The 139,510-nt window shown below is 59.7% G+C and overlaps 3 protein-coding genes across 5 annotated transcripts; 2 read left to right on the top strand and 1 right to left on the bottom strand.

Moving 5' to 3' along the window:
* Positions 1 to 22,912: 22,912 nt before the first annotated feature.
* LOC115863414 (maestro heat-like repeat family member 5) lies at positions 22,913 to 62,361 on the top strand. Its single transcript, XM_060287077.1, is given in 23 exon segments — positions 22,913 to 22,953; positions 29,332 to 29,513; positions 30,629 to 30,691; positions 30,694 to 30,741; positions 30,744 to 30,772; positions 31,947 to 32,214; positions 33,731 to 33,783; positions 38,017 to 38,053; positions 38,056 to 38,159; positions 38,779 to 38,901; positions 39,675 to 39,754; positions 54,855 to 54,992; positions 55,462 to 55,582; positions 56,249 to 56,336; positions 56,339 to 56,388; positions 59,976 to 60,014; positions 60,016 to 60,153; positions 60,696 to 60,851; positions 61,416 to 61,520; positions 61,649 to 61,751; positions 61,959 to 62,033; positions 62,278 to 62,303; positions 62,305 to 62,361. Coding segments are annotated over 23 exon segments (2,124 nt in total).
* A 2,939-nt stretch (positions 62,362 to 65,300) lies between these two features.
* Positions 65,301 to 99,516, bottom strand: PTP4A3 (protein tyrosine phosphatase 4A3). Of its 3 annotated transcripts, none has more exons than XM_070043973.1 (6): positions 99,445 to 99,516; positions 71,448 to 72,381; positions 69,338 to 69,430; positions 67,992 to 68,122; positions 67,296 to 67,370; positions 65,301 to 65,567 (listed from the first exon to the last, which is right to left on the bottom strand). In XM_070043973.1, the coding sequence occupies exons 2-6, from the start codon at positions 71,550 to 71,552 to the stop codon at positions 65,450 to 65,452; spliced, it is 522 nt and encodes a 173-aa protein (XP_069900074.1). In that variant the 5' UTR covers positions 71,553 to 72,381; positions 99,445 to 99,516; the 3' UTR covers positions 65,301 to 65,449. The 3 variants fall into 3 exon arrangements, with proteins under 3 accessions (XP_069900074.1, XP_060143118.1, XP_030731800.1); XM_060287135.2 differs by lacking the exon at positions 99,445 to 99,516 and adding an exon at positions 77,302 to 77,387; XM_030875940.2 differs by lacking the exon at positions 99,445 to 99,516 and adding an exon at positions 75,028 to 75,320.
* A 32,905-nt stretch (positions 99,517 to 132,421) lies between these two features.
* On the top strand, positions 132,422 to 133,504 carry GPR20 (G protein-coupled receptor 20). Its single transcript, XM_030876276.2, has one exon. It carries the CDS (start codon positions 132,422 to 132,424, stop codon positions 133,502 to 133,504), a length of 1,083 nt encoding a protein of 360 aa, XP_030732136.1.
* Positions 133,505 to 139,510: the final 6,006 nt, after the last annotated feature.

Here is a 139,510-nt window from a genome sequence, read left to right as displayed (position 1 = left end):
CGCCCACACCCGCGGCAGACATCACCAATCAACCAGGGCGCATGTCTGGCTGGGCTGAGAACTCGCTTCAGGATCTTCTCAACACCGAATCAGAGGAAGCCCGGACCCACGGTGCGGCATCAGCCACAGCGCAGGACCTGCCTGCCATCCCCCCAGTGACACGCGGCAGGAATCAGCATTGAGGGCTGGAGGTGGGGCTCCAACTCTAGCCAAGGCTCTAGTCCACGGGTCACCGCACCAACGTAGGAGACCACAGAGCGTTTGCTTTGGCCCCATGCACGCAGACACGTGAGACTCAGCCCTGCCAGGAGAAGATGGCACACAGCAGAGAGGACCACTCAGAGTGACAACAGTCCCGGGGGAGAACCCCGGGGGATCCCAACCCGGGGTGTGGAAGCATCCACGAAGGCTTCCTGGAGGAGGTGTGCAAAATAGGTGGGCGCGACCAGGAGACTACCTGTGCCAGAGAGGTGGACAGCGGAGAGCGGGGAGGTACCCGGGGGCCCGGTGGTGGCATGGGGGTGAGGGAAGAGTCACTGACTCCCTGGGGCCACGGGCACACGGGGCCCAGGGGACAGCACCTGCACCTCACCTTTGAGCTTTTGTGGGCTTAGAGGTGCTCGCCCGGGAGCACAGACCCGGAGGTGGGAAGACCGACGCGGTGCTGGCACAGGGGGCGGAGGTGCGGGAGCGGTGCAGTAGCCACGAGAAGGCTTAAAGGGAGGACAAGGCCGGGCCCCACTGGGCAGGGTGGGGCTGGTGAGAGGGCAGAGACCAGCCAGGAGGGAAGGGAGAGGCGGAAGGAGGCAGGAGGGGCTGCAGAACGCTGTCCTGCCCCCCCACCCTCCAGCCCCCTCCGAGCAGCGACTTCTGCGCCTTTGAGGGGGCCTTGTGGACACATGTCCCAGCTGGGCTGGTTCTCAGCTTGGGGGCCTCGGGAGAGTCCCTAAGCCCTCTCAGACTCAGTGTCCTCATCAGTAAAATGGGCCTAAAATCACAGAGCTCAGAGAGTTGGGGGGACGGAGCGGGGCGAGGGGGGCGGGGCTTCAGGAACTGTGAAGGCCTCTGTGTTATCTGTGAGCACAGACACACACACATGCACACGCCTGCACACATACACAGATGCATGTGCACATGCATACACACGAGCATGCACACAGGCTCACATCTGCACACCCACCCACGTGCACAGACCCTCATGCACACTCGCGCTCGGGGCTCTGCACACCTGTTCTCACGCCCCAGTCTTCACAGGTGTGGCCTCAGGCAGGATGAACACATCAGACATATTCCAGTTAATAAACTGATTTCAGACCCGATAAAAAGGAAAACACAGAAACAACGTTCAACACTTGAAACGTGCAGAAAGCCCTCTGAGCGGCCTCTGGGTCCTGGGAGGTGAGCCCACCCCTTCCCTCCGACATCCCGCCCAGCTTGACCTCCCAGCAGCGAACCTGGGACAGACCCGTCCTGGTGTGCAAGGTTGGGGCTGGCCTGGGGGCTCGGCGAGCGGGGGCCCCCCTTGCTCCCTTCCCAAGCAAGGAGCGGCAGTTTTTAGAAAGTGTCAACTTATTCCCAGCTGTTGTTGCCAAAAAAGGAAAAAGAGAAAAAACTCTCCTCGGTTTCAAGGAAACCCACAACAACTTCAGAGAACCGCGTGAGCATGATGGAGGTGTTCATTTCCCTGAATATTCAGCAGAGGCCAGAGGCCCCACGTTTGTCACACGCAGTTTGGAGCCATGGGGAGTGGGCCGGGCAGGCCAGGCTGGGGACCCCTTCAGGGTCTGGCATGGTTCCTCCCCTGGCAACAGGCAACGCCAGGCTTCCTGAAAGGCAGCCTCTTTTCTCTTTACTCCCAGGAATAATGGCTCTTGACATAAACGACTCCCGCTAGCAATCAGCTGTGATTAATGTAGAACCGGGCTGCAGAAGGGCGAGAAGTTTGCCTGGGGTGGGGGGGGCGGGCGAAGATGGCATATTCACGCATTTGGAACAGACACGAATTGAACAAGAGGGAGGGAGCTCCTGGGGAATTTTCCCAGCACTCTCGGTCTGGGAACCGGCTGAGGCCAGTGTGGCCGGTGACTGATGGCAAGGTGGGGGTCAGAGGACTAAGGCCCACCCCAGGGACACTCGCCCGTCACAGACACAGGTGCCTGAGGCTCCAGGCCCAAGACCTCGATGGCTAGGGGAGATGCCGGCAGTCCTGCAGCTGGGGCCAGGCTGAGCGCGGACACCTCCCTCCTCTCCTCCAATTAGCACGACAGTTAACCCCGCAACGTGCACCCCTCGCTCTGTCCGGCAGATGAGGAGGTCAGGGATCGGAGAGGTCAGGGAGCTTGGCCAGGGCTCAGGGCCATCACAGGAAGCATGGACTTTGGAAGCAGAAACCTGCTGGTCACCCTGCCCGGCCATGGTTGCATACCTTAATCTCCCCCACTGGGAAAGTGGGGAACGATGGGACCAGCCTGGTCTGGGGCTGGGATGCTCTGGGGCCCACAGGAGCCCAGCAGATCCTTGAATGTCAGGATACCCTGTAAACCTCCAGCCCGCACCCTCCTGGGTGAAACCTGCCGTACCACACCCCCTCTCTGCCCCCCAGACCCCCCCACCCCCGTCCCCAGGATTCCCAATAACCCTGTGGTGGTGGGAGAGAAGGGATGCCGGGGGGCGTCAGCTCCTCTTCTTAATTTAATTTCAGGGCTCGTTAGCATTCAGTAATTAAAGGCCATGGGAACACTCATCGCCCCGGCAACAGCCCAGAACTGGGGCCTCAAATGGGCCTCAGCAGCTCCTGCTGGTGACAGTCCCCACCCCACAGAAAACAACCAGCCTCGGGGGCGAGTGTCAGCGCTCCCATTTCACAGATGAGAAGCCTGAGGGCCTGCCAAGACGAGGGGCTCCAAGCGCACCGTTCCCAGGCTGTTAGAGCATCTCTGCCAGCGCCGGACAGGTCCTCCTTCCGTGCTGAGCCTGTGTCCCACGCGCCTATCTGCCTGCAGGCCTCCACCGTGCTGAGCCTGTCGCCTCCTCGGGGTCCCCCAGGCTCCCCAGATGGCCTCCTCCGCAGCCTCCCCATCCCAGGGGACGGAAACTCCAACCTTCCTCCTGCTCCAGCCCAAACCTTGGGCCTACCTGACTTCTCTCCCTCTCTCTGTTCACATTAACCTTCAGGAAACCCCACTGGCGCTACCCCCATTCCGCTCGGGAGATGCCTGGCTCAGCTGGAGTATTGCAACAGACCCTAGCTCTCCCCTCCTCCAGGGAGCCTGCCCCCGAACCTATTTCAACGCCTGGCAGCAAAGCGATCCTTCTAGACTGGTGTTTCTCAGCCTTTCTTTTGTTATCTCCCCCCAACACCTAAGGAGTCTTTTTAGACGTTTTCCTGATTTGCCCCCCATGAAATTTTCATGCCACAGATGAGCTGTGCACCTCTGCAGGTACTGTATGCATATGTGTGCTTCAAGCATAAAGAGTAAAATTTCTTCACTACCCCCTCCACCCCATCAAGAACCAGGTTTTCCCCTTGGGGGCAAAATCACCAACCCCCCTTATGAGCGCATGTTTTAAAGTATTAATGAGATGGTGTCATTTCTCTGCTCCAAACCCACCCATGGGACAAGCCAAAGTCCCGTTAATCAGCTCCTGACCCCACAGGAGAAGCCAGCACCCTCCACTTCCGCCCACCTGGGCTCCCCTCCCCCAGTCTGCCTCCCCCCTCGCCTTCCCTGGGGGCTCTGATCAAATCTCCCTTCTCTGATGGCCTCCACCCCCGCCTGCCCGTCGATGCCCCTCGAGCCTCTCAGCACCCCTGGACGGCAGCATTCCCGTGGGCCTGCGCCGCCCACCCCGCAGGGCAGGGGCTCCTGGCCTCACTCCCTGCCAGGTCCCGGAGCAGAGAGCCCGACAAGTGCTCGGTGACGCCATGGAAAGAGGTAGAAGGTGCCTCGGGGCAGGATGAGCCTGGTTTAACGCTCTGCTGTCGCCCTCCTGCAATTTAACCAATTTTGAACAAGGGCACCCCCGCCCCCGACCCCGTCTCATTTTGCACTGAGCCTGCACGCTCTGCAGCTACTCCTGCCTGGGTCAGTGGGAGAGGCTAGCTTACGCTGCCGGAGGAAACAGCCCCCCAAATCTCAGGGGCTGAGGCAACAATGGGTTATTTCTCACCCACGCTGCAGGTGCTTCCGGGACTCAGGGTGGCGGAGGAGGCACTGTCCTCAGCGCCACTGGCCACGTGGCAGAGGGAAAAAGGACTCCAGGGGGTCTCGCCCTGGCAGGAAGCGCTCTGGCCCAGAAGGGACAGATGGCATGGTTACCGCGACTCGCTGGCCAACACTGGTCAGCGACCCCACCCAACCGCAGGGGCCTGGCAGAGCAGCCGCCACCCGGGGAAGCGCCAGAGGCAGGACAGGAGGCATTTGGTGAAGTGCACTAGTGGCCGCAGGGAGCCGCTCTGGCCCTGGCCCCACAGCCCTACTCCTGAGCCAGAGCCGAGGGGGAGGGACACGAAGTGGTCCTCGCAGCAACTCAATTAATCCTCCATCGGAAATTCTAACACTATCAATTTGGGGAACCGGCCGACATCATAACACAGTAAAATTAGGAACAACTTTCAACTCCCGGCTTCCTTTGAAGATTGTAATTGCAATTAATTAAACATCCTCACTGCTTCTCAGAGTCTGTTCCCAGGAAACTGGAGCAGAGGCGAGGCGGGGGGGGCAGGGGGGCGGCGGTGCCTGACCCCTGTTCCCAGCAGCCCAGGGATCGAAGGGAGCCGCCTCCTTTGGATAGGAAGGCCGTGAAGCCTCCTGCCTCCCTGGGAACACCACGGTGGCTGGGAGGTAGAGGGAACCTACCCTCTACCCTGACTCCTGCCCTCCTCCTGGGGACCCCCAAGATGCCCAGCCCCTCTGCTCAGCAAGGTTATAGCCCCGGGTCACATTCGCACACTCAGAGCTCCCACTGCTGCCAAGCAGGTTCTAGGAGCAGAGGTCCCAAGTGAATGCTTACAGGTCACATCCCTGCCCCACGTGATGGTGCACCAGCGGTGATGCGAATGACCTGGCGAGGCTGCCAGTGCCCTGAGCAGGCGGGGTGGAGAGGAGGTGTGTTCTGGGCTCCAGGGTGGAGAAACAGGACCCTGGACAGAGGAGGGGCGGCCACCCTGGGTGAAGACAAGGGAACAAGTGCTAGCCGCTGGCAGAGTGGACGATCCCGGTGGAACCATCTGCCTCTCTGTGGGCTCTCACCGTGTGCCAGGCCGACCCAGGGGCCAGACCAATGGGATCGCCCGCCTCCACCCCCAGCAACCCGCCCGGAGCCACCGTATGCTCCTACCTACTGCTGAAGCCCCAGGCTGGTGGGTGGAGGACCCAGTATCCTAGCAGAGGTCCGTCATCCCCCCGAGCCTGGACTGCAGCCGCTGCCCACCCCAGGGAGTAGCAGGGCCCAACATCACAGCAGTCGGCCCCTGACACAGCAGCCACAATCCTCAGTGCAGACCACCAGGCGTGGTTCCGAGAAGACAGCAGAACCGTCTGGCAAGTCAATGGGAGGACGGTGTGGATGAAAGGTTGCCACCCAGATCCAGGGTCTGCAACTTTCAAAAGAAAGTGTTTCCCTCCAAATCCGGGGTCTGCAACTTTCAAAAGAAAGTGTTTCCCTCCAATTTCCAAAAATAATTGGAAGCATCATTCTTAAAATTCTAACTCCTCAGCCTAAGACTTGAAAGCCAGCCCAGGATAAGACAGTGAAGCCAGAGGGAGAGGCACACTGCCTGGGAGATCATGCCTGAGGAAGGTTAGAGCAGCGGGGCACACATGTGCTTTGAGCATCCCAGCAGCCAGAGCAAAAAGGGCAAGGTGAGGGCTCCATGGCTCTCCCTGTGGTGGAGGGCTGCAAGAGACCCTGTGTCCCAGAAGGGACTGCCCAGACACGCGTCTAAGGGGCAACGAGCAGATGTCCTGATGTCTCCCAACCCCCAGCCCAGGGGCTTCTTGATGCAAGGAAGTCTTCCCTCTCCAAATGCTCCGCCCTAGCACTGGACCCGGCACTGAGTGGGTGGTCAGCAGACAAATTATATGATCAACGCTGGTTCACATGAAACAGCAGAGGACCTGCTGTGGCCATTTGTGGCCAAGCTTCTCCCTGGGAACAGCATATTTAATTGGAAGAGGAAATGTGTCATTTGGCAGAAAAAGTCAGGCCTGGGGCCAGATCCCAGTGCTCACATCTCCTGGCTATGATGGACACGGCGGTCATCTCCCCACCATCCCTTCCGTCCACCTCAAGCTGGTCCACCGTAGTGTTCCTGGCCTTGTTCTTAGAATCCATTCAAGGTAATCCCACCCTCTGGTCACAGGGATTGGTTCAGGAAGCACATGCCTAGGCCAATCAATACAGGGTGCTCTCTGGTTCAGAAGGGGGCACATGACCTTACTGGACCAACAGGCCATTCAGGGAGGCTTCTTGGGGCTTGAGGCAGGTTCATTCTTCCATGAGAGCTCTGGGAAATCGGCGGCCTCTCTCCTTCTCAGCGGCCAGGGAGACTGAAAAGGCAGGAGGTGCATCAGCCATGCTGCCACCATTGAGGCAGCTACTCTGAGGGCTAGATCAAACCTTGAGCCCCTGGATCAAACCTTACCTGAAGCTCAATTTATTTCTGGACCTTCCAGTTACATGAACCATTTTCGAATTTTTCGTGGTCTAAGCCTGTTGAAGCCAGGCCTTCTGTGGCTATCACGTGGAGTTCTAATAACAGCTGGTTTATAGTCTTGGGCACGTCCCTTCCCCTCTCTAGGCCCCAGGGTCCTCTTCCATCCACTGACCTCACGGAACTACAGGGAGGATGAAATGATGCAGTGAATGTGAAAGGGCTTTGGGATTCGAGAGCCTTGTGCCCCCGTAAGGGGGAGGCCGTTCACCGAATAGTGAGCCTCCCTCTTGCTCAGCGAGCTCTGGCCTCACAGCCCCGTCCAGTCCTGTGACCCTTGAAGCTTTTTTTAATTTTTTATTTATTTATTTATTTATTTTGCAGTACGCGGGCCTCTCACTGTTGTGGCCTCTCCCGATGCGGAGCACAGGCTCCGGACGCGCAGGCTCAGCGTCCATGGCTCACGGGCGCAGCCGCTCCGCGGCATGTGGGATCTTCCCGGACCGGGGCACGAACCCGTGTCCCCTGCATCGGCAGGCGGACTCTCAACCACTGCGCCACCAGGGACGCCCTGAAGCTTTTTTTATTGCCCAGCCTTTGCCCAGGCTGTCCCCTCTGCCTGGAGTGCCCTCCCCCAAAGTTCACATGACTGGCTCCTCACTCTTCCAACCTCAAGCGCCACCTCCTCCGAGAGGCCCTCATGACCAGCCTGTTTGAAATGGGGTTGTGTCCTTATTCATTTTCTTCATAGTACTTACGGCTGTTTTGCTTTTGTTTTAAAATCCCATTTGTTCCTTTACTAGGTTACTTACGTGGGGTCTTTCTCCCCTAGGTCAGTGCTTCTCAAACTAGTGGTGATAAAGGACCGTCCAATCTGTCACAGACCAATACTTTCATAAACTACATTTCTAGAAAAATTTCTACTTAAAGAATATACAAGGGCTTCCCTGGTGGCGCAGTGGTTGAGAGTCCACCTGCAGATGCAGGGGACACGGGTTCGTGCCCCGGTCCAGGAAGATCCCACATGCTGAAGAGCGGCTGGGCCCGTGAGCCATGGCCGCTGAGCCTGCGCGTCCGGAGCCTGTGCTCCGCAACGGGAGAGGCCACAGCAGTGAGAGGCCAGTGTACCGCAACAAAAAATAAAAGAATATACTAAATATAAACCGCAAATTCTTATTACACTTTACAGTCATAAAACTACTCTGACAACTTGTTGTAAAAGTTTCTAAATGGTTACTCCCCATTTCTGCTGCTTTCAGGCGAGGTGTGTGCTTGGTCCCCACAGGACAAGGGAGGTAGTGATTAAACACTGGCTTCCCGGGGCTTCCCTGGTGGCACCGTGGTTACGAATCCGCCTGCCAATGCAGGGGACACGGGTTCGAGCCCTGGTCCAGGAAGATCCCACATGCCGCGGAGCAACTAAGCCCGTGCGCCACAACTACTGAGCCTGGGCACCATAATTACTGAAGCCCACGCCTAGAGCCTATGCTCTGCAACGAGAAGCCACCGCAATGAGAAGCCCACGCACCACGACAAAGAGTAGCCCCCACTCGTCACAATTAGAAAAAGCCCACGCACAGCAACGAAGACCCAACGCAGCCAAAAATAAATTAAAAAAACAAACAAACAAAAAAAACACTAGCTTCCCTGTCCCCGGGGTGGGATGGCAGTGAGGCATGCCCCACGCCGTCTCCCAGGGTCTCCAGAGGGACCTCCAGTCGCCCACAGGCCTAACCAGCTGTACGTCACGCCCTTTATTGGCTTCTTTCCTTTCTCTGTCTCACTTCCTCCGTCCCCTACCTGTGTTTCCAGGTGTCACCTCCCAGATAAACCACTGCACTCAAATCTACGTTTCGGGACTGCTTCTGGGGCAACCCAAACAATTAATACACACCGTAGGATACATGATCCCTACCGTTGCTATTGCCGCTGCCCCATCAGGATTCGCACGCGTAAGGATTACAGCGTAACCGTCGCGCGTCTCTATAAAATTGGAGAGACGAGTCCACAGGAGGAAAGGAATCTGCAGCAGGGCTGGGGCTCTTATGGGGCCACCGGCAGAGGAGAGGGAAGCTGGGGACCCTCTCGGGCAGCCTGAGCCCCCCTCCTCCAGAGCTATACATCCCCTGCCACCGGTTCTCCTGCAAACCAAGCAAGACTTTGGAGAAACCGTCTCTGCCCACCGCCAGCAAGCTATAAATAACTCCTGGATCAGAAGAAAGGAAGAAAAGCTCCGATTCCATCCGCACTCCAGTGAGAATGCGTCCTCCCAGCCCGCCCCACCTCACCTGCACACCTGGAATCCAAACCCCCAACAAGAGGAAGCCCGGGCCTTTGGTCTACAGGTCAGAGGAGGAAGCCACTGGGGTCCCCCATGCGGCGGCTCTGCCTGGCCGCTGGCCTCCCGCAGCAGACAGGACCCTGCCAGGGCTTGTCACCTACAGAGGGAGATGCACCCAGGAGGGAAGCCAGGTCACTGAAGGCCGTTCTGGCCCAGCCAATTCTCTCAGCCCCACAAGGGGAGGCGGGGCAGGAGGCACGCCCTTCTCCACAGAGCCGGCATGGATGGCCAGCAGGAAAGCAGCAGTCTGGGGACTGTGGCTGTGGTGTTCCCACCCCGGCATCCCTTTCCCTGTCACATCCCCTCCCCCACCCACCCTGTGCGCCAACTCCTGGTGCCCCTTCCCCTCTGCTCTGCTACCCGTTGCCCTTCCCTCTGCCTCTCCACCTATCCCCCACCCCAGATCCCGATGCCCCTCTGTCATGGAAAACAGGAAGCCTGCTGAACTTGGAATCAGACACACGGGAACGAAATCCCAGCTGCATCCCGGAGGAGCCGGGACCTGGGGTCCTGACCTGCAGGATGGGAGCGCTAATGCCCACCACAGGGTAGTGGCCGGGCCCCAGAGGGCCACCACCCCCGCCATCCCGGGTCCTTTCCCTCCCACATCCAGGTGGCCGCCTTTCCCTCCCACATCCGGGTGGCCGCCCCCGCGGCCTTTCCCACTTACCCCCCTTCACTCATTATTCCCTTGGGACAAAGTGGACCTCCCGCACCACCGCTGACGCGTCTGGCCCCCCCGGGCGGCCCCGGGGGTCTAGCTGGCACCAGATGCCCGTCCAGGTGTGGCCGGCAAAGAGCCTCGGGGCGGGAGAAGCAGAGGCACTCTTTATTCATTTTCTCGGGGACCGTGCTAACCCAGCCTGGGGGCGCCCCCGCCGGGGGAGGCGGCCTTAGGCCCCACGGGCCCCGGCAAGGCGCTGCCGGCGTTGGGCGCGGGCAGGAGCGGCGCGAAGCCCGGCCGGGGGCCGCCACCCGCGCGCGCATAGCTCAGCGCCAGCTGCTCCAGGCGCCGCTTGCGCACCGCCGCCTGCGCCGTGTTGTGCAGGGGCCGCAGCAGCGCCGGGGGCGGCGCGTCGGGGCCCCCCAGCAGGAAGTCAAAGCCCGTGCGGTCGTGCGGGTCGTAGAAGAGCGGCCCGCGGGCCGGGTCGGGCCCCGGTGGCCAGGCGAAAGGAAAAGGCAGCGTGAAGTCCTCCGTGAGCACGCGGATGGCGAAGTCGTCCTCCTTGCCCAGCGCACAGTAGGCGCGCCCGATGCCGCGGAAGTGTGCCTCCCAGAGCTGTGCATCCCCGCAGTAGATGTCCGGGAACGGGGGCTCCGGGGTCGCGGCGGGACCTGCGGGAAGGGGTCACGGAGCGGCTGGGATACGCGACCACCTGAAACTGTCAGGGTGGCGAGGAAAGAGAAGAAGGGAGAACCCGCCACCTGGCTGAACCCGCCACCTGGCTGAACCGTGAAGACCAAGAGAGGCCACGTGGAGGCTGAGAGGGGCAGGGGAGGCGCATCCCCAGGGACAGCACCAAGGAGCTAGGAGGGGCAGAAAGGCCGTAAGGGTGTAGAGTATGGCTACTAAATACTATTTGGGTGGAAAGTTCCAGAAGGAGAGGAGTCCGGATAGTTTGGCGGGACCACACAGGGCCTGCTGTGGACATGGGTTCATCCCCAGACAGTGGACTGGGGCAGGGGTGACCTGGTGGCTCTTGGTTGAAAGTCGATCCTGGGCCCCTGCAGAGGATGGACCGTGGCGGCCCAGCTGGAGGTCGGGGCAGATCCAGGATGAACTAGGACAAGGACAGGATGAGCACTCAGCAGGGCGGACACTGCGGGGCCAATGCAGGGCCTTGTGCATGGAGGTGGGGAGGAGCCCTGCCTGGGTGCAGCGACCCTGGGACGCAGCGGGCAGAGCACCTTCACCCGGGACAGGGGTCAGGTTGGAAGCTGGGCTGGTCTGTGCCTGCTGGACAGCACCCACCCCCACCCCAGGAGCACGTCCCAAGAGAAATGGGGACATCTCTGATCTCTGTGACTCACACAAAGATTCCCAGGCTGCGGGGGTCTGGTGAAATCTCGGGGTCCGCTCTCAGAGAATCACGTGTGTATAGACACAGCACTGTGCCCTGGTTTGGGGTCCCTGCACCCCTGAAGCCCATCCGTGGCCCCAGGCAGCAGCCCAGGCTGCTGTCCAACACCCACACCTTGTCTGGGCTGCTGAGCCAGCTCTGGGCCCCTCGTCCAGGAGACCTTTCCTTCCTTCCTTCCTCCCGTCAGCAAAGCCTTAGCTCTGGGTGTACTGAACTGAACGAAGCAGCCATGGGCCCTCTCTGGGTATAGACAAGCCTCAGGGGACACAGGACAGACCGAGCAGCTCCCCAGGGACAGGCAGGACTGGGGGGCCTTGGAGGAGGCGATGAAAGAACCTCTGGCCATGAATTCTCAGGTCCTCCTCCCAGCACCCCAGCGAGGGGGTGACAGTACTCAGGCCGTTTTACTGGTGAGGATGCAGACCCAGAGGAGACACACACTGAACGGACTCGCAGCCCCGGAGCGTGACGTGACCACCCACCTGGCTCAGCAGCCTCTGGACAGCGATTCTCCTCCCTTCACACAAGTACCCTGGGACACCTACTGTGTGCCAGGCGCCACCGTAGCTGCGAACAACACACACTCAGCTTCTCCCGCGCCAGGGCCAGGAGCCGGCAGACCTGGGTCAGAGGTCCTACCTTCCACCTGGGAGAGCCTGGACTAGGTTTTTAACTTCCTTGAGCCTCAGTTTCCCCTTCTGAAAAATGGAAACAACAAGCCTGATCTGCCGCCCTCGCAGGTGAGGCCATGACGAACCTCTTTGTCACTGGAAAGTGCTTTCGTGGCTCAGTCCCACAGGCAACACCAAAGCAGCTGCTCCCAGAGCCGCAGACACAGGTGGGAGAGGTGGTGGACTGGCTCTGAGCAGGGTGTGAGGCCAGAGGGGCCGGCTTGGGGCCCATAGCACTCAGCACCTTGGACAGATCCAGGGCAGCCCTGCAGGAGCCTCAGATTCTGATGGGCAGAATGGCGGAGCCGCCATCCCAGGCAGCCTGCCCTGTGCACCAGGACACCTCCTCCCTGAAGACCTCCAGGGTGAGCAACTGGAGGCACAGCACTGCCCTGGTGCCCAAAGCGCTGGCCTGGCCGCACACTCAGTACCAGCAGGTGGGTGGACTGTCGGGAGGGGCTCTGGGGTGCTGCTGTGAGCTGGAGGTGAGAAAAGCTGTGAAGAAGAGGGGAACTGTGGGTGGGCCTCCAGGAGAGGAGAGGAGTGGGCCCCGGGCCACAGGAGAGGAGTGGCACCCTCTGACTTGCACTTAGCCAGGTGAGTCTGGTGGCTGTGGTGCAGACAGGTGAGGGGTAAGGACAGCAGCACAGAGACCGTGAGGCAGCCAGGACAGTGATCCAGGGCAGAGGGGCTGGGGGCCCAGCCAGGGTGGCGGAGAGAAGTGATCAGATTCTGACCGTGTCTTGAAGGTGGAACCCACAGGATCTGCTGATGGAGGGGCTGGTGCTGGGCGGGGAGTGGAGGAAAGGGAAGACACCGAGGTTTCTGGCCTGAGCAACTGGAGGAGGGAAGCCCCATTTACTGAGAGGGGAGCAGCCTGGGGATGGGTTCAACAGGTGATACCTGCAGACAGGCTGGGGAAGAGGTGCAGAGGACAGTTAGCTAGAGTCTGGAGCTGAGGCAGGGTGGGGCTCCAGGCTGGAGATAGACAGACCCCGGGGAGATGGTATTGAAAGGCACAGGGAATTCCCTGGCGGTCCAGTGGTTAGGACTCTGCGCTCTCACTGCCAAGGGCCCGGGTTCAGTCCCTGGTCAGGGAACTAAGATCCCACAAGCCGCGCAAAAAAAAAAAAAAAAAAAAAGCCACAGAATTGGATGAGATCGTGAGAAGAAAGAGAAGAGGCCTGAGAAGTCAGCCTGGGCCCTACCCTCACCAGGTCAGGGAGAAGAGGTAGAGCCGGCAGTGATGCTGGGAGCGCGAGGGGTTCTGGGAGCCAAGCGAGGAGGAGGGAAGGTCCTAAGCCATGCGCCGCCCATGCGTCACGTCCAGCGGAACCAGAGAACTGACCTCGGGTTCAGCAGTGTGGAGGTCATCCCTGACCCCAACCAGAGCTGCTGTAGCAAAGTGCTGGAGCTGAGGGACTGGGTCCAGTGGGTTCCAGAGCAAATGGGAGGGAAAGACTGGGAGACAGCGAGTATAAATAATCTTTTCCAGGAGTTTTGCTAAAAATGGGGAGCAGGGAAATAGGGCGGTAGCTAAAAGGGAAGTGGGGTCAGGAGACAGGATATATAACCGCATGATTTTATGTCGATGGGAAAGACCTCATGAAGAGAGAAAATGTCAGGATGCAGAAGAGGAGGGTGGAGAGTTGCCGGGGTCATGGCCGTGGACAGGAGGCAAGGCTGGGACGGGCGGAAAGCTGGCCTTGGCTGGGAGAGGGGTGGGTGGTGCAGGAAGCAGCCGAGGGCACAGGTGCGGTTGGGTGCGCCCGAGGTGCCGGGAACCTGTGGGAATCTTCTTTCTCTGTGAAAGAGTGAGAGCAAGGCCAGCAACTGAACGTGAGGAGGGAGAGAGGGATGGGGGCTGTGGAGGGAGGTGCAAGGTGGTTGCTAGGAGAGAGGAGGGATGGACGGGAGGAGGGAAGCAGTGGGACCCGCAGCTCTTCACGGAGGTCCCCCTGCAGCTTGCAGTCAGGAATTTAAAGCGAGCGTTAGCGTGGCTGAGTTCATCCGCAGCTCGGCGGCTCAGCTGTACGGGTGCAGGCGAGGAGTAGGCAGAGAGCTGGGGGGCGGGGGGTGGGGCTGGGACCATCAAACGAGAGAGGGCCCAGGGGAGGAGGGTGTGTGTGAGGGTGTGATGATCACGGCAGAGCTGGGGGAGCAGGGGGGGGAGCAGGACAGGCGGGAGGAGGCGGGAAACAGGCTAGAAACAGTGGACTGCGGTTCCGCCCACAGAGCGCTGAGGTCCTGGTCCTGAGATCGGGGTCAGGACCCGGCTGCAGTCTGGATGCTGACAAGGCCAAGGACATGACTGGGGTGTAGGTGGCTGGGTGGGGGGACTGAAAGGCCAGGAGAAGGAGGAGACCACCAATGTGATGACAGCAGAGATGGAGAGAGGGTCAGTGGCCAGAGTCCAAGCTTCAAGGGGGGGAGGAGGATGACCCTCGGTGGGCGTGGATGGCTGCCCTCCCCAGCGCGTAGTGGGTGTGCGCCTCTGAGCACCTGGGACCATCACGGGGATTTTAGGGAGGGGGTGGAGGAGGGGGGCCAGAGAATGAACAGGAAGGGACCCTGAGGAGTGAGGAGGACCCTGGCCCACCTCCAGGCTCGGGGTCCAAGGGCTGCAGGACAGCAGGAAGAACCATCAGGGGATGAGGTCTCTGCCCCCACCCTGGCCCTGCCCTGGTCAGCGACCCTGGAGGAGCCGCCCCCCAGGAAGAGGGGGCGGAGCCACTGCCGCCTCTCCCACCTTCTCAGAGCCCCGGCTGCCGTTGGCACCCCCTTCTCCTCCATCCCTCCCCCCACCACGCGTCTCACCTGGAGTGGCTACAGGACGAGGGGGCAGACCTGCCAGGCTGGGGTCCCCGGAACCGGGGGAAGCCATGTCAGCAGCCTGGGCACCGGGGGAAGCCATGTCGGCAGCCTGGGGTCGGGCTTGTTTACCCGTGGCTGCCCGGGAGACTGGGGGCGGGCCGTCTGGGGAGGCAGAGAACCCCGCATTTAAAGGAGCCCCACCTGGAAGTGGGCTGGGTCTGGGAGGGGGAGGGTCAGCAGGCACAGGGCCCCCTCCCCCACACTCCCACAGCTTAGCCGACCCTGCTCAGGAGTCGGGACCCCACCCCGGCAGTCAGAGACCTCCGGCCCCACCCCACCGACCCGCCAAGGTTAATCGGCCCCAGGAATCCCTCCCTGCTTGTTCTGAACCTCAGAGCCCCAGAGGGACCGGACGATCTCCAGCTCTCCTCGGAAAGCCCTTGTGAGTACGTTCTACGTTCACTAACAAACCGACAGAGGCAGCACAGGGAATGAAGAGAATGCCCCTGTATGCCCCAAGCTGGCAAGAGAGGACGGCACAGTGCCCACCCGTTCACCCTCCTGTGTGGGCCCGCGGCACGATGGCCAGGGTGCTCCCCGGCATGAGCACGAGCCCCGAGGACCTGTTCTGGGTCCCACGTCCACCAGGGAGGCCCGGGTCCTGAGTGCCATTGGGGGTCCTGAGAAGCAACGACCCGGAGCCCCATCAGCCCCCATACAGGGCTGATACCCTGCCCGGCACTCGCTGCCGCCCACCCACCAGCACCTCCGGAGCCCCTGCCCAGCCAGGCCCTAGGCTGGGACTCAGAGCAGGCCCAGGAGGCTGAGGACCCGGCCCTCAAGGCGCTGGTGGGCGGGAGCACAGCCAGCCCTCGGGCCTCAAAGGCAGCCGTGGGCCCGTGATGCCTGTGTTTCACAGCACCGGCCGTGCTGTCCACGGTTCCGTGCTCCAGTGACGTGGGCCACCAAGCACCGGCCCTGGGGGTGAGCATCGTACCAGCTCAGCTCAGCCTGGTGAGCCCCGGGTGGTGGCTCGCTATCCATTCGGTGGGGCCGATGCAGGAGAAAAACCCGATACTGACATTCTCATCCTACACGTGGTCACTGAGCACCGTAGACAGGGCAGGCCTGTTAGTGCCGCTCAACCCCAGTGTAGCAGGGTGATCGCTCAGCTGTGCCAACAAACAGCCCCCAGTACAGCAGCTTCAATGAGGTGGCGCCTTGGTCTCCCTCCTGCCCCTGTCCAGCCGCCCAGGTGTCCAGGCGTCCAGTCCGAGGCAGCCCTGCTCCCCAGGGCATCCAGGGCCCAGGCTCCTTCCAGCTGTGGCTCCGCCCCTCAAGGGTGTGGTCTTATCCACTGATGCCCCCATCGCATTCTCACCGGGGTGGGGTTGGGGGGCGGTGGGGGGCAGTCACAGGCCAGCAGTTTCCTTTAAGAATGTGAGGGGGGGCTTCCCTGGTAGCGCAGTGGTTGAGAGTCCGCCTGCCGATGCAGGGGACGCGGGTTCGTGCCCCGGTCCGGGAGGATCCCACATGCCGCGGAGCGGCTGGGCCCGTGAGCCATGGCCGCTGAGCCTGCGCGTCCAGCGCCTGTGCTCCACAAGGGGAGAGGCCACAGCAGTGAGAGGCCCGCGTACCGCAAAAAAAAAAAAAAAAAACTGTGCCCTTCACTTCTCAAATCAAATGCCAGGGTGAGAATTAAGTCACGTGGTTGCTCTTGGCTGTAGGGAGGCTGGGGGATGTAGTCCACACCTAGGCGGCCAGGTGCTCAGCATACGGAGGGACAACTGCCAGCCTGTCACCGTAATTAAGACAGACCCAGTGCGCGTTAGTCTGGGCTCCCCCTGAAGCCCATGGTATTGTTTCCCAGGGCTGCTGTGACAATCACCGCGCCCCTGGTGGTTCAGAACAGTATCGCTGGGATGCAGGCAAGGGCCGTGCTCCCCCCAAGGCTCCCAGGAGAATCTGCTCTTCCCTCTCCTGGCTTCTGGTGGCTGCCAGCATCCCTCGGCATCCCCGCCTCTGTGGTCACACGGCCCCCTCCTCTTCCGTCTGTGTCAAAACTCCCCCTTCCTCCCTCCCTAAGGATGCATGTGATTGCTTTAAGGGGCCACCCAGATAATCCAGATAATCTCCCCATCTGAAGATTCTTAACTTAATCACAGCCACAAAGCCCTTTTTTGCCATATAAGGTAACAATTACAGGTTCCAGGGATTGGAACATAGATCTCTTTGGGAGGTCATTATTCAGCCTAGCTCCAGGCCCTAAGGAATGATTTGAGGACAGGAGGTCATGTGGGAAGTGATCCCAGCGCACGTGGTAGGGACAGAAGGAGGCCAGTGATCAAGGGTGTTATCAACTAAGTGGTTACCTCTGGGAGCCACTGGGGCTCAGTCTCATTGGGCCGTCCTGTCTGAGGGGTGAGGGGCTTGTCACCCACCCACCCCATCAGTCATGAGTTAAGTGCTGCTCCCAGGAGAGTTGATTGCCTGGCATCTTCCCCCAGCAGCCAGAGAGCACTTCAGACAAAGAAACACAGGGGCTGGCCCTGAACTACAGAAATAGGAAGAGCCCAGGGGATGGGGGTGGGAGAGACCTATATCATTTGCTCCTCAGCCCCCACCCCAAGGGGCTCACAGCGGGAGAGAGAAGTAAGAGTCAAGTCAATAAATAAACCCCAATGATGATGAGGATGTGGGAGGAGACTGTCAGGGAACCGTGAGGTCGGCAGTGACGGGGGAACACGCATAGACCATCCTGTAGTCAAGGTCAGCCTCTCAGGAAAATGACATTGAAGCTGAGGGTAAAGATGGGATGTCGCATGAAGGGAGGGAAAGAGAGTTTGAGGACGTGCACGTGCAATGGCCCTGTGGCAGCAAGGAGCACAGTGCCCCAAGGAACGAGAAACAGCCCAGGAGGCCAGGTGGCTGCTGAGCAGTGTGCCAAGGGAGCGTGGGGGGGCCAGTGGGGACCTGGGGTCCCAGCCCAAGCATTCCTTCCTCCTCCACCTCGGTCACCTCCCTTCTCAGCAGCTCCCCCGCTGCGGTCTTCCCTCCCACCTCCCCCATCAGGAGAGGGAGGGGCAGAGTGGGAGGTCCAGGCTGAGGCGCACCCAGGAGGAGGGGCAGGCAGGCCCGCGCCATCCCCGCTCCCCACATAATCCCCTCCTGGCAATGCCACCGCCTCCTGGTTATTTTTAAAATCTCATTTTCAGAAAGTGGAGGAGAAAACCTCTTACTTTGGCCTTTTTCCCCCTCTTACTTTGGCGTGGAGGGAGGAGGGAGCCTGGAAGCTGAGCAGGCGCCCCCCGGCAGTGAGCCTGCATGGGGGCCCAGGGGCCCTGCTGACTCTGTCCCCCCATTCCACGGGCCCCAGAGACACGAGGCAGGACCCCTCCCTGGGCAGCCTCTTCAAAGGGGCGTGTCTGCTGCTTTCACCCAGCAGGCATTCTGTGCGTGCCTACTACATGCTAGAGCACGGCAGGGAGGGGCCTCCGGGTCTCCACCTCCGTGGGGCACAGGGTCTAGTGGGGAGAAAGGGACAACGGGGGATCCCCAAGACTGGGAGACTGGGGGAGGGGCAAAGGCTGCCTAGAGCAGGGCCAGGCAGTGTCAGGGAGGGTTCTGGCAGGTGAGGACGGCATGCATGGGCAGAACCAAGTAGGCCTGGGTGGACTGGCAGGACACGGACTGCCCCCGCGCCCCAGGGACCACGTGGGCCTGTGAGGCGGGGGCCCTGACCACCATCCCACAGGAGACACAGCGGGGCAGGACCTCCCTGAGCCGGGAAGTCCTAGAGCCCAGGATTGGAATCCCAGCTCTGCTCCTTGAGGCTGGGCTGAGCGCGCTCCGTGGCCTTAAACATCGCGGGAGGATGCCAGGTGGTCTGATGGAGCCTTTGTGCTCCCGGGAACCATCCAGGAGGGAGAGTCTGTCTGCCTGGCCCCTACTGTAGGTGCCCCAGCCTCCACCACCCTGTGTCCCAGAGCTCAGAGTTCACGTTGAACCAACCTCCGCAGCGACAGTAAATGCTATGGGAGCCCAGAGAAATCAGGGGTGGCGTCACAGAGGAGGTGACCTGAGCTGGGGTTCTCCAAGGGTGAATAGGAAAGGGCGAGGAGTTTCTTTAGGAAAGCAGGGGTGTGGGGGGGCGGGGCTGACACTGGTTGAAGATGGTATGGCAGACTTATTCAAGGGTGGTTATCACTACAGGTGCAGGGACCACAGTGATGGGGGTGTATGGGGGAGAGACCGGGCTCAGCTCTCAATACGGCAGGGGCAGTGGGGATTTACGGCCAAGGAGCAGGATGGGGTGTGGGCGGGGCGGGGGTGGGGCGGTCAATAGATGGAAAATTACTAAGAGGAAATATCAGGAGAAGGGGGATTCTAGCTAAATCGATGCACCAGGATTCTCCCTGAAGGCAGGCCAGGTGCTCACACCTCACCTGGGGGAGGGTGGAGGATGAGGAACCTGATCAGATGCAGGGGGGAGGGCAGGGGACGGGGGGGGGCGGGGGGTTCTTGCTGGAACAGTATTTTATGAGGAAGTGCACAGATGGGCCCAGGAGAAGGTTCTGGAACCCAAGAATCTTTGTCAAGGGCATTCCAGGAGGAAGGCACTGCACAAGCCTCAGAGGGCCGACCTGGCTGCAGCTGGGAACTGAGTTGCGGTGGAGGGGAGGGGGGCAGAGAGTCAGGGGCTGGGTAGCCGGGCAGGGTCTGGTCTGCTGGACCCTGGGTCAGGCCCCCTCCTCTCTGGGGTTAGTAACTGCAGCCTCCCGTCAGGTTCCCGGCAGGAGCCGGAGCTGGAAGGAGCCCAGGAGGGGGAGGGGCCTGTGCAAAGGCTCGGAGGTGGGAGTGAGCCGACACTCTACCCATAGCTGCCGTCTCCCAGGGGGTAGCGGGGTCACACCCCCAGGTGTGCCAAGTGCCTGGGCGGTGGGATGCCAGGGCCCCCTCCCCACGACCTGCTGTCTAGGCTCGGGAGGGCTGCGGGGAGGGGGAGAGCCCATCACTGCAGGAACGTCTCTTCCGCCTCCCCTCGTGTCCCTCCGCCTCGGGTCCTGCCTGGGCCCGCAGCGCCATCTGCCGGCGGAACAGGGAGGCGCGGGCGAGAGCAGCCTCGAGGCCCCTGTGAGCTCTGCCCTGGGGAGGGCCTGGTACCCTGGGGAGGTGGGTGTGACATGGTCTGTGGGCACCATGCTCACCCTGAACTGAGGTTTGAGGGCCTGAATTTGAACCTGGCTCTACCACCGACCGCTGTGTGACCTCCAGTCAGTTCCCGACCCTCTCTTAGCATCATCCCAATCCCAGGGTGGTGAGCAATCTGGCTCCCAGGTTGCTGTGAAAAGTGGCCACCAGGCTGGGAGCCCACACCCAGCAGAGGTGGTTCCCCCAGTGCTGAAGGTGCTCCCCAATTCCTGAGAAGTTCGTGGGGGAAGCAGGCATGCGGCATGACCCAGCCAGGGACCTGCAACCCTGACAACTACCATTTTCAAACGTGGTGAGGGGTAGTGGGAGATGGACACGGGTCAGATCCCAGGTCTCAACAGGTGTCCCTCCCCGTGTCCCCTGGGGCTGATGTCTGTCCACAGAGGAGACTTATCCACTCCCACTCCCACCCGCACCCCCTATGTGATGCTCAAATCCCCCCACCCCCCAACATCCAGCGTCCCTGGAACCCTGCAGGGATACGAGTATACTCCCTCTAAGGCAGCTCATTCATTACCCATCCAGGGCTTGCTGGAAAGTTCTCCTGTGGAAACGAGATTGCAGAAAACCTGCCTCACCGTAATCCAGGTACATTCCGAGAGCCCAGAAGGCCCAAGGGGAAGGTCTGGGGCCAGGACCCACGAAATCCCCTGAGCTCGTCCCTCGAGCTCATCCCCCTCGGGGCCCAGCCTCTCTCTGTACTCCACTTTCTCCTCCCTTCTGCCTGGAACCCTGAGGAGGGGGGGCAGCCATAGAGGACCCCAACCTCAACGCCTCACTCTTGGCCCCAATTCCAAATTCCTAAGGGGGGGAACTGGTTGGCCCACCTTGCCCAGTCAGCCTTGTCGATGTCCAATAATGACTTGCCAAAAAGAAAAAAGAAAGAAAGAAAGAAATCAAAGGCCCTGACTGGCAGTGCTGCCCATGGCCCTGGTGTAAATGCTCCCACCACGGCTGATCTCCCTCTGCCAATGTGATGGCACAGCACGTGGAGTCTGGCAGAGATGCACGGAACCTCACCATATATAGGCACAGACACAGCTAGAAGTTCTCTCTAGGACATAGGTGACAGTGAAATATGGTCCAAGAAGCAGGAAGTGATGAGTTTGGGGTGCTTGCTACCTCTGTTTCTAACAGAGTCCATTGAATTGGAAGCTTCTACAGCAGAATTTAACAGCCAGCTCTCAAAATCGCTGAGAATTTAAGCCCCAGTCACGCAAGCCTGTTGGCCACCAGGCAGAGAGGCTGCGGGCGGCACACCCTGGAGGCGTGAGGGCACAGCTCTCAGAGAAGGGGCACCACCAAATGCCTGTTCTGGGCCCTGCAAGGGATCGGGCCTCCCAGGGACCCTCCTTCATGGGTGGATTTGTGGACCCAGTTTTCCACAGTCCCCTGCATGGTGCCGGATGGATGGGAGAGCGCAAACTGGGCTACGTGCAGGGACCACCCCACCCCCAGTTAGAGTGACCTGAGCAAACAGCTTGGAGAAAGTCCCAGCTCCCAGCTCCCGGGTGCGCGGTGAGGTGAAGACTCCAGGGGCCTTGGCGAGGCCTCCAGAAACCTGCCCTCCTGCTTACTTTGCCCTCGCCCCTCCCAGCCTCGGTCTCCTCCCCACCACGGTGCGAATCCACGATGCGCATCTCACGGAAGCTCGTGAAGTTCAGTCGCATTTAGACCTGGTGAGGCCGCCCACTCCGGCAGCTCTGCTGCACCGGGCGTCTGTCTCGTGCCAAGCACCTCTCAGGGAAAAGTGATTTAAGTCTCAGAACAAGCTGCAGAGGGAGCATTGCCAGCCCTGTTTCTTTCTTTTTTTTTTTTTTTTTAATAAATTTATTTATTTTTGGCTGCGTTCGGTCTTCGTTGCTGCGCAAGGGCTGTCTCTAGTTGCAGCGAGCGGGCCCCACTCTTCATCGTGGTGCGCGGGCCTCTCACTGTCACGGCCTTTCTTTTGCGGAGCACAGGCTCCAGACACGCAGGCTCAGCAGTGTGGCTCACGGGCCTAGTTGCTCCACAGCATGTGGGATCTTCCCAGACCAGGGCTCAAACCTGTGTCTCCTGCAGCGGCAGGCGGATTCTCAACCACTGCGCCACCAGGGAAGCCCCAACCCCTGTTTCTAAAGGGGTCATGGCCTCCGAAAGGTCATCTGGCCAGCAGAACCACAACTGGGGTCTGAACCCTGGGCCAGCTCCAGAGCCCCCAAGGCCTCGGCGGTGGGCGGTGGCCACCTGTTTTCTCTGTGGTTTCCCCCATGGTGGCCCGGGTCCCCTCATGACTATCTCCAGGATGCAGGGGCTGCGGGCACAGCGTGGCTACAAGGACTCCTCGAGATCAGGGTTGGCTGGGCAGAGGGAGATGCCCATGGCCCCAGAGCAAGCTGGCCCAGCAGCAGGTCCAGGCACCAGCAGCCCACGGGCCCTGGGGCCTCCTCAATGGTAGGGCCTCCAATAGCCAAGTGTGGCGACAGGGGTCCATGCTGGGAGTCCCGGTCTGCCTCCTGGACCCAGCTTCCCCTGCAGCCATGGAACTGGACCAGGGGCCACAAGCGGGAACTCCGCTCCAGAACCGCCCAGAGACAGCTTCTGCTGGGAGGCCACACAGAGTCCCAGCTCTGCCGCTTCTTCCCTGGCACGGGGCACGCATTACTATGTATTGCTATGGAACAAATGACCCCAAACTTAGGGACTTCAGACCACACACATCTACTGCCTCACAATTGCTTGGGCTGGGAATCCAGGCAGGGATCAGCCGGGCTTCTGCCTTGGGGCGTCTCAAAGGTGCACCAAGGTGTCAGCTGGGGCCAGATCCACGGGTGTCCAGAAGGAGATAACTGAGAACCAGAGGTGGAGAGGCCGGGCCCGAGGCCACACTGGGGACATAGGTGTACACACACATGCACACACACACGCGCACATGCTGTGCCCAGAACACGGTGTTCGATTCCACAGCACTGTTCCTGCAAAGGTGTGCTGGGTGCTGGAACATTTGTGACCTCAGGGGTGAGGTCAGAGCTGGCTGGGGTGGCGGAGGGCGTGCCCAGAGATAGGACTGCTCCGCCGGGCACGAGGACAGAGCTGGCAGCACCTCCAACCGCACCCCAACAGGGACGGGCCGTGTTCAGAAAAGCCACACAGCCACACCATGGCCGACAGGACCTCTTTAGCCAGGTTCCAGAGCCCCAGGTCAGCCCAGCGCCAGGCAGGGGCACGTGGGAGCCCAGGAGGGGACCCCCATGTGGTCTTCCAGGAGAGCAGGGCAGCAGGGAGCTGACCCCCAGGCCCTGAGCCGAGAGAGGGGCCCGGCAGCTGACGTCCCCTTGACTTGGTGGAGAGGAGGCTGGGGGGTGATGTGGAAAGGGGTACTCGAATCCCAACACAGCCTTTGCCATCGCGCCACCTGTGGCTGCTGACTGCTTGTGGGAACCAAAGGTATGAGAACGAGTGGACGGATGGATAGACGACAGACAGACTGTCCACTGCTTCCCTGAACCTCGACTTCATCGAGAGGATACAGCAGCCCATGACCTAACAGACTCAAGGAACGTACACCAAGGAAGGCTCCTCTGGAGACTTTGGTCTCGTGTCCCCAGCGCCCCAGGCAGGCACGAGGGCAGTTCCACCTCCCGTGTCCAGTCGCAGGTCGGAGTCTGGCCTGAAGGCTCCCTCCCCGGCCTCCTCGGCCCCCAGCCCAGGGTGCGCTCTGTGGGGACTCAGGCATGGCTCTCCAGGCCGTCCCTCGGGGTGGGGGTGGGGGATTCCAGGGCGGGATTCCCGCCTGTGTTCCCATCCCTGTGGCTGTCCCCAGGGCAGCAGTCCGTACCCGCCTCTGAACGCAGCTCCTCTGTTCTGCACTGTTGCTTCTGCCTGCGTTGTCAGGCCTGTCTCCCCCCTCACCCCGGCACATCCTGCATCACATCTATGGCGAGAAAACGCTCCCCCTGCAGCTGTTTGCTAACTGCGTTCCTACTGTTTTTCTGTCTTTAAAAATACATCCAGTCCTGGTCGCCGTGGGGCTGGGATGCGTGTTTGTGGTGAGACAGGGGTCTCGCTTGTGGCTGTGGCCATCACTGACCCGCCCGAGGCCCCTCCTGGGCGCAGAGGGAGACCAGGCTCTGCGTGAATGGCTGAGCCCACCAGGAGCGGCAGGGGAGTGAGTGCTTTTCTGAGAGGCCGTAGGAGGAAGGGCCTTCCAGCAGGGCTCGTGTACTGAGCCCCGGTGGCCACGTCCCCAGGATGCAGCCTTTAGAGCTGGGCAGATCTGAACGTGCACTGTCCTGCAGAGGTTGTGTGTCCTGGGACGGGTCACTGAACCTCTCTGTGTCTCAGCACCCCGCAGGGTTGGTGTGAGGACAGTGTGGACATGATCAAGTCCCCAACACATGGCCATCCTCGTTGGTGCCGGTGGAGGCGCTGGTGAGGTGGGTGACGGGGCAGAGGTGACGGGAAGGGACGCGCCCATCCTTCCCGGGCAGGGGCGAGCTGCCCCGTTCCCAGAATGCCTTCATTCATTCACCACTGAATTATCCAGTCATCCAGCACCCACTCTGGGTGCCTACTTTACCAGCCAAGCCTCCCTGACCTGCTTAAAATAACCTCCACAGCTTACCCACTCCCTGGCCGGCTTGACCTTCGTCCTTCTCACTGTCCCCGGGACATAAGTGCCACGAGGGAAGGAGTTTCTGGGTGTTTCTGTCCCCTGAAGAACCCCCAGGTCCTGGAGTGGTGCCCGGCACACTGTCAGCATTTGCTAAATACTCGCTGAGTGAGTGGAGGCGGCAGGAAGGATGCCACTCAGGGCATTGTGCAGGCTCGGGGACTACAGAGCCCGTCAGCCACCCCCAAGCCAAGTGCCCCCCCGACCCAGTCTCTGTTCCCTGCACTTTATAAACGCTTTCATCCCAGCAAGTTCCCTGGTCAGGGCTGAGTCCTCTGTGTCACCAGCTCAGACATGCAGGAAAGCAACATCTCAGGCAACCCCGGGAGTGTCCCCTGCCTGGCCACAGGGTCACTGGTCCCCAAAGAGGCAGATGGCGGGGGGGGGAGGGTCCTCAGGCTGGGCATGGCCAAGGGATGGGGAAGGGGCCCCCACTCCAAGCAGGGACACCACGTGGGAAGGGAGCTGAAGGAGGCAGGGCTGCTGATAGCAGCTCCAGGTGGACGGGAGGAGGACAGTCCCGCTGTTCAAGGAAGGTCCTCCCAGGAGCACGCTCTCAGCAGTATCCACTCATTCACTCGCTCAGTCAGCCTTTACTCAGGGCCTGCCCTGGGACACGTTGGGGACCCAGAGACAGCCAGCACATCCCCAGGGAAACTTGGGAAGGCAAAGGACCAGGGGTTAGTCAGTGGTGCCACCAGGTTTCCAAGGAGCTCAGGGAGAGCCAAGGAGGGCCATCAGTCAGCCAGGGAGCCAGGAGACACACCTTAGGATGCTCTTACCGAGGCAGGAAGGCTGAAGGCTGACTTCACATCAGCCTAACAAAGGGACAAGGAGGAAGGACACATGCTCTGGGCAGAGGGGAGAGCAAAGTCCCATGGTCAGCTGGAGAGGGCTCGGGCAGCTAATCCTGGTGTGGAGGCTGCAGGGGACAGACCACCAGGAAACGAGCGAGCTGGGAGGGCTGTCCCAGGGCTGTCCCCAGAAGATCCAGGCAGGGCTGATGGCTGCTTTGGACACATCGCTCTACCATGCGTTCCACAAACATTTGCTGAGCCCCTGCTAAGCATACCAGGCACTATTCCAGGCATTGGGGACACAGCTGGAAACAAGACATGAAGAGCCCTGCCCCTGGTTTACATTCCAGTGGGGGAGACAGCCAATAAACCAGACATGGTACAGTGAGTTATATGATGTTACAAGGTGAAAAGGGATATGGAAAGAAATTGACAAGTTTAGGGGGTAGAGAGTGCAGGGTGAGGGTCAGATTTTAAAGAAGTTCATCAAGAAAGAAACAATCGAGCAAAGTCTTGAAGGAGGTGTTAGACTGAGCCGAGCAGCTCTCTGAAGGAAGGACGTTCCCCAGGCCAAAGGAACAGCCAGTGCAAAGGTCCTGAGACAGAAGTGTGCCTGGTGGGTTGCAGAGCCTCAGGAGCTCACTGTACCTGGGGTGGACGGGGTTAGCAAGAAAGAGCAGAAGGAAGTGAGGTGGAGGGGATCCTTTCTGTTCTTATTTCTTTGGTTCTTTTTTTTTTTTTTTTACTTACAGTATTTCTTTTTTATTTACATACATTCATTTCTTGCTATTGCTAAGTAGTATTTCTGTGAATGTAACACAGTTTGTTTATGCATTCACCAGTCGAAGGACACTTGGATTTTTTCTGTTTGGGGTTATTATAAAGCCACTCTAAACATTCGTGTACAGATTTTTGTGTGAAGTCGTCATTTCACTTGAGTCAACGCCTAGGAGTGGAATAGCTGATTTGGATGGAAAATGTAGGCATCACTTTCTAAGAGAGTACCAAACTGCTTTCCACACTGGCCGTACCATTTGGCATTTTCACTGGCGATGATGGAGACTCCAGTCACTCTGCATCCTCACCAGCACTTGGTATTTTCTGATTTTTCTTATTTTATCCATTCTAGTAGATGTGTATTGATATCCCACTGTGGTTTTGATTGGCTTCCCTCATGGGGAATGATGTTGAGCTGTTTTATGGGCTTATTTGCCATTTGCTTTTTTCCTTTAGTGGAATGTCTATTTGAATTTTTTGCCTGTATTTTCTAGGTTGTTTGTGTTTTGTTTTGTTTTGTTTTGTGAGTTATTTGTATATATCAGATATAGTCTTTTATCAGATATGTGACGTGCAAATACTTCCTCCAAGTCTGAAGCTTGTCATTTCATTTTTTTATAGCTGCCTTTTGAAAAGCAGACATTCTTAATTTTGATGAATTTATTTACCAATTTTTTATTTCATGGATAGTGCTTTTGGTGTCATATACAACATATCTTTGTCCAACTCAAGGTCACAAAGTTTTCCTCCTATATTTTCTTCTAGAAGTTTTAGAATTGTAGGTTTTACTTTAAGGTCTATGATCCATTTTGAGTTAATTTATGTATGTAGTGAAGTATAAATTGGGATTTTTTTTTACATGTGTATATCCAATTATTGCAACACCATTTGTTGTATAGACTATCCTTTCTTAATAGAATTGCTTTTGTGCCTTTATCAAAATACGTGTGGCCTGCATACCAGAAAAAAAAAAAATGTTTTCATCATTTCAAAGAATCAGCTTTTGGTTTCGTTGATTTTCTCTATTGTTTTCCTGTTTTCTATTTCATTAATTTCTGTTCTACTTTTTATTTTCTTGTGTTAGCTTTAATATGCCCTTCTATTCCTAGTTTTTAAGATGGAAGCTTAGGTCATTGATTTCAAACCTTTATTCCTTTCTAGTACTATAAATTTTAATGTTATAAATTTCCCTCTAAGCACTGCTTTAGCTGCACCCCATGCATTTTGATATGTTGTGTTTTTATTTTCCTTCAGTTCAAAATCCTTTTTACTTTCTCTTTTGATTTCTTCTTGGCCTGTGCCTTATTTTAAAATATGTTATTTAGTTTCCAAATGCTTGGGGATTTCCCACCTCTCTTTCTATTATTGGTTTCTATTTTACCAACTTGCAATTTGTTTTCTCTTTGTCCCATCTCTTCTTTGTTCTATTTTTCTTTTCTATTTTAAAATATTGCTCCACTGTCACTTGGTTTGCGCTGTTTCTGACAAGAACTAATTCTTAATCTTATGGCTCTCATTCTTTATACCTTTGTATAAAATGTATCTTTTTTTCCTCTGGCTGTTTTTAAGATTTCCTCTTTATTTCAATGTAACTTAGTGTAGTTTTCTTCATGTTTCTTTTCCTTGTGGTTCATTGAGTTTCCTGGATCTGTGGGTTTATGGTTTTCATTAACTTGAAAACTTCAGATATTATTTCTTCAAATATTTCTCTGTCCTCTTTTCTTCCCCTGTGAGGACTCATATAGGCCCTTTGTAGTTGTCCCACAACTCACTGATGCTCTGTTCCTTCTTTTTTTTTTTCCAATCTTTTTTCTATTAGTGTTACATTTTTGTATAGTTTCTGTTGTGTCTTCAAGTTCACTAATTTTTGCATCTATGGTGTCTAATCTGCTGTTAAACTCATTCTGTGTATTTTTAATCTTAAGCATTGTGTTTTTCAGCTTTTTTATATTTTCCATGTCTTTCCTTAGTGTGCTTATGTTTTAATCTACCATGTTGAAAATATGGAATATAATTATAATAATATTTCAAGTCCTTGCCTACAAATTCTCTCATTTGTGTCATTTATGTGTTGTTTTTGATCTGCTGATTTTTCTCCTCATAATGGGTCATATTTTCTTGCTGCTTCTGCATGCCTGGTAATGTTCCATTCAATGCTAGGCATTGTGAATTTTACCTTTTCGGGTACTGGATATTCCTGTACTTTATAAATATTCTTGAGCTTTGTTCTGGCATATAACTAAATTATTGAAAAACAATTTGGTCCTTTCGAGGCATTCCTTTAAGCTTTATAAGGGCAGGCCAAAGCATTCTTGTCTAGGGCTGAAATTTTTCCCCACTATTGAGATAATACCATTCATAGTACTCTGACCAATGCCCTATGAATTACAAGGTTTTCCACTCTGGCTGATGAAAACAGGAACTACTCTCAGACTATGTAAACTCCAAGAATTGTTTCCTCTGCTCCTTCGGGTGCTTTCTTTTCACACGTGTACTGATCAGCATGCAGAGAAAGACTTGGGGGGCAGGGGGTGCTCTGAAAATGTCCAGAGCTCACAGTCCCTCCCTAGGCAGCTCTCTGCTATTATTCTTCCCTGCAAACTCTGGCCACTTTGGCCTCCCCAAACTTCCACCTCTATTTCCTCAACTCAAGTAGACCACTAGGTTTTCTTGGGCTCCGCCCTCTGCACTGCAAATTAGAAGTTTTTCAGGCAGCAAAAGCTGCAGCAGTTTGGAGCCAGCCTCGCTGGTTTTCCATCCATCAGGAATCATTGTCCTGCCCTGCTTTCTGCCTAATATCTGTTATTCATGGTTTTGTATATTTTTTCCAGTTTTCCAGTTATGTAAGGCAGGAGGGTGAATTTTGTCCTTGTGACTCCATTTGGATGGAAGCACCAGTGTCATCGTCATCATTTTTAGGACTTTGGGTTTTTCTCTGAGTGCAGTGGGAAACCATGGGAGGATTCTGAGTGACTTTATCTGACACACATTTCATAGTTCAATATTAAGAGGGCTTGGCCCTCTTAATATTAGTATTAAGAGGGGTTGCCATATCCTGAGTCCTCTAATTCCTGCCAGCCATGTCTGTCCCACCAACACTTGCTGGGAAACAAGGCCCCCCCAGGCCCACTCAACCGTGTCCCTTGGGCCTCCAGACCCCTGCCCTCCTCCCAGGATTCAGTCAGTCTATTAAACAGAAGGGTGGGTGCATAGAAAACTGTTGCCAAGCCTGATCCAGACCAAGGTGGCTCTCAGCATCTACTGCACCTGCATCCATGAACACACACAAGGGCACCCAGGCACACACACCCAGGAGCCCCTTTTCCATTTCAGAATCTCCTCCCACATCTCTGAATCCACGAAGAACCAGTCTTACGTAAATGTGCCTCAGGATTCTGCCCCGAGGGACAGATGGATGCCCCCCACCACCATCCTGCTCTGCAAGTCACAGAGCAGCCAGGCCGCCCTGGTGCCCAAGGAACACAAGACATTCATGGAGGAAGCCTACAGCGCAGGTGACCACTGGCCCCGGGGCTCAGGCAGGGCAGTCAGGTTCCAGCAGACCCCCTCAGTCCCTCCACCCAAAGAAGTCCTGGGGACGAGGGCCAGAGGAAGTCCACTCTCTGGGACCTTGGGGTGTCAAGAGGTGTGGACATAGTGCAGCTTTCAGCAGAGCCTCCTGCCCATCCTCCTTGGCCTTTTCATGTCTCCTGAGGCACCATCCAAAATGCCTTCTCTCACCCACCACCCTCCACTCTCCTTCAGCACCTTTCACACCTTAGAACCTCAGCTTACCCCTGGCCCTCTCACTGGAATGCTTTTCCCCTCATTCAAAGGATGACTTGCCCTCATCCTTCTAGGCCAACTTAAAGTGCCTCCTCCTCTGAGAAGACAGTCCCAACTCTCCACCTTAGTCAGGATTTATCACCCCTCCCCCTCTGTGTGCCCAGGGCCTTTTATACAACTCCCCAGTAATAACTCCCTAAAGTCCACCAATACTGGGTAGGGCTCCCTTGGACTGGAGGCTCCTTCAGAACAGAGCTGGGCCTTGACTCCCCTTTAAGCCACACACACAGCCCTATGACCACACAGTGAATGAACATCATTGAATGTTGGGTGACTGGATGGAGGATGAAAGGATGAAGGAATGAATAGATGGAGGGACAGAGGGATGGGTGGATGGATGGATAAATGGATGGATGGGTAGATGAATTTTTAAATGGATGAAGAGTGGGTAGATGGATGAATAGATGAATTTACGAGTGGATGGGTAGGTAGATGGATACGTTTATTAATGGATGGATTGATGGATAGGTGGGTGATAGATGAATGGGTAAATGGATGCATGAAAAGGAGGATGAATCAGTGAATGGATGGATATACGCATGGGTGAACAAGGATGCATTCCCTGCTTGCTTTCTTGCTTCTCATCTTACCTTGAACCCCGGAAGGACTGACAGAACAGTCAGGAGGCCCAGGATTTCCCAGTGTGTTCAGTTCCCAGCCCTCCCTTTCAGATCACTGTTTCCCATTCCCAGCCCTACCCCTTCGCTGCCCACCCAGCCCTGTTAGCACAACGTGACATTCCTACAGCACACCGATCCTCACACTTTCTTGCCATCTGCTTTAACCATCTGCTTCAAGACGCTCCGGGACCTGAATAGTTCAGACCCCCTCCACCTGAAGTACGTCATCGAAAAATCAAGAACGTGGCTCACGGGGACCCCAATCTGGTTCTGGAAACCATCATGACTACTTTGTAGACAACCTGGATGTGGGAACTGCTCAGGCCACCCAGGGCAGGCGTGGGGAGCAGAGGAAAGGCCTGGACCCCAAAGGGGGATCAAACCTTGGTTCCTCCAGACAGCAGCGCCATGATTTGGGGCAAGTCAATCTCATGTGTCCAATGAGCCAAGGGGGAAGGGAGGAAAGTGGACGGACATGTGTGCACCATCCTCTGAACAGTCTCTCGATAAGATTATTATGATCCCCAGAGATGAGGAAACTGAGGCTTAGGGAAGGGAAATGATTTGCCTAAAGTCACAGGGGATGGATGGTTGGGTAGATGATTGGGGGAAAGCTCTGTCTGGCTTTTTAATGAATGAGTGAATAAAAGAATGAATGGAGGGGCTTCCCTGGTGGCTCAGTGGTTAAGAATCCGCCTGCCATGCAGGAGACACGGGTTCAAGCCCTGGTCCGGGAAGATCCCACATGCCGCGGAGCAACTAAGCCCGTGAGCCATGGCCACTGAGCCTGCGCGTCCAGAGCCTGTGCTCTGCAACGGGAGAGGCCACAACAGTGAGAAGCCCGCGTACCGCAAAAAAAAAAGAATCCACCTGCCAATGCAGGGGACACAGGTTTGAGCCCTGGTCCGGGAAGATATTGCCGTGGAGCAACTAAGCCCTTGCTCCACAAGTACTGAGCCTGCGCTCTAGAGCCCGCGAGCCACAACTACTGCGCCCACGTGGCACAACTACTGAAGCCCGCGTACCCTAGAGCCCGTGCTCCACAACAAGAGAAGCCACCGCAATGAGAAGCCCGCGCACCACAACGAAGAGTAGCCCCCGCTCAACTCAACTAGAGAAAGCCCACGCACAGCAACAAACACCCAACGCAGACAAAAATAAATAAATAAAACAAATAAATAAATTTTAAAAAATTTATAAATGATATAACAATTTCATGGGATGATCAAACAGCATCACAGGGACCAGCATCACGTGGGGAGAGACCAGAGACCCCCTCACTTTCAGATGCCACCAAATGCAGGGCTAGGGTTTGCATAGACAGGGCAAGTGGGAACCGTAAGGCAGGCAGGAGGTACAGCACGAGCAAAGGCTCAGAAGCAAGAAGAATGATGACGGGGCTTGGACCAGTCAGCGGACCGGGGATGCTGACAGGCACGTGCAGCTCTGAGCCTGAGATTGGACCCGATCTTCACCTGCCAGCTATGCATGTCGGCCTTCCTCGGTCTCAGTTTTCTATCGAAAAACCGGGTGGATGGTAGCCGTCCTGCCCACCAAACCGGACCACTCTTCCTTTCTGCCCGCACCCGGGAGCTGGAGGAGGGCTACCGGGACGCGGCCAGCAACGTGCTGGTGGCCACCTGCAGGCACTGCTGGCGGCTGGTGGCCCAGCACCTGGAGACCGAGGTCCTGTCGGGCGTCCTCCCGCACTGCAGCCTCCTCTACGTGATGGGCGTCCTGACCTCTAACGGTATGTCCCGTGCTCAGGGCCTGGGCTGGGCCACCCTCTGTCCCCAGGCCAGCAGGGGGAGGGGGAGGTCATGAGGAGAGAGCAGGAGGGGGCGTGCAGGGCTGCTGATCCGCGGGACACACACAGGCTGTGCAACAGTGAAGCATCCCCGTGCCAGAGGGCCATGGGCTATGGCCCGAGCACTCCCGCAGCCCATCTCCCCTCGGCCAGCCTGGGCCACTTCGGGACTCCCAGGGTAGGGCACCAGCGGCTAGCCGAGCTGCCCATCCCCACTAGCCCGTGCTCCCGCTGTCAGCATTTCGACAACAGGCCTGGACAGAATCGGGACGGAGCGAGGAAGCCCAGGAGGCAGGCCTGCCCTGCCACGTGGTCCTCTCCCCGGATCACTGGCAGGCGGGGAGGCCAAGCTCACAGAGGCTGTGCGACGGGCCTAGGTCACCCAGCCTCACGTCCTGGGCCTGTGGGGTCCAGGTCTCTGTGTTTCCTCAGCAGCCGCTGCCTCTGAGCCACTGGAAGGACCGCCTGGATAGTGGGGGTCTCTGAGAACCCCCAGAGAGGACTTACAGGGAAGGGTCTTGCCAGCATGAGGCTCAGCTAATGCAAGACAGCAAACACTGAGCACCTGTCACGTGCCCGGCTCTGCCCTCAGGAGCTCACAGCCTCCCAGGCAGGCACGCGCCAGCTCTCATCCCTCGCTCATTCATCCGTTCACAAGCATGAGCTGAGCTCCCTTCTGCCCAGCGGGGGAGGTACCGGGCGGCCCTGGTGGCCACAAGGGAGGGCTTCCCGGAGCAGGCAGCCAAGTCTGAGCCATGCCTTGAGGGATGAGTAGGAGTTTGAGGAGGGAATGGTGTGAGTACACCTCAGGGCCTTGGGGAGGAGCTGGTCAGCAGCCTCGGCGAGGGGCTGAGGTCAGGGGGAGGAAAGGGGCGTGGCAGGCCCTGCTCTCTACAAGGAAGCCTGGCGGGGAGGCCTCAGAGGCCGTGCTTGGGAGTGTGGACTCTTAGCTCAGCTTTGCACCCCGTGCCTGGGGCTGGCAGGCTGGGTGGAGGTCCCTCTTTGCCTTGGGTGACCTCCGAAACCCCCAGGGCCATCCCTGAAGCAGCCGCTCCCCCTGAGGTTGGGTTTCCAAAGTTCCGTAAAAGCTTGCAGCCTCCCAGTGTGCCCCTCTCTGAGCCTTGTTTCCCCACCCTTGAGGGGACCCAAGTACATCCCAAGCAACCATGCCCAGAGGGAACCCTCCATTTACCATTGGTGAGCCTGAGGTCCAGAGAGGGAACGTGACCTACCTGAGGTCACACAGCAAGTGTGGCAGGGCCACAACTCCAGACCAGCTTTCTGGACCCTGAGCCCAATTCTGGCTCGCCATCCTCTGAGCTCACCTCCCCAGTGGAGCCAGAATAGGCAGAGGCAGGACATCAGTCGTCTCCAAGGGATGGGGGAGATGGAGCCCAAGACCCGGTCCTGGCCATGGACATCAGGTCTGGCCTCCAGGGACCCGTCCTCCGCCCCACAGAGGAGATCTTCAAGGAGAGAGAGAAGGCTTGCTGGGAAGAGCAGCTGGCCCAAGTAGGGAGGGAGCTCTGCCACAAGCCCTTCTGCCGGGATGATGGGGGATGGGAGGCACCCGCTCAGCCCTGGGAGGAGGGAGGAGATCAGGGAGGGAGGGGAGGGAGGGGACAGAGGGGGAGGCAGGGCGAGGCTGTTACAGATGAGTAACAGGTTTGGAGGGGAGGGGACTTGACCATAGTCATGGGACTGGTCTCTGTGGAGTTGGGATTTGAACCTTGGTCTCTAGGCACCTGGCACAGGGTAAGTGTCCTTCCCACCCACCCTGGGGGCTGGATCTGTGACTGAGGGGCCCAGAGAGGATGCAGAGGCCAGATCTGAGACCAAGGGAGGAAAGAAGAGGTCGGCGTGGACTGAAGTTGCCACAGCCGAGGATGGTGTCGTGCTGGTCCATCTCCGGCCACACACCACGTGAAGGTTTTGTGTGGTCGGGAAAAGGGACATGGCGCCCTGGCAGACCTGGGTTTAAGTCCAGATTCAACCAATCACAGCTGCGTGTCGGATGACCTACTTTGCCTCTCCGTACCTTAGTTTCCTCGTCTGTCAAATGGGGGTAAAAGTACCAACCTCAAATGTTCGTTGTGAGATGACAGGAAATAATCCACGTAGTGTTTGGCACTGTGCCTGACAGACAGGAAGCCCTCACTCCCTACATTAGTTATTATTATCATATAGTAGCAGCAGAATAGTAGTAATTAAATGGCATTTAGTGGAAATAACACCAGCAGCAGCAGCAATACAAGTAATTAATAGAAAAATGAGACAGAAAATCACAAGGACACAGAAGACTTGAACAACGTAATTAACCAAATTGATCTAATTGACGTTCCTTTCAAATGTAAATAGAACATTCACCAAGATAGATCATTTGCTGGGCCATATATCAAGTTCCAATAAATTTAAAAGGACTGAAATCAAACAGAGTACATTCTCTGCCCAGAACATCAATTACAGAACGATAGCAAACATACATCTGGAAAAATTCCAAATATTTGGAAGTTAGACAACACTCTTTTAAATACTCCATAGGTCAAAGAAGAAATCACAAAGGAAATTAGAAAATACTTTGAACTGAATGATAAGTAAAACACAATATGAAATTTTGAAAATCTGTGGGGTTCAACAAAAAACAATGCTTAGAAGAAATTTATATTTTTAATGCCTATATTAGAAAAGAAAAAAGTGTATAAAATCTATTTCCTAAACCTCCATTTTAAGAAACTATCCCCGAAAGTGCAAATTAAGTCCAAAGTAAGTAGAGGGAAGAAAATAATAAAAAGTAGAGTAAAAATCAAAGAAATTTTTTAAACGGACAAGCAGTAGAGAGTGAATAAAACCAAAAGCAGGTTATTCAAAAAGATTGATACAATGATAAGCTCCTTGATAGGCTGATCAAGAAAATAAAAAATATTCAGTAACAGCAAAGAAAGAATATTACTGCACATCCTTTAATATGGAATGGTAATAAAATATGATTCCAATAAATTAGGCAATTTCGATTGAATAGACTAACTCCTTAGAAAACACAAACTACCAAACTGACGCGAGAAGAAACAGAAAGTCTGAGAAGTCCTGTATTAAAGAAACTGGAGTCATATTTTATAAACCTTCCCACAAAGAAAACTCCAGGCCCAGATACTTTGCTGGTTAATTTTCTATCACAAGTTAAGGCAGAAGTAATACCAATTCTATCCAAATTCTCTCAGAAAATAGAGGAAGAAGAAACACTTCCAAAACGTTTTCATAAGACCAGCACAACTCTGACACCAAAGCCAGACAAAGACATTACAACAAAACTACAGACCAATGTCCTTCATGAAGATGGACTCAAAAGTCTTTAACAAAATATTAGCAAAATAAATCCGGCAATATACAAAAAAGTCCACACACGGTTCAGCAGCATGGAATTTCTCAGATCCCAGTCCTTTGGGGCTTTTAACGGAGGCTTTGTTAATAGACACGATTAATGAAATCACTGGCCACTGGTGATTAAAGTCAATCTCTAGCCCCTCTCCCCTCTCTGAAAGTTGAGGAGTGAATGAAAGTTCCAACCCTCTAACCATGACTGGTTTCCCTGACAACTTGCCCCCATCCTGTGGTTACCTAAGGGCTTTCCAAAAGCGGAACCGGGCTTGTTATGAACAACAAAAGACACCTTTACTGCTCCAATCACTTAGGAAAGGGTTTTAGAAGTTCTGTGCCAGATGAAAATAGAGATGAAGACCAAATATATATTTTTATTATAAATCACAACATCACAAAGAGAAAGGCTCTCAACAAAGTAGGAATAGGAGGAAATTGACATCTATGAAAACCCTACAACTAACATACCTAGTCACAAATAAATGAACACCTTCCCGCTAAGATCAGAATAAGGCAAAGATGTCCACCCTCTCCACTTCTGGTCAACGTTGCACTGAAGTCCTAACCAGCGCAGTAAGGTAAGAGGAACGGGAACTCAGACACAGATTGCAATGGAAAATGTAAAGCCAGCTTTCTTTGCAGACAACATAATTGCATACACAGAAAATCTCACAAAAGTTTGTTTTTTAATGCTAGAACTATTAATTACTAATAATTGAATTTAGCTAGATCTCAGGATACAAAATCAACATGCAAATGTCAATTGAATTTCTATATACTAACAACAAACAATTGGAAAGTAAGGTTTAAAAACACAATGACACAGCCACATGAAAAACATAAAAGACTCAGATAAATTTAACAAAATATGTTCAAGATCTTTACCAACATTGCAAAGAGAAATTAAAGAAAACCTAAATAAATGGAGCTATATGATCATGGATGACAGGAGTCAATAATGTTTAGATGTCAGTTCTCCCAAAATTGATTTATAGATTCAGTGCAATGCCAATCAAAATCCCAACTAACTTTATTATAGAATTAAACATAATCTATAAGTTAAAAGTTTATATGGAAATTTCAAAGGACCTAGAATAGCCAAAACAATCTTGAAAAAGAACAAAGTTAGAAGAATTACACTACCTGATTTCAAGATTTCCTATATAGCTATAGTCCACAAGACAGTGAGAACTGACAGAGATTAAACAAATAAATCGATGGAACAGAATAGAAACTCCAATATAAAACCACACTCATATGGTCGATTAATTTCTTTTACAATGGTACCAAAGCAATTCAATGGGGAGTCTTTTGAACAAGTGGTTCTACAACAATTGCGTATCTAGGGGGAAAAAAGAACTTAACGAAAACACTTCTAGAAGAAAACACAGGAGACAATCTCGCCAACCTTGGGGTAGGTAAATATTTCTTAGGACCCAGAAAGCACTTATCATAAAAAGAAAAAAAAATAGATTAATTAGATTTCATCTAAATTAAAGCTTCTGCTCATCAAACAATACTATGAGGAAAGTGAAAAAAGGGAAACCACAGACATGGAGAAAATATTCACAAGACATATATCTGACAAGGGACTGTATTCAGAATAAATGAAGAACTCTTACAAAATCAGGGAGAAAAAGACAAACAGACCAATTGCAAAAGTGAATCAAAGATTTAAATAGGTATGTCACAAAGGAAGGCATATGAATGACCAAAAGCCAAAGAAACAACAGTCAATATCTTGAATCCTCAGTGAAATGTCAATTAAAACCCGGGGAGCTGCCACTACCCACCCAGGACAGAGCTCAAAGGAAAGAGAAAGACTCAACCAAACGCTGGCGGGGAAACTCACACTGCTGGTGGGGTGGTGAAACCTCCTTGGAAAATGGACATTGTCTTACACAGTTATGACTCACCAGTTCCACTTTTAGGTATTAACCCCAGAGGCATGAAACATTCATACACAAAATTACACATACAGGCATGTTCCCGGCAGCCTTACTCATAAGAGCCTCAAACTGGAAACAACCTGTACTAGGCAGACTCATTCCCTCCCAAAGATCCACCTGAGGAAACTAGATAAAGAAGAGCGAGTTAAACCGAAACCAAGAGTGAGTTAAACTGAACTGGGAGATTGGGATTGACATATATACACATATGTATGAAATAGCTAACTAATAAGCACCTGCTGTATAAAAAATAAATTAATTAAATTAAATTTTTAAAAAAACTGAAACCAAGCAGCAGAAATGAAATAATAAAATTCAGAGCAGAAATAGAGAAGTGAACTTGAGAATGCATGCAAAAATGTGGACGAGGGCTTCCCTGGCGGCACAGTGGTTAAGAATCCGCCTGCTGTTCTGTGCCCAGAACTCGGAGGACATGCGGTGGAGGTGGGCGAGCATCACCTCCTGGCCTGTGGCCAGAGGGCGGACAAGGCCAAGACCCGCATCCTCCCGTGGGTGGACAACGTCTTGTCACGGATGGTTTTCTTCTTCCACTACAACTCCTGGGTGTTGACCCCCCGCAGCCCCTGGAGCACGCCAGAACCGGGGTCTGAGAATTCCAGAACTTCCAGGGCCTTGAAGCCCACCTCCCCACTCCCCCACCACCCTGGGCTCCTACTCCATCGTTCCCACCTAAGGCTTCATGGGCTTCCGTGAGGACTCCCTCCCTCCACCGCCCCCCTTAAAGAAAACCCTGGGCTCTCACTCGGGGGAATTGGAAGTCCGGGTGACTGCCCGTCACAGCCTGTGATGACGGTCCCCTGACTCTACACCCCGCACCAGGGGCTTCCACCCTGGTAACTGAGGGGCTATGCAGCCTGTGAGACCACCGCACACTTGAGGCCTTTGGGCCTGGGGTGGCCACACATCACGAGAAGCTGAACACTGAGCTTCCTACAGGCACCTCCTGATGCTTAAGCCTCATCGACGTATTCGCATTGCTAAACAAAATCACCGGTTCCCGCGTCAAAAAAACACCCAGCTACGTGGCCCCAGAGCTGGAGGTCTCTGCTGAGCCCCCTTGAGCGGAGGCCCCGCTGCCACATGTGACTGCGGCTCTCCTGCCCCTCTGGTGTTCCCACTCCCTGACCCCGCCCCCTTGCCCCACCACCTGAGCCCTTGCCAGGACGAAACCCTGAAGCAGAGCTTCCTCATGGCCATCCTCATGCTGGTGGGGGCTGTCAGCCGCAACGAGGGCGCCCAAAGCTACGCGCTCTCCCAGGTCTCTGAGCTCTTCGAGTGTCTGATGGTGAGTGCAAGGTCCTGGGGCAGAGGAAGGGCTTCCCGGGACACAGGGGGCACCTCCCTCAGAGCAGCAACATTCATGAGAGGCTCCCACTGGAAAAGGTTGGGCCGATTGGATTTCTAGAGCGTGTACAAGCCCCTCAGGCTTTCACACCTGGAAGCACGTCCATGGCCCCCACATGACTTGGTTCCTACAGGGACCCTGAGCTGGCCAGTTACATCCGCTGCACAGCTGATGTGGCTGAGACCCAGAAAGGCCAGCGCCGTCCATTCTGCTAATACTGACCTAGCTCACACCACTAGTTACTAGAGATTCTGGCCTCACAGAACCCCTGGGGTAGTGGAGGAAACACACAAGTGATGGACGATTATATAGTGATAATAAAAATAATAACGGTTCTCATTTACTGAGCCCCTGCTGGGACTCAGACACTCTGCTTCTCATTCCTTGCCTCATATGTAACACAAGGGCAACAACATCATGTTTTCTGTGAATAAAAGAAGCTCAGAGCAGTTTGGAGACTTGCCCAAGGTCATGCAACTCGTATGGGGGTAGCCAGGATTCAGACATGACTTGTCTATTCTGAAGTCTATGCTCTAGTTGTCTAAGCGGGGGCCAGGCCACAGAGACCCGCCTGGGTAGGCGAGGGTCTAGAGCATAATCCTGTGGGTTACGGGGGTGCTGGGCACCAAGGTCTTTAGGCAGGGTTGAGACTTGGTGGCAGAAGTGACATAGGCCCAGGTGTGAGTGACTCAGGCTTCACCTGGGATTTCCAGCTTCTGATGGAGAAGGAGCCCCAGGACACGCTGTGCGCGTCGACTCGCCACCAGGCCATCCACATCATCTCCAGCCTCTGGTAGGCTCCGCAACCCCACACGGGACCTTGCTCAGCATCAAACAGCACCTCACAGCTCAGGCTTGGTACCAGCAGGACAGTGAGCGGGGAGAGATCAGACAGCAACACCCTACTGGGCAGGGCTAGGGACCTGAGCCAGTGCAGGCCACAGGAGGTGGGAGGTGGGCAGCTTATGGAGGCCAGAGCCACTGGGGCACAGCCACTCCCCAGAGTGAGCGGACCCACCCAGACACTCAAGGTCAGAGCAGTCATTCATGGTGAGACCCCAGATTCTATGGGCACTTGAAAAGGTGTTTTTTCCTGTTATCAGGTGTAGGACTTGCTATGTACCTGTAAGGTTTACTTTACTGATTGTGGTGTTTAGGTCTTCTACCTCCTCGCTTAATTTGTGTCCATTTGATCTGCCTTGTCCTGAGAATGGTGTGTTAAAGTCTCCTATTGTTAATGTGTTTCTATCTATGTATCCTTCCATCTCCTGTAGTTTTTACTTCATAAGGTTTTTACTTCATAAGGTTCATAATGTTATTTGGTGCCCATATTCATAAGTGTTATATCTTCTTTATGAATTGTGACTTTCAGCGTTAAAAAGTGCCCTGCCTTGTCACAGTTAATGCTTTGAGGGCTTGAATTTTCTTAGCAGCATCACTGCCTCTGCTCTCCTATTTTTTCCCATTTGCCCAGTATGGATTTGCCCATGCTTTTATTTTAACCTTTCAGAATCCATTTGCTTTAGGTATCATCCTATATATAGCATAAAGTTTGGTCTTGATCTGTAATCCAAATTGAAACTCTTTTTATTTTAATAGGTGAGTTAAGTCCATTCACATTTATTGACATGACGGCTATGCTGAATCTCAACTCTGTCATCATATTTTGTAATTGCACGTGTTTTATTTGCTGTTTTTTTTTTCTATGAGATGTGTATTCTTTGAGCTTTAGTAGTCTTTTTAATTTAGGAAGGGTTGTATTTTTGTTCTAGTTGCTATGTTTGTACTCCTAACCTATTTTAATGCCCTTAGTCCCTTGTTTTCTTATTTAACCTTTTAATATCTGGTTTACCCATTTTTATTGACATCCTTAAACTCCCATCCACTGCCCATATAACAACCAGTGAGATTATTCGTCCCTTCTCCTTCTGTTTTCATTTGCACACTTCAAAATTTGCAGTGTAGTCATCCACCTTCCTCCTTCCATTTGTTTTTAGTGAGTACACACACTCACCCTAGGTCCCTTTGCCAAAGATTTCTAGTCATCTCTTAGCTTGACAAAGCTCGTCCTCTGAGATTCCTCAAGAAGGTTCATGGATTCAGAACACCCTAGGTTCTTTTATGAAGGGCAGCTAGGCTGGATATAAAGTCCTTGGTTCACACTTTCTTTTATTAAGTTTTTTTATTGTTTGTCTTTTGTTTTGTTTTTGGCCATGCCATGCTCCGTGTGGGATCCTACTTCCCAGACCAGGGATTAAACCCGTGTCCCCTGCATTGGGAGCACAGAGTGTTAACCACTGGACTGCCAGGGAAGTCTCTAAGTATTTTTTTAATGCTGCTCAATTGTTGCCTTGCTTTGTTTTTGAAAAGTCTGATAAAAAAAAAAATTTTTTTTTTTGCCTTTGTAAGTTATTTGATCTTTTTGTCTGGAGACCTTGGAACTTTTTTCTTTATCTTTGAAATATAACAATTTTACTAAGAAATGTCTCAGACTTGATCATTCTGTGTTCATTTTCCCAGGTACCCAGTGAGTCTTTTGAATATGTAGATTTAAGTCTTTTGTTGTTATTGTTTCTGGAAAGTTCTCTAGGTTGTAATTTTTTTCTTCCAGTTTTATTGAGACATAATTGGACATACAACACTGGATAAGTCTAAGGTGTACAGCATAATGATTTGACTTACATAGATCATGAAATGATGACCACAGTAAGTTCAGTGAGCATTCACCATGGCATTAGATACAAAAGAAAAGAATAAGAAATTTTTTTCCTTGTGATGAGAACTCAGGATTCACTCTCTTAACAAGTTTCATATATAACACGCAGCAGTGTTCATTCTATTAATCATGGTGTACATTACATCCCTAGTACTTCTTTATCTTATGACTGAAAGTTTATACCTTTTGACCACCTCCATCTAATTCCCCCTCCCCCAACCCCTACCTCTGGTAGCCACAAATCTGGTCTCTCTTTCTATGAGTTTGTTTGTTCTGAAGTATAATTGACCTGCAACACTGTGTTAGTTCCTGGTGCACAACATAGTGATTCTATATTTCTATACATTTCAAAATGATCACCATGATAAGTCTAGTTACCATCTGTCGCCACACAAAAATATTACATTATTATTGACTATATTCCCAACGCTGCAGGTTTCATCCCTGTGATTTATTTATCTTGTAACTGGACGTTTGTACCTCTTTATCTCCCTCACCTATATCTCTCTTGGTTATAGTTTTAAATAGTAGTTCTGTTCCATTGTTGTTTTTCTTCTTCAGAGACTCCAGTAATTCAAATGCTAGTCTTTCCTTGCCTGTCTTCCATTTCTCCTACTTTCTCTGTGACCCTTTTTACGTCTCTTAAATTCATCTTTATTCTCTTGGTGGTCTTTCTACTTTTCCTCAATGCCCCTTTCTAGTTTTCATTTGAGTCTTCTCTCTCTTGAGCACCTTGAATTCTTTTTTTCACTTCTGAATTCAATCAACTCTCTTTTCCTTTCTTATTAGAGGCTTTTTTTTTTTTTTGGTCCTTTTTGCATTTATAATTCAAGGTGGTTTTTCATATCTTTAAAGGCTTGCTTGAGTATATTGGCCTGCATGTGGGGTGCTGTCTTACACTTTTATCTGAATCATGGTTGTTTTTCAGGGGAGGAATTTTCTCACTGGATGTGTGCTTTTTTTTTTTTTCTGCAGTACGCGGGCCTCTCACTGTTATGGCCTCTCCCGTTGGGGAGCACAGGCTCCGGACGCGCAGGCTCAGCGGCCCTGGCTCACGGGCCCAGCAGCTCCACGGCATGTGGGATCTTCCCGGACTGGGGCACGAACCCGTGTCCACTGCATCAGCAGGTGGACTCTCAACCACTGAGCCACCAGGGAAGCCCTGGATGTGTGCTTTTGTTTTCCAGGGGTTTTTGCAGTAACTCTATGGGTCTATTAATTTTTCTCCTGTTTATATGCAACACTTAGACTGTTTTGTAGAATTTCAAGTTCAATGGCACCCTCTTCTGTCAGTATACCACAGTCCAGGTAACTTAGCAGATTTTTAGTTTTGGTGGTAGGTGAAAGGATTATGTATCCTCCAGTATGGGGTGTCCTTTTTCTCTTGTAGGACCTTAAATTTTTCCTTTTTGTGCCATTACCTTTCACCAACCAATTTCAAAGGGTACTTCTTTCTTTTTTGCCCTTTTTTTCTCCCCAAAGCTGTGTGTGTTGAATGCCGCCCTTCAAATGAACATTCTTTTCAGTCCCTTTCTTGTGGTCAGTGCTCTGGTTTAGCTGGTGTCTTTCTTCTTTATTGTTTCATATTTTCAGACTTAAGATGGACTTTGTCTTCCTGAAGGTGATTTAGATCAATTCTGAGCCCTGTTGCCAGGTCCTGTCTCCTCCCCTCTCCATAGTTTCTCTCATCCTCCTTTTATCTGCCACAGAGCCTCATGGTGGAACAGGGGTGGGGTGGGAGTGTGAGAGACTGCAGGCCGGGGCTGGCAGAGCTCTCTTCTGCTTGTACTGTGTTGAAGTCTGGGTGTTCTCTGAGGTCACATTGTGTGGTTTAATTTTCTCTTCTTCCTGCTGTGTTGTTTTTCAAGGAAATTTTGAGAGGTGGGGGCGGGGGGGACCCAGGCAGCCACCGTTGTCCTCAGCTGCCCAGGTCTATAGTTCAGTTTTATCTGTATTGGAATTTATACCTTATTTCCTCAGTTCTAAGAAGTACATTTTTCACACATCAGCATCTATGAAGTGGGAGCACATTTTACATTGATGGTGGCTCACACCTGGAATGATGTAGGGTTCTCAGTCCCCCGGGGGGCACTCTTATCCTGAGACCGCTTCAAGTTTAAAAGTCTCTGCTGGAGGGTGTTTGGTGGGGGGCACAAGGGTGGTGCGATTCAGACCCCAAAGTGGGTTTTGTGGTTTGTATTCTCAGGAGCGCCATCCTCCTCCCCCACAGTGTGCTCAGTGACACCGGTTTTCTCGCTGTTCTTTCTGCAAGCCAGGGGTTTTATTTCCTTTTGTTTTGCTTTATCACACTTACACTGTACACACAGCCCTTGGGGTCCAACCTTTTTGGTGGGGCCCCTATTAGACTCCCATCTTGGATACCTTTTCCTTCTTAGTAGTGCGTGAAATAATGGTGGCGTGTCCTAAAATATAAACAGAATTGTGCGATACGAGCCCTTCCAGTATTCTTTCGGTATCTGGCTTTTTCCCTCGACATCTTGTGCTTAAGTCTCCTCCCGATATGTTCCATATAGCTGGAGTTCATTCATTTGGGTGGCTGTGTAGGATCCCATCCTATGAACACCAGGTACCCTTCTTACTATGGATGGACATTTGGGTTTAGGTCTGTGGTTAACGCTGCTGTGAGTTTGGTCATACATGTGCTCTGAGGCACATCTGCATTCAATTTCCATAGTGTAGGCGTGGCACCAACACTAACATATGATGCAAAATGTTTCTAAAGTACTTAAACCACCTGAAGAGTTCCTGTTGCTCTACCTCTTCACGAACACTTAACATCAACTTTCTAGTCAACCATCAAAATTTTAGCCAATCTTGTGGGTAGTATTAATCATATTTCCATGTTAATTTTCACTTTGCTGATTAAATAAGGAGGTTGTACATCTTTCCATGCCCTTTTTGGCCATTGGAACGGCGTCTTTGGTGATGCCTGTTCAGGTATCCTGCACATTTTTCTGTTGGGTCGTCCCTCTTTTTCTTATCGATTTCTAGGAATTCTTTATGTACAGTAATCTGGATACAAGGTCTCAGCTGATTCTATGTTAAATATCTTCTTCCACTTTGCAGCTTTCCTTTCGCTCCCTTACTAGGTCCTTTGATGAAAAGGAGTTCCAAGTTCCATCATTCATTCTCAGACATTACCTTATGAAAATCCTAGAGTTTGCCTATCTCATTCAGCCCTCCAACCACCCACATCATGGAGGTGCTAATTGGGCTCCAGTTTCTTCTAAACGTCCAGCATCCTTTCTCGAGTTCCCCACCCTGTTCCTGCAGCTCTGGGTGCTTGCTCCCTGCAGTCAAGTGTTGTGTGCTGAGGGACTTCCCTGGTGGCGCAGTGGTTAAGAAGTCGCCTGCCAATGCAGGAGACATGGGTTCGAGCCCTGGTCCAGGAAGATCCCACATGCTGCAGAGCAACTAAGCCCACATGCCACAACTACTGAGCCCACGAGCCACAACTAGAGAAAGCCCGCACACAGCAACAAAGACCCAATGCAACCAGAGATAAATATAAAATGATAAATACATTTTTTTAAAAAAAAGAGCTGTGTGCTAGGGAGCTGCCTTTGGGCTCTCCCTGCTCGGCACTGCTCTGCTTGTCTGTGCCTAGGCCAACACCCAAGGTTCTCATTCCTACAACTTTATATTAATTCACCTCCCCTGATCCAGAAAGGCCTCCCCCTCCTCCTTCCACAAGACTGTCTTGGCCATTCTTGGCCCTTTGCATTTCTACATAACTTTTAGAATCATTGCCCAGCTTCCTCGTTTTCTCTTTTTCCTCTTTCACCCTTGGGCAACTGCTTTTACTGCCCTGGCCCTCAAAGCTGGACTAGGAATAATCCTGGCTTTGTCACACTCGTCCATCACGGCTCTATGCATGGCCTGCTTTAATTTAGTTCTTTACTTAGAGCAAGGATTCTCCTCAGTAATTGAATGCACACTTGTGAAGCTGTCACCCGTACAAAAGCCAGGGCCCTAGTTATGAACTACATCTAAGGACAGCGCTGCCCACCGTCACTGCTTCCATCCCCCCGGCTCATCCACTCTCATTTTTTTGCTTTCTTTTTATATAGTGAGATTGCATCTAAACATATTCTTAAAAACATTTTATTTGTAGTTTCAATAATTTTATATAAAGAGTATCATGCTGCCTGTAGTCTTTGGAGACCTTTTTCCACCACCCTGATATTAATGTAGATTTTTCCATCTTGATTGTCTATTCTAATCTAAATCTAGTAACACCCGTTTTCCTTCCTTTAGTATTGCATTGTATGTCTCTTTCCATTTTTTTAAATAGACTTTTCTTTTTTTGGAGCTGTTTTAGGTTTGCAGAAAAATTGAGCAGAAAGAAAGTGCAAAGTTCCACGTACTTCCCTCCCCTGCCAGGCTGCTTTCTTGGTAACATCTTGCCTTAGTGTGGTATGTTTGCTACAATTGATGAGCCAATATTGATATATTATTATTAACTAAAGTCTATAGTTTACATTACAGTTTGCTCTTGGGGGTGTACATGCTAGGGATTTGGACACATGTACAGGGAGTGACAAGCATTCACTATTACAGCATCATACAGGTTAGTTTCACTGCCCCCCAACCCCCTGTGCGCTACCTATTCATCCCTCCCTCCCACTAAACCCCTGGCAACCACTGATTTTTGACTGTCTACATGGTTTTCCCTTTTTCAGAATGTCACAGAGCTGGAATCATACCATACGTAGCCTTTTCAGGTTGGCTTCTGTCACTTTCTGACATGCTTTCAGGTTCCTCTGTGTCTTCATGGCAACCACTCTCACTCCTAGGAACTCTTTCTCTGTCTTATTTCTTTTTTGGGGGGGAGGGGTGGTGGGGTGAAATGATCACCACAGTAAGTTTAGTTAACAGTCATCATCATGCGTAGTTACAGATATTTTGTCCTTGTGGTGAGCTATTCTCTTAGCAAGTTGCAAATACACCACACAGCGTTAACAGCTACGGTCGCGGTGCGTACGTGGCGTCCCCGGGACTTAACTTATTTTATACCTGGAAGTCTGTGCCTTTTGGCCCTCTTCACCATTTCGCTTACCTCTGCCTGCTCACCTCTAGCAACCACCAGCATGTTCTCCGTAGATATGAGCTGAGTCTTTGTTTGTTTGCTTTGGGTTTTGTTTTCATTTTGGATTCCACATGTAAGCAAGATCATGTGGTATTTATCTTCCTCTGTCTGACCTATTCCACTAAACCTAATGCCCTCAAGGTCCATCGATGTTGTCTCAAATGGCACGATTTCCTTCTTTCTTATGGCTGGATAATATTTCATTATATATATATGCTACGTCTTCTTTATGCATTCATGTGCTGATGGGCAATGAGGTTGTTTCCATATCTTGGCAATTGTAAATAATGCTGCTATGAATGTGGGGGTGCATACATCTCTTCAAGTTAGTGTTTTCGCATTTTTCAGATAAATTCCCAGAAGAGGGATTGCTGGATCACGTGGTGGTTCACTTTTTAGTATTTTGATGAATCTTCATACCGTTCTCCATACTGGCTGCACCAATTTACATTCCCGCCAACAGTGTACAAGGGTTCCCTTTTCTCCACATCCTTCTCAACACTTGTTAGTTCGTGTCGTTTTGACAATAGGTGTGAGATGATGCCTCATTGTGGTTTTGACTTGCATTTTCCTCATGGTGAGTGATGTTGAGCATCTTTTCACGTACCTGTGTGTCTTCCTCAGAAAAATGTCTATTCAGATCCTCTGCCCATTTCTTAATCGGATTGTGTGGGGAGTTTTTGTTTGTTTGTTTTTGCTATTGAGTTGTGTGTGCTTCAAGTATTTTGAATATTAACCCGTTTTCATAAATATGATGTGCAAATCTTCTCTCCCATTCACTCGGTCGCCTTTTCATTTTGTAGATGGTTTCCTTTGCTGTGCAGAAGTGTTTTAGTTTGATGTTGTCTCGCTTTGTTGATTTTTGCTTTTGCTGCCTTTGCTTTCGGCGTCAGATCCAAAAGAATGATTGCCAAGACTGACGTCAAGGAGCTACCGCCTAGGTTTTCTTCTAGGAGTTTTATGGTTTCAGGTCTTATATTCAAGTCTTTAATCCATTTCGAGTTAATTTTTGTGTGTGCTGTAAGATAGAGGTCCAGTTGCATTCTTTCGTACGTGGCTGCCCAGTTTTCCCAGCACCATTTGTTGAAGAGACTGTCCTTTCCCCATTGCATGTTCTTGGCTCCTTTGTTGTAAATCAATTGACCAGGTCTGCGTGGGCTTATTCCTGGGCTGGGAACACTTTCCTGACTTGGCTCCCGGAGCCCACCCTCACCTGGCTCCTCCCCCACAAGCCCAGTCGCTCCTGCACAGCCTCCTGGCTGCTTCCTCCTGTGCCCCTGGCTTCTTAACGCAGGGGCCACAGGGCTGAGCCTCAGGCCCCATCTTCACTTACACTCCCTGCCCTGGTGGCCACTTCCAGCCCCCTGGTTTAAATATCACCTAAGCCCAGGCGCCTCCCGAATGTTCGCCCTGGCCGGATGCACGGGGATGTCTAATGGGCGTCCACTTGCCACGTCCAGGCCACCCCCTGACCCTGCCCTGCACCTGTTCGTCTTGCCAGCTCCTGTGTCAGACGTGGCGATTCATCCTCCAGCTTCAGGCCAAAGCTCTCGGTGTCGCCTTGGCTCTCTTCTCCACCCCTCAGCCCATCCCCTGGGAAGTCCTGCGGTCCACCTGCCTCCATCTCCCCCAGCCGCCGACACCACCACCCTAGTTAGGACATAACGAGCTCTCACTGCGCGTCCTGGCCCGTTTCCAGCCCCTCCGTCCCAGCAGCCAGAGTGGCCCTTTAAAACTAGGTCGGATCACGTCTCTTCTCCACTCCAAACATTCCAGTGGCCCCCATGTCAAAACCTTTACGGCACCCAACAAGTCGTGACGCTGCCCCACGACCTCACTGTCCTCCTGCCCTCCGCTGCTCAGGCCACGCCGCCCACACTGGCCCTGAACACACCACGCAGGCCACCATCTCAGAGCTGCAGCTTCTCCCATTGCTCTCAGGTCTCCGCAGGCACCCCGCTTCTTAGCGGAGGCCTCCCGACTGCCCTGCTTACAGTCGAGGACACCCAGATACATCCTCCTGCCGTTCCCCCTCCTGCCGTGCCCCCTCCCGCCCTGCTTTACGCACGTGGGGTAGTGTCTGACGCACCATTGTTTGCTGCCCAAGTCAAACCCTAGGGGGATCACGCCCAGGATTCTTACTGGTTCTGTCTCTGCCCAGTACCCTGGGACGTTGCCTGACCGTGACGGTGCCCAGTACAGAGGTGCCAACTGAGTGACAGACACCCACAGGGAGTAGAATAGAAGCCTTGGCCCTCTGTGCACCCTCGCTCCTGGGGAGCTGTCTCACCTAAGCCCCTCGAGGCAGCTTTGCCCTCGAGAGGTGAAGTGACTTGGCCAAGGTCACCCAGCCAGCACGGGGCAGAGCAGGGATTTGAGTCCAGGCCCTTCTCACTGCAAAGATGCCACTTCTAGGTGGGTGGTGACCTCACTCTGGAATCTCCCAGAGTCCTCTGAGCCCACTCAGCCAGGGTCAGATGGGACTGGTGTGGCCTCCCCAATGCTCAAGGGCAGCCCCCCTGGGGTGTCCCTGAAAGCTGGGGGTTGCAGCTCATCAAACCCCCCAACTATGCCCTCCCCGCCCACACCCCATCATTCCAGGGTCCCTCCTGCCCCTCCAGCCCCTTCCACCCAGCACTCAGGCCCAAAGACACCTAGCAAAGAAAACAAGAGGGCCGTCATGGTCACTGACACTGGAGAGCCCCGGTGCCCCCTGCCTCCCCCAGTCTTGCAGGGCCATGCTTCCCCTCGACCAGGCAGAAAGGCCATGGGACTAGGCAGGCCTGACCTGCACCATCTCCCCGTTACGAGGCAGGACCCTGATCAGAGCACATCCTGTCTCCAGTCCTCAGTTTCCTCACGTGCAAAATGGGCACAAGGACACTGAAAAGCTCTGCACACACCAGTGATGGCCCCTAAGTTGACCCAGGTTGGTGCCAGGGGAGCTGGACCCCAGGAAACCCAGGCTTAGGAGGAAGCAGCCACGGCAGGCTTCCAGGAGGAAGTGACTGTAGGGCGAGCCCTAAAGGCTGAGCGGGAATAGGCCAGGTGAGGAGGCCAGAGGCCGGAGAGGAGGCTTCCTCTGAGCCACACAGAATGTCTGTGCGTTGCTGAGCTAGAGCCCACAGAACGGCAGGGATGCCTGCCCAGCCACCACTCGGCCCCGCAGGCAGACGCCCTCCGGGTTCCCTTGCACAGGACGCCGGACCCCGGCACATTTTCGCTCTGATGCGCTGGACCGTTGTCAGCCTCCCCCACCCCCCTCCTGACCGGTGTGGACTGGCCCCTGTGGGAGGGTCATGGCCCGGGCCGGCGGGCTTGCCTTCCTCTGCACTGCGGCGTATCTGGAGAAATCCATTAAGCGAGCCTTTAAAGGCCGCGGGGCGACCTCTTTTCATTTGTTGGTGTCATGATGAGCTTCACACAAGCTGTCAGCTTTAACAGCTCTCCCCAAGACACTCACTGAAAAAAACTGTCACTTCTCTCATATTGCTTCTGAATTCGAATGTGCACCAAGTTCCTTTTTTATTCAAATCAACCATGCAAAATGCATGAATCTTCCCTAATAAGCTGTTAAAGAGTTCTCCTTCCAGAAACAGGAGGGTTAGGAGAAAGCTATGATGAACTGCCTGGTCCATCAGCTTCCCTCCCCCGCCCCATGAGGTCCAGCCTCCCCTTCTCCCCCTTACCACCCCCCCACTGCCCTCCACCCCTAAGTCAGGTCAGACCTCGCCTGTGCTCAGAACCCTCCCTGCTTCCTCCCCCTTTAACTCTGAGAAGGGCCCAACCCTTCCAGTGGCCCACTGGTCCTTCCTCATCTGGGTGCCTGTCTCCTCCGGGACCTCAGTTCCTGCCACAAGCCCCCACCATCCATGCACACCCTCTGCTCCAGCCTCAGCATCTTCCTGCCATTTCTCAAACCCAGCACACTCCTGCCTCAGGACCTTTGCAGCTGCTGCGCCCTCTTCCTGGGGTGCTCTTCCCCCAGTAGCCTCACCTCCTGTGGTCTCTCAACCATCTTCTCTAAAACAGCAGCCCTCCTCCCTCCCTGCTGTGTTCTCCCCCAGCCCATCCCAGCTACAGCTGTCATCTGTGCCCCATATAATGGGGGCTCCGGGGAGCAGGGACATATGTCTGTCTCACACAGGGCTCCCCCAGAGAACAGGATGGCTGTCACCTCACGGGGAGCACCAGGGGGCCTTCTGCTCAGGCTCAGCTGTGTCAAGATGCGCCAGCAGCCTCAGTCCTCCCCACTCCCACCTCGCAGGTCCTGGCTTTTCTCTGGGCGGGTCCTCCCGGAAGAGAAGGGCGAGGCCCCAGCAACCACAGGACAGACTCCCATCCTGGGCATGTCTATTGGCTCTAATTGGCCCAGCTTAGTTCACAGGCCCACCCCTGAAACAACTGCCTTGGCCAGGGGCATGTGGGGCTCTGACTGACCAGGTCTGTCTCCCCAACCTTCCCTGGAGCTGGGATGGGACCTGGGCCCCTTGCCCAGAGGACAACGGCAATGCGGATACCACCCCAAGGGGCCCGAGAGCACAGCAGGCCAATCGGCAGTGATGTCCGCCAGCCATCAAGGACAGCGACGAGGTCAGCAGCCGCTCCCGGGCCTCAGAGGGCAGCACCACCCAGGCGCATCACTGTGGCCCCAGGTCTGACACTAGGTGGATGTGGTGGTACCAACAAGGGGGACGGGGGCCGAAGAGGGATCTGGGCACTCACTACAGAGAGGCCCACTGTCTTGTGGGTGCCCCCGGCAGCGTGAGGGTGGCACGGGACACCTGTGGCAGCCACGCAAGTCTCAAGGCAGAGTCAGATCAGTCCTGGGCCTCTGAGGTTCATGACGTCCTGCTGAGCTGTGCCGGGCCCTGGAAGCAACAGGTGAGGGTCTGGCAGGCCTTCCTGCCAGGAAAGGAGCAGGCGTGGACGGCTCTGCCTTGGGACTCTCCCTTTCCTTTGCATCTCTGATGAACAAAACCCCTTCTTTTAGAGACGTTTCCTGCTTTGGTTGGTTCTCAGCAAGGTCCTCCTCCAGGCAATGTCCACCCTGCCCCACAAAGGACTTCCCATTCCTCTCGTTTCATCCATTATGGGCTGAATCTCTTTAACTCTAATGGGACATCTCATTTCTCTTCATTTCAAAGACACTCCCTTCATCCACTTATAAGTATAATCCAACATATTTTCCTTCTTGCCCTGGCTGCCAGGAAGCTCACATAAAATTAATGTTCAGTCATCTCTCGCTGTGGCACGGGGGTACTTCCTTTTGTTTCTCACTTCCTGATTAGTCCTCTTTTCGACTTAAAGCTTTAAGTTTAATTTAAAGCTCTTTTATTTAAAACACTGTTCGTAGTCCTGGGTTTTGGCAGTCGACAAGGAACAAATAAGCAGTTAATAATGATATGCTGTTTGGGGCCTGGATCTGAGATCTAAGATCTCCTCCTAACCCCACTGTGAGCACTCTGAGTTGGTCTCTCCATCTCATGGTCTTGGTTTCTTCTTCTGTGCGATGGGGTTGGTCCCTCCCCAGGTGTTGTGCGGGGCAGGCGCCGCAGAGGACTGGGTAGCCTCTATGCTAGGGTGACCCTATGCAAGTGACCAACACTTGGGGCCTCAGTTAAGGGTTAGATCATGACCCCAGCCCAAACGTCTTCTGTTCGATTTGCCCAGTTGGGGTGCCGTGGTCTCAGGCCCAAGGACCTCCTGATTCCTCGGACCCATGGGGGTTGTGACTTCCCAGGGGTTGAGCAGGGATTCCTGAGCAGGAAGGGACAGACGGGAAGGTTGGTGCTCTGCCCCGGTCTGGAGTCCCCACGGCCCTGCTCGGACCTGCCTCCTTCCCTGGCCCCTGGCCTCAGCCTCGGTCCCCCTCCCACTCTGTGCTCCCCACAGCTCTTGGTCGAAAAGAGGAGAGAAAGGACTAACGGCTTATGTATTATTTGGCCCACACTTGCTAAGCGTCCTGTGTGTCCTGCTCTCGTTATTTAATGAATACGGATGGCGTTTGCCATGTCACAGACCGTGCTCAGTCACCAGAGAGCCATGCCTGCACTCAGGAGCTCAGCCCCATGGAAATGCAGGTGGGGTCAAGTGACAGCCCCGTGATGCATGACACACCCTGGAGAGTGCCCTGAAGGAGAGGCACAGCCTCTGCAAAGGATGACCTTGGGGGGCGCCCCCTGCATGTGGTTCCCTGAGGACCCGGCCTCTGAGGACAGACCTGAATGATGGTTGGAGCTCACTGGGTGCGGAAAGGAGGGCAGAGAGCCTTCCAGGCAGGGGTACCCCAAAGAGGAAGGGCCAGGAAGGAGGTGATCCCACGGCTCAGCCCCAGAGCAGTGGGGAGCCACAGGGGGCTCCGTGCGGCGGAAATGACAGTATCCGGTCGGCACTGGGGCGACATACAAAGATGAGAAGACAGAGCCGCCTCCTGCAGCTCACGTCAGATGGGGGGACACCAGGAGGGAAGGAAAGGGCCACGCTCCATCTCCTCATCCCCCCGGGACAACAGCGGTCCGCGTCCCGTGGCACTGGTGCACAGGAAGCCCTAGCCCTGTGTGAACCCCGCAGGCTCCCTGCACCCCTGCAGCCCGCCCTCCCGCCCGCCCTCACCTTCAGAGTCGCTCTGCGCCAGGCATCCCTGGGGCGAGGCTGAAGGAGAGAGAGCACGACTTCACCCCAGGAGGAAGGGAGGGGCGTCCTGCATGGCCGGGCTCGGACCCGAGCGCCTCCGTCTTCTGTCGGTCAAGGAGCTGCATGGATTTCAGGCAACAAGAGTCCCTGTGCATTGCCCGGGGTCCTGGGCTGGGGATGGTCTTAGGCTTTAGGGCCCCACAAGTGATGCTGTTCACCCCGAGAGTCAGCAAGGGAGTCCCAAGAATGCCCAAATCAGCCAAACGCCATCTTTCCAGAAGCCCTGCTGTGGTGCAGGGACACAGTGACCGTGAGAGGAGATGCCCAACGTGCCCCAGGACCAGAAGCTTCCGAGAGTCATCACAGAGCAGACGAAATGCCAGTGTGCCCGGAGTCGCCTTCTCCTGCAACCGGCATCACTCTGGATGAGGCCAGTGACCCGGAAAACGCAGCCTCTTTTTAGCGGCACTGCTTGGGGGCAAGATGACAGACCAGCTGACATTTGAGTCGGCCCCACTGGGGACTTTCACGGAGGGCATTTCATCCCTTCACATCTGGATTTGCAAATCTGATCAGAGCTGTGCCTGGTCCAAGCTGACAGCCTCACTCTGGGGGCGCTTACACGTCCAGGTGACACCACCAGGCGCGGGGTGGCTAGGCAGGGAGACGGGCCACCAAGCTATTCCCAGGCCCTCCGCCCGTGCACAGCCTGCAGGGCCTGGGGCAGCCCAGAGCCCGTGGCTCGACACCACTGTGCGGGTCTGGAGCCCGCGGCCCCTGGCCAGGCTGTGCGACCCGGACGGGGCACGGGCAGCACGGTCCCTGACCCGCACCCCGTCCCGCCGTGCTCCGGGTCCAGCTCTTTCTTGAGTCCACGCAAGCATGCGGCCGGTGGACCTGGTTTCCCCGCATCCTCAGGAGCTGCAGGTGGACCCTCCTCCAGGCCCCCGTGAAACACACCCCCACGGTCCTCCTCCCCTGCCGGGACCCCTCTGCATTCTCAGCTCCACTTTTAAACGGCAGTGTCCATCAGGGCTCTGCTGGGGCCCCCTCCACCCTGCAACTGGGGAAACCCCCTGTCCCCGGTGTCCCCTAGCTCTCTCTCTCCAGCCCTGTCCCCTCAGCCCCAGCCCTGGAAAGCCAGCTGTGGGCACCTCACACTGACCATGTGCCAAACCTGTCTCGAGCTTCCCCCTGGACCCGCCCCTCCCAGGAGGCCCCCTCCAGTCTCCTGCTCCGCCACCAGGAGCACACCCATCCCACGCCACGACATCTCTGTTGAAGGAGGCCGGGAACGAGCTGCCCCCGGGAGGCCCCAGTGCTGCCGGGCCCTGAGTGCAGACGGGAACCACAAGGCACCTTTCCACCTGCGACGGCTGGGCACCCTCCCCAAGGGCGAGGCTGGCTGGGGACCCCTCTGCGCTGCCGCAGCACATCGCTGGAGGCGCTGAAGAGCCTGCTGCCCGCCACCAGGCACTGGCAGGACTTCGCCCACCTGGAGCTGCAGGGAGCCTGGGACCTCTTCGCCACCACTCACACCGACCCGCAGGGCATGGGTCTCCTCGCCAGGTAGGGGCGGGGTGGGGCCAGGGGAAGGGGAGTGCCCGGGTCACCCCTGCCCAGAAGGCTAGGCTGTGGACTTCCGTACCTCCAGGGCCTGCCTGCGAGCACAGCCCCACGGACTCACGCGTGTGCACGCAGGGCACGGAAAGCACGGGCGCCCCGCCCCCGTCTCACGCGCACACGCTGGAAGCCTAGGATGCAGGCGTCTTCCCCCGGCCCCTTCCGCGGCCTGAGGCCTCCTAGGGGACAAGGGCCAAATCTGCTCCCCCGTCCATCCCATGCTCAGCCCGGGCCTGGCAGCCAGTGGGCGGCCAGTGGGTGCAAAGGGAGCAGGAAACGGTCGAAGAGAGATGTGCCCACCCACGCTCAGCAACACCTCTGGCCGCCTGGTCCCTGGGTTGGGGTGTGTGGGGAGGGGGACACGGGGCTGTGTCCGCAAGCCCAAGCCCTGCCCCTGCCCTTCGCCTGTGCCCAGGGCCATGGTGCAGAGCCGCTGCAAGCAAGTCGCAGCGCTGATCACCCAGCTGCTACCCAGGCTGCAGAGCCGGGAGCAGCGGGGGAGGAAGGCAGCCATCATCATCCTCACGGGGACCTGCGTGCGGCTAGGGGAGCCCCTCAGAGACAGCCTGAGCCCCTCGTCCAGCTGCCTCAGCCGCCGCCAGAACCACACCAGGACCTCACCTGCCCGACAAACTCCTCACCCCTCCTTCCCGCTTCCAGCTCCTTGGCGCCCGCGGTCGGGGGCTTCCGGCTGGGTCCGCACCTCCCAGCGCCCCCTCAGCCTGCAGCCTGGGGGGACTGTCTTTCCACGCACCCTGCTCCCTGATGACTCGAGGTCCCACCCCTGGGACCGTGAAGCCAAAAGGGCAGTGAAAGAGTAGAAGGAGACCCCAGTCAAAGCCTGTGCTTCTCCCACCCCACCCCGCGCGAGGAACGTCCAGGCCTCCCTCCACGGGGCTTTGTCCCCAAGGGCCCCACGAGCCAGGCTGCTGATGTACGCTGCTCCCAGCCTCACTGTGTGACCTCAGACAAGGACCTTTCCCCCTCTGGGCCTCAGTCTCCCCAGCTATACATTGAAGGATCGAACCAGCTTGGAGGTGGGTTTCAAATACCCATTAAGCAAGATACCCGGAGGGAGCAGGTCAGCCCCCCTCTCCAAACCGCCTGCCAGGCCCTGGTCCTACAGCCCTGCTCCCAGACACAGATGAAGGCCCCTAGGAGAGGATGCCAGGACTAACCCGCCTGCCCCGGGGGCCACCCAGTTCCTCTACAGCCCTGCCCTGCTGGAGGTGCTCCCCAAACAGGCCGCCCTGACCATGCTGGCCCAAAGCCTCAGGGACCCCAGCCCTACTGTGTGCTGAGCCTGTAGGCCCTGGGAAACATCCTCTTCCACCCAGAGAAGGTAAGAGGGTGAGGGAGCCGTGGCTGGAGCAACCCCCAGAGCGGCCAGGTGTGCGGGGTGCAGACAAGGCCCCCTGGGTTGGAATCCCGGCTCTAGGGACACAAAATCACCTTTCTGGGGCTCGGTTTCCTCACCTGCAGAATGGCGCTGGTGACGGCCTCTTGGCAGGGCCGCGGGAGGGGTGCAGCGTCTACTCCCGAAGGACGCTGTCCCCACCACACCCGGCAATAGGCGGACGCTCCTGCAGACCTCCAAGCACCTGAGAGGAGCCCCCCAGGTGGCACCCCAAGGCTGGCCCGCAGACAGGAGCCTCCCCTGAGAATCGTATGGGCGGGTACCCCCGGTCATTGCAGACTCAGCCTCACTCCCTCCCTATTGCCCCATCACCGTGCAACCCACATCCCATAATGAATGAACAGCTGGAACATCGCCGAAGAGGCGGAAGGGAAGGCCCGCAATGCTGCCTTAGGGGGTCTGGCCGTTCCACCTACAGCCCCCCAGCTCATCCACCTACCTGCCCACTCATCCATTCATAAAGTCAGCCATTCATCCCTCCATCCATCCGTCCATCCATCCATCCACCCACCCACTTGTTCCTTGGGTCCTTCGTTTATGAGTCATTCTTTTATTATTTCTTTCATTCATTCACTTCACTCAATCAGTTATTCACATTTGCTTTGTCACTCATTCATTCATTCTGTCAGTGGTCAGCCATCCAGACACCTGTCCCCAGGTGTTCTCCCAGACAGGCAATCAGTAGGAAGTGTCCATGTGCTTCCTCTCTACCCCGCACTGAGTGTGGACCTGCAGGAACAGAGAAGACAGAGCAGAGGGGGCTACCAGACAAGGACGGCCAGGGCTAGGGAGGGCGGATGGTTCCAGAGGGGGCGTGCAGCCACAGCAGGGCTGGGGGAGACAACACACCCTGAGCCCCTCGGCCAAGGAGACCTGCTTCTGTGGGGACACGTTGAACGGGGCAGGGATGGAGCGGGCCCCAGGGCTGAGGGAGGGGCCGCGGTCGCTGCCCTAGATGCCAGAGAGGCCCCCTCCGCTGGGGCCCATGAGAACAAATGGCACCGCAGGACTGTCCACTTCTGTCTACCGTCAAACACAAATCGCACTAACTGGGTGCCGGTGTGTGCACTGGGGGACCGGAGGGTAGCTACACGCAGAAGACCCAAACCGACCGCTTACACACGGTAGAAGTGCATTTCTCTCCCGCCGCTGTGGCTGTCCTGCTCTGCACTCTCCAGGGGAGCAGGCTCCTCGTTTGCTGTGCTCCATTCTGGGTGCTGCCCTCCTCTGCAGGGCCTGGGCGGCCACCACCATGCCCACTCCAGCCAGCAGGCACACCCTGCCCCTTGAGGCACGACCTGCAAGTTGATCACTCACTCCTGCTCCAGTGGTCACGCGAGGAGGCCAGGGAAGTCCACCCCTGCCACAAAGGGGTCCTCTTACCAGGGAACAAGGGGCCAGCTCGGCAGGCGGAAGGAGGGCCCCCTCCACCAATCCCACTGCTCACCTCGGGGGAGGGAATCCAGACAACTAGGCTAAAAGCTACTCTACAGTCACGGGACAATCACATGGAAAATCTGCATGCTGCTTTCAGGACCGGCACCCAGCCATGTTCGTCCTTGTTAGAAATTCTATTTTGCTTTTAGAAGATGCTACCAATGTCATGCCTACATATTAATGAAATAATTCAACTGAAAACGCTGCAAATGTAGCCATCGAAGGAAGGCAGACACGCTCCAGTTAGCATGCCTCCCACCCACAGCTGACCTGAAACCATTCCCGTTCAGGTCACCTGTGACCTCCCCACAGTGGACCCGTCAGCACACGTGACTGGGTGACCTTTCCGTCCGCTTGGCCCCAGGACCCCTCCCTCACTTGGTTTTCCTCCCACGTCGAAGGTGGTGCCTTGTCATCTTCACCGGTTCTTCCTCCTGTTCTTGGACCCCTTCCCGCCGTTCTCCTTGGTCTACACTTGCTCCCTTGGTGGTATCCTCCAATCTTTATGTACCGCCTATAGGCCAATTGCTCCCAAACCTGTATCCCAAACGCGGACCTGAACTCCAGCCTCGACCCTCAAACTGCTTGGATTCTAGCAGCATCTCAAACTCAACCTGTGCACAACGGACCCCTCACCCCAAACAGGCTCCTCCTGCAGCCCCCATCTCAGGTGATGGGGGCTCCACCCGTCCAGTTGCTCCAGCCCCAAACAGTAAGGTCGTTCAGCCAATCAACAAACCCCACAAACACCCAGGCGTGCTCCTGCCTCAGGGCCTTTGCACTTGCCGCTCCTTCTGCTGGAAAGCTCTTCCAGCACCGCTTTGTAAGAATTTGCTCAGCTGTCACCTTCTCAGTAACAAATGCTCTGATCCTACTTAAAATTAAAACTTTAGGGACTTCCCTGGTGGTCCATGGGTTAAGAATCCGCTTTTCAATACGATCTCCGGTCGGGGATCTAAGATCCCACATGCTGTGCAGCACAGCCAAAAAATAAATAAACAAACAAACAAATACATAATTAATTAAATAATTTTTTTAAAACCTTCATAACCACCACCTCTGCTGGTACCTCCACCCCAGTCAGTCCCACCCCTGCCCTGCTGTATCATACCACTCGTCACTGACTGACACACGCCATGTTGTGTGTTTAACTTTGAGTCCTTCCCATTAGAATCCATTCTGGCCGTCCAGTCCACTGCCAGACCTGGGTCCCAGCACCCTGGCTGCACCCAGTTGGTGCTCAGAAAGTGTTTGTCACTGAAATGAATTTAATACTGTAAAACTAAACACAGCTTAGGAAGCCAACGAAGTTGCCTAAAACTTGCTTAAAAGTTGTAAAATCAGCCTAGTTTGCACAAGTCATTGATAAGGGGCTTGATGGCGGGAAACATCCATTTGCTGACATGTCCCTTTCTGACATGTCCATCCAGACAATTCATGAGCACCCTGCACACAAGAGGAGCAGAAAGAATTGGCTGAAAATGAACTTAGCTTTTTCTTTTAAAGTAATGTAAACATGGGAAATGGTCATTGCAACACAGAAGGCACCACTGGTACACCCAGCTCCCCAGGATGTGAGTCGCCAGCGACCTCAGTGTGTGCCCACCTGACCAAATTTGTCTCCTCCAGCCCCCCAGGCCCTCTCTGACCCATGGGGAGGCCAGGAACGGGGGTAAAGGCAGGGTGGGGCGGAGGAAGGGAAGGGTGGTCTCCAGGACTTGGTGGGGGCCCTCTGGCCAGCACGGGGCCGGACAGGAAGGACCTGGGAGCCAACTAGCCCGAGGCTAATGCTCCCCTAACCCTAGGAGGACCCCCAGTGGCTCAGGGACGAGAAGCCTGTCCGCAGGCTATCCACAGTTCCCAGAGGACAGACCAGGGCTCGGAGCTCATTTCCCTCATGGGCAGAGCCAGGGCGGGATCCAGCAGGGTGCAGGGAACAGTGCAGGTGCCCAGGCCTGGATGGGGGTCTGGGAAGGGCAGAGTCTGTGTTGGCTCTGGGTCTACCCGGCAGGGCTGGGGTGCGGGGTGTGTGCAGAGGCAGGGGTCCCACTGCCCACCGGCCCCACTTCCCCGAGGGACGCCTGCTCCGTGGACTGCTGCCGCCCTTCCTCGACGGGCTTCTTCCACAGCAGCGAGTCGGTGGTGGTGCGCGTCATGGGCACCGTGACGGACGTGCTGCACCGCCTGGGCGCACACAGCACAAAGGCCCAGAGCCTTGGCATCGACATCAACGCCCACTCCTTCTCCGACGACGTGAGTGCGCCCAGGGAGGGGCGAGTGCCCCCATCTCATGCCCTTCCTGTGCCTCCCCCGCTCCCTTCCTCGAAGGCGGGGAGGACCCCAGGCCACGGTCCAGCTGGGGCAGGGAGGTGGAGGTCCAGGGCAGCTCCCTGGGTGTGCACCGGCGCAGGTGGACCAGCCAGGAGGCCACCAGGTGGCGCTCGCCCCTCTCCATGGGGCTGAACTAGTGCCGACATCCAGTCTCTCCAACCCCACCTGTCAGCACGTTTGCAACGGCAGATTTTCCTTCACTGGGAAATTAGAGGGATAAGCCCCGCCCCCCCCAGCTGCATTCATGACACTCGGGTTGTCAGGATGTGATTGTGAGCATGAGAGAGAAACGATTTCAGGTCCCTGAGGATGGCCTGTGACCCTCCCCAGGAGCCCTGTCCCTGAGAGCCCTGAGCCCAGGTGAAAGGGTCCCGCTGAGGGGACTGAGCCCCGTCCCCACCACGGAGCGGAGGGTCAGGAGCCCCAGGCAGGTCTGGCTCTGGCCCTGAGCCTCTGCCTTGCAGGAGCAGGATGGAGTCCAGGCAGCGGCCATGGCACTGTTCGGGGAGCTGGTGGCATCAATGACAGGCAGAAAGCTAAGTGGCCTGAGAACCCAGGTGCACCAGAGCATGGTGGCCCTGCTCCTGCACCTGAAGGACAGCTGCCGGGCCGTCGTCACGGTCAGTGCCTCCCAATGGGCCTTCGCCTTGGCGGGGCTGGGGACCCACGGGTGGCAGGGGGCAGGGGGCTGGGGGTCTGTAGATGGCAGGGGGTGCTCCCTGGGGCAGCAGGTTTGGCCCCCTCCTTGGTTTCCCTGCCCCTCCCCACGTGCACACACGTGCACTCACACACACGTGCAAACACGTGGCCATGCCGTCTGTGGTCAGGACACTGTCCTGCTCACTGCTGTGTCCCCAGCGCCTGGCCTGCAGTCGGGGCTCAGGGTGTTCGTTGAACTTGCTGAGATATGGGTTGAGCCCTACTGTGTGCCAGCCCGTGCCCCACGCCAGGCCACTAAGACGCAGCTTGGCCTTCCTGGAGCTCCCCGAGGCCAGAGAGATGGACAATAGCGGCCAGTGTCCAAGCCAATAGGGGCTGAGCGGGGCCTGGTGCCACGGCCAGGGAGGTGGGCGGGCTGAGCGCAGCCTCACAGGCAGCGGGAAGGAGCCCAGGAGGGGCCGCGCCCACGCTGCGGCTTCCTCAGACCCTACCCCAGCCCGGGCCCTCCCCTGCGGTCCCCCCAGCAGGCCAGCTCGCCTTCCACCGCGGTGCGGCTGCGGCACACCCTCTCCTGCATGCTGGCCTGGGGGGCGAGCCTCGGTGCCAGCCACATCCTCTGGAGCTGCCTGGTTTGGGGCCGCAGCGGGGGATGGGAGGGGAGGGGGGCCAGGAGCCGGGCTCCCCGGGGCTGGGGCTCCGGTCCATGCTCTGCGGGCCCAGCCCTCTGGCCCCAGCGAGTGACAGGCGTGCTCCCCAGGTGAGCCGCAGCCAGGAGGGGCTCAGCGTCCCCTTGGCACAGGCCCTCGGCTGCCTGCACAGCCGCCGTCGGCACATCGAGACCTGGGCAGCGCTCTTCGTGGGTGAGCGGGGCCGGGCTCGGGGACCCCCGGGCCTGCCCCGCCTGAGCGCCCTGAGCTCACCCGCCCGCCCGGCGCCTGCCTCACCACTGCAGCTGGAGCTCGAGGGCCACTGGCAAGAGGGAAGGCGGCGAGGGGCGAGGCCTCAGAGGGTCAGGAGCGGGTCCGAGCCCCCTTCCACCGGCCAGCGTGCTCCTGGCTGTCACACAGGTTATACCATCAGCCACCACCCCCAGGCCGTGTCCCAGATGGTCAAGGACATGGACACGAAGCTGCTGTTCTGCAGTAAGTGGCCCCAACCCGTCCACACCCACACCCGTGTCACAGGGAGGGTGGACCCCCAAACACGCGGGGCTGAGAGGGGGTGGGGAAGGGGAGCACCCAGGCCCGGAAGGCCCAGGAGGTGGGGTCTGGGTGCCAACCTGCCCCCCGCACCCCAGGTGGGAACGAGGGCGCTGCCCTGTCAGGGCGGGGCTGTGGGCAGACGGACCGCAGGGGGCACTTCTGACTTCTCCCTCCTCTCCTGGAGCTTTTGAGGATCTTAAGAATGACCCAAGAACCTGCCACCAGGCAGTCCTCCTTCCTTCAGCAGGTGGCAGCCGGACCGCGCTGACGTCCAGCCGTCCTCCCTCACCCTCCTGCTCACCCACCCCCAGCCCCGGGCCCACCGTGTCAGGCAGCCCTGCTCTGTCCACACAGCGCTTGGCTGCGTAACATTTTTCCATTTGAAAGAAAGATCTAGATTCAACAAAGATGTGTCACACCTGTACGCTGCCTGCCCACCATTCCGTGGGTCCCCAGGGGAACCAGGCAAGCCCCAGGGGACACTGGCAGGCCTGGGTGAGGCCGGGGAGACCGTGTCCCCCAGAGACAAACTGGGAAGTCTGTGCAGCGCCCTGCAAATGACAACCCCTCCCCTCATGGAGATCAGGTGGGCTCCCCTTGGCCAGAGCCCAAGCCATGGCCTGCCAGCGTCCTGGGCGCTGGGAGGGCACTCCCAGGGCGGCCTTGGCCGTCGGGGCTCACTGCTGAGTGCAGCCATTCACCGAGGCACTCCGACGGCATTCAGCTTGTCTCTGGTTTAGAGCTCCGTAGTCACGGGCGGTGCTGACGGTGGGCAAGAGGCCCCGTGGCTGGTCTCCCTCAGCTCCTGCGACTCAAGGTCTCCCTCCACCCCCATCTCTAGCCTCCTGAATCCAGTCAGGGCTGGCACCCGGGGTTGGCAGCGGAACCAGCCTGGCCCAGAGGCAGACCTTCCTGGTGAGCCTGGCCCATCCTGGATGAGCTGTGTGGCCTTAGGCGAGGGTCTCAGCTCTCTGAGTCTCAGCTGTCCCATCTGTAAAATGGGTAGTAAGACCTTCCTCCAAGACCCCTTGGAGGGCCGAGTCTAGAAAGGGTCCCCCGACTCCCAGGGAGCCCCTGGAGACCCACCTGTCCTTCCCCTCCCAGTCTTGGTCTTTCCACTTGTGCAATGGGCAGGTGGGCCCTTTCCCTGCCTGTGAGACCCTCCCTTGCCGGAGCCCTCCCTAGGGCCTCCCCCCAGGGTGTCTCTCTCGGGACCCCAGCCGGCCGCCCTCCAACAGGAGGTCCAGCCCAGCCCAGCCTGCCCCCTGCTTTCCCCCCCCACCGCCCCCCGTGCCCTTCCTGACCCTCCCCACTCCGCCCAGACAGAGCTTCCACCTGGAGCACCTTGGCCACATCCCCAGCCTCGACACCTCCACAAGCCCCATCCCTCGAGGGCCTGCCAAACAAGGCCCCCTGCCCCTCGTCAGCCCCTCCTGAGGCCGGGCACCCCCCTAGCCGGCTCACCACCCCCCTTAGACTGTGAGCCCCTCGGGGCAGGGATGGGGCTGCACACAGCTGGCACCCAGGAGACCCCAAAACCTGGATGGTGGGTTGAAAAAATACAGCAACTTCATGGACACGCCCCAGATTCACTTGTGTTCTTGGGTGCGTTTGGGGAAAGGAGGAAGTAACTCTTGGTAGAGCTGGCGGCCCCTCTCCACCTGGAAGCCCCGTCTCCCCGTCTGTGCATCTCTGAACAGGGCACCTGAGGAGGAGCTCTGGGTGGGTTTGCCTTTTCACGACTCTCCATCTTGTCCACGGACCTCCGTGGGTGCCCCCCCATCTCTCCTCCGCTGCAACCCCCTGCCTGGGGGGGAGGGGTGCACTCCTTCAGGACCAAGAGGCCTGAGGGGGAGGGTCCCCTCGGTCCAGCTGGTGGGTAGGAGTGCCATCTCTCCTGAAACGGGGGGACTTCCCTGGTTTCACCCAGCACTTGCCCCCTGGCCACCTCCGGGCAGTAGGCAGGCAGGCCTCCCGCACATCCCTCCACCCGGCCACAGTTCACCCTCCCCCTGGGAAGTCTGGTTTAGTAAAAGCTTAGAGCTGGGTGGGCCTGGACCCAACAGGTTCCTGGAGCCAATGGTGACCGGGCAAGCCCCCAGGGGAACTGAGACAGGAGAAGTCTGAAGTGGTGGGAGCCCAGTCCTGGCCAGCAGGGCGGGGGGCTCTAGACCCAGGCTCACGGGAGGTGCCCCATTAACCGTACCAGCAGCAACAGTTCACCGCCAGGCCGGCCAAGGCAGACCAGGGGCGGGGAGACAGGGCCTGTGACCTGGTGGGTGGGCCACCCTCCCACCTGGGGAAGGTGCAGCCCACCCGACCCAGGGAGGGGCCGGCCCCCAGCTCTGCGAGAGCTGAGAGCTGCACATGGGGAGGCTGGGAGCAGGGCAACCCATGCCCCCAGGCAGACCCTGCCCCTCCCACACACACTCTGACCTATCACGGCAGGCCCAGTCGGCCACCATCACCCGCTCCCTGCTCTGGGCCTCTAAGGACACCTGGTGGGGGCAGCGCAGCCATCCCACTGGACACAAGCCCTGAGGAATTACCAAATGACTCACCCTGTCCTGCACAGGAGCAATGCCGGTGACCCGGCCTTGAAACAGCACCATGGCAACTGGGCAGAGCCCGCTCAGGCCACAGCCCTTGCTCTGGTCTATCTGGGATGGCCCCTGCCCCTAAGCCAGGGAGCGCAAGGACCCGGCGTGGACGCCAGGGGGCGCCCCAGCACAGCCGGCCGGAGGGGCTGCCGGCCCCATCCTGTTCAGGGGCCTTCCCGGGGCCCCGCCTGCCCACTCGAGGCCACCTGGCCCCCACCAAACACACACAGCCACAGGGTCCGGTTTTATTGCCTTCGAGTGTCCAGAACATCTGACTGCCCCAGACCAAATAATTTAAGGTGCCTCACCTCAGGGTGAGGGGCTGCAGAGAAGGAGCCGGGCCCAGTGGGTAAAAAATACACCAGCCCCCAAACCAACGGGCCAAAGAGGAGAGCCGCCCAGGGGCAGGGGCAGGGCACTGGCAGGAGAGCCAGGGACACAGGGTGAGGGGGAGATTAGGGGGAATTAAGCCTCAGAGGGACAGAAGGAGCCGAGGGCGCAGACAGAGACACACGGGGCACAGAGGAAGAGACAGACGCGGGCATGTAGACAAAAGGAAGGATGGACCAGACAGTGGTGCGAGCACACACACACACCTGCACGCGCGTGTGGACAGAGGCGCAGGGGGACGGTGACAGGAGACAGCAAAGGGTGCGTGGGGCGGGCCGGACCGTTGGTGGCGGGTGTGCTGAGGCATCTGGAGAGGAGGGAGACGGAGCCCCGCTGAGCCCGAGGCCAGGGCGCCAGGGTCCTGAGCTACATGACACAGCACTTGGTCTTGTGCGCGTGCGGGTCCTTGAACCGCAGTCTCTGCTTGGGCCGGTATTTTTCCAGGTAGGTGAGCTGTTTGCTGTTGATCGCTCCACGCCGCTTCCTGGGCAGACGGAACGGGGGGGGGATCAGGCGGGACCCGGGCTTGGCCACCTGCCCTGCCCCAGGGCCTCAAGGCACCAGAGTCCAGGGGGGCTGGAGCGGGTCCTCGTAGCCAGCAGAGCCCGTCCCACCTCTAGGCCTTTCCCCAGGCTGCTCCTGCGGCCAGAATCACCCTTCCCCCATCACCTGCAGTCACCGCTGCGGGCCTTCGACTCACCTGGCTATCACCTCCTCCAGGCTGGCTCCCTGACCCCACCCACGAGGTCCCGTGTCTACCTGGGTACCACCTCACCCCCAGGCCCTGGGACCCCAGAGGCCGCAGGGGTGGAGCCTGAGCGTTCCGGCTGGCCGGGGAGGGGGGGGAGTACAGGAGGGGGGAGGTGGACCTCAGGTGCCCAGGTGTGAGGGCACCTAGGGCTGCCCACCGGACGCTTCTGGAGGCCATCTGTCCCCACCCACCCATGACCTCAGACGTGGCCACAGACTTGCTCTGGCCAAGGAAACGTGAGCGGGGGAGGTTGAAGCCTGTGCTTCTCTGAGTCACCGGGCTGGGCCCAGCCCCCAATCACGGGCCTCGGGCCTCAAGCTGGGGAACCACCAACGAGGTGGGTGCAGGAAGGGCTCCGGTGAAGGCCCGGCCCTCGCCCTGGTGCCCCTTGGATCTGCAGAGCTGCACACAGGCTCACGGAGAGAAACAGCGTGTGCCTGTGTGTGCGCGCGTGTGTGAAGGAGTGCCGGGCTCCCGAGGAGGCCTGAGCTCCCACGGGTGCACGCAGGCCTGGCTGTCTGGCTGGTAAACAAGCCTGCCTCTGGGAGAAAGGTGGCTGTGCCCTGGGAGCTGCCACTGGGGGAGCAGCACAAGAACACACACAGGCACAGAGCGTGCGTGTCTCTCACACACACACATGCACGCACACACGCACACGGCGGCTGGGCTAGGGGCGGGGGCAGGCCCAGTGCAGGCCCAGGTCCTCTGCCATCCACCCCACTGTCCCTGCTGACACCCCAAGACCCTGCACCACCAGGGCTCTTTTCCACCACCAGGAGCCCCCCACCCGAGGAGGGGGAGGGGGGAGACCCCCATGGGGGCTGAGAAGCTGGGGCAGAGGCCCCAGGGGCCAGGGCTTCAGAAGGGCAGCTCTGAAAGACCGCCGTGCGTCAGTCGTCCCTGGGGTGTTGGGGAAGGTGGGCAGGTGCCACAGGAGGTTCCTTTCACAGAGGGGCTGGGCTGGATGGCTTCTGGGGGTCCTTCCCAGGTAAGGAGAATGACACCCCTCATCAGGAGTGCTGGAGGCTTAAAGAGCTGTTTGCCACAACTCCCTACGCGGGCCTGCTCGTTACTCAGCGCAGCCCAGCCTGTCTGGACTGCCCCGCGCCCCAGGCTGAGGGAGCCGCAGGCCACGGAGGTGGGACCAGCCAGGCCCTCACTGGAGCCTCTCCTCACTCATACCTCCCAGCCAGGGGAGAAGGCCACACTCAGACACCAGTCCTCAGTCAGGGCCAGGCGGCCTGAGCGGTATGTTGGTACCACAAAAGGAGACTGCACTGGACCGGGGGATGCCTCAGAGGACACCCCGGGGCCAGGGGTCAGGAGTGCCCACTGGCAGGGCACTGGGCCCTGCGGGGCGGGGAGCACAGGATAAGGGCAGGATAAGGGAGCACAGGATAAGGGCCCCCTCAACCCGGACCCCTGAGCGCTCACCACCGCCCTCCCCCACCGGCCACTCACTGTCGGATGAACTGGATGGCGTCCTCGTACTTCATTCCACTCTCGATGAGGGCCAGAGCCACGAGGACCGGAGCCCTAGAGCGGACGGCAGAACGAAATCACATCCGAGCCTCTACTCCCAAGCCCTCCCCTGACAGGCCACCTACTGAAGACACAGAGCAATGCCTTCCCCTTTGGGGCCTGAGGGCTGCCCAGACTCCCCCAGTGCCCTGCCCTCCCCTGTGGAGGGCACAGGCTCCTCCCGACCCTGCTGTGTGACCTCAGGTGAGCCAGGCAACCTCTCTGTGCCTCAGGCTCCTTGTGTGTAAATATGTTGGCGGGAGGGTTGAAGGAGGGAGAGTAAAGCGCTGGGCTTAGGTCTGGTTGTGGATAAGAGATTGACTCTTGGCTATCAACCCCACTCAGCCAGTCCTTCTGCAAACGGGGATTCCACCGCCTGGGTCCGTCAGTGAAACCCAGGCTATCTGCTGGGGGCCGGGCCTTTGTGCCTGGAGAGGGGCGGGGCTGGCAGCTCCTTCCTGCTCAAGTGCACAGTGCCAACCACAGCAGGAGGGAGCAGGGTCAGACTCTGGGAAGGACTTCCTCCCCGCCCAGGTCTGGGAACTTCCAAGAAAGGAGGTCAGCACCCACATCCGAGAGGGAGCCAGGCCACAGGGTCCCCAGGTTCAAGCCGGCTGCCCCGCCCCGCCAGCTCACCGTCCCAGGCCGGCCACGCAGTGCACAGCCACGCAGCTGCCAGGGTCGTCACAGAACTTGGTCTTCAGCAGGCTCAGCCAGTCCTCCACCACTCTGCCGGGCGGAGGCGCCCCGTCGTCAAACGGCCAGTCCTGCGGAAGGAAGCAGCCCGTGAGGGCCCTCCACACCTGAAGGTGGGCTGAGGGGCACAGGCTGGCCTGCCCACGGGCTCTCGGGAAGCACAGAGGATGTCGGGAGCCCACGAGGTGAGGGCCAGGGCACAGGGCCAGGGAGCTCCCCACTGCGAGGCTCCTCTTCATCCTCTCCGCTCCCTCAGCTGCCCTCTCCTCCAGGAAGCCTCCCCGGAACACCCTGCTCTTTTCTTCAAGGAGCCCCGGGAGCCCTACCCCCCTCCCCATCAGCCCACACTGCGATTCTGGGGTCAAAGCCTGACCCTCACCCAGCCTGAGAGGTTCTGGGTCAGGAGGCCCAAGGGGTCTGGCCCACAAACATGGTGACATGTGCCTGTCTGTGTCCCCAGCCCCCAGCACAGCTGTACAGAGCAGGCCGGGCCCAGTGAGGATGGAAGCACTTAAGTCCCAGTGGAGCAGACTTAGTGCCGTTGAGTGCATCCACATGTGCCCACCAAGGCTAGGCCCCGGGTCACCTAATCCTGTTGCCGGACTCCAGATTCAGCAACCCCTGGAGGAAACCGGTCTGCCTGGCGGCTGTAAGTCTAACTCAGATCCTTCCTGCTGCAGTGAGAGGGGTGTGAAAGGCTGCGGGCTCCCTGTGCCACGGGTCGCTTTACCACGTTCACCTGGTGCCTTTCAAGCACCCACGCTCTACAGGTGAGGAAACTGGGGTCACTCAGCGGGGAAGGGGCAGAGGCGGGACTCAGGCAGGCCCGTCGGACCCTGAGGCTCCGACCCTGCCACCACTCTCACCACGGTCGCCTGGCTCGGCGTCCTCCCCAGAGGGCTGGCCCCAGGGCTCTGGTCGAGGCACCGGGAAACCCGTGGCCCATCCCACAGGGCCTGCCGCCTAGACGCAGGTCCCCAGCACCGGGGACCAAGGAAACAGCCCCCAGGGTCCCTCCCCACCGCCTCGGTAGAGCCTCCCCAGGGGCCCGCCAGGTGCCCCCAGCCCACCCTCCCGGAGGCACCCACTGCCTGGCGACAGGGCCCCGAACGCCAGGCAGGGAGACAGAGGTGCGCCCCTGAGGCAGCCCAGACCCTTAGAGGTGAGGCCCGGGCACGAACACGGCGAGGGGGGCGCAGCAGGGTGCACGCGGAGAGGCCACGCGTGCCTGCTTCCTGGTGCGGCGCCCCAGCCCCCTGCAGCCCCGCCCCGCGCGGCAGCCTCACCACGACGGTGATGCCGTCCTTCTCCAGCGGGGCCTTGTCGTAGGTCACTTCGCACACACGCACCACGGTGGTGGCCCCGTACTTCTTCAGGTCCTGGCAGGGGAAGGAAGGCAGGGCTGAGCCGGGACTGCGGGGCTCAGGGCTGGGGACCCCCTGACTGGGCAGAAAGGTGACACCCAGCGTGAATCACCAGTGGCTCACTGACTTTCAGGCTCAGTGACTTGCCGAGGGTGGGACAGTCTTTCCTGATGCTCCTGGGGCAACTGTCCCTGGGCCCACCCAGCAGCAGGGAGGGTGTCCCCACCGACCCTCCTTGCCATCGTGGCTACCCAGCCAGGAGCCAGCTTCCTAGCACTACCTCCCTCCTCTCGGGTGCTCAGGGCCCCAGATCACATCAGCAATTTCCAGGCAAAGATCCTGGGTCCCCAGGCAGGGACAGGACACCACCAGCCCACACATGAGCCCCTGCACGGTGCCTGCGCTGGGCAGCCCTCCCAGCCAGGGTTGCAGGGACAAGTCCAGTCAAGGGGCACAGCCAGACCCCGAACCGGGGCTTTCAGAGTCTCGGCGGGGCAGGCCTCGGGGCGGGGAGGGCAGGCGCCTGCCCAGATGGCAGCCAGGAGGGAGCCAGGCCCTGCACACCAGCGGGAAAGCCCCGGGCTGCCAGGGAGAAGGTCACAGCCAGGCGTAGGGATATTTATACGCTGGGGCGGAGGGCTCCACTCCACGGGGTCCACGTGCCGGGGCTGCACCCACCCCGACCTGCTCCCAGCAGCTATTTTAGGAGCAGTGAGGAACCAGCTGCTGGACCTTGCTCATCATGCGACGGGGACACTGGACCCAGTGAGGACAGCACAGAGCTATTCTGAGAATGCGGGGAGCAGGGGGCGGTGGTGCAGGGCTCTGAGGCCAAAGGGGTACCTCAGATCCCTCTGTGCCTGCAGCCGAGGGTGCTTCCACCCAGCCCAGGGCTGGGCCCTGACCCTCATCACAGACTGAGCGCTGACCCCGGTCACACACTGAGCCCTGCCTCTAGTGACAGACTGAGCTCTGACCCTGCTCCCACACTGAGTCCTGACCCTCCAACACACACTGAGCCCTAATCCTGGTCACACCCAGCCCTGACCCTAATCACAGGCTATACGGGGGGCAGCCCTCCCCTACAGGGTCCCACCTCAACATCCAGGGTCCAGGTCCCCCAGTGGCAGGGTGCCCACTGCCTCTCTCTACGGAGTTGCTGAAGTCCCCTCGTGCCCAGGCCCCTGTTCAACCATGACAAGAGCTCAAGGGAGCTTATCTCATGTTGCAGAGGGGATGGCTGGAGGTCTGAGGCCACAAAGGCCCTGCACACAGCCACAGGCTCTGCAAACAGGAAGGGGCACTACAGAGGCCAGTCTCCCGCAGGGGCCAGGTGGAGAGCCGCAGGCTCTGCAGACACACCTGGCCCCATCTGCTGCGGCCACGAGCAGCGCACACCTCAACCTGCTGGCTCCCAGGGTCCGGCTGTCACTCTCTCCCGGGGCCACCTCAGACTCCCGCCCAGCCCCTCCTCACACAGATATCTGTGGCCTGAAGCCCGCAGCCGGCCTGTTCCAACCCAAGGACTCCCCCACCGCCACTCCCCACCCACCACTCCCCCACAGGTGGGCTTCCTGTGGCCTGGGCTGGCCGTGCAGCTGGCCTTCGTGCCCTGCGACCACCTGTGTCCAGGCTGTTGAAGCAGCCAGTCCTCACGTGGGGGACCTTCCCTCCTCCTTCGCTCAGCCTCCGCACAGAGGCCAAACAGCCAGCAAAGGCTCGGGACTGCGCCGGCCACAGGTGACGTCCCGAGGAGGCGAGGCCCGTTTCTCCTCCTGCCTCAGAACCTGCCTCTGTTCGTGCAGCGTGCACTCCCGCTGCCCACCCTGCAGGCCCCACTGGGCCCAGCGGATACCCCCGCAGTCCTCACACCAGCTCTGCGGGAAGGACACCCTCGGGTGCCCCCCGGGGACCCTGTAACCAGGCTGGCAGCTCCGCTCCCAAGCGCAGTCCCTGGGCCGACAGCTTTGCGTCTCACCCTGCGGCCCTCGGGAGGCCCCCGGCCGCGCAGCCGGGCGTGCTGGACACTCACCGCGATGAAGCTGCTGAGGGTGGCGTTGGTGGGGTTGTGCGTGATGAGGAAGCGCATGTTCTTGTAGCTGACCTCCACGGGGGCCGGCCGGTTCATCCGCGCCATGGCTGCACCCCGAAGGCGGGGCGGCGCCCGGGACGGGGCTGCAGGCAGGGTCGGGGACGCGGGTGGGAGAAGGCCCCAGCAGCCCCCCAGAACCCAAGGAGAACGAGATCCCTGTGCTTGTCCAAGAGAGAGAAAATGCTTCTTTAAAAACCTGCCCCCCAACACCGCGCACAAATATTGTGCAAATACTTGGGAGGGGGGAGGATGCTGCCCGGATTAACGGGTGGATAATTAAAAAAGAAAACCCAAATCTTTAAAAAACGAAAGGAACGAAAGAGCCCCCCGGAAGTAAAACGAACCAGTCCAAGCTCCTGTCTCTTGGAGCTGGATAATTACAAGGGGGCAAAAGCAAAAATAACGACAACCAAAAACAGTCAGCAAAGAAATCTTTAAAAAGCCCAAAGTGAGTCCGGCCGCTGCGGCCGTGGCCAGCGCTGTCCTGTCGCTGGGGACGCCCCGTCTGCATCCGTGGACAGGTCGACGGCCGCCTTCACTCAAAGGCCCCAAACCCCCAAGGACCAAAGGAAGAATGAACTCGAACTGAACCAACGGGGCGGCCTTGGGGTGGGAGCAGGCGGCTGTGACACGGGGCCTCCGTCACGTTACCCCATCGGGGTACGGCGAGTCCTGGAAGGGGGCAGGGGGCTCAGGCGGCAGAGCCGGCCCCGGGCCGGGCGGCGGGGGCCATGGGCGGGCGAGGGCAATGGTGAGGGCCGGAGGCGTGGGGTCTCAGCAGCAGGCGCGGCAGCAATGCTGGCCGCAGCGGCGCTCAGAGTGGCCCTCTGAGGCTCTCTCCATAAATCCCGGGCTGGTCAGCGGCAGGCAGCGTCTGGGGAGGAGGGGAGAAGAAGAAATGAAAAGGGAAGGGGTCCCCGGGCGCCCCACCTCCCAGGAGGGGTCCCGGCCAGTGCTTCTCCCGGGCCCTGCTACAAGGCCGTGCCGAGCGAGCCACCCTCCCTGGGCCTTGGTTTCCCCATCTGGGAGCACAAGGAAGGACGGCTCCTGCTAGGGCTGACCCAGGGCCCTGAGGTGACAGGACAGCCACCAGGACAGGGCAGAGAGGGACGGAGGGAGGGACACACCCCTCCCCCGGGAGCGTGCTGAACCCCGACACACGGATTTCAGGGCAGTCTGTGGTAACAGAGGCCCAGCCCCCATCCCCTGAGCCCGGGCACCCCAGGATGTCCACCCCCACCCCGGGACAGTCACCCCCTCCTCTGCAGAACGCCGGCCTCTGTGGCATTTCCAAGCCCACACTGCTCTGGGCCAGCCAGTCCTCCGGGAAAAGGGCTCAGGTGCAGAGGCCAAGGCGCCAGAGCACAGTGGGCTGAGGGTGTGGCAGCCTCACTCAGCCATGCACCACCTTACGCATCTCTCAAGGGCTCCCCAGGGAAACCTCCGGCTCTGGTCAGCCCCTGCCCTGGGCCACCGTCCACCACTCGCCCACAGGGCTGGCCACGCACCAGAGGTAAACAAGCAGCTCTGCCCTCCAGCAGCTCGGAGAAGCGGGGACAGACCACAGGGGCCAAATGGCCAGGATCGGCCACCGTGCTTGCCAAGATGGTAACAGTGCAGGTGGCCAGGAGTGGGGTCCCGCTGTGACAGGGCCTCAAGGAGGGATGCTGCTGGGCCACAGAGATGGCCATCAAGCACCTCATGCCTGTCTCTCACTCTCTAGGCCCCAAAGGGCCAGGGCCAGGGGCCTCAGCAGGAGCACCCAGCCAGCCTCACTCCCACCCGCACAGACGGGCTGGGAGGACTTGGGCACATCACTGGCCTCAGTTTCCCCATCTGTACAGTGAGGGGCCAAACGAGATGCTGTCAAGGTCCCTCCGGCACAACCCAGTGGTCAGCAGACGCCCCTGGCCACGGGGCTTGGCCCAATCCCACCTGCTCACCCGGCAGGTCCTCCATCCCCCGCGGCAGACAACTCTTACCTCTGCCCCGCCCAGCACCCCGTTCCCCAGCTGCCCACCAGGCCGGCTGGGCCCCTGGAACCTCAACCTGGGTGCAGACAGGGCCCGCAGCTGGGACCCAGACGCGGTGGAGGGCCTCCAGCGCCGCTCCCAGGCTCACACTCTGCTCCGTGCCTTGTCTAGGAGGGTTATGCGGGCATCCCCGGGGAGGGGGCAAAAGACAGGGAGAAGGGATCCCGCACCCCCCCAGAGCAAGCTTCGCTCCCAGTACAGGCAAGGAAGGAGCCAGCCGCGGGCGCCCTGAGCAGCACACAAACACCTGCCCCTCCTGGGCTGCGGGCTGTTCCTGTGTGCGTGCGTGTTTACCAAGAAGCCACAGGACTACAGGCCTCTCCAAGGGCCTGACCCGCCACCTCACCGCGCATAGCTGCTGGACACCTGGGGAGACCCCGGGGGCAAGGGCACATGGCCTGGCTCTTCTGCCAGTGTCCCTGGACGGCCCTCAGAGCTGAGGGCCCAGAGCCACACCACACTGCTGCCCACGTGAGCCTCAAGGGTCACCCGTCGGCAGGGGTCAGGGGGCCCGGCCCTAGCTAGAATGGGGTCAGGGTCTGGGCCAAGGTTGAACCAAGATCACTGCCCAGGCCGGGTCGGGCTCTAGCCACACACCCCACTTGTCTCCTCCATGTCTAGGGCCCACACCCCCAGGTGAGAGCAAAGCAGTGAAAGCCCCCTTTCCTGCCCCAGGCAGCCAGGCCTGCGGCTCAACCAGGCCTGTGGCCTCCCCCCAGGGAGGGGCCCTCCCTCCTAACCACACCCCCTCGGTGAGGTCACTGAGCAGGCCCCCAGGCAGGGCTGACCCAAGTCCACCAGCCACTGCTCCTGGCCGCCACCCCCCATGATGCGGGAGCCCTTCTGGGAGCCCAAGGCCCCTCCCTCTGGCCTTCCTACCACCGGCCCCACGTCACTGCTGGGCTGGGACCCCAGCGGCCTCCACCCTGGCCGGCTCTGAGCCCTCTGCTATTTCCAGGCCCGTTAGAGGAGGCCCCATCCTGGCCCCTGTTTGCAGATGAATAAACCAGCCAGGGAGAGCTGGAGGGCCTTCTCTGGGCCCTGACCAAGCCAGGCCCCGGGAAGTGCTCCCCGCGGGCGTTCTCAATCTCAAGTCCAGGAGGCTCATTCCCGGTGGCACAGCTGGTTGAGAAGCTGGAGTTTGCAGAGGGCTTCAGAGAGCGCCAGCCTCTCTGCACCCCGGACCCTGTATGATATTGGGGGGAGGCTGGAGGACCACGGCTCAGTGGGGTCCCAGGAGAGCTAAGGAGAGGGGGGGTTATGGGAGCACCGTGGGCGGGGCTGGGACCAGTGGGCTGGCGCCGTGGGCGCAGGCATCCTGTCCCGTGGTGTTCGAGCAGCAGGGCGAGGGGGCGGGGGGGAGACGGGCGGGGGCGGGGGGGGGGAAGACGGGCGGGGGAGGCTGGTTCCGAGGTATACGGCCCCCTCCCCGGGGCGGGGCTGGGGTCCTCCCGGCAGGGCCCCCGCCCTAGCGCGCCCCGGCTCACCGGCGCGCAGGCGTCCCGCCTCCACCGCCTCCATTCGCGCGAGGCCGGGCAGGGCCAGGACGCTGTGGGTGAGACCCAGTGCGCGGGGCGCGCCGGCCTCCCCACGGATGCTCCGCGGCCAGGCTGCCGGGGGGCTATTTATAGCGCCCAGGCATCACGTGGGCGGCGTGGCCGGTGACCGGCGAGCGACCCGGCTTGTAGTGGCTCCCACACCTGCCGCCTAAATATAACCACGACCCGGCCCCGCGCAGGGGCAAACAAAGGGGCGGCGGAGGGCCGAGCCGGGAGAGGAAACGCCGCGGAGGAAAGGGAAACGCAAGGGCGGGGGCGCTGCTCGCGCACCCCGCCTTCCTCCCGCCGGGCTCAGCGCCCTCCTGAACCCTCTGGGGCTCCCCATGGCCTTCCTTCTCCAAGGAAGGATTCGCTCTGCGGAGAGGGGGCGGCGCCAGGTCGTGAGGAGCTCAGCATGGAGCCAGGCTCCTGGCGGGACCGCAGCACAGGCCAAGGCCCAGAGGGCGAGCTCCCTACGTTGCAAATGGGAAGGAGGGTGCCTGTGGCCCAGGTGGGTTCCCGAGGGTGACACCCACAGGATGGTGGCCCACCACCTGGTCTGGCCCTGAAGCCCTCCTGCTCCAGCCTCAGACCCGGGGGCCCCTCCACTGTGTGCCCCCTTCGTGGCCCTGGCAGCTCCTGCCAGACGCTGCTGTCCCTCACTGAATCCTCACCACACCCCTGGGCGGGCGCTGGCACCCCGCCCCCGCCCCCCCCCCCCCCCCCCCCCCGCGTAGGCAGGTGAGGAAACCGAAGCACCCGGACCCACAGGGAGCAGTCTCCACATCCCGGCTCATCCTCCAATGCTCAGTGCAGACGCCCCCTCCCCAGAAGGCCCTCTGTGATGGGAAGCCCTCCCTGGGTCTGGGCCTGCCCCGCCCAGCAGGGTCCTGGCTTCACCTCCTGGAAGCACCATGTCAGGAACACGAATGCTCCCCAGCCTGTGAGCCCCGAGAGTGCAGCCTGGCGCCGCAGTCAACCCTGTACCTGCCCCGGCCCCGGCGGAGGCCCTCGGAAGGGGGTGGAGCAGGGTGGGGAGAGCCCCCAGCACACAGGGTCCCCAGAGGCCTTGCCTCGCTGGGAACCCGGCTCTGAGCCCAGCTCCCAGACAGCCAGCCTGGCCCCTGCAATCATCGGTCAGCACCGCAGGGGCGGGGTGGGAGGAACTGGCCAGGGGCCCAGCCCAGAGCACGGCCCCCTCCCAGGCTCTCCCCACACACATACCCAGAGAGTGTCAGCCATGCCGGGACCCGCACTCTTCCCACCCTCAGCCGGGCAAGCAGGCAGAGGAGGTGAGGATAGGACAGCTGTGTACGGGGCAGGAAGGCCCGCCGGAGCCCCTCCCAGCCTAGCCAGGTGGCCTGCCCACCGGCTCACAGCAAGGGCTCCTCCACCCGGAACCAAGGTGGGCTCGGGCCAGAACTCCCAGTCCAGTGCTCTTAGGTCCCCACTTCCAGCAGCCTCTTCCTAAAGACCAGCTGTGGGAGCTCAGGGCCCCACCACTCTCCCACCTGGACCACTTTCTGAGAGTCTGTCCCCTCAGACACCATGCTGGACACTGCATCCCATGAACAAGACACGTCGGCCACACTGTATTAATACAACAGCAGCTCAGAGGGTTCGAGGGGCTTTGCCCAAGGAAACAGAAGAACCAAAGCTGGACCGTTTTGCTGGGCCCCAGAGACCCTGCTCATCCTGACCCTGGCCCTCTGGGAGAGAGGAGCCCTGGGCAAGCTGCTTCTGCCGCCCTACACTGCATCCTCGTCCGTGCAAGGTGAGAGGTCCCACCAAGCTCTGTGCCACTGCACCCAGGACCCAGAGCCCACCGTGCTGCCGAGGCTGCAAACCTGTCCACCCTCGCCTGGGGCACCTGCTGCAGCTGGCACAGTCCCAAGCCCTTCAGAGAAATCTATTTTTATCAAGGCAGGAGCCGTTCCTGGAACCCTCCCAGATGAGCCCAAGTCCACACGCTGCTCGGGGGCCGGGAGGGGAGACCCCACAGGCCGAGTCCATGCTGATCCCCCAAGAAACCTTCCCAGAACCCTCCTGCCTCTGGACCCGTGGCACCAAGGGTCCAGCCCTATCGCTGACCAAGCTCCACCGCCTCCTCTCCCACCCACCCCACCTCCCTGCAGCCACACACCCTTCGGAGCAGAGAGTCCTGGCCCCAGGGTAGGTGTGTCCTGAAGGAGGAGGGGTTCAGAGGCTGTCCACTCCACCCACCTCCAGCACAAGGCCTGGCACCAGGAGGGCTCCGTACTTGTTGTGGAAGGAACAAGTGACCCAACGTTCTGGGCAGAGGTCCAGATCCGGAAGCCATCCAGAACCCATCACAGGATCCGAGCCCCTGAAGTCCAGAGGAAACTCAAAGGTCACTACGCCATCTGATCGCCAGCCTGCACACCTCCGGTGACAGGGTGCTCACTGCTCCTGGGCAGCACCTTCCACCCTCGGGCAGCTCCCCGAGTTATGAATCCCTCCCTCCAGGGCCTCCTCAGTGCCCCCTGCTGGGATGGGGACCAGCGGCAGGAAAGTTTTGGGGCCGAATAAGCCAGCACAGCAGGCACTGTGAAGGGCAGAACTGGAGGATCAGGTGGTCAGGGAAGGCTTCCTGGAGGAGCTGGCCGGCGAGGGGAACAGGCATGCTCCTCGTGTCTGGAACCTCATCATCAGGGCTTGACCAGCTGCCCTGACTCCCTATGTAACCCGGGGCCAATGCTTGCTCTCTCTGGGGCTTGAGGCCTCCTGTATAAATGGTGACACTGCCAGGAAGCGAAGACACCTTCCGATGGGGCCCGCTCCAAGCCGGTCATGGGGCGCCCAGGCTGTGACCTGGAAGCAGAGCTGTTGGGAGCAGGCTTGAGTTTCCACCCAGGGAAGGCACCTGTTCTACCCTCCGGGATCTGGAGATGGGGAAGAGGGCTGCGAACACACTCCCTGGAGCTCCACCACTGCCCCCGGGCGCTGCATGGGCCGCCCTCACCACACCGTGGCTTTGATGGTGCCTCGTGGGGCGTGGTACCCACTTGCCAACCCAAGTGGCCCCCCGGCACGTGCCATCAGCCGCCAGCACTGACCGGGCCGGCCGCAGCTCCATTGCAGACCCAGGAGCCAGAACTGCCACCTCCGTGGTCAGTCGTGAGTGTGGCCAAGGCCGCTGTGCTCCACCCTGGCTGCCATCAGGCACCCTGGGTCTCCTGAACCCCATGGGCACGCCAAGCCCGCCAGGCCCACGCTAAGCATCCCTGGCCTCGATGGTACCCACCTGGCCAGCACCCACGTGGTGAAGGCTGCCTGCTACCACTCTGCAGGCTGCCCTTGCCCCAGTCCTGGCGAGGGCTTGGGCCTCCCCGCCTTGGCCTCAGCTGGCCTGGCCACACCCTGCTGGGCCTGGACACTCCCCTGAAGGGACCTGGCACGAGAGGAAAGGAGTAGGGCCAGAGGAGGGGGACTGAGCAGAGGAGTGACAGGAGGGCAAGGGCCGATCTGCCTGCAGAGCTCTGGGCTCGTGGCTCTGGGCTCGTGGGTCTGGGGTTGAACCCAAAGCTGTCTGTGACCACCTGCCCCTCGGAGCCCCGGCTCCTCACCAAAAGGTATGACAAGCCTTGCCTTGCTGGGGTGTCGAGGGGACAAAGGGACAGGCACTGACGACTGGAAAACGGGGCCTCTGTGGCCACCACGCAGCCGCTCAGACGAGGAAACTGAGGTGCAACAGGGAAAGCAGGACTGCCAGGTGCCCTGCAGGTGCCCCTTCCTCCACCCCGCTGGGGGGAGGTCCCCCGCCTGGGTGTCAGAGACAGCACCCCTCCCTCCCAGACCCAGCTTCCTGCCGGGGGCTTACAGCTGGGGGCACAGATGGCTTGGAAGGTGTGGCTACTGCTGGCCAGGCCGCCTGTGACATCACACAGGGACACACTGGCCGCAGCTCACGCAGGTGTCCAGGTACGTGGGGGACTGCACCCCTGGGGCTGCCTGCCTCTGCTTGAAGCTCCACTGTCCACCCATCACTGCCCAAGACGCCCCACTCCCACACTCCCCCCTACCCAGGCCTCAGCACTGGCTCTGAGCCCATTCTGCCACCGGGGTCCTCCCTGCGGCCTCCCCTGCTCCCCGCCCAGAGCTCAGGACTCCCTCCAAGGGGGACAGAGGAGCCAGCGTCCGTTCGTTCATTCATTCATTCATCCAACTTACGAATGTTCATTGAGCATCTTCCAGTGCCGGGTGCTGGGCTAAGCTTGGGGGACACAGGGGAAGAAGTCACCGGAACAGGCATAACGCCGGCCCACCCCCAAACGGGACTGCTGACCGCCCTCCACCCACCCCCACCCTGAGAAGCCACCTCCCACGGGCATGCGCGGGCCGGCTAATTACAACACTGCGGCTGCCCCAGGAGGGGGTGGAGGTGCCCCCCATGCAGGCAGCATTACTGAGCCAGGGGTCACCTCGCCCCTGGAGCCAAGCCCCTTGGGTTCCTCGCAGAGACCTCCCTCCACCCTGTGCCTCAGCTTCCCGCGCTGTCACTCACAGGGTTAGAACGGAGCATTTTCGCAGCGCCACCTGTCGCTGGGCTACCCAGGTCCCACCTGGGCCACACCTGCCAGCGGCCCAGCCTCCCCTCCCCTGGCTCCTGCAGGGGGAGCATCGCCCCCATGGAATTCCAGGCACTTGACCGCAAGCCTCTTTCCCTGGGACCACGCCGGGTTCCCCTGCAGCACCCCTCCCCCAGCTCCAGATCAAACACCATCTCCTCCAAGAATCTTTACTGACCAGGTGACCTCCGCGGTTACTCTCTGTTTCTCAGTTTCCTCATCTGCAAAGAGGGAAACGACCGCAACTGCCTGACAGGGGCTGGCACGGAGCACCACCACAGCCCGGCCGTCAGCACTGCCTGTGGTACCCTCACCCCGGAGCGCAGACGCCGCCCCCTCCTCCAGTCTCAGCATGGCCACCCGCCTCCGCCTCCTCCAAGGCTGGACGCAGAGCCCTTGACCCCATCCCCCATGTCAGGGCCTTGCCTCCCCGGGTCCCTCCCCCGTGCTGCTATGCCCCTTCCACCCCAGCACCCCCAGGCAGCTCAGGACCCCACCTGAGACCCAAACTCGGGACACAGAGCTGTCCTCAAAGGAGGCCCGCCCACCCTGCCCCCCATCAGGGGAGGGGAATCGCAGGGACCTCCAGCCCCCCACCCCTCCCTTCTCTCTCTTCCACCTCCATCCAACCAGCTGGCCCACCCTCCCCACCAGGGTGGGTAGCCAGAGACACGTGTGTTCTTATCTCAGAGGGAGGCTCAACACAGGTTTAATGAGGTCTCCAGCCCCAGACTAGACCCGGGATCAAGGCCCCATGTCATTCCCCCACCCCCACCCCCACCCCCAGTGAGTGGTCGCCACAGCGAGGCCTGGCCTGGGGCTGGAGATGGTATGGTGGCGCCACCCTGCTGCTGCCCACACAGCATCCACGGCTCCCTATAGCCTAGGAAACTAAGTTCTGAATTTTCAGCCCTGCCCCTCTACCCTCAGTAGGCGGAGGGAAGGAGGGGGCTATAGGATTCATGCCTCCAATCTCCCTTTTCTTTCTGGGACCCAAAATGCCCCCAGACACTCCTCACCCACAAGACGGGGTGAAGGTGCCCTCCTCCTCCAGGAAGCCCTCGGTGCCCTCCAGGCCTGGGTTTTCATTCCTATGTGTACCTACCCAGCATCCGTGTGGGCACTGGGGGTCAGGGGTAAGTGAACCCTCACGACCCTACCCTCAGGGCAGGGTGGGGGTCGGTGGGGGGACACACAACCAGGCGGTGGATTGAGGTCGACAGAAAGGACATTGACTGGGGGCTAAGGGGGTAGACGTGGAGGCCTCTCTGAGGAGGGGGCTTCTGGGCAGAGACTCAGGACCCACACCCACGGCAGGGGCCCCCGAGCAGGGACACATCAGACTCCCCGTGCGCTCCGCGAGAACAGCGTGCCCCGTCCAGCACTGCTCGCCAGCGCAGGACCCCTTCCACCCCCGCTGTCTCCGTCACCCTCACTGCTACACACACCCCCATCAGAGGCCAAAGACTTATGAGCCCCGTTCCACACGGAAGCCAGACAGAGAGGCGGAGCAGAGCCACCGAAACCCGGTTTTCCGGTTCGAAGCCCAGGGTTCCTTCTCTTCCCCCCAATGAATCAATGCAAACGTCATCCATTCAGAGCCCGGGCCCGGGGGAGTGTTAATACAGACCAGGCCTTCAGAGCAGCGGGAACGGATGCCAGGAGGCCCAGCCACAAGCATCCGCCACCAGGCTCCCGGCCCTCAGCTCAGAGCCCAGCGCCTCTTGCTTCGACCTAGAAAGCGGGATACTTCCAACCCCCTCAGGGGGTTATTAAAACCCAAGACAACAATGGATGACAATCTAAGCTACCACTTACTAACAATAAATATTAATGGCGGCAGTTACCACCTGCGAGAACCTGCTTTCTGACACAGCCTAAAGACTGTTAGGGTCAAACAGATGGTGAGTCCTCTGTTCATCGGCCGGGCTTCTGCGTCCCTGGAAGCTCCACGGATTCATTTTGTACGACAGGTTGCTGTGAGGCTCAAACTCCGAATCTGCTTTGATGGCCACACGAACCACAGACTGCCTGGGGGCTGGGCCCTCTCCAGCCCCCGCAGCACCTCCAAGGGCACCTGCTGGCCAGGTGGCCCCGGCTCCCTTCACGCCAGCTGGCGAGGAGTGGTTATTCACAGCACCTCCTCCTTTCACTCCCCAACGTGATGATACGTGATCACCCGTGTGGTCACTGCATCATGACCCTCGTTTAACACGAGGACACGGGTGCAGAGGAGGCTTGGTCACTACCCAAGGGGCAGAAGAACCAGGCTGGACCCCGGCGGGGCCTGAGTCCCTTCTCTGCACTGTGACCCCGTCCCACCTCTGACCGTGTGACCAGGACCGCTGGTCACCCTCCCCCTGTACCCCGAGGCACAGGGCACCAGAACCCGGAGGCCCGGGCTGCACAACGTCACAGAGCCTGGGAGGAGGGTGTACATTCCCACGTGGGCCAGTCTGGGCTCTGGAAGGAAAAGGACCCCTCGCCCCATTTGACGGAGGAAACCACTGAGGCTCCCAGCTGAGCTGCGAGCATGAACAGGAAGGCCTGGGGACCCCCGGGCCCCGCCCGCTCTTGGGGTCTGCCCACTTCCCGGTCCCCACCCCACCCGAGCCTGCCACGAGCCCACGGACACTCACCCTCCGTCCTCAGTCCTGGAGTCCGCAGAGGCCGGCCCCCAGCCCAGCTTTATCCCCGGCCTGGCCTCCCTCCCAGCCTCCGGGCCTCCCGCCCTCCCCACGTCAAAGGCCCTGGAACCACCCGCCTGCCCGGGAGGCGGGGGCTCAGGCAGGGGCAGCCCCGGAAGGATCCCGTCTCCCAGGGCAGCCCCGGCAGCTGAGCAGGGGGGCTGGGGCACAAGTCTGTGGTCACGGCGGGCACCCTGGTCCCGGGAAGAGGGCAGGAGAGCCCCCCTCCCCTGCTGGGCCGGGCTCTGGGGCCCGCAGGGGGCAGGACAGTCCCCAGGGCCCTGTAACTGCTGGCAGCCAGAGCTGACGGGGGCAGCAGGGGCAGGCGGGGCCAGCTCAGAGATAGCGGGGAGGGGTCAGAGGCACCAGAGCCCAGGCCCTGCAGCTGGGAGGGTGGGGGACCGGAGCGACAGCCTGGAGGCTTCCCGGGTCTCTGGCGCGTCTCCGCACTGCCTGCTGTGGGCTGGAAAGGGGGTCCAGGGCCCTTCCCTCGCGGGGATGGGGAGCCCACCGCACCCCCATCCACCCCCAGAGAAACAGCCCAGCCCTCTGCAGACCGCCCTCAACCTAAGCAGCCCCCTGGTGCCCTCCCCAGCCTGCTCAGGGGGGCAGCCAGGTTTGCCCAGAGCCCCACTGAGCCCAGCGCTCAATTCCTCCTGTTTCCTCCGCAAGGAAGCCAGCGAAGAAGCGAGTTAGCCCACCCGGCCCAGGCCTGGGATCCTCGGCCCTACAAAAGCACTGAGGAAGTGGGAACCCCACCATGGGGGAGGGGCTGTTCCTGCTTCCCAGATCAGGGTCACTTGCCCCTCCCCCACCAGGATGCTGCCCCAGTCACGGTGACATCAGGAGGGGTGGAGCCCATGGGGGGGGTATCTCAGGCCCACCCAGCCCCCAGGGCTGTACTTCTAGGGGGCAGAGGGAGGCCACCAAGAAGTCCACGCTATGCCTGCTCCCTGCCAGGTGAGCAATGGGGGCATTTCCTAGCTGTAGGAGGGGCCTCTACCCCATGCCACCCAGACGGCTACCCCATAACCTCCCCACGTCCTGCCACATCCACAGGTCCCCACTGGTTCCCACCGGCTGCCACCCCCAGACAGAGGCCCCTCCTAAGGGCCCATCACCCAGGCTCAGCCCGTCATGGCTACCCGGTGCCTCGGCCAGTCCCCAAAGCCCTCCCCAGCCACCCAGCCCTCCAGCCTCACAATACCAGGGACCTCAACACAGAGACGGGTTGCCCACCTTTCTGAGGCCCAGGCCTCACCACCCCCTTCGGGGCCCCGGCATCTGTATTCACACGCGCAGCTGGGCTGACCCGGGCAGTTGGGAGCAGTGTTCTGTAGGCCCTGCCGCGCCCCCGGCTCCCTGCTTGTAGAGCCCCCAGTCCCAGGGGTCTGGTTGTCTGAGAGGCAGAGCCCATCACTCTGCAGTGTGGGGCGCTGGGTTGGGATTCTAGCCAGGGGGAGCAGAGCTCTGACCTGCCCCGCCCTCGGACTTGGACCGGCGCCCACAGTCCCCGGCGCGTTCCTCCTGGGCCCCGTGGGGCTGGTACCAACTCCTGGCCCCATGCCGCCCCGTCTCCGAGGCCCCTAAAGGCCGGTGTCCAGAACGGGCGTGGCGTCCCAGCAGGGCATGGAGTTTCACAGATCCACTTGAAGCTAATGGCCCCTGTGAGGCGCTCGCACCCCCCAGGCCCCCCTGCTCAAGTGAAGGCCCCCAGGAGGCCCAGAGGAGGCCCCCGATCCTGGCCTCCCCGAGAGCTAAGTGCTCCCCAGGCAGAGCCCCAACCCCTCTTGTTCCATGAGCGCATACACGGGACCCTCAACAGGCAGAGGGAACCCCGGGCTTAAACTGGGCTCCCGGGCTGGGGCCTCAGAGAACAGGGGGCGGTGGGTGCCGGGGCCCTCACAGAGGGTCCGTGTGGCCTAACAGGCCTTCTCACTGGCCGGGAGGAGGCTGCCCACCAAATCCTCACCCACCAGGATCAGCTGGAGACCCCAGAGGATGCTCAGCTGGCAAGGGGACAAGGCCCGCAAGGAGCACTGGGATGCCCACGGCGGCTGAGAAAGTCCTCCCCCGCTGCTGTGTGCCCTGGGCCCATCGCCTCACCTCTCTGGGTCTTCTGAGTCACCAGCACAAAGCAGGAGTAACAGGCCCGTTGAAAGATAAGAAAACAGAACTGTACCCCGTAGGGGCCCACGGAGTTTTCACGTGGCCTGCAGGGCAGCAGGTGGGGTGCACACGCAGGTTCCAGTGAAGCCCACCTGCAGAATGAAGCCTGATCAAACTGGGCCACGGCCCCAAAGCCCTCTTCACGGAGGAGTGGCTATGGCTAACTCCTTGGGACCCCTGGCCGGTGCGGGGACGGCTCCCCGAGGGCGGGGAGGGACAGAGGAGGAGAAGGGCTGTGAGCCGCAGCCAGCACCCCGCAAGTGATGCGGCCCCTGCCCGCCGCTCCTGGGCACCCCAATCCCAACGGGGAGCAGGGTCGGCTCCCACCCCAGCACCCTCGGCGGGGAGGTTCTGCCCCCAGACAGGGCAGCCAGTCCCCTGTGCCCACCCAAACCCTCTGCACCCACCAGGGAGGTGGGAAGCAGAACTGGCCTGTCCTCCACGGCTGGACCCTGTTAGCACGGTGCCCGGGGAGCTTGTGGGCCCCAGGGGCGAGTGGACCTTGCAGCATCAGGATGTGGTGGCCACTTTTGCTCACCACCATGCCCAGGAGCCTGGCCAGAGCGGGAGAGAAGCACAGTCTGCCCAGGTCACAAGAGAGGAGGCTGCAGCCCAGCTGAAGCCAGGCCCACGGGCCACCCAGCAGCCTCAGGACACACGCAGCCACCGCCCAGCTCAGCCCTCCTCTTACCTCCCATGTAGGTCCCGTCCCTGGGCCCAGCGTCCAGCCCCCTGAAGTGGGAGAAGGCCCAAGGACCCCTCCGTGCAATGGCTCCGTGCCGTGCCCTCGTCACAGGCCGCTCCCCACATCCATCCCCAAAGCCGCACTGGAAGACACCCACCGCCCCATTCTACGGATGAGGAAACCAAGGCTCAGACCACGCAATCAGTGACTTGCCTGAGGCCCCAAGCCAGGATTCCCAGCCAGCCCAGGGGGGGCACTTTCTGTGTACATTCTCCTTCAAACAGCCCCTGGAGGGAAACTGAGGCCCAGCCTCCCACAGATGTCAGGGCTCCAGGAGGCGGCCCTATCACCCGGCGCCTGCCCCAGTCCCCGGGGCCCCCCTCCCCTGCTGCGCCCAGAGCACAGGGCCACTGATGGTCAGGCGGGCAGGAAGGGGGCACGAGATCACAGAGGTGGCCGGGGCCGCTGGCCAAGGCCCTGGTGGATGCACGTCAGAGGGGCCTGCAGGAGCCGCGGGAAAGAGCTCTGACCTGGCCTCGGCAGGCCACGTCCAAAATAACCAGCCCCACCGCCCTGCAAGGACTCAGCCGGGCGCACGTAGGCCTCTCGGCCCCAGACGCTGCCAAGCTGGGCGTGGAAGGTCACAGCTATTTCTGGGCCAGCCTGGCAGCAAGACGCAGCCCCCCAGCGCCCCAAAGAGCCGGCGCAAGAGGGGCGGTCGAGGCAGGCCCCAGCCCCAGGACGCGGGGTCTCTACCTGTGGCCGAGGGTCTGCTGGGGGACCCCACGCTGCTGCCTGTTCTCTCTGAGCTGGCTCCCTTCCAAAAACCCCATTGGGGGCTTCCCTGGTGGCGCAGTGGTTGAGAGTCCGCCTGCCAGTGCAGGGGACGCGGGTTCGTGCTCCGGTCCGGGAAGATCCCACATGCCGCGGAGCGGCTGGGCCCGTGAGTCATGGCCGCTGAGCCTGCGTGTCCAGAGCCTGTGCTCCGTGACGGGAGAGGCCACAGCAGTGAGAGGCCCGCGTACCGAAAAAAAAAAAAAAAAAAAAAAAAAGCCCATCGGCACCATTAGTGTGTCAGGGTCACGTGGGTCCCACTGGCAGTTAAGGGCCTTCTCGGCCACCAAGCTCTGTGCTGGGCCCTTGGCCGGACAGAGAACCACATCCGACCCCTGAAACAAGCAGGGGCTCTGCTCTCCGCTCTCCACTGGCTCCGACCCTAAGCGCACAGGGCCGCAGGAGGCTTTGACCGTGGCAGGGACCCCCCGTGCCCACACGGGCACCCCCTGCCCTGCCGGGCCACACCCCCGGAGATGCCAGCACTGCACCCTACCACACACAGCCTCCAGCCTGGGGCTCCTCCTGCCCCATGTGGGTCACCACCACCCCCATAACTTTGTGGGCACCAATGACCATGTGGCCCATGGGAACCTCTGGCCTCTGGGCCAATGAGGCCTAGAGACAGCAGAAGACCCTGAGGTGCAGCCCCACTCACACCGCCGGGCCAGGCAGGTTCTCTGGGGGCCGAGGGGGAGGGGACAGTCCCCTCTTGTCACCCCAGGCCCAGGCTTCTGCCCCACAGCCTCGTTCAAGCTGTCCCTGCCCACAGTCTGCCCTTCCCAGCAGATCACGAGCTCGGGAGCCTGGCCTGGCTCCCATCCTGGCTCCCCCCTGCCAGCCATGTGACGCCGGGCACACCCCTCAACTTCCCTGTGCCTCAGTTTGCTCATCGGTAAAACAGGTTCGCTGGAAGCTCATCCTTCGCGGAGCTGCCGTTGGCTCTTCTCCCGGGTCTAGAAGGACCTTCCCCTCCCAAGCGGCCTTGCCTGCGTCCCCCAAATGTTCCCACCATGCCGGACACCCACGGGGGCTCTGACAGGACTCTGGGACCCCCAGGAGGGTCCACGTTCAGGTTCATGATTGTCCCAGTGGGTTCCTTGGGACACTCAAGGGGACCTCTTGCCCGCAGGCTGTCCCTACAGACACGGGGACCTGAAGATCTGAAGGGCAGCCGGCGGCACGTTTCCAGAATGCGGGGGGTTTTTTGGGCTGCACCACACAGCATTTGGGATCTTAGTTCCCTGACCAGGGATCGAACCCGTGCCCTCTGCAGTGGAAGCGCGGAGCCCTAACCACTGGACCGCCAGGGAAGTCCCTCCAGAATGTTTTTGAAGCCAGGCCCTAGCAATGAGGCACCTCACAGAACCCTACTTGGGCAACGCCAGGCTAGGGCACCCTGGGCCCCAGCCTCCCAGCTGTGAGGGTCAGAGAGCCTCCTGGCCTGGCCCCCCGACTCCTGCTCGCCTGTGTGTCTGGGACCATCTCTCTGAACCTGGGCGCCATCTGTGAAGAAGGACCATGAAGGCTCCCGGCTGTGAGGAGTGTTGCAGGCGGGCCATGCTGGTGGTCACTGTGTGAACGTCACAGCAGGGGTGGGGGCAGACCACACCCCTCCCTGCTTCCCCTGTGTCCCCACCTTGGCCATGCCGTGGCGACAATGACCTGAGGGTGGCAGGATTAGCTCCTGGATGCAGGCATCCCCTGCCCTGAGAACGGCCGAGGCTGGATGCCCAGCCCAAGCGGGCAGTGGGAAGGGCCCAGCCACAGGGAGCCCAGTGCCCGCCAAGCGCCCAGCCATGCCACCCTCCCCACGGCCCCTGCCGCCCCCTCAGCAGCCCCGCCAATGCCAGCAGAGCTGCCTTCCCAGACAGAAGGCAGCAGAGGGCCGGGCACAGCGCATCCTGGGGAGCTGGGCATCAGGACCCGGGCTGCCTACACCACCCGCCTTAAGCACCTGCCCAGCTCCCAGGGGAGGAAGCAGGGAACCATCAGACTGGATGAGCCGAGGGAAACCCCTCCTCTCCCGGGCCTGAGCTTTGTGAGGGGCTGAGGCGCCTTCCAGCCTGGGGTCTGCACTGGCCCTGGCTCCCTGGGAGGCTCTGGGCATTGCTGCGGGCCAGAGGGCAGACCTGCGCCAGCCCCTCCACCCCTCCCTGCCCGGGGGCCAACTTCAGCGCCTCTCCCTGGGCTGCACAGCACAGCACGACAGCCTCCCGGGAGGGGCTGCGGGCTGAGGGCTGGATGAGCTGGCCTGAGGGTGGCCCCCAGGGCACAGGAAAGGCTCCACCTGGCAGCATCACGCGGGCCATTCCCACGGTCAGGACACAGCAGCTCGCAGGCCTCCTCCAGCAGAGCTGGGCCAGGACTCCGGGGGGCAGGCGCGGGTCAGCCCCTCGGGGACCAGGAGGCCCCTGGCTGCACCTTCAGACTGGGCAGAAACGCCCAGAGCCGAACAACAAGGTCCTGCTGCAGAGCACAGGGAACTGCTGTCAACATCCTGTGATAAGCCGTAATGGAAAAGAACATGAAAAGCAATGTCTGCGTGTATATACACACGCACGTATACATACATGAATCACTTTGCTGCACAGCAGAAATTAACACCGTAAATCAATTATACTTCAATTGAAAAAAAAAAAAAATGCCCATAGCCAGGTGGGTGCACAGGCCCGGCAGCCCTACTCGCCAGGCCCAGCAAGGCCAACATAAAAAGAAACGTATGCAGGGACAGAACGGGTTGCGGGGCACACTTCAGAGGCGACCAAGCGGGCGCCCTCTTGGCTTCATCTGACCCCTCGGTGATTCTGTGAGCTCCGCACGGGGCACGGACCTGGGGTGCAGAGCAGGGCAGGGGCTGCTCTGTGCCCGCACCCCCAGGTGCACCCTGCTGCCCGGGCTCAGGGGATTGAAGCAGGGGAGAGACCGGAGACAGATCCCAGACAAAGAAGAACACAGGCCCCACGCATAAGGGTGATGAGGGTCACGGGGCAGGGGAGGGCGGGGACTTTGCACACAGACGTCTACCTGCCCCTAAGCCTCACTCCTCCATTCACTCAGCAAAACTCAGGCCAGGGAGGAAGGATGGCCCACCTGTCCTCCCACACCCGCGGAGCACCCCACGTCCCAAGCAGCGAACAGGGGCTGCTTCACTTTCTCTTGCAAGCGAACCAGGCCCCTGCCTGCTCGAACCCTGGGACAGAGCTGGGTTACACCCTATTTTGCAGACTGACTGTGAGCCTGCTCAAGCCAGGCTATGTGGGGCAGGGGGGCCGTTGACATTTTTTTTTACTGGAGATAAAATTCACCTAACGTGACGTTCGCCATTTTGCTATTTCAAAGTGTGCACTTCGGTGTTTTTTTAGTACATTCACAGTGTCGTGTAATCGTCACCACCACCAATTCCAGAACACTTCCATCGCCCCCTAAAGAAACCCACAACTGTTAGCAGTCACTCCCCAACCCCCAGCCCAGCCCCTGGCCACCGGGAACCTGCTCTGTCTCTGTGGATTTGCCTGTCCTGGACACTTTCCACAAATGGAGTCACCACTGTGTGGTCTTTGCGTCCGGCGCCCTTCATGCAGGATAATCCTTCCCAGCGTCACCCGTGCTGTAGGGTAGATCAGGACGCTGACCACTAGTCCGCTGTGTGGAGAGACCGCACTTGCGTTACCTGCTCTTCAGCGGACGGACGTTTGGGTCGTTTCCAGGTCTGTTTTTATTTCACCCACAGGGACTGAGCTGCAGCACGTACCAGGGGAGCGATGCTGGACAGGGGGATCCAGGTGACACAGGGTGGGGTGGGCAGAGAGGATCCAGGTCCACACCTGGGGGCACCTGGTCAGCCCCTTCCCAGCCCGTCAGGGCTGCACCAGGCTGCCGAGGGCACTGGGCATGTCTGGAAGGGACAGAGGCCCCAGCAGCCAGACGGAGGGGGAGGGGCCCTCCAGGGTTCCAGGCGGGACACTGCTGGCCTTCAAGGATGGGAAAGGTTTGTCAAAGCCTTTTTAGAAGTTAAAAACACAACTATCACACGTAAACTGAGCACGAGTCTGAGGTCTAGTCAATCATCTGTGATGGAGCTGGCGGGGGGCAACGCTGGCTCAGAGAATTCACGGCACTGAGTGCTTTCAGCCCGCGGATTCTGAGCACTAAAATGCGAGAGGGGAGAAGAGACCAGCGGTGTTCGATGGGGCCCCAGGGAGGCAACCTCCTCCACCAGACAAAACCGCACATTCATGCGACCCCCCCGAATCCAGGCCCCACTCAATCAGAAGCAGGTACGGACATCCCCTCGAGAGCTGCGTTGCCCAGGCGGCCTGCTGGACGGCACCCAGTAGTCACAGAAGGACACGCCGCCCCCCTTTTGCCTTAAAAGATCCAACTGGGTGAATGGGGTAGGTGTCTGGGTGGAGGGCACGGCCTGAGCAAAGGCCACAAGGCAGGAAAGGGCAGGGAGCAGAAAGGTGACCCAGCCTTCAGGGGAACCACAGGGAGCTGGTCCCCAGGGCAGGCGGGCTTGCGGGGCACCGGTCCTCAGAGTCCCAAATTCAGGCGTGTCACAGAATCAAGCTCAAGGTAGGGAAGTGGGAACTTCCCACAATCCTCAGCGGGGGGCAAGACGGCTGCCATGGGTGGTGAGACAGCAACACCTGGGCCCAGGAGCCTGGAGCCACCTGGGGTGACCAGGAACCTGAGGAGCATCGGCCCAGAACCAGGCCCCCGCTGGCATCGCAGGTCCCCCCAACCCTGCCCCCCACTCCCTACGTGGTGACAGCTGAGTCCATCCTGTCCTCCTCGGCTGAAACCCTCCCATGGCACCCACATGGCAAAGAAGGAAAGCCTGTGCTTGTCCTTAGGCCTGAAAGAAGGCCCTGCCCCCCTGACCTCCTCCCCCCACTCCCTTCCTCGGCTCCAGCCTCACCTGCCGTCCTGCTGTTCCTGAAACTTGCCTCTGGGATCCTGCCTCCGGCCCTTTGCACATACTGTGCCCTCCGCCAGCTCTCTGCCCTGCACCATCCCACACAGCCACCAGGCCTTTGCCTATGGGCACCACCTACCCAGGACTCCCTCCTGGCTCTCCTGTGACTGTCCAGACCCCACCTCCTTGGAGGCCGGCTCGCCAGACCACAAACACTTACTGAGCACCTCCTGAATGCCCTGGCTATGCTCTAGGTCCAAAGGAGCTCTCCGGAAGAAAAGCTCAGTTCCTAGCAAGACGGCCAATCTGGCCATGGCAGCCAGGTGGTGACCCTGAGGGCCAGGTGCCCCCAGACCACGGCCCCAGCAGCAGCAAGAGAAGAAGAGAGGCCCTGGGCTGCCGAGAAGCCCCTGCCCCGGCTGGACTCCCGACGCACTGAGAAGCTCCCATCTCAACCGACTTTCCACCCAGACGCCCTGGCAGAAGGGGAGGGGCGTGGAGAGCACTGTCTTGTCACGTACCATCAACGGAGCACGCAGCGCCCAGGAAGAAATGGTCTGAGGGCTGAGGCTAGCCACCATCCCTCGGCCAGTCTCCTCCCCAGCCTCCCCAGATTCTGGGCTCTCGGCGCAGGGCTCCCCTAACACCCCCCAAGGCTTCTCCCATTTCAGCAGCATCCCAGCAAGCGCCAGGGAGCCCAGCCTCAGCCTCCTGCTGCCTCCCCCACTCCCGCTCACGCACACAGCCAGCGTCTCCTAAGAGAGCACCCTTCCCTCTGCTTCCACGTTTCGCTGGACTTAGCATTTCATTACAAGGCAGCAGAGCGAGGCCGACACTTCTCAGACCTGGGGTCAGCTGCCCTCTACCACCAGGAGGTAGCCAATCCTCAACAAGTGGGGAACCCACAACCCACGGCGGGTGAGGCTGGGTCAGTGCAAGCAGCACAAGCAGCAGGCTTGGGAAGGGTCACTGACCCTCCTGGGACAGGCTCACGGGTGTCTGTCCTCGGCCCATGGATGCCCCTGGACCATCCAGTCTCACCCAGGACTGGCCGGTGGACACGCCTCCCGGCAGCATGCTCCTGAATCCCGGATCCGCCCGAAGCCCTGGTTCTCACACTCACTTCCCCGGGGTGGGGTACCGTAAACTCACCCTGGCCCCAAAACCCCAGCTCACTCTCTGGGAGGCTTTGCCCATAAGAACCTGCGCCAGAGCCTTCCAAAGGGGGGGGGGAGGGGGAGGGAGGGGAGGGGGAGGGGGAGGGAGGGGAGGGGGGGGAGGGGAGGAGGGAAGGGGAGGGAGGGGAGGGAGGGGAGGGAGGAGGGGGAGGGAGGGGGAGGGAAGGGGAGGAGGGGAGGGGAGGGGGGAGGGGGAGGAGATGAGGGGGAGGGGAGGAGGGGGAGGGGAGGGGCAGGGGGAGGGGAGGGGCAGGGGAGGAGAGGAGGAGGAGGGGGAAGGGGAGGGAGGAGGAGGGGGGAGGGGAGGGGAGGGAGGGGGAGGGAGGGGAGGAGGGGGAGGGAGGGGAGGAGGGGGAGGGAGGGGAGGAGGGGGAGGGGACGGAGGGAAGGAAACCAAGGTGGGGCGCTCCTTGGCCTCCCCAGGGCTGGCTGGGCAGGGCTGTCTGACCCCTGAGCCCACCAGGCTCCTTCTGAAGACAGGAGGCCCAGGCAGGCACAAGGCAGCCAAGTAGACAGGACGTGAGGCCCTGAAGGGTCAGCGTCCCTCCTAGCGCTGGGCAGGCCCAGCTGGCAGTGTCTGTGGGAACAGTCCCCAGGCCTGGCCGGCCACACTCAGGCCAGTCAGTGGGCATCGGGGCTACAGCAAATGCCGGGGCAGCTGGGCACGTCCCGAGGGGCGGAAGCCCAGGCCCTGACCCTGCTCCAACCACGCCGAGACCTGCAGGCTGATCTGGGGGTCTCGTGGGGGTCCTGGGGGAGGGGCGGGAGGGCTGGGGGAGGGGAGGAGAGAAAGAGGTCTGTGGGGCATGATGACCCCTACCGTCACCATCCACGCCCCCAGACCCCGCCCACCTCCAACGCCCCAGAGGCTGCCCCCTTCCACCTGCAGCGCTCTCCCCCCAGCCCTTCCCCTAGACGCCTCCTCCTTGACCCTCAGCTTCCTCTGACCCCTCCCCGGGGGGCTGGGGCTCCTCCCCCGGCTCCCTGGACCCCACACCTCCCCTGATGTCACACAGTCCACCCAGGGCCGAGGCTGCGGTGGCCTCACTTCTGTCTGCAGACCGTGACTTCGTGGGCTGTGGCCATGCTGGGCCTCATCGGGGGCCTGTGGGGGGCAGGGGCAGCTGACGAGGTGGACGGACAGACGGACACCCTTGATGAATGGTTCAATCTACACTCCAGCCCACACGCCCAGCGGGCTCTGCCTGGCCCTGTCCTCCACGTTCCCTGCCCCCTACGCTCCACCCCGGGACCCCCAGCCTCTGGCTGTCCTCACAGGCCTGGGGGCCCCTCGGGACGGCCCTTCCGGTGACTTCCTGCCAGGGAAGCTGGGAGGAGGGGTAAACAAGGCCTCCAGATGGCTTCCTGCGGCTGCCCGGCGACCGTGGGAACGGCCCAGCCCTCGAGGCCACGGAGGATGGAACAGGAGCAGGGAAGGGCTGCACCCTCAGCAGACCACCTTCTGCTCACCGCGCGGTGCCCCCTTTTACACCTCCCAACATGCCCACGAAAAGGGTGCACACCTCCATTTACAGAGGGGGAAACCGAGGCACGGACTGGCACGTTAACGCCAGGCCAGAAGCAGGGCCTCCCGCTCACCAGGTGCCCCCTCCTTATCAGACTGCCACCCACCGTGCAGGCAGGTCCTCCCAGCCCCGTGTGAGAAACAGGGAAAGCTGAGGCCAGAGAGGGGAGGGTCTCCCGGGCCAGATGAGCCGGTGGCTGTACTGGGGTGAGATCCACTCCACCCCGGTCCCACACACACCTGAAGGCCCCTCATCTGTAAACGAGGGGACGACAGTCTGGCTCCAGGCCGTTCTACAAGGACCGCACAGCCCCGACTCAAGGGGCACCAGCCAGACACGCCTGCCACCCTGGGCAGGGTACGTGGCCTGGGAGACGGGGCAGTGACAGCCACTGCCGCACAGCTGGCCGTGAGGATGAATGCCGTGCCCTGGACCAGCTCCACTCCGGCCTAGAGTGAGACCACGCCAGCGCCCCTGAGGGGTGCTCTTAAGTCAGGCCCCGAGCTCCCCGGAGCTGCCTCCGCCCAGCTCTCCCTTCCTGGAGCCCCTCCCGCCAGCTCCTGTGATGCCCACATCCTTCAAGCCCCAGCCAGACACCACCTCCTCTCAGAAGGCTACCTTGACTTCCTGCTCCAACACGACCGCAAAATCTTGGGGACACACGCTCCAGGAAGGTGACAGTCGTCTCCTGCAGGTCCTGTTCACCCACGATCCCTCCCGGGGTCAGGACCACCTTCCTCCGCCCTCTCCCATCCCCCGCAGGGGCCAGTGCAGGCCTGGCGGCCCCTCAAGAGGCACAGGAAGGCAGGAGCCAGGCCAAGCCAGTAGGCTGCCTCCCCAGCCCCGCTACACAGCGGCCAAGCTGGTGGTGATGGGGGCGAGAGGGAGGCAGGGCCCTGTTTAGGAGCGGCTGTCACGAGGGTACTGATTCATAAACAGGGTCCATCCAGACCCGGGCCCCGGGCCCCCAAGCGCCATTAGGAGAGAGGCCCACAGTCAGCGGTGAGGGAAATTTCAAGTGAGATACATCACGCTGCACGTGGGCAGCCTGTCCCCGTGAGATCCAGCATGTGCCCCGCAGCCCAGAGCCCAGAGCAGCTGTGAATTTCCGGGGCTGTCTGACTGTCATCACTGAATCTGTACTGAGCAACACGGAGCACTGTTTGGATGGTCCCCGGCCCCAACGTGAGTTCCTGCGCCCAGGAGGTACCGTCACAGCAGGGCCCCAGGCCCTCTCTGCCCACTCCCTGCACAGGGTCTGGCCCAAGAGCACAACTTGACAGACAGGGGAACTGAGACACCCACGGACGGCCCTTCCCGAGGTTGCAGGCTTCAGAGACTGTAAACGGCAAGTCTGCCGGGCCGGTCACAATGGGCAGACGCAGGGCTGCAAGCAGGTCGCCTGGCCCAGGTGGCTTGGGCTTAACCGCCAAGACTACCAGCTTTGTCCTGACCCCCCACCCAGTCTGCTGTGGGGCCCAAGGTCTGCTCCAAGCTCTCCATTCTCTAGACGAGAAAACTGAGGCCCAGTAAGAGCAGGGGCCAGCCCAGGGTCACCCAGAGAGGCCTGGCAGAGCTGGGGCCACGGCTCTGGGCTCCCTAGGGCTATGCGGAGGGGACTGCGAGGTCACCATGGGGAGCCCCGGGCACCCCCGGGCACCCCCTGAGCTCCGCATGGCAATTCCCAGCAGATGGGCCGCTGGGCAGCCAGCCAGAGAGGAGTGAAGGCCAGGAGGGGGCCCAGCGCTGAGTCCATGGGGAGATGAAAGGGGAGGAAATGTTTGGCTTGGCAGGGCCTGGTCCAGGCAAAGGAGGAGGAGGGGCCTGTCCCAGCACCAACAGACGATGCCCGGAGGGTGCCAGCGGAAGTAGCAGGAAGGGGCGCCCGCTGGGGGCAGGCACAGAGCAGACAGCACGTGGAGCCCACCATAGGTAGCGGTGGGGCGGTGACGGGACTCACAGGCGGTCGCTGCGGGAACTCTGGGTGGGGTGGCGGGGAATCCTCGTCGCTCTCCCGCGCCTCTTCCAGGAAGCCTGAGTCACAAGGGGGGCCCCGGGGCCAGGAGAGGGGCCGGGAGCACCACTCCCATGGGAAGGGGACAGGGCAGGGCTGCCTGCCCGCCCGCCTCCTCCAGCTGGGCCAGCCCTTGCTTCGGGGTCTTTGTGGCGAGTGAGGCCATGGGAACAGGCTCCTGCAGCTCCCAGGAGGGACTGGGGGGAAGGAGGAGCTGGTGACAGCAGGTCAGAGCCCCCCTTCTGCAGAAGGGGAAACTGAGACCCCAGAGGAGAAAAGCTGGCCCAAAGGCAGACGGCTAATGGCCTTTCATTGCCTAAGGGGGCTCTGGGCAGCCAGGCCGGGATCTGGGGAGACCCACAGCGGCACCCACGGACGTCCTGGCTGAGTCCTCTTCCAGCACATCAGCCCCCAGCCACGCACCAGAGACCACCCCTCCACCCTGCTCTAGAACACTCCATAGCTCCTGCCGCCCCTTCCCTCAGAATCTGAGTCAGGAAACAGAACCGCGGCACGACAGTCTGCGGCTCCCAACCTTCCATCTGCCCACATCAGCCATGGGTGCTTCCTTCCCGGGGTCATCAGAATCTCCTGGGGGACGTGTGGGCGCACCTCAGAAAGCACCAAGCATCTGGGAGCACCTCCCCCATTGACAACCTTGGGTCTGATCCAGCCCCTCATTTGCTGGTGCAGAGTGGAGACCCAGGGTGGTGACACCCACCCCTGGACCCATCCAGGACTCAGCCAGGCTCTGGCCAGGCACACAGTAGGTGCACAATAAAGGTGGCGGCCGGGAATATCCAGGATAGAGGGCATTCGTGGCACAGAGGCCTGAGAAGCTGGGGCAGCGGGAGGAGCCGCGCGGGGCTCAGGTCTCATTGCCGGACCAGTTTCTCCTCAACTCCCTTCTGGCAGTGATGGCCGAGGACAGCGGAACTCCAGTCCAGCCATCCTGGGGGATCGTCACCTTCTAGAGATGAGAACACTGGTCTCCACAAGGCTCAAGCCACCACCTTGCCCTCTGAGACCCTCGGGCACTGAGGCTTAGGTCCTCACATCCAAATGTACACACCAGGGACTTCACGGGTGGTCCAGCAGTTAAGACTCCACGCTCCCAATGCAGGGGGCCCGGGTTCAATCGCTGGTGGGGGAACTAGATCCCGCATGCCGCAACTAAGAGCCTGCATGCCGCAACTAAAAGATCCTGGACGCAGCAACGAAGATCCTGCATGCCACAGCTAAGACCCAGCACAGCCAAATAAATAAACAAATATTAAAAAAAAACAAAAAACAAAAAACCACCTGCCTTGCGACGGCTCGCAGAGGACACACACTCCCAACTGAGGCCTGGGCGGAGGAGGGGACAGACCCCAGGCAGCAGAACGGTCACTGTGGCGGGAACTGGGCCTGGCTGGGGCTTCCACACACCCCTGACCTGGGCGGCCTTCCAGAGTCCCAACAGGAACAATTCCCAGCCCGCCCGGGGGACTCGGGGCACTGGGCCAGAGGCGGGGTGGGACAGAGGGGCCTCCTCCCTGAGCCGTCACTGCCCAGAGCCCCCGTGACCTCGGGAAGTGAGGAGCCTCACTGAACTTTGGCCTCTCGCTGCAGGACAGGTAGACAATGACCCCAGTTGCTGGGGGACAGACCAGGATAGGGGAGGGGCCCGGCACCCAGCAGGCACCCAGCACACCTGGTGGCTACCTTCTCTGAGCCTCGGCTTCCCCACCTGGAAGGGAAGCCACCACCCCTCTCCCAGAGCCCCAGCGGCAGGAGACGCTGTGACCCTGGGGACGTGGACAGAGCCCTGCTCCACACGAACGGACCTGCCCTCGTTCCCTCCAGCCTGCAGAGTCCCTCCAGGCCCGGCTTCCTGGCCAGGAAAACGGCAGGGTGCATTGGCCAAGCCCTGGGCCCTCCGGCCAGCCCGGCAGCCCACCTCCCCACCCGCCAGAACCCCCAGCACTGAAGGCAGGGTCCAGGAGAGCAGGGTCACACCTGTTCTGTTCCCTGGTCCTCAGTGCCCGGAGCCCCACCTGGCAGAGTGGACCCTGGCCACATGCATCAGTGCGCACACACAGCCCCACCCGTCACGCGGCGTCACCGTCCCAAGTGAGAGAAGGGTATTGTGAGGTTCGGCGGGGACACGCCCAAGACGGCACAGCCACCTGTGTGTGTGGACGCCTCCACCTGACTGCCATCTCCCAGGGCCAGGGCCCAGGTCAGCCTCAATAACAGCTTATCAGGGCCTGGCACACAGTAGGTGCTCAAGTTTTGGTGACTCAGTGAGAAAGGAATGCCTGACGGGCTGCTCAGAGCCAGACTGCTCAGGGAGGACCGCCACCCGGACGACAAAGACTCGAGGAGGCATAGCGCCACGGCCTGAGGCGGGACCTGCCATCGTCCACCCCTCAGTCCAGCACCGGGCCTGGCACACAGTGCGTGGCAAGCACTATGGGGGTGTTGTGGGGTGGCCAGCTCCCCAGGGGGACATCTGGGGGGCAGCCTCTTCTCCTGAATACCTGCAGCAAGGGAGGCCTGGGTGGCCGTGGGGAGACCCCCCCATGCCTGCCTCAGGGCCCATTTACTCCTCACAGCAGCCTGCCAGGAAGGTCAACCAGCACCCACTTCACAGGTGGGAAAACCAAGGCTTTGGTGAGGTCTGCAGGCTGAGGGGCTGGACATGACTCCACCTCTCTGGGCCTCAGTCTCCTCATCTGAGAAGTGGGGTTAAGAACTTCATGGGAGGATTTGAGGTCAGTGAGGCAAGGCGCCTGCACAGAGCTGCAAAGGGGTCTCCATTTGGGCAAGGCCATAGGCACCCTGTGTCCGCTGACCCTCTCTGGTCCACAGCCCCACACTGCTCCGGCCTAGGAGCTGGCCCCCCGGAGTCCACACACCTCTGGTGCCCAGCTCCCAGGCACCCACCATCACATGCAGGGCTGGCCAGCCAGGAGAGGAGGCACACCGCATGCCCACCTGCCAGGGCCGGAGTGCCCGGCACACTGTGACCAGCTGGCCTGGACTCTACCCATCCTCAGACCCACTGTCAGGGTCCGGCCTGTGGGGTCACCATGCTCCACCCAGGAAGGCCAGACCAGGGCGACAGCTGCTCTACTGGCCTGGAGCTGACACGCCACCCACCCCAACTCAACCGGCCACCAGCTAGCTGCCCGGGAGAACACAGGAGCGCATCACGAGCCGCCTGGGACAAGGCTGGGACCTGCTCTAAGCTGGGGGACTGCTTGGACAAATGAGGCACCGCCGGGCTACCAGCCCCAGAGTGGTCTGAAAGCCGGGGCGCGGACCTGTACCGGGACTTGGAGCTCAACCTCGTTGACGTTCGCCGGCACCCCCCGCCATCACGACGCAGGGAATCCGGTGGGGTTGTGGCGGGCAGGAGCGCTAGGGACCAACTCCCCCCAAACTGTGCGGAAGAGGAAACTGAGCCAGGGGATGGGAGGCAGCACCCGACACCCTACCGGCCCTTGGGGAAGAGGTATTCGGGGGCGGGGGGAGGGGGTCACGCCTCCCAGCCCGGGCGTCCCGTCGCCGCAGGGGGAAGCGGCGGGCGGAGTCCCGAGCCGGCCCCCCGGGCTGAGAGTTGCACGTGGCAGCCTCCAGGCCCGCGCTCGCGCCGCAGCGGCCGCCGGGAGCAGGGTCCCTGGACTTGGGTAGTCGGCCCGCCCTCGGCCCGCGCGCGCCCCGCCACGCGCCCGCACCACGCGCGCGCCCCCGCCCGAGCGGGCACGAGGAAACTGACCTGGCGGTCCGGACGCCGCCTCCACAGGCGGAGGGCTCGGGGCGCATGCGCGTGCACGCGGGCCCGGGGCGCGTGCGCGGCCCCGCTCCGGGCGCGCGGGCAGGGCCCGCCGCGTCACGTGGACGGCGCGGCCCAATGGGAGCGCTCTCCACACCGGAGAGACGCGGGCGCGCGCGCGCGCACCGGAGCCCCGCCCAGGTGGGAAGGGGCGTGTCCGTGGGCTCTCACTGTGGTCCAGTATCCCTAGCAAGGCGGCTGCTGCGGGAAGCCGGGGCGGTTGGGGGGCGGCTTGACCCCGAATGCGGGTGAAGAGGGCAGGGTGCGCCGAGGCTGAGGGATGGTGTCCGGGGTCCAGGGATTTCAGGAAACTTTTGGAGTCCTGGACTTCATCTTGTGTCGACTGGGGCTGAGCCCCACGCGCACGGCGCGTTGCCGTGAGGATGGGTTACGGAAAGCAGACACCTGTCCCGGTGCTTGGGGTCAGACCGGGCCTCGAGGCCCCCAGGCCGCCCATGATACATGGGGCGGAAGGTGGCTTTCGGGGAGCGGATGCTGGGGCCCTGGGAGATCTTAAGGTGCCCCCTTGGGGACTGGTGAGGAGGGCCCCTTATGGATCAGCCCATCCTAGGGAGCTCATGGCTCGGCCAGTGGTGACATATGGAGGAAACCCAGGACAGAGGGCGCATGGAGCCTGGCCAGGGTGTCCCGGGCGCCTCACTCACCCTACCCTGTCCCCCACACCAGTCCGTGGACCCCCAGCCCAGCCAAGTGCCCAGCCTCTCCTTCCAGACTCTGGACCTGCCTCCCTTTCTCGGAGAGGATGCCCTCCGACCACCCACCCACCTGGACCCCTGGAAGGCAAGAGTGAGCCCATCCTCCTCTGTGCGGAATCCTGCAGGGCCCCACCTCACTGTCCCCAGGCCACCTGAGCAGGCCCAGGCTCACTCCTCCAGGTGCCCTCCACCTGCCACCTCACTGCCACTGTCTCATGCACCTGCGTGCAGTTCCTCCAATAGTCAGGGTCCATCCCACCTAAGGGCCTTTGCACTTACTGTTCCTTCTGCCTAGAAAGTCTTGCCCCAGACTATCCCTGTGGTGCCGTCCTTCACGTGTGGTCCCTCTCAGTTGTTGTCTCCTCTGAGAACTCAATCTCTGCTAACCATCCCCTCACTCAGCCCCAGAGCTGTGCACCAAGTTCTGCCAGAAAGTCACAGGCAGTGACACATAACACTGGTCGTGGTCTGGGTGAGGACCTCACCCGTATCCCCATCTGTGTCTCCAGCGCACAGACCTACATCTGGCACACCAAAAGTACACTCAGTCATGGATGGGGGGGTGGGGGTGGTCGGATGGTCCCCAGAGACCCCCGATTCCTCCCTAAGAGGCATCAGGGGCTCAGAGGGCAGAGCCTTGCCGATCTGGGTTCAAATCTCAGTTCGCCAGCTCATTTAATGCCTGCACAGCCCCATGAGGTAAGGACAATTGTTCTCTCTATCTTGTAGATGAAGACACAGAGAGATTAAGCAACTTCCAAAGATCACACTTCAAGTCGGGAGTAGAGCTGGTCCAGGCCTCCCTCGCTGAACCACAAAGCTGGGCTTCCCTGTCCTCCGTGCCTTCAAGCAGGGAAGAGTGGGAAGGCTGTGCTGTTGGAAGAGGTAACATCTGGCATGCATTCCAGCTTTGAGGGCCTAGGACGCCTCCACTGAAATGGGAGCTGGGCACCCACTGAGGCAGCCCATTTCCAGGTCCTTTTTTTTTTAAACTTTTTTTTTATATATATACATGTATTTATTTTTCGCCATGTTGGGTCTTTGTTACTGCGTGCAGGCTTTCTCTAGTTGCGGTGCGCGGGCTTCTCTTTGCAGTGGCTTCTCTTGTTGCGCAGCATGGGCTGTAGGTGCGCGGGCTTCAATAGTTGTGGCTCGTGGGCTCTAGAGCGCAGGCTCGGTAGTTGTGGCTCACGGGCTTAGTTGATCTGCAGCATGTGCAGTCTTCCTGGACCAGGGCTCGAACCAGTGTTCCCTGCACTGGCAGGTGGATTCTTAACCACCGTACCACCAGGGAAGTCCCGGGTCCATTTTAATTACCGATCTTTATTTTTTCAATGTTGAGCTTGACCTCGAAGAACAGCACCTGCCTCCCTAATTTTCATACTCTTCCTCCTCGCCTGCCCCAAATCTTGGAGAGGTTTCCCCCATGGATGTGGCCTTCCTCATGGGCTGCGGTCCCTTTCACCTCCACATTCTTGGCATCAGTATGGGGACCCGAGGAGGAGGGTCCAAGAGTTCCACTCCCTAAACATTCACTGAACTCCAGCCTCGTACCAGACACTTACACCCACTGTCCCACCAAGTCTGCACTGTGCCCTGCAGAGGAGGGGCCACCACCCCCATTTTGCAGATAAGGAAGCTGAGGCTCAGTTAAGGCAGAGCTGGGATTCGAACCGAGGTCTGGGGAGGCCAGAGCTGGCACCCCTGCTGTGAGTGGAATGGGCGGGGCAAGAAGGGGTGAGCTGAGTGGTGATCTCATAGCAGGAAGGGTTGGCTCAGAACTTATCTCCTTTACCCGGGAAACGGGGCCACAGAGCTGATGGCTGAGTGAGGGAAGGACAGTCAGGATCCAGACCTGAATTCCAGATGCCCAGATCCTCCCTGGGGTTGAGGGCCCCACCCAATCTACCCCCAGTCACTGGACCTGCCCACCACCCCCCAGCATGGCTGAGAGGAGGCCCCCAGCTGGGGAAGAGGGCCTGCAGGGGGAGGTGGGTTAGGAGGACCGGACTGGGGAGCGCCCGCCGGTGTGACAGGATTAGCAGATTAGCTCCAAGGAGGACAAAGGCGAGGTCAGTGCTAAGTGGATTTCCAGAAAGCGGCCTGGGCCAGCGGCGGCAGGACCACAGGTGGGGGCCAGAGCCGGCCGCGGCCAGCGGGCAGCTGCACGCCTTCACCTCTCCCTGCCTCAGTCTCGTCATCCATAACGGGGTCAGGGTGACAGCTCCAGCCTTGGGAGATGAGACTTGACACCGGCTTTGTTCCACCTGTCGCTGAACAGGTGCCCAGTAGACGTTCTTAGGACTTTCCTTCCAGAATCATCCTCAGGTCCCAGCGTCATACATGAGCAAAGGGAAAAAGAACTTCTGGTTGTCTTTTGGGGTTTTTTTTGGCTGTGTCGCGCGGCATGTGGGATCTTAGTTCCCTGACCAGGGGTCAAACCCATGCCCCCTGCAGTGGAAGTTCAGAGTCCCAACCACTGGACCACCAGTGAATTCCCAAAGAGCTTCTGGTTGAACGTTAAGTCAGGTAAACGCAAAAGCTGGGTGCGAGGTATAGGACGAGAAGAGGAACCTCGGGGACTGACTCCTGGTGGCCACGTCACACCCATCTCAGCTGCAGAAGCAAAGGTCCGTCCTGAGCCCGGTGGGACCCTCCTCCCCCCACAGTGCCCCACCCCCAGGGTGCACCGGGCCCCGAATGTGTGAACCAGGACAGCCCTCACCTGTGTACCCACCCAGCCTCCCTCCTGCAGACAGAGGGTGTCTGGAACACCTCCAGAGGCCCTGGAAGCATCGAGAGATCTCCACAATGCCCCCGTGTGTTGGCTTTCCCACCCTCACCTGGGATCACCTGAGTAAACCCCCTGCACCCAAGTCCCGATCTCAGGCTCTGCTATCGGGGAGCCGAACACACAACTGTGTTCCAAATATGAAGAGGAAACTGGACTTGGAGAACAAGGCCTTGGGGGTTCATCACTCTCATTCCCAAATTTCCAATAACACAGTCAAGTTGCTTAAACGATGATTTTATGTGCGCTCGCTATGCTGCGAAACAGTCACCTCAAACTTAGTACCTTGAAACAGCAATGACCATCTGTCCTCTCCGGGCACCTGTGGGGCAGGAGTTCCGACGCTTAGCTGGGCAGTTCTGGCTCAGGCTCTCGTGGCAGCTGCAGTGGTGGCCTGGCTGCATCATCTGAAGGCCCACCTGGGGCGGGAGGACCCGCTCCAAGCTGGCTCACCGCCCCAGCTGGTCAGTTGTGCAGGCTGTTGGCCGAGGCCCATCCCTCCGCTTGAGAGCAGGTCTCCCGGGGGGACGTCCTCACCAGACAGCGACTGGCGTCCCCCAAGTCAGCGACCGCAGAGAGCTGCCATGCATTTGTAACCCAGCCTCAGGGGTCGCTCGTGCCCCTCCCCACCATTGTCCATCCATCACAGGCCAGCCGTGCAGTCAGTGTGGGAAGGACAGGGCCCGTTCATGGGCCTGCAATCTGTTCAAGAGGCAAAGGCAGCAACAGAATGAGCTCTGGTCCCCGCAGGGGAGGCGGGGTCCTCCCTCCCAGTGCCAGCATGGAGGAGGGGCGGTTCTTTTTATTTATTTATTTACGTACTTATTTTATTTATATATTTGGCTGCATTGGGTCTTCATTGCTGCGCGCAGGCTTTCTCTAGTTGCGGCAAGCAGGGGCTACTCTTCGTTGCGGTGAGCAGGCTTCTCATTGCATTGGCTTCTCTCAGCCTTCAGTAGTTGTGGCGCACGGGCTTAGTTGCTCTGTGGCATGTGGGATCTTTCCGGACCAGGGCTTGAACCCGTGTCCTCTGCATCGGCAGGCAAATTCTTAACCACTGCACCGCCAGGGAAGTCCGGAGGGGCAGTTCTTAAGCCCAGACTTCTGAGACTGCCAATGGGGTGGGTGTGGGAGCCCTGGGGGCCATTGGAGCTGGAGAACCAGTGGAGCGGAGGGTCCCCAGCTAAGCCTGGAAGTTCCAGCCCTTTCACCGATTGCTGGCTCTGACAACCACGTGTTGAGTGCTGTGCCAGGCTGTCCTGGGGATGCTGCAGACTGGCGTGGGAGAGCCCACCCAGGCAGCTCCCCAGTTACAGTGGTCAGGAGCACGTGGGGAGGCTGCTGGGCCTGGGAATTGAGAGGGTGCGTTCCAGGCATCAGCACATGCGGCGGGCCTGCAGGCCAGGCAGCCATTAGACGAGCAGCTCAGGAAGAGTGCTCCAGTGTGTGCCAAGGCCTCCCTGAGGACAGCCATGGCCGGCTGTGTCTCCCACCCAGCCCTGCTGACCCCTGGGTCCATCTACACCCAGTGCTGCTCTTGGCGAGCTCCAGCTCCATCCCTGGAGCCCCCAGGGCGTCAGATCAAGCCCACCTCCTGGCCTTTGCACAAGCGGTGCCGTCCACCCGGAATGCTGCAGCAGAGAACTAGCAGCCAGAGGACCCACCAGTGAGGAGGCCTGGACACCGACGCAGCCTGCATTCCCGACACCTCCTGGGATGGTTAGGACCAGAAGGCTTGAGGTGGACACCTCCAGGCGCCAGCCCGGAACAGGCATCGGGCACGCTTCGCGAGCGCCGCCTCGTGGTGACTGTGAGAAGGGCCAGCTGCTCGGGAGTGAGACCTGGGCGGTCACAGGCCTGAGGTCAGCCACGGGCGCGATGCTCTAGTGTCCCCATCAGGCAGCGCTTATGAAACAAGCAGCCCACAGTTTGGCTTCACACTGGGCCCAGGAATTACGTAGCCGGTCCTGCCTGGCCCTCCACCCAGCCCCAGTGACCTGGGTTGCCAGGGAGATGGCAACAGGGAAGTGTGGGAGTTGGAGCCCCAACACTCAGTTCAGAATAAGGCGCAGGGAGGCGAGCCACACATCCAGGGGATGGCCTGTAACCCCTCCAGGGACCCCCCGGGGAAGGGAGAAAGGAAGAGACTGCGACGGGAAGAGCAGGGCGTGCCACCGCCGCCAGAGCCCGCTGGCAGCCCCACTGCGCTTCTGCACAGCCCTGGCGTAGGTCTCTTATCTCAGCCCTCTGGGGTCCCCAGTATATCTGAGTCTGTCCCCACCTCCTGGGCCCGTGGAGAACGGGGTCCCTCCTGCTCGGTCTCCTCGGTATAGGCACTGGGGACAGGGGCCAAAACTGTGCCCCAGGAGCAGGGTCTTGGTGCTCCAGGGCCGGGGTTGCCCAAAAGGGGCAGCAGGAGGCTCAGGTTCTCACGGAACCACCTGCAGCCACCCTGGTACTTCCACCCACCGAGACTGTGGTCCTGCACGAGGCCTCTGAGTGTCAGAACCCCTGCCCCACAAAGCCCCAGAAGAGGGTCTGTCCTTTCACCCCGACACCACGAGGAGAGCTTGTTTCAGTGCATTGCCCCCCTCAGCAACCGAGGCCCAGAGCAGATAAAGCTGGGAGCCCTCCCGGGTGCAGTCCACGGTCAGGGGGCCTCGGCGGGCACCGAAAGGGTCATTGCACCCCTCACCGAAGTTTGCACCCAGGAGACGGGGGTACGGTACTTGCGGAAGGCCGGAGGGCAGTCTCTCCTGGGACTAGGCCAGGAGGCTTCCTGGGGAAGGAAACATCGCCACTGGGCCCTGCAGTGGGAGCGGGGTTAGGGTTTGTCCCAATCGGGATGGGGGATTCAAAGGCCCAGGGGAAGGAGGGACAGCAGGACACCAGCAAGACGGGAGTGACAGGTGAGGGTCCTGCAGCAGGACCACCAGCCGTGTCTCAGCAAGCTCACCCCCAGTGTAGGTCCCCCCCAGTCCCCTGCCCTCAGCACGGGGCTCAAAGGTGGGAGCTGCTGACGGTCTGCGGAACAGCAGGGCTGACTGCTGGGGAGGGTGGGATGGTACAGAGAGGGTCCAAGGAGACCCCAGTAGACCCAGCAGACGGCAGGGGTAGCTGGCTGGCCATCCAGGCATCCAGGATTGGGTAAGAGCTGTGTGGTGGCCCCAGGGCAGTGGGGGCTGTCCAGCCAGGTCTCCCCAAGTCTGGCATGTTCTGACCCTGCATAGTGAGTCCCCTCTTGGGGAGCCTGTAGGGGACAGAGGGCAGCCTCGGAACAGGCGACCCATGCCAAGGTCATGGGGCCCCCAACAGTGACACTTCCCAGGAGATAGCGGGTCCAGGCCAAGCAAACCTAATGGGTCTGAGCGTCCCTAACCCTCCCATCCGCAGGACAAGGCCCACATGGATCCAGGGACGGTGGGAGGCTACCGTCAGGCCTCCCCGAGCCTGAAGATGCCACGTCCTCCACATTTATGTATGTGTCTGTCTTCTCCAGGGGTCTGTGATCCACTTGCTGCCTTGTCCCCTGCCTCCTTAGTGGCGGGCACTCAAGGACAGGAGCCCTGTGGACAGGAGAGCTTCGGCCCCTGTGAACCGCAGCCACCAGGGGGCAGCACAACTCTCTGTAGCCTGAGCTCCCTGCCGGAGAGCCCCAGGAGGTGGTGGGAGAGAGACCCCACGACTCATCACACACACCATCTCGGGCTGCTGACCGCCGCACGGGAGACTTTGTGGGGAGACTGAGCCCTCGTTCCCAGGAAGCTGCCAGTGCTCAAAACATGGCCTAACAATGTAGTGAGCTCCCTATCACAGGAGTGTCCGAATATAGACCACGTGCTGAACCTCTACAATGCTCTGAGCTAGAGGGTGCAAACTGCAGAGTACATTGGAGCTGCCCATGGCTCAAGAGTCTGCACCCCACAGAAAGACAAATATCATACAATATCTCTTATATGTGGAATCTTAAAAAAAGCGTACAAATGAACTTATTTACAAAACACAAATAGAGTCACGGATGTAGAAAACAAATTTATAGTTACCAGGAGGGAAAGGGGGAGGGATAAATTAGGAGATTGGGATTGACATATACACACTACTATATATAAAATAGATAACTAACAAGAACCTACCGTATAGCCCAGGGAACTCTACTCAACACTCTGTAATGAGCTATATGCAAAAAGAATCTAGAAAAGAGTGGTTTATGTATATGTATAACTAATGTACTTTGCTGTACACCTGAAACTAACAACACTGTAAAGCAACGATACTCCAATAAAAAATTTTTAAAAAGGGACTTCCCTGGTGGCACAGTGGTTAAGAATCCGCCTGCCAATGCAGGGGACACGGGTTTGAGCCCTGGTCCAGGAAGACCCCACATTCTGCGGAGCAGCTAAGCCCGTGTGCCACAACTGCTGAGCCCGCGCACCTAGACCCCGTGCTCCACAACAAGAGAAGCCACTGCAATGAGAAGCCCACGCATCGCAATGAAGAGTAGCCCCCGCTCGACGCAACTAGAGAAAGCCCACGCGCAGCAATGAAGACCCAACGCAGCCAAAAATTAATTAACTAATTAATTTAAAAAAGAAAAAGAGTTTGCACCCGGTACCATCACTTACCAGGGTACTGGCTACGGGTCCCTGGGCTGAAGGAGTGGCCGCCCTCGGCTGGGGCCCCAGTCTGTACCCCCGCCCCACCATCTGCAGGTTCTGCGGGTGATGCCATAGGCCCTGCCCTCCAGGGGCAGCAGACAGACGTTCACGGTCTGGGTGACATTAGGAGGATGCTGCAGGCCCCCGGGGTGGGCGGGGCAGCACAGGCAGAGGAATGGCACACGCAAAGGCGCAGAGGTGCAGAAGCACGTGGCAGGTTGGCAGCACGAAGGCAGCTGGCAGCACCAGGACTGGGGCACACGGTCAGGTGCGCCCAGACGGCAGAGGGTCTCAGATGCCACGCGACATGCCTGGGCTTTGCTCTGCGGAGCAGGACGTCCTTCCTGGGCTCGGCCGGGGCTCAGTAGGCATGGTTAGGGCTGCAGCTGGCATCTAGCGAGTACTCTTCATGTGCCAGGCCCTGGCCAAGCACGTTTCCTGCTGCATCTGCTTCTCCCCATTTAACAGAGGAGAAAACCAAGCCTCAGAGAACAGCAGGAGTGCGTGCAGCAGTGGAGGAGGCAAGGCAACCCAGACCCCCACTGCCGATGCTCTCAGCCACCCACCTGCTGAAGACACACTTGGGTGTTGAAGACAAACTGGGGGGGGGGCACCCTGTGAGAGATGGGGGAGAGAGCTAGGGCAATGGCCCAAGGCAGTGAGGAACAGAATGGGTTCATAACAGGATGCTGGGCTGGGGAGACTCACACGTTCCTCTAGGACTTAGACAAGAACAGTCAAAAGTGGACCCCACGCTTGGCGAGGCACTGAGGTGACCCACTGGAGGCTCCTCCGGCAGCAGATGGGGGAGGAGACGCCCCCAGTTGGGGGGGAGACCAGCCTGCTGTCCCGGGCACAGCAGCATCTGAAACTCCTTTTGGGGAATTTTCTTCAGAGCAATTTATGAGGCACAGGAGGGACCAGGCGCCACCCAGCCCCACCTCGCCTGTGCCCAAACACGGCGTTTGGCAGTGGGCGCCCTCACTTGGCTCTTGGCCCAGGAGGCGGGGCTGCCCGCCAGTAGATGGACCCCACCCCCAGCCCGGGTGCTGGGGGCGTCTGGGCGGCGATGGCAGAGGAAACAGACCAGTACAGTGTGGGGCTCATCACTTCTTCAGCAGCGGATTTCTTTTTGCAAACAAAACTCCCCAGGAAGCCCAAGTTATCGTTCTGAATTTATTCGTGATTCAACGAGCTTCAGTAGAACACCTGCTGCGTGCCAGGCCTGTGCCAGGAGGAGACAGCGACAGGAGAATGCCAGGCAGCTCGGTGGGCACGAGCGAGGACGGTCCCCCCACGCAAAAAGCAAAACGCGTCTCGGCTCGGACACGCCCTGGGGAGGTGGGGATTGTGACCATCCCAAGGTCTCAGACAGGAAGTGACCACAGAGAAGAATCAGTGTGATGAAGGAACTCTGGAGTGACGCCCAGGTACGTGCCCCAAAGACCGAGCGCAGGGGCTCAGACCAAACCTGCTCGAGGCTGTGCTGCGAGTCCGCTCAGGAAGCCAAAGGTGGAAGCCGCCCAGATGTTCATCATCTGGTCACAGGATGAGCACAGCTCGGTCCACCCTGCAGTGGAGTATTCTCCAGCCACAGGAAGGAGTGAGACCTGACACAGGCTACAATGGGCATGAACCTTGAAAACATCACGCTCAGTGAGAGAAGTCGGATACGAAGGACTACGTGCTCTGCGAGTCCTTTTACCTACCGTCTCCAGAACACTCAAAGCCACAGAGACAGACAGTACATGAGTGGTTGCCAGGGGCTGGGGCAGAGGAAGGGGAACATGAGTGGTTGCCAGGGGCTGGGGGGAGGAAGGGGAGTGACTGTTTAACAGGTTCAGGCCTTCCATGTGTAAACCTTTTGGTGGTGGAAACGTTCTGGAACTAGATAAAGGTGATGGTTGCACGACACTGTGAGTGTACCAAATACCACTGAACGGAATTGTACACTTTAACAGGGTTAATTTTATGTTATGTGAATTTTTCCTGAATAAACGCAGAGTGACAGGGTCTCTTGGGGAGACCAAGTGGCCTGGGAGCCCCGAGGCAGAGGTCACTGCTGTGCATCTCCTCCCTCCCACGCTCGGGGGGTCACTGTCCCACCCCCTGATGTGAGGCGTGGCCATGCCACCGACGTCAGCCCTTGGGAACAGGAGCAAAGCCACAGGGGCACTTCCAGGCCAAAGCATCTAAGAGCCTCCAATGGCGGTGGGTCCTGAAGCCTCATGCTGGGACCGCAGAGGCTTTGTGTGATGGTGGAGTCTCTGTCACTAGGGTCCCCAGGCCACCAGGGAGCAGGAGCCCCACCCCCACTCCCCTGACCTGCAATGGACACGTGGTGTGAGTGAGAAACATATCTTCACTGTCTGGGCCCCTGGGAGTCAGGGCTGTGTGTTGCTATACTGACCTCTCACCCACTCTGGACAGGTGACATCTGAGCAGGGCCCTCAATGAGGCTATAGGGGTGAGACAGTGCGGGGAACCTGAGGGAACAACCATAGCAAAGGCCCTGAGGCAGATGGGTGCCCAGTGTGGTCAAGGACAGTCATGGGTGGAGCCCAGAGGCCACAGTGGGAGGCCAGAGCCCGTGGGGCGTGGGGCCTTTGGGGCCTCCAGGAAGCATAGGCTGTCACTGTAAAGGGACGGGAGCCCCCAAGCCATTTTAAGCAGGGAATTACAAGGTTGGATTTAAGCTCTAGGAAGATGCTCTGGGCCCTGTGGAAATGGGCACTTTGAGCAACAAGTAATGGAAACCAGGACTACATGGCCTTCCCCAGGAAGGAAAGTTATCTCACATAACAGGAACCACAAAGGGAATGTGGGCTCTAGACACAGATCCGTCAGGCTCTGGCTGTGCTGCTCTGAGATTCTTCCCCACCTTCATTCTCGGGTGGGCTCCGTTCACGGTCACAAAAAGGCTGCCTGTTTATCCAGGGACAGAAGAAAGCACAGAACCCACAAGGCCGCTCCTGGTCACCTTTCACTGGCCTAAATCAGCCTAGACTTGCCCACCCCAGAACCAATCCCTGGCTAGGAGGGAGGGCAGATGATCTGTGATTGGTCAGAGGGTTGCACTGTAAAACCCTCAACCCAGCCACACAGAAAAGCCCTGGGAGCTCAGATCCACGCACTGTCTGGAAGCCTGGCCAGAGCCTCGAGAATCCATGCAGCTCCGGCACTGCCCAGCCACCTGCCACGGCTCCCCATCGCCTGCAGGGCAGAGCCCAAGCTCATGAGCGTGGCTCCCACCCGTGTTCCTAGATTATTGCTCCCCTACAATGACTCTGCAAAGTCCATACAACTATTCCCTTCCCTCTAGAGGTGAAGAAACTGAGGCACAGAGAGGTTAGGTAATGTGCCCAAGGCCACAGAGCAGGTAAGTAACTGGTGGAGGCAGGATTCACACCCAGGCAGCTGGCCCAGAGCTTCCCACCCTTCCCACACTGCCTGCTTTCTGGCCACGCCTCCCTTGGACGGCCACAGCCCAGCCTCCTGTCTCTGCTACTGATGCCTTCCCCTCCACCGCCTACCAGTGTGCCCCTCCTCAGTTTTCCCAGACAACCAATTCAGATGTCACCTCCTCCGAAAGCCTTCCTGGGCTCTACTTCTGAGAGAGTAGGGACCTGGTAGCCTGGGGCCAGGACTCAGGTGTGACTCGGGCCTGCTGGGTGAGTCTCTGAGGACTCACCTGTGAAGTGGGGATGGTGACAGAGCTAGGTCACTGAGTGGAGGGTGCCCTGAAGCCCCCTGCGGCCCCCGCCCTGTCTCCGACCAGAATAAGCTTGCAGCCTCCGTCCTGCACCTGGAGTTTCCGCTGACAGCCCCAGCGTAAACACAGGGAGGCCCGGGAGAAGAAGTGTCAGCCGGCCTTAAACAAACCTGCTCGGCAGACCGGAGACAAGGAGCAGGCCAGCCGGCAGCGGGGCCTTGATTTATAACAGGATCTGATTTATAAAAAGGAAAAAATAATTATCCACAAGGCCTCAGACACAGTCTGTTCCTGAATGGATGGACGGATGCAGGGATGGAGGGGAGGGTGGGCGGGTGGATGGATGGATGGAAAGAGATCATACCTACCTGAGACTAACCTCAGGTAGTAACCATCAGGCAGGGTCTAGGCTGAAAACTGGGAGCTGAGAGGGCCGGCAGCCCAGCGTCCACTCTGACCAACATCTCAGTGTGCTGGCAGGAGCCAAGCTTGGCCCAGTGATAGTCACCCCTGGCTGCACACCAGAATCACTGGGGGAGCCTTTTCAAATACTGATGCCCAGGCTCCCATCCAGACCACTGAGGCCAGCCTCCCCAGGGCCTGGCCTGGGCCTCTGTATCGGATCCAAACCCCCAGGTGACTCTCAGCCCACACACTCAACCCTGCACGACCATGAGACGGACCCCAAAGCACATCTGTTATCTCATCTGCTGCTCTCACTCTAGTGCCAAACGCTGCTGTCCTTCTCGTGCAGATGGGGAAACTGAGGCACGGGCAGGCTCAGTGACTCAGGTAGGAGGCAGCAGGGCTAGGATGACAGCCTAAACGTGTCATCACAAAATGTCCCCATCACCTCAGCTGAGGACACATCCCAGTCTCTCCAACCTCCTGGGGAGAGAAATGAGCCCCAGAACGGGGTCCAGAGCGTCGGGGCAGAGGCCCCTCCCCAGCAGCTCCCCCAGCCTGTCCTGGCTCTGACCCTCCAACTCTCAGTGTGACCGCGGGGGCCGCCTCCCCCACTGCAGAGAGGGGCCGGACCACACCCCGGCTCCAACCCGTGCCCAACAAACTCCAGCTGCTGCCGCTCGGTCACCACCTTAACGGTCATCTTAATGCCGTTGCCATCATCACCATCACCATCGTGTCCATCTGTGTCTGTGGCTCTGATGACCAGTGTCCCTGCCAGACCCAGTGCTCTCCCACCTCCCCACAGAGGAGAGCCTGAGGTGCAGGGCCTGGGACAAGTGCCCAGTATGGACACTGGGCTCATGGCCTGAGAGCAGGTGAGGGAGGGGCCCGAGCCCAGAGTCCCCCTCGTTGGAGGGAAAGCAGGCTGGGGCCCAAACATTCAGCCCCACCCTCATTCCCTCCACTGACTTGCCCAAGGTCACCCAGCTGGAGATGGGAACCAGATTCTCAGCCACCAGAAAACGCCCTTGACCATGGGCAGCCATCCTGACAGCCTGAAAACAGGCCTTGGCCCCCGCCCTGGTTCCCTCACTCCTACCCCAAATTTAACCCACGCCCAACCCCTCCCACCCATCTAAACACCTTCTAGGTCTGGCCTCTGTCCTCCTGACATGACTTGTAAGCAGGAAGTAGCCAGCAGGCCCTCCCAGGCGGATCCCAGACACCACCAGCTCCATCGGGAGAAAGAGGAAGGCTTGGGAAGGGCCTCCCATAGGACCCAGCAAGCGCCCCGATTCCCCATCAAAAGAGAGACCTCCCTGGGGCAGGGACAGGGCAGGGCACGGAGGCCACAGGGTCATTTGTAATGCGTGAAGACCTTTCTTTAGAGATGCCAGGGTCAGATGGTGGGATGGCATGTACCCAGGCTGGGTGCCCTACTACTGACCCCAGCCAGCAGATGAGCCCTGCTCCCACACTGAGCCCCGCCCCTGGTCCCACGCTGAGCCCCGACCCCTCGGCTGTGAGCTGGGAGGCGGAGGGCTCACTGGTCCTTGCTGCAGGTGAGCACGCTGAGGCTCGAGCCGTGAAGCCCCAGCCTTGGCTCCCGCAGCTGGACCCGAGCCCGGGCCTTGGACTCTGAGTCTGGCACTGTCACCTCCCACCAAATAAAGCTCCTGAGGACATGACCAGGTCCCTGGGAGGGTCACATGCACTTCTCCTGGGCAAGTGCCCTGAGGCCAGGGGCAGAGCAGGTCTGTGCCCAGCCCAGCGCTGACAGAGGACAAGACCCGGTGGGGCTGGGGGCCAAGCTCCCCCGGAGGCCTCTGAGAAGACAGCACAGGACAGAAGAGTCCGATCTGGGGGGAAGGTGCTTCCTTAGTGGGAGATGACCTCACACCGCACCCCATCAGCAAAGCCAGGGGTCAGCTCTGGCAGGGAGCAGACGTCCCAGCCCCAGCATAGACCCCACCCACCCGGGGTCAGCTCTCTGTAAAATGGAGGAGGCTGGCAGACACACAGCTGCCCCTGTGAACCTTCCGGGGCTGCATGCGTTTCTGGTTCCAACTTGAGAAAGACACTGAACGTATACACTGTCTATTACACGTCGCCCCAGTGGGGTCCGGGGCTGCCCCTTCCACCAAACACCGATCGTTCTGCAGCGGGAAGTATCAAGTTCACTCTGAGCGGAACCCATAAGATCCCAATACCCTCTGGCTGGTTACGGCCGAGGGGGTTTGAGCCCCTTCAGCTGTACCTCACCTGCTGCTTTCCCATCTCAGAGCAGTTTGGTCTTCAGGACTTTGAGTGGGGACTCTGGGGACTATGCAGCCTGCACCTCTGTGTGGCTGTCCGTTGGCCGGTGCCTGCCCACTCCCTGGTGCCCCACCCCAGTGCCCTCCCTACCCACCAACCCAGAGAACTGGCACCAGCTTTCCAGAAAGCCACTGTCCTAGCCAAAAGAAACAGCAGCCTTCCTCCCGTTCCCACCAGCTGCCCGCTCCTCAGGGCAGTGGGCAGGGGGTGGGGCTCCATGGACAGGGACCCGGACATCCTCCCAGCACCCTGATCTGGGCTTTGCCCCTGCTGCCCAGATGGACAGACCAAGTCAGGGAGGAGACAGGCTGGGACGTGTCCAGGGCACCCTCGGGAGGCAGGGGCCAACCCAGGCTCCCGCCACCCACCGCACCCCATCAGCTGGAGAAACGTGGGGATCACATCCCCAAGTGCCTGTTTCAAATCCTCCCTCCACTGCCCGTTAGCTGGGTGGCCTCGGGCCCCTGCCCTCTCTGAGTCTGTTTCCTTGCCTGTAAGAGGGAGGGATAGTACTGATGGTGCATGCCACCCACCCCGTCCCCTTCACCAACAAGAGGTGGCTGCCTGGCCCCCGGAGGAGAGGGCAGGGTGAGCGGCCCTACAACTCAGCAAGCATGAGAGGAAGCTGCAGCAGGAGCAGAGGAGGTCGGCCACCAGGAAGAGCGACATGTTTGTGAGAGGGGTAGGAAGCACGCTGGGGAAACCTGGAAAGGCAGGAAAGGGGTCCGAGTGCCTGCGACGGGGCCATGCCAGGCTGCCTGCCCACTTTAAAAATGACTGGGCAAGGACTTCCCTGGTGGTCCAGGGGCGAAGACTCCGCGCTCCCAATGCAGGGGCCCGGTTCGCTCCCTGGTCGGGGAACTAGATCCTGCATTCATGCCTCAACTAAGAGTTCACATGCCGCAACTAAAAGACCCCGCATGCCACCATGAAGACCTGGCGCAGCCAGAACAAATAATTTTTTTTAATGATGGGTTTGGGCATTCCCTAGTGGCCTAGCGGCGAGGCCTCACGCTTTCACGGCCGTGGCCCGGGTTCAACGCCTGGTCGGGGAACTGAGATCCCTCAAGCTGTGCAGCGCGGCCAAAAAAATATGAGACGGCGTTTGCATTCATTGAGCTCCTACCGTACACCCTCACATACACTGAGCATCAGAGAGAGAGAAACAAGTAAAATTCTGGCCCTGTCTGGGGGGACCTAAACATCCAGTTAGAGACAGAGTTGGCCTGGGAGATCCAGACAAGTGACCAGGGTCCAAACTGCCCTCAGAATCCGGGGCTTAGAGAAGTCAATCAAGGCAGGCCTCATGGAAGAGGTGGCCTCAAAGCTAGGGTGGATTTGGATCTGGAGAGAAGTGGCGAGAACAGTGGGGGCAAAGGTGTGGTTATGGCAAGGAACTCAGCCTCCCCCAGAGACAGTGGGGAGAGGCCTCAGGGTGGCATCTCTGTCTCCGGCGGGGCGGGGGGGGGTTGGAGCCTGGGGAGAGCCTGTCCCGGAAGCTTTAACCCCAGACTCTTAGAAGTGACAACATCTTAGCAGTTTGGAATCGCAGAATCCCAGAATCAGTGATGTTTAGAGTCTGGGGTCTCTGCGTCCCACTCCTCAGAGGTCATCAGTCTTCCTGGCCGCCCAATGCTGATACCCACTCAGCAGCTCTAGAATGTGCCCATCCGGGCTCTATTTTGGCCACTTACAGTGACGGGGAGCTCACCGTCTTCTGGGAGGGAAGGTAGACAGGGCTGTGTAGAGAACAGCGGCTGCTGTGACAGTGTCCCTGCGTGGCCGCTGCCCCCTTGCCGGTCCCACTCTCACTCCAGGGTCAGCAAATAGAGCCCAGGCGTCCGGAGCCACCCGCCAAGTCCTGCTGAGCAGACAGAGACAGACAGAGCTATTCTGGTCCCATGGTGCCTTGCAGAGGCCAGGAAAGGCTAAAATAGAAAGCAGGTCCCCAGGAAGGCCCTGCAGGGGATGCGGCAGCCCGTGACCTGAGTGGGCCAGTCTGGCGCTGCCAAGGGAGTCACAGCCCAGGCCAGGCTGGGGCAGCTCTTGGCGGCCGGCCTGGGCCTCCAGGGCTTGGGCACAAGGCTGCCTGCGGACAGGGCCCTCGACCTGGGAGAGGCCTGGAACCAGCACTCCCCGCCCCGGGTGCGGGGCTTCCAGGATGTGGGGAGCTCTCCACCGTGCCTGGCGGATGGGTTCCTGAAATTTCCTCAGAGGAAGCAGACCCGCTCAGCAGGGCAGTTTCAGTGCTCTGCAGGCCCCGCGCTGCTGCCTGGGTTCAACCCCCAACTCCGCCCCTTCCCAGCTGCGTGACCTCTGGCCTTGCTTCCCCTCCATCAGACCACGATGGTTACAAGGGTGCCCCCATAGAGGGCCGTGTGGAGAACACCGAAGTGCACCCCTGCCCGACCTGGCCAGTCACAGGTGAGCCGTCGGGGGAGCACCTGCCCAGACCTTGGGGAGGTCAGAGGGGGCTGAGCAGCAGCTGAGTTTGGAGAGCCGAGCCCCACTCCTGGCCTCAGTTCGCTTACCTGTAAGAGGTCGGGCCACCTGGGCAGGTGGGCTCCACAGCCAAGCTGGGCAGAGCCGGTGCGAATCCCGGGAGGGCCGGTGGGAGCGGTGACAGGCTCCTGTCCCTCAGCCAGGCCAGGCTGGGATGTCTGACACAGGGAAGACGGTGCCACCAAGCGAGCTCTTCCTGTTTGGAAATTCCTCCTCCGGCCGCCACAGCCCAGCCGGGATACATGCGAGGGGGTTGCACACACGCCTCCCAAGAGGACTTGACGCTAACCAGGAAGCTGGGGAGAGGCGTGTGTCATGCGTGTGCGTGCACGTCCGTGTGTGTGCGGGAGTGTACGTGAGTGTGCATCTTGTGCCCGTGTGTATACATGCAGGTATGTGTGTGTGTGCATCGCAGTGTGCAGGGGTGTGTGTGTTGGTCTGTGTGCATGCATCTGTGTGTGTCATGCATGCATACGTGTGCATACACACAAGTGCATATAAAAGCATGTAAGGGCCGGAGCAGGGCTGGCCTCAGGGTCTGTGTGTGCCGTAGGGATGGGATGAAAGCGGACACTTGTATTTCAGGGCTGGGATGTGCAGAAAATGTGCTGTGGGGTTGAGAGGTCAGCCAGCTCCTCTCCGGCTGGGGACTTGGTCAGTGGCCTAGCTCTGGGCGGCAATCCCCACATCTGTAAAGTGGGATCATAACTGCACCTGCCTTTCAGGGCTGTTGTGAAAATGAGGTGATGCACATGGAAGCCCTGAAACAGCCCCTGGCGGGGGGTAGAGCAAGAGCTCAGGGTGAGACCCTGCTGGGGCCACAGTTCCCTCTGTGAATGATTCTCTGACTTTCTTTCCCTGAGACCTGCTGCCTGGAACCATGGCTCCTCCAGGCCTGCAAAGGCTGCTGACAAGGCCTCCTCCTCCTGCAAGCCCTCCTGGGTTGGACCCACCCTTCAAAGACCTAGGGCTTCCCTCGACTTCCTCAGGGATGAGCCCAGCCCCGCCCCCGTACCTCCCTGCCATTCCCACAGGGGCCCCTCCCCTCACTCCGTGGGGCCTCGGGACCTCTGCCAAGTCCCCAGGCCCCCCTTCAGCAGCACCAAAAGCCCCCCTCCATCTCACCCTGGGCTCACCCAGGGTCAGGTCCACAGTCTCAGCAGACCCATGAGGACGGCTGCTCTCACAGTCCCAGACGCTGCGTTGAACGAATGATTAAACAACCCTGCTCCGGTCACTCAGGCAGCCAAAAAGTTAGGAAGCCCAGGCCTGGTTCCCGCCAGCCTCTGCAGCGATCCATTTGCTGTGTGGCTTTAAGCAGGTCTCTGTCCGTCTCTGGGCCTCAAATTCTCCGCCTGTAAAAGTTGAAGGTGGCACAAGATGAGCTCTGAGGGGCTTCTGGGTAACAAATGAGACCTGGAAGAGTGGCTCAGGGAACTGAGGAGACAAAGCCCAGGGGTGGTGGTCCCGCGAGCTTCAGAGCAAGCTCCCACCATAACTGTGCTCCAGGCCCATCCTCAGTGCCCTGGGCATTTCCCCACAATGCACGTTTCAGCTCTAGCTGGCCCGCCCAAACGAGCTCCGTGCATTTAAGGACACAGGGGTGGGGGAAGGGTGGGCATCTGTGCCCCACCTCAGCCTCATTCACCCTCCAGAGAGCCGGCCCAGTTTCTCCAGCTCTCCCACCGGCGGCTGTGCACCTAGGGTGAGTCCCCACCTGCGGCCCGTTTCCCCACATCTGCTGGGGATGAGCATTCCTGTGAAACGTCCCACGTGCAGTGGCAGGACTCGGTGCTTCCTGAGAGGAGAGGGACTTGGCCTGGGGCCTTTCACCGGCCACGCTGTCCCCACTTTATGGGGAGACGCTGAGGGTCAGAGCACACGAGCGAGGGGTCCAACCGGGCTCGAACACAGGGCTGCCCAAGGGCCCCCCAACCCAGACACACAACACACTCACATGGTACCCCAACAGCCTACCCGGGCCTCCCCTGTGGCTGCCGGGCCCTTCCAGGGAGTCCAGAGCACAGGAGGGGGTGCATGGCCATTGAGCCACCCACCCAGCCCCGCTACCACCTGTCTTGCCGGGATCACCCCTTCTGGGGGCGAGTCTTCCCCCACCACCCAGCTGGCCTGCGTCCCCTCCCCCGCAGCGCCCCTCGCCCCGCCTCACCCGGGGCAGACTGTGTGGCCTGGGTCCCAGCGCTGTTTACATCCCCCGGCAGCACCGGGATGAGGGAGGATGGATGAGGTCTGGCGCTGCAGGCACCAGGGTGGTGAGAGCAGCGGCCTGGCTGTTGCCGCGTGTCCCCCGCCTGCCCTCGGCCCCCCGGGCTGCTCTGCGGCTTCTGTGGCTTAGTCCCTCAGGGTGGCGGGCCGCAGGGGAGGGGCGTCCCGAGACACAACTGTGGAGCCTCACAGCCCAGCCGTGAGCGTGGGGGGCTTCTGCAGCTCAGCGGGCTCTCTGCCAGGCTGGCTCCAGGAGGGGCAGCCCCACCCCAAACTGCTCGCGTCAGACCCACCAGAAGGGGTCTGACCCCTGAGCCAGCCAACATCTGACCCCTGACCCCAGACACAGACAGCCCGGCCCGACCCAGCCTGTGGACGTGACAAGGCTGAGACTGTCCCGGTGCCCCTGTCTCCGCTGTTGGAGTTGGTCACCCCGAGCCTTGTGGGCTCCGGCACCCACCCCAGACCCCCTCGGTCCTACAGAGAAGAGCGCCCTAGAGTGAGAGGTGCTCCCCGGCAGTACACGGCATCTGCTGCGTTCCAGAGAACCTCCCCGAGGTTTCTTTGGGAACCAGCCTTCCTGTGCCAGCCCAGAGCCCCGCGGCCCTCAGAGAGAGTACGAGGCCTGGCAGGCCCTGCCAGTGACTCAGCGGCCGCGGGCTGCCTCCAGCTCATAAAACCTGACCCTCAGACGGCTCAGCCCTCCGGCACCTCCCACGTCTTGGCTGCCTCCAGTCTGCCCCTACCCCTGCCCCGCACACAAACAACGCTGGATCCACACTCCCCCAGCAAGACCCTGGCTGCCCCTGCCTTGCCAGACAGGAGCCAGTGCCAGCCCGGGTCAGGGACCTGGATGGGCCAGGGGCTCCTGCACCACTCTGGGCCTCAGTTTCCCCTTCTGGGACAGATACGACAGCGTTCTAAGGAGACAACGGCAGCCTGTGGGCTCAGCCCTGCATTAGTAGGGAGCCCGTTGAGGGGGGCAGCGAGGTTGCTGCAAGGACCACCCTCCCCCAGAATCTTCAATGGCTCCCCACTGCCCTCGGGTCAAGTGTCCCATTCTGGTCCCCACAGGGGCAGCTATAACTCCGTGTGGAAGTGCCCTGCTCATTCCTGCCTTCCACTCACGGGGACCCTGGCATGCAGTTCCCGCTGCCCGAGGACCTCCCCTCCCTCAGCCCACCAAGGCTGCCTACCTCCTGTCACCCCTGCCTCTGCCCGGCTGTGCTGCCCTCCTGGCCAGCGCCCTGCGGCACCCCGCTCCCTCTCGCTGGTGCACTGAAGCCGTGTCCCCCACCAGACTCAGAGCGTGGCGGCCAGGGGCCTGTCTCTGGCCTGTGTCCTCAGTGCCCAGCCCCAGGCCAGTAGGTGCTTCGTCGAGGGGTCTAGGGTGGTTCAACCGCATGAGTGGGCAGGAGCACAGAGACAGGAGAGCAGAGGTGGCACTCAGGCGCAGGAAGCGGCATGTCACAGACTTGGCCCTGAGCCCTGCCTGACCTCGACCCCAAAACCCTGACCCCCCAGCCTGGCCACAAGCCACCACCCTGGTCAGGGTGTCTGTCTGGGGAGGGATGTCCCTCTCAGCCGCTACGTGTTCCCACAGAGCCACCAGCACTCACAGAGGTTATGCTGGGTCACACGTGGCGCCAGGCCGGTGCACGGCGTCAGGCATGCGTGTGCCCCTGTGAGGCCACATCTGCCCCAGGGACACACACGAGTGGACGCAGAGACCCAGACAACACACGTTCGAGACCTTGGTCACGGGCACAGACACCCCAGGGCCAGAACAGGCAAACGGAACTGGAGAGCAGCGCGTCAACCCAGACCTGCATGGGGCAGCCAGGATGGCCAGAGGCAGCCCGGGATGCCTTTGTCCCCTCCCAGGCAGAAAACCGATCTGCGTGTGTCCCCAGCTCCTAGAGCACACGTGAGTGCCAGCTGAGCTCTCCAGGCCCAGGGAGCCTTCCCAGAGAGGACACTGTGGGGGACAGAGAGCCAGGCTGGAGCCGCTGTACCCCTTCCCCTTCCTGGGTGGTGCAGCTTCGGCTCTGCCCTCCGTGCCTCAGTTTCCTCCTCTGCCTGGCCGGGCCTGTGGACTCCGCTGCCCCAGGCTCCCTCCCCCAGGGCCCTGAACCACGCTCCTCAGGGGGCCGGCGGGGGCGGGGAAGACGCCCGCCCCGCCCCACCCCGCCCCCGCCCCGCTGCCTTTGCCCAAAAGGAGCCCCGAGCGCGGGCCTGACGTCAGCCCCCAGGAAGGCGAGGTCCGTAGGGAAGCTGCAGTAAGTGGCCCACAGAGCCACAGCCGCGGCCGTCTCCTCTCCACGCGGGCGAAGGTGAGGTGAGTCCCCCTCGGGCCGGCCGGGCCTCCCCTCTCTGAGATGAGATGGTGGGTGCCGGGGTCCTCACGCCCCGTGCAGGCAGGCAGGCAGGCAGGCAGGCAGGGGGCACGGGCAGAGAAAGACCCGGGCTGGAGAGAACTCAGAGCCCAAATGTGGCTTTGCGGTCCCACCCTGCAGGGAGCCATTGTACAGATGGGAAAACTGAGGGCGAGGATGAGGGCAGCTACAGCTGACCAGGCCAAGTGAGGGATAGGGGAGGGAGAGCTCCCCAGGGCTCGCGGGGACATCCCTGCTGTGCCCAGCCCCACCTGTGCTGCAGGGCTCCCAAGCCCCCTCCTCTGGACTTCCTTCCTTCCTTCATTCATTCAGCACTCTCACTGGTCATCTGCTGGGTGCCTCGATTTCCCCGTCTGGGCGGCCCCAGAGGTCAGGGAAAGGGTTGCGGTACCCGAGAGGCACTTGAGCTCTGGGACCTTGGCCACCACCATCCCCCAGGCTGGGGCAGGGCCAGGGGGTGAGGGATTTGTGGGGACAGGCTCCGACCAGGGCACGCCTCCTGACATCCCACAGCTCAGGTCCTAGGCCCCAGCCCGGCCCTTCCCCACCCTTGTAGGGTCGGAGAAACTGAGGCCCAGGGCCCACCCAGCCCCCTACGTAGACCTCGCGGCTGGCACTGCCCCCGCCTGGCTCTCTGGTGGTGCCGGCCCTGAGAAGGCAGCAGGAACAGGGTCCCGAGGGGGGGACGGCCAGTTGGGAACTGGCCTGTGGCCAGGGTGCTGGGCAGGGCAGACGAGGAGCAGCTGTGCGTCCTGGGGCAGGACTGGGAACGGAAGGGACTGGAGGCATGGTGGCAGCAGCTCACAGCCCTCAGACAGGCGGCTGGCCCTACCAGTGGCCCCCATATTCTTCTGCCAACCTATGGTCGCTCCCAGCCAGAGGGTTACCAGGGCACCACCTCCCCTCATGGCTGTGTGGCCATGGACAAGTTGCTGCGTGTCTCTGAGCCTCAGAAAAAGCAAAGTCTGCTGCTTCTACAGCCCTGGCGTGTGGGGGAGGGGATTGGACGTTTCCTGGGCACCTCCTGGGAGCCTGCGGGCTGGTCTCCTTTTGTCCTGCGGTAACCTGATGTGATGAGGTGGGTCTCAGCACACCCACTTTATAGGTGAGGAAACTAAGGCTTGAAGAGGCCAGAGGGGGCTCTCCAAATCATTCATTTGTTCATTTAGCCACAGCCCAGGCCTTGGCCCTCACGGCACTGCCAGTCCAGTAGGGGAAAAACAAGAAACAAATAAATACGAAGCTGTCAGGTGGTGGGAGGGCTGCAAGGCAAAAAAAGCAGGTGGAGGTGAAGGTGTGCGGGGAGCTGGGTGATCCGGGAGGGCCTCCCAGAGGAGGCAGCCCTCGGGCCTGAAGAGCACTGGTGGACCCCAACCCTGCTCTGCCCTGCTGGCTATCACCACACCCAGGCTGCCCCTCAGACCCCTCACGGTGCTCTGAACACAGAAGCCAGTTCCCACCTCAGGACCTTTGCACTTGCTGTGCTCGTCCCACTGCCTGGAGCACTGTTCCCCCAGGTCCTCCTGAGGCCCCTCCTGCTCCTGAGCGGCCAAAGTGGTCCCCCCAGCCACTTTCTAGCCCACTCCCCCCACCCTGCCCCTGACTGCGAGCTCCACAAGCTAGAGCCAGATCTGCCTGAGACCCTCTGTGCCCCCAGCACCGGCCTCAAGGCCAGGTCTGCTGCCGCCAAAGCATATGGGGTCCTCATTGTTCCTCTGACCTTGCCACTGGGCTGCGTGCCCTGGACCTCTGAGTCCTCCCCTGTACGGTGGGACGTGGTAAACTTTCACTGGCATGGTACAGGCAGGAGGGTCCACAGAGCAGGGTTCAAATCCCAGCTCCTCCGCCCCCAGCTGGGTGACCCCAGACAGGCCACTTAACCTCTCTGTACCTCAGTTTCCTCACAGGCAGCACCAATGTGGGGCATCTTGGGAGGGGTCATGAGACCCTGGGAGGGGTTATCTCGGATGCAAGCTATGAAGTGTGGGATTAGGGCTCTGCCCCAGTGGAGGGGTGTCCAGGCGCCCAGGGAGGACTATGGGCGTGGGCACTGTTGGTGCTGGGGGCCTTCAGCAGGTGACGCAGGCAGAAGTGACATGCCAGGCCGAGGGAACGGGCAGAGACCTGGCAGGGGCAGCCGCAGATCCATGACCTGTGCCCCTGGGGAGGCTGGGTCAGGGAAACGGTCAGGTGCTGCAGCAGCTGCAACCATCAGGACGAGGTGAGGGATGAGCCAGGGTGGCAGGGAGGGCTGTCTGACCCCCGGCAGGACCCCCAGGTGCGGCGACGCCTGAGGCGGCCCCTCCCAGAGGAGCCTGCATTTCCATCAGAGCCCAGATCTCAGCAAGGGCTCTCAGACGGTGGAAGGGGAGCCCAGGTGCCCGGCACTCCACCCACACCCACGAGTGACCCCTTTCCCTGAGCTGGGTGGAGGGCGCCCTGGCCAGGATGGGGAGCTTGATGCCAGCTGGCGCCACCTGGGACCTGCTGGGTGACCACGGGCCAGACCGGCCCCCTTGGGGGCCTCAGTAAGGGCCCCGCTGTCCCTGGATGGAACAAGCAGAGACTCAGACTAGCCAAAAACAGCAGGCAATGTTCTAAAGCAGATGCCATGGAACCACGAATAATCAGGAAAATAATCAGGCAGATGGTCCCCCGATAATGGCTATTTTGGCCTTGGAAGGCTGTGAGGGTCACCCCAACAGGGGCACAGGCACATGCAGGTACGCTGTGTACCCAGAATCTGATTGCCCACAAACCCCAGGGCCAGAGATGCTCACCCCTCCCTGGTCCCACCCCTGCCTGGGCCAGGAGCCAGTGGACCTAGGTTTGAGTCCCAGCTCCGTCAATTTCACGCTGTGTGTCCTAGGGCCTGTCACTCCCCCTTCTGGACCTCCACTTCCTTGTCTATAAAACCCACGACTGCCGTGTGGACGCAGAGTGTCTGGCATGGCAGCTGGTTCACAGCAGACGCTCCAGGCACCTTGGTCAGGAAAAAGGCTGGGCCTGTCCTCCATGCCTGTCCCTCCCGGCTCCCGATGCAAGCAGAACATGGGATCTCGGGCCACACTTCCAGGCAGGTACCTGTTGCCCGGGGCTGAGGCCAGGCCCCCTGGCTGCCCCGGTCCTGTACACGGCAGGACAGGAGGCAGCCAGGCTGCGGGCTTGGGGTCTGCTAGGCAGCTGGGCGGACACAGAGGACACACAGGGATAGCAAGGTGGTTTCAAGAGAAGCCAAGGAGAGGTCAGGATGCACCCCCCACCTGCCGAGGAGGGGAGGTCAGTGTGGCCCGGGTCCCCCTCGCAGCCTGTGGGCAGGTGCTGGCACCCTGAGCCTCTGGGTCCTGGCCTGTGTCTCTGGGCACACAAGGACCCGAAAGCTGGAGGCGGAGGCAGCGGGGCATGATCCCCCATCGGTGTTCAGTGGGGAGCTGGTGCGGCCCTCAGGCTGGATGGAGAGGGAGCCCAGGAGGGGACAGGGTCAAGTGACTTGGGGAAAGATGCTCATTTCCCGGGTTTGAGAGCTTCACAAAGGCTCTGAGAAGTCCTGCACTGAGCACCCAGTGTGACCCGGGCCTCTCCCCAAAATGGGCAGGCGGGCCCAGGCAGGCCTCCGTTCAGGTGGGAAAACAGGGGTCTCTAGCACTGCTGCTGTTGTCATTATACACCTTCTTTGGGGGGGCACCTGCGGCCGTTTGGCCACCCAATACCCCCAACTGTCCTGCCGATTTCACTTGTTGGTTTGCTCACTTGTCCATTCAACAAATAGCAATCGCAGCATCACAGGTGAAGGAACTGAGGCTCTGAGACTTGAACCAAACACCTCTGCTGAGCACCAAGGGGAGGGGGAGGGGGAGGACAATGGGGACCGAGGGACCCCCGACGATGGTCAGGGTGACCGGGTGGGTTTCCTGGAGGAGGTGTTAAACCTGCTCAGCTGGAAAGACCGGTGGGTAGTGAGGGTGGAGCCGAGGGCGGGGGCCCTGGGACACTGGGTGGGCTGTAGAGGGGCTGGGCCAGGCGGGGAGGGCACCGGATGCCTGGGTGAGAAACGGGCCTCGCCCTGCAGGCCCTGCTGGGCTCGCTCAGCGGTTCACTCAGCCAAAGAGAAAGATGGGTGCTGCTCTGCGCCCGGCTCTTCTGGGTGTGCTGGAGGAGCAGACAGGAGCACTGCCCCAGCCCCGAAGCCACCAGGCCCACCCCGAGGTGCTCACGGTCCAACGGGGAGGCACCGTGGGACGGTGCTGGGCTGGACGGTGCTGGGGCAGGAGCATCCGGGAGAGGTACTGGGCCAACCATGGTGGAAAGACAAGGCTTCCTGAGGAGCTGAGGTCAAGAGGAAGCCCTGAAAGCGGGCAGGAATACTGCAGTGCGGGACGAGAAGCAGCTTGGGCAAAGGCACGGAGGTTGGAGGGTGCCTGGGGCGTCGTCATTCAGTTGGGGCGCGAGGAGACTGGGGAGGGGGCTCCCCTAGCCTTGCTCAGAACCTGAGGCTTTTCCCGGGGAGGACCCCTGCCCAGCAATCCCAGCTCCGAAGCCTGGTTGTGACCAGATGCCTGTGAGGAGAGCATATTGGGGGGGGGAAGACATCCTTCACCCCCCATATGCCTCCCCTAGAGGGTCTTGGAGCTCCAGGTCTGCAGATCTGGGGGGGCAAGGGGAGACGTGCCCCCCTTACCAGGCACCAGGTGGCAGCAGTGCACTCCCACCGCACTCTCCGGCACCTCTCCACACCTGCACCAGGTGCTCTGAATCAGCTGAGGCCCGCAGCATCCCGGAGGAGCAGTATAATACAGCTGTGCCAGCCCCACTCCACACAAGTGGAGACTGAGGCTCAGCGAGAACCCCTGCAGGGTCAGAACCCTCACTCCAAGGTCAGGTGGGGCAATGGGAGGGAGGCCCACAAGGTTACCTATGGCCAGAAGCCCCAGGGCCCAGCTGGGGGACCCCAGGCTAGTTGCTGAAGCTCCCTGTCTCTGCATCCTGCATCCTCGTTGATAAAACATGGATTGTGCCCCCTCCACGATGATAGGAGGAATCCAGATGTCTCTCGCCAGGGCCCCATGGGTAGGGGGCAGAGAAAGCAGACGTATTTCTAGGGAGGCCAGGGGCTGTAGGCTTGGGTCAGAGAAAGTTAATTTATGCTACAATATAGAAAGACCTTTCTTATTTTCAGAGAGTTTTGCATTACAGTGGGCTAACCTGGTAGGTAGTGAGTTCCCCGTCCTCGGAGGAGTGCAAGCTGAGCTTTTTTTTTTTTTTCCGCTGTGTTGGGTCTTTGTTGCTGTGCACGGGCTTTCTCTAGTTGTGGCGAGCGGGGGCTACTCTTCGTTGCGGTGCACAGGCTTCCCACTGGGGTGGCTTCTCTTGTTGTGGAGCACGGGCTCTAGGCACACGGGCTTCAGTAGTTGTGGCACGTGGGCTCAGTATTTGTGGCTCGCGGGCTCTAGAGCGCAGGCTCAGTAGTTGTGGCACACGGGTTTATTTGCTCCACAGCATGTGGGATCTTCCCGGGCCAGGGCTCGAACCCGTGTCCCCTGCACTGGCAGGCGGATTCTTAACCGCTGTGCCGCCGGGGAAGCCCCACAAGCTGAGCTTTTGCACATTCATTCACTCACCCACTTGACATATACGGAATGTGAATGCGCAGGCCACTCCTCCAAAAATTCACAGGCTGGTGGGGAAACTGGACACGTGGCCAGGCAACGACAGAGCCTCGGGTACAGTGAGGGCCCAGAAGGGGCAGCAGATCTACCGGAAGCAATCGGGGGGCTCTCTGAAGGAAGCGGCATCCGAACTGAAGAAAGCTGACAGGTGAATAAGAGGGTATCGTCAGAATTATTTTAGTCACAAGTGACAGAAACTCCAAAGTAACTTAAGCCGAAGGGGGAGATAACCAAGTCCCAGACTACTGGCTTCAGGAAGGGCTGGATCCAGGCGCTTGAACCATCCTGTCAGGACTTAGTCTCTCCTCCTGGTGGGTTTCCTCTAGAGGAATACGGCCATCAGCAGCTTGAGTCTCATAACCAGCTAGAGTGGCAACCCCAGGGAAGAGAGCTGCCAGCAAAAGTCCCAGGGCCGGTAGCGACTGGCTGGGCTGGGGTCATGAGGCCACCTGTGACCAAGCACTGTAGCCTGGGGTTCCGTGTTACAGGAGCCCATGTCTAAGGCTAGGAGCTGAGCAGCGCCAAGCCACTGAAGGACTTTATCCCACACGTGGTGGAGGGAGGCTGAGACTTCCTGCCCATGGGTCCCAAGGGCTCCTCCTAACCTGGGAAGCACTGGGCCTGCATCTCGCCCCAGTCCCCAAGCCGCCGGGATCCCACGACTATCCCTCTGCCCTGCTCCCTGAAAGAGCCCTCCAGAGCAGTCTTGCAGCCAAGACGTTCCCAAAGGTGCAGGCGTGTTCAAGCCTTGAAGTGCTTCCGAGCTGGAATACCCTCAGAGCCACCTGCCCATCGCGTAGATGGGGAGACTGAGACCTGGGCAGCCTGGGCAGTGGAGGAATTCCTGACCCTTCCTCCCAAGACCCTAGTTTCCTCTAAGATGGGCGGGAGGGGAAAAAGGAAGGAAGAGAGGTGCAGGAGGAGGGAGGCCCCCAGGGGCCTGAAGCCCTGGGCCCCACCCGCACAGCTGCACTCCAGCTGTTCAGTCCACCCAGGACCAGCACTCGCCCTTGGGGCCTGGGGCTGTGCAGCGTCCACTCTGCAAGGCCTGCCTGCCCGCCCTGCCGTCCTCCTGCTGCCGTTCTCCACAGGGCACCTCCCTTCCCTAACCCTCACCTTTGTTTATACTTGGCCCATCTCCCATCCCCTCACCAGCTGAAATCCTCTCAGGACCCTTCCAGGGCCACGTGTTGACAATGTGTCGGTACAGCCTCAGAGAGGGATCCCAATTCTGCCCACTTTACAGATGAGGAAACTGAGGCTCAGAGACTTTAAGGTCACAAGCCGGTTCTGAGATGGAGCCAGGCTTTGGGTGGGGCATCCAGGCCAGAGTCGAGACTCTTAGTGGCTATGCTCCAGTCCCCCCAACCCACTGTGTGTCTCTTCCTCTGACCCTGAGCCCCCAGAGAGCAGGTCCGCGTGCCCTCCGCCTTGCCCAGGGAAGGGCCTGAGCATGGGTGGGCGGAGCAGGCCAGGGTAGTGGCTGGTAGATGTGTGAAGGCTCCCAGCCTGGGTCAGTTGCCCTGAGGCAGTTTCCAGACCTTGAGCCCGGCACGGTGCTAGGCACTACGAGGACGTGGCCCCTGCCCACTGGGATCCAGCCAGCTGACCCCAGCTGCAGGCTTCGCTGCACCTCAGCCAGGACTAGGGCACCTGCCAGGAACGAGGAGGGGACAGGGCCATGCCTCCACCCTCAGACTGGCTTCCTCAGGCTGTGGAAAGCACTAGTGACCCCATCTAGCAGATGAGGAGAAGAAGGCTCACTGACTGGCCAAGGTCCAGGGTCGAGGGAGCGGCAGGGCTGGGCTCGAGCCCAGATGTCTGGGACGCTTCTGCTTGCTCACCACCTGGGGCCCATCCAAGGGCCAGGTCTGTGCCTCCCCACTCAGCCTGGGTGTGAGGGCCAGCGTCAGGCTATCCCCACAGAAGAGCAGAGGCTTCTCTCCTTTCCCCTCATTCCAGGCTACATTTAGAGTGGAGCAGGGTGGAAGGCAGGTGGGCAGTGGGTGCCCACCGTGCACCTGCTAGAGGAGGGGACCGTTGCCTGGGTGCCCGCCCTCCCTCAGGCCCAAGGACCCAGCTGTGGGCTCGCACTAGGCAGACCCAGGTTTGAGCCCTGGCCTGTCCCTTCCAGAGCCTCAGTTTCCTCTGAGTGAGTGGAGGAGGCCAGGAGCCAGGTGGGTAAGGAGTTACCATCACCAGTGCCTGGATCTGCAAGGGAACCGATGCCATGAACCCGCTCAGAAACTGCAGAAAGAAGGTGCTGTTGTTACGTCACTTTGCAGGCAGGGACGCTGAGGCTCAGAGAGGTTAGTCAACACCTGGGTGACCCCTCATGAGCGGGGGCCAGCCCCCAGCGCGCACCTCCACTGGTTACTCTTACTGGTCAAGTGCTCCCCGCAATGCCCACCACCCCCAGCCATCATCAGCTGTGACATCCCACACCACACTGAGCCCCATCTTCCCACGGGAGTGTGGACAGGCCCAGCCCGGGCCGGCAGATGGGGGTATGGGGTCCTGGGTGTGGACAGAGGGAGAAGCGGACATGGTGGACGCGAGGGCGAGTCAGCCCCAGACCGGAGGACCGGCGGGACCACGGAGGGCAGGGCTAGTGCTGAGAGCATGGAAGGGGGGCGCTCTGCTCAGGGCTCGGGGGGGCCCGCGGCAGCCCTCGCGCTTGACCAAAGCAGATTCAGGGGGTGGAGCGGTCCATCCCGTGGAGCCTCAAGGAGGACCAAGAGCTGAGGCGGTGGAGACCACGGGGGAAACCGAGGCCCAGTGAAGGAGTGTCTGCCCTGAGGCCATGTGGGGTGGAGGCAGCTCAGTCCAGACACTCCCAGCCCAGTGCCTCCCCGGCCCCAGAGAGCCGAGCGCCCTGGACTGTGGATCCCCGAGGCCATCAGCAAGCCCACCTCCACAGGGCCCAGGGTCTCACGGTTTGAGCTCCTCATCTTGCGAAACAAAAGGGATCGTGAGTAGATGCCCCCAGAGAGCGGCCAGTGACAATCAGGTCAGTGTGTTATCACCGTGAGAGGTGGGGGTGTGCTGGGGCCGGCATAAGCAGGTTGGGGTGGCGGGGGTCTTATCATACAGACAGAGGCAGCCAGACTCAGCAGAGAGCAAAGAGGAAGAGCTGGTGGTGTAGAAAGCGGGGGGATGGGAGGGCCCGGGCTGTGGCCGCGATCTGAGCTCGGCCGGCGCGACAGATGCCAAGGTTCGTCGTGTTCCGGGACTGACCTCAGTGTGTGAGCGGCGGCGCCCAGGGCGGGGACCAGATCAGGCTCAGACTCTCGGAGCTGAGAATCATGGTGCGCTTGGCTGACGTCCTCCGTCCTCACCTGCCCGGCCTCTGGGGTGTCCCGCGCTTACCCCTGCTCTGGAGCTCCAGGCGTGCAGCCCTGGCCCACACCGCCGGCCCCTTCAGCGAGGTGCTGGCCAGCATGTGAGGCTGTCCCTGGGATGGGACTCAATGCCAGAGGAAACCTTCTGTGGTGTTTATTATTTGTCTCTGACTGTCACATGGATGCAGACCTCATGCAGACACATTGGAAAACCAAAAGGCGCGCGAAAGGAAATTCGAAACCCTGTTTGCGTGTGTCTGGGGCCAGCTCCTGTCTCCCGGGCCCTTCCTCCTGGGGGTTTGCCGAGGCGTCGTGTTTTCCACAGTAGAGCAGGGACGCGTTGGGAGGCATCCCTCTCCTTCCTGGGGGACTGCAGGGGTCCACGCTGCCCGAGGACGAAGCCCACAGCCCTGAGGCACCAAGATGCCAGCCCCACAGCCTAGCCTCATCACCTCCCCTCGCTGCTCCCCAGGCCCTCACGCCCACAGGTCTCTCCCCACCCCGGACATCACTCTCGCACGCTGTCTCCCTGAGCTGCCGTTGGACAAACACATCCAAAGACCCTGTGTGTTAGGGGCTGGGGACACCGGGCAGAGGACAGCCCTCCCAGAGGACCCCGTGAGCTGAGGCCCGGGCCCACTTGCGCTGGAGGTGGCCAGAGGGGCCGGACACAGTCTTGGGCAGCATCCGACTCCTCCCGGCAGCCTTGAGAGTTAGCAGACGCTCAGGGCCGGCGTCCCGGAGACAGAGGCTCAGCCGATGCCGCCCTCTCTGAGCTGGAGGATGGGGGCGGCTGCCTGCCCTGCCAGGGGCTCCCTCCCGGCCAGGTTGGGACCTGAGCCTCAGCTAGCAAGAGGTCCCCTGCTGTGCCCACCCCTTCCAGGCTGGCATTCAGTCCCCAGTCCCCCAGCGGGCACGACTTCCGCTGGGTGGAAACTGCCAGAAGGAGCCTGTTGCTCGAGGATGTGCAGTAGCCGTCCGGGGGAGTGGGCAGCGTGAGGCCCTTCACAGCAGACGCCTCACTTCCCTTGGTCGCCAGGAAGGGGGAGGGGTCTTCCCTCCCCTCGCGGGTGGGGGAGGGCACACTATGCCTGGGGTGTCCCATGTGCCCTCACCTCCTCCCTGCTTCTCCCCAAAGCCTTCTCCTTTCTCCTGAAAAAGACAGAAATGTCCTTATTTGGAGGATCAGCCTGGCCCAGGGCGGGGATGGGAGCCTGTTAACCCTTCGTTTATAAACAAAGGGATAAGCCTCAGCAAGTTAAACAGCTCAGCAGGAGCAGAAACAGGGTGGGCGGCCCCACCCCAGCCTGCCCCCACCGCAGTGTCTGGGCCACCAGGCCTGGACCAGGCAGGGAGCATAGTGTTTATTTAACTCACATCTGCTGTGCTGCCGCTGCTGGGACCTGGCTCCAGGCTCGAGCCCCAGTGAGCCACCCCACGTGGGCCTCCAAGACAGCAAAGGTGGCCACCTCTCAGGGCCGGGGAGAAACTGGGGTGGCCAGGGGGCTGGCTCCCAGCTGGCTCCCAGCTCCCCAATCCCAGCCTCCCTTATGAGGACCTTCACCCAGGGCATTGACCTGGTGCCAGCCTTGCAGGAGGTGAGAACAGATGGGTGGCCTGGAGGACAGGGGCTGTGTCGCATGGGTGCGGGAGCTGTGGGCTGGGGTGACCGAGGGCACGGATCTGTCCTAGCAGAACCGTGGTGTATTTGGCACCAGCTAATGGTGCGCTGAGCACTGCTGTGCTCAGTTAATCCTCCCAGCAGCTCTGTAGTCCCAATGATCTAGATTAGGACGTGAGGCACAGAGAGGTTAAGCGACTTGCCTGAGGTTTCACAGCGAGCGAGGAAGCAACTGGAATTGGAGCCCAGGCTCAAACACCACACACTTGGCCCGTCATCTTACCTGTGCCACACCAGTCGCCTTTGTCATCTTTCAGTCCCGGTGACAGTCTTGCGAGGCTTTTCGCCTCCCATTACAGCAAGCAGCAGGTGCACAGCACTGGCATTCTGCTGGAGCTGCACGCTGGCAAGTGCCAGGGCCAGGCCAGGCAGAGGCACAAAGGTGGGAATGTTGGGGTGCTGGGTGGGCAGACGAGCCAGGTGAGGTCCAGCCTCGGGGCAGGGCTCCAATAACCCCAGGGTAACCCGGTCTCCTTCCTTCCAGGCCCCGGGCGTGCGCTGGCTGCTGTCATGCCCTCCGCGTCTTCCGCAGGGCCCTCGGCCGTGGCTGCCCCCAATGCCACAGCGGCAGCGGCAGCGTGGACCAATGTCAGCATGCCGGAGATGCCCCTGTTCCACCTGTTTGCTGTGCTGGACGGGGAGCTGCACGCCGCCTTCCCAGGCCTGTGGCTGGCGCTGATGGCCGTGCATGGCGTCATCTTCCTGGTGGGCCTGGTGCTCAACGGGCTGGCGCTGTACGTCTTCGGCTGCCGCACCCAGGCCAGGACGCCGTCGGTCATCTACACCATCAACCTGGTGGTGACTGACCTGCTGGTGGGCCTGTCCCTGCCCACGCGCTTTGCTGTCTTCTACGGCACCCGCGGCTGCCTGCGCTGCGCCCTCCCGCACATCTTTGGCTACTTCCTCAACATGCACTGCTCCATCCTCTTCCTCACCTGCATCTGCGTGGACCGCTACCTGGCCATCGTGCAGCCCGATGGTGGCCGCCGCTGGCGCCAGCCTGCCTGCGCCAGAGCCGTGTGTGCCTTCGTGTGGCTGGCCGCCGGCGCCGTGACCCTGTCCGTGCTGGGCGTGACGGCCACCGGCGGGCCCTGCTGCCGCGTCTTTGCACTGACCGTCCTGGAGTTCCTGCTGCCACTGCTGGTCATTAGCATATTCACCGGCCGCATCATGTGTGCGCTGTCACGGCCGGGCCTGCTGCGCCAGGGCCGCCAGCGCCGCATGCGGGCCATGCAGCTGCTGCTCACCGTGCTCGTCATCTTCCTCGTCTGCTTCACGCCCTTCCATGCCCGCCAGGTGGCTGTGGCGCTGTGGCCCGACGTGCCGCACCACACCAGCCTCGTGGTCTATCATGTGGCAGTGACCCTCAGCAGCCTCAACAGCTGCATGGACCCCATCGTCTACTGCTTCGTCACCAGCAGCTTCCAGACCACCGTCCGTGGCCTCTTCCACCAGCATGGAGCGGGGTGCGAGCCCAACGGCTGCAACGTGGTCAGCACGCGCAAGAGCTCCAAGAACTCGGCTCACCGTCACATCCTCGGCGCCAGACCTCGAGCCCTCACGCAGGCCCTGGCTAACGGGCCTGAGGCTTAGTTGGTAGGACTTTGCAAGGGGGCCAAAGGTCAGGGCTGGACTGGACACACCAGGTCGGGGACAGCACAGATATCTGCTCTACTCGGATGGCAAATTGGGTTCACCTGATCAATTGGTGATGGCTGCCCAGTGCACTGCGTGGAGGAAGTGTCTAAGGCCACTGTGCTGTGATTGATTAGCAATGTCTGCCATGGGCTCTAGATAGGATGTGGTGATCTGAATGCTGATAATTTGCCATCCCTAAGGTAAATATTGTGTCCATTGAAAACTCAGAGGGGTAGCCAGGAGCTGCTTCTCACTTGGACCATTCAACCTCTAGAAGGGGTCCCTGAGAAACATGGACAAAGATGTTTTAGATACTGGGAATTTCAAAGAGGGTTAAAAAGATAACCTGAAGGGGTTCCCTCCCCACCCCTCCCCCTTTTTCTCCCTCCCCCACAAAGAGAGAAGAACAGGAACAGAAAGGAAGTGTTAGAGGACACAAATGTTATGTGAGCGGACGTGAAGGGTTCACGTCTGCAGGGCCTCCATTTGAGGCATCCATAAATCACACAGAAAGACAGCCTGACACCGTGGGGTGCTTTGCTGTGAGTACTGTGCTACCTGGGCTGACACTCAAACCAGACACTACCCTACAAAGGGGAGACTGTTTTCCACCCACCAGCCATGAGGGGGAGGCTGAGTGGCACATACAGGTGCCATGAGTGGGAGATGGCCAATCACAGCTCAGCCCCACCTCCTCCAACATCCCCTTGCCTGCCCCATGGAGACCACTCAAATCTTCCCAAAGCCCTCCACTATAGGAACCATCTTGGAAGACCCTGCCCGCTGGCCCAGGAGGGCAGTAGGCTCACAGCCCATCCTATGGATGAGAAACCAAGGGCAAAGACACAGAGACTGGAACCCAGGCCTGCTGGCCTAAGGCCACCGTCTCCCCACACTCAGAACCCTTCATTCTCCCTCTCACCTGGCTCATCATGCTTCCCTGCCTTTCCGGGGGAGGGATCATTTCTCTGGCTTGGGCCTCTGGTTGCCTCCTCTGAGCTGGACTCCAGGATAGCCTCTGCATGCCTTCTAGTCGAATGTTCAAGCTCCCATGAGCCCTCTCTAGACTGCTGTATGGGGGGAGGGCGCCTGTTGTGAGAGAGGAGCTCTGGGCGTCCCAGGCACCTCTAGCCACCAGGCTCCACCCTCTCACGTGGCCACCACCACTGAAACTGGTGAGATGGAATCTGGGCCCCATGTTTGCCCTTTGTCTGCAAAGAAGTGTCCTACATGGGACTTCCCTGGTGGTCCAGTGGTTAAGACTCCGCAGGGGACATGAGCTCGATCCCTGGTCAGGAAACTAAGATCCCACATGCCACACGGTACAGCCAAAGAAAATAATAGTCCTACATGCTCGGCGGCTCCAGGCAGAGTATCCTGGCCCCGAGTTCAGGGCCCTAGTGCAAGGCCTGGATGGGAGGCAGAAAGGCCATTTATATCCCCATATTACAGACGAGGAAACTGAGGCTCAAAGAGGGAAAGGAGCTTGCCAGGGTCATAGAGTACCCAGGTACTGCAAGACCAGTACTGTCTGCTGGAGCCCAGTGGGGGTGGCACCTTTGGCCCTAGGACCTTGTGGGGTGGCCAAGGTGGGAGATGCTGGAGCCCGGGGGAGTCCAAGCCCTGCTCAGTGAAGTGGTGGGGGAGCTGGACCCAGGGTTGCCTCCTGGGCCCGGTGCTCAAGAAGCAAGGGGCGTGGTTGTCAGCATCAGGACCACCATCCTTGGCCTTGACTGGGTGCCGGGCACAGTATGCAGCCTCCCCCCACCTCCCAGCTCAGAGAGGGGCCCAGAGCTCCATGGAACAGAGGAGGGGCCTGGCTCTCGGGAAAGGAGGGTGCGGGAGTGGGTTGTCTGTGCCAAGAAGCCCACGGTGACAGCGATGCTGACCCCAGGGAGTGGCACTTATGGTGGGTTTTCAGGCGGGGAGGCTCTGACAGAGCTTTGTCTCTCCCCGGCCTGCAAGCCGGCACCTGGGCCGTCACACAGCAGAGGAGGGAAAGTTAGTGTGAGGTGTTTGTCCCAGCCCAGCACCACCTGTGGGCTTTCCTCCAGGGTCAGCAGCCCTGATTCTGTCCCAGGTTCTCACTCTAATTTATACTAAAGAGCGAGTGGCTGACTTGAGCTGACTGCTGTGCTTGGGGGTGGAGGGGTTGCAATGCTTCTGGAACAATCCCTTCCTCAAGGAGGAGGCCGGTCTCAGGTAGGTGGGCCAGCGTGGGTCTCGGCACACACTGACTGGGCGCCTGCTGGGTCCCAGGTCTGTCTGGCCCTGCTTCACACCCAGTGTCTCGTTAGTCCCCACCATTCATGGAAGTAAGAGCCCAGCGCAGAACTGGGATCCAGATCCAGGGTGGCCAAGCCCCCTCCCCTCATCCCACATGTGAAATCCCACCATCCAGCCTGGGTTCCTCAGGGACTGGAAGAGCCGTGGGGATAAAGGGTGCCAGGGCCCAAGGGAGCCTTCCATCACCCCCCAGAGCTGTCTGATGGCCCCCTTGCAGAGCCCTCGCTAAGTGGGCCTCAGTTTTCCCCACTCTCTACTCCTCTCCCTCCTCTCTGTAGCCTGGCAGCCGGTGGACAGGGGGCTGAGGGCAAGAGATTCACCGCACGTGACCCCACAACTTCCTCAGGCACTTGCTTCCTCCTCCTGACGGCTGGCTCCTCCCCACTCCCTCCATGGGGACACAGGCCCAGGAGCCTCCAGAGGCCAGACTGGGACAGTCCTTTTTCCCACAGGGGCCAGAGTGCGAAGTTTCTGCAGTCCCCTCCACATGGCCTCCCTTCCCAGATTTTTGAAAAGCCCAAGTGACGTGAGGTGGCTTGTGTATTTATATCTGATGTAAACATTCTCCTTAACGAGGAATCCTCATCCTGAATTAAAACTGTTTATTCCCTTCGTGCCCTTGACTCAGCGCCCTGGCTGGCGGGCAGGGGTCGCCGTGGGGCACTGAGCCAGGTGGGGGCCCCCTCGTCCACCCAACTTCGCTCACTATCCTGTGGTTGGGGACAGTGGGCTCCACGGGAAAGTCTGTGGTGGTGGGGTCATGGTTTTGCCATCACTGCTGGGGGCAGGCACAGGGGCTTCTGAAGGGCGAGGGTTGGAGGGGATGCAGGTGGTAAGGTGTGGGCCGTGGGTGGGCACAGTAGCTGGTTAGGGGCACAGACCGGCAGAGTGACGGGTCGTCGCCCCAGCCTGGTCCCAACTCCGCCTGCCCAGGGAGAGAACATAGACGTGGGCAGGGCAGCCAGCCTGCCCGCAGCATCCAGTCAGATCACCCACAGGTATGATCCGGAGGGAGGGGCTACGGCTCCGCTACAGGCAAGAGCTGCTGAGCTGTCCGCCTTCTGAACTTCCCCGTAAGCCTGGGCTGTCACCCCATTGCCCAGACAGGGAAACAGGCTCTGGGCATCCGGCAGGGGCCTCAAACCTGAGCCCCCAGGCCCCCAGTTCCTGCCTCACACACGGCCCGGGAAGCATGGGGTAAGAAGGGCATTGCCCGGGTGGGGCTCGTCACTCTCGCTGTACGGCACCCTCAGAGGCCGGAGGCGCCTAGAGGTAAATATTAGGGCCTGTTTAGATTAAGCTCCATTAATAGCAGGAAATGTCCCTGGGCGCCCGCCCCGGCTTCCTGGAGGCCTCTGATGCCTGAGCAGAGGTGGCGGCCCTGTGAGATGGCTGTCCCACCCTCAGGTCCTGGTTTACACCCACACTTTTGCCCACCCCCTGCCTCTTCACACTCCTCCCTCTGCCCTCACCGCCTCCCATTCTTCAGCCCCTCGGGAGGCTCTCAGTGCCCCCACCCCCGGATGCAGCCCTCCCCTAGCCCCGGACAGGGGAGCTCAGGAGGCAGGTGTGAGGGGGACCCTTGAATGAGGTGAAGACCCCCATGGGACCAGTCACCCCTCGCATCCTCCCACACACTGGGGCCGACCCCATGCCCGAGGGGTCTCTGTTCCCAATTCACAGAGGAGAAAACTGAGGCTGAGCGATGCAATGGGACCAATCCAAGGCTACTCCATGCCACCTTAAAAACGGAGCTGGAATGTCCCACCCGGACCTGCCTGACCCCAGGGCCAAGGCCACCCCCAACCCCTGACCCCTGGACAGCAGCCAGGACAGCTGTGGGCCAGGGAGGTCAGGGACCAGTCAGCTGAGTGTCAGCAAACAGAAGGGCGCCCCCAGGTGCAGGAAGGGGGCACGGTGGGGGGACTGGGGAAATGGCCCCCGCCTTCCCCTGCTACCGGGCCTGGGCCCCTGCTGTCTCCCTGGCTTACCCACCACCCTAGCCCCGCCGTTTGCACTTGACCACCTGCCCCTCGGGGCCTCCCCAGCCTCCACTGGCGGGAGGAAGTCACAGAGCTTCCCGACAACCGCACCGGGGGTGTCCTGTTCTCTTCTGTGTCTTGGTCTCAGCAGGTCCACTGCCCGGCCAGTCTGCCCAGGACCAGCCCTGACTGTCCTCCTTGCGGGTCCCTCCCTCTCTGCCCAGGTGTCCCGGGGCCAGCACCTACCCAACTGCAGGACAGACCACATGGCTCAGCTGTGCCCTCCGGACTGGATGCCTGCCCCACCGGTGCCCTTGGCCCCTCGCTGATCCCTCAGGGACTCCCCACCCACCCACCTACCCACCCACCTACCCACCCCCATCGTCCTGGTTCTTCAGATGATGTTGACGCTCTGTGCTTTGCACTGAAGCATCTTCTCTGCAGGCCCTGGGGAGTCTGCAGCCTGGGGGCACAGCTGGGCAGGTGGGAGATCAGAGCCCCACACCACACCATGTGGGACCAGCCACGTAGGGGCATCCAGGAGGACTTCCCGGAGGAGGAGACATTCACGGCTCTTCCCTCCTGGTCCTCACCTTATCCACCTGGGTTCCAGACCCCTCGGGCTGGGCCTCTCCTGAGGCTGTGGTGCTGGGAGCTTTTCAAGCATCCAGTGCCCGACGGGATGGCAGGGCCAGGGTGTTTCACCCCCATTTTACAGATGAAGAAACTGAGGTCCAGTGGGTGCGTGGACACAAGCCCACGCACTGGGACCATGCACACCGGTCCCACACCAGCTCATCTGCTGATCTGCTGACTCTGGGACCCTTCCGAGCATTGGCTCTGCCACCTGTAAGTAGGAGTCTGCTGCCCAGACCGCAGGTGCCCCCCAAACTGAGACAGCACCCATCCAGCTAGAGGCGCAGCCTAGGAGTCCCTCCAAATCCCCATGAGACCCCCGCCACACCCCTGCCCCTCTCTGGGCTCCAGTTTCCTCATCCGTAATCCGGAGCTCAGAATGGCTCCCTGCGGTGTTAGACCCTCAGTACCCAGGTCAGCAACGACTGAAATGTGGGACGCTCTGTGTGTGTTTATGAACCAACCTGGGGCTCTGTTCCCCCTACCCTGCAGCCCCTCGGCTTCTCGGGCCCCAGTTCTGGGCAGGGAGGTGTCCTCACAAGGCGTGGGGTCCCCAGTCACACCACAGGGAGGCCTTCCTGGGGCACCCCTGGCAGAGTGGGGGCTCCTGACGGGGGTCTCAGATGGAAGTAGGGATGAGGTGTGTACCCCAGGGGTCCAGGCTGTACCAGTGGCCTGGGGAACCGCTTCATGAAGGAGTCCTGGGACCTCTGAGGGTCTTCTTGCCCCACCCACCCCCATGGGTACCCCTCCGAGTGTCCTGCCGGGGACTGAAGGTCAAGTTCTACTCCACAGGGGTGACATCCAGGACGCTGAACTCTACTCCACCCTTCCTCTCCAGAGCAAAGCCACGGGAGGCAGCTCCTGGGACCCCAACTGCCAGAGGCTCGTGGAGTGGGTGCCGCAGTCCAGCCCAGGGCAGGGTAACAGGGCGTCTGGCCCATGCCAGGCCCCTTGGCCACACCAGCTTCTCCAGCCTTGAGCAACTCACACGCTGTCCCCGAGACTCCGTTTCCTTCCTCTGTGTCGTGGAGGATAATTACACCCTCTGCCTTCA

The sequence above is a fragment of the Globicephala melas genome, chromosome 17 (assembly GCF_963455315.2).
Source record: "Globicephala melas chromosome 17, mGloMel1.2, whole genome shotgun sequence".
NCBI classification, from domain to species: domain Eukaryota; kingdom Metazoa; phylum Chordata; class Mammalia; order Artiodactyla; family Delphinidae; genus Globicephala; species Globicephala melas.
Note: the sequence above shows the minus strand (reverse complement) of the source record. Positions and strands in the feature narration are given on the sequence as shown.

What these genes read in the sequence shown, in the direction of transcription:
- GPR20 (XM_030876276.2), top strand. Translation starts at nt 132,422, where the DNA reads ATGCCCTCCGCGTCTTCCGCAGGGCCCTCGGCCGTGGCTGCCCCCAAT.
- PTP4A3 (XM_070043973.1), bottom strand. Translation starts at nt 71,552, where the DNA reads ATGGCGCGGATGAACCGGCCGGCCCCCGTGGAGGTCAGCTACAAGAAC. An exon ending in CCCTCAGCAGCTTCATCGCG is followed by an intron (nt 69,431 to 71,447) that starts GTGAGTGTCCAG and finishes TTCCCCTGCCAG; the next exon opens with GACCTGAAGAAGTACGGGGC. An exon ending in TGCGTGGCCGGCCTGGGACG is followed by an intron (nt 67,371 to 67,991) that starts GTGAGCTGGCGG and finishes CGTCCGCTCTAG; the next exon opens with GGCTCCGGTCCTCGTGGCTC.